Raw genomic sequence first — 142,364 nt, 5'->3', positions numbered from 1 at the left:
GGGCACGGCGCTGGGCTCTGTAGGTGTGTAGGCTGTGTGCTGGGGACATGGGTCTTCCCTTCTCTGGGCTTCAGGGCCCACATATGTATGATGTTGTATGGAGAGGCCTGGGCCTCATGGTGTCCAGGGCCCCCCTAGTCAGGCCCCACCATTATCCCACTCCTACTGCTCAGCCCAAAGCACCCCCAGTGACCCGGACTGGGATGGGGGTCTGCACCAGCACTTGAATTCTCGGAGCCCTGGCACAGAAGCATCCTTATCTCACACTTGTTCAGATAAGGAAACTCAGGCACAGAGAAGAGAAGCAATGAACTCAAAAGGGACACTTGCAGTCAGGGGCCAGCTGGTACCTGCAAGTGTCCTGACCTCTTCCCCTTGTCCAGGGACCGTAACTGATCCCATACTAACAAAGGGGGCCCCCCGGAGCAAGGTAGGAGAGAAGACGGCCTTCGAGTTCCTGAGGTTTTGAAGATGGAATAATCGTGACTTCCTTCTCCAAATAACGTTTGGCCCTTCCTCGAACCAGATGGCGGATGTTTGGAATTTATGTTGTAAATAGTTTTCCGGAAGGGGGTGGGGGTGCAGATGTGTTACTTTCTCCAACCACCAGAGACGAGATCTGAGGGAGGGAAGTGGGGGAGGAGGGAGACTGTGAGAAGCTTTGGGATTGGTGGGAGGAGGAGGAAGAAAAGAGATGTGAGAAGGGAGGGAGGAGGGAGAGAAAAAGGGAAGAGACACTGATGGGGGAGATGCAGGGAGGAAGAACCGTGGAAGGAGGAGGGGCAGTGGGAGGAGAGGGAGAGACAGAGCTGGGGAGGGGGCTCCGGGGTGCGGGCACACACAGGCAAGCTCCATCTTGAGTTCAGGAGCAAACCCTTGAGTTTTCTAAAAATAGCTCAGCCTTTCCCCCAGCGGGGCTGGCGGCAGGGACCAAGAGCGGCATGCTTGCCCTTTTATGGTAAGAAAAACCCAGCTCCTCAGAGGGAAGCGGGGCTGCAGTCTATGATTCTGGATGAAGCCCAGCCGTGGGGCCTGTGGGGCCTGGGGTCGGGTGGGACAGGGCTGGGTGGGGGTGTGACCGGGTAGGATTTCCTGGCCTAGGTCCTGTGTGGTCTCTGAAAAAGGACTGAGATGAGGGGCCACCCAGGACAGCCCTGGGGTTCTGGTGGATCCTAGGTACTAGGGTAGAATAACTCCTAGACACATTTGGTCCACCCCATCTCTGGTTTATAGGAGAAGAAACAGCCCCCGACAGGGTAGTAGATTATAGGCTCCCCGCAGGGGGATTTGAAAGTGCAGGGTCTTCCTGAGGATGGCTTTTGTGCCTGTTATTCTGGAAGGAGCACCGGCCTGGGAGTCAAGAGACCCAAAGTTCCTTTCCCGTTTACACATGACTTGTTGGGTGACCTTGAGCAATCTGCTGGCTCACTTTGCTCCCAGCTTCCTTCTCTGGGGTACTCTTGAGGGCTTTCTCAGCCTTTTATCTCTTTGGGAATTTCACAGCTTCAAAGTAAAGCTTGGGCATAGAAGAATCATGGGGTGTTGTTTTCTGCCCATGCCCGGTCCACTTCCTGCTCCAAGCCAGGTAAGTAAAATCTAAAATGAAACAGAGACAGGGAGAAGACCACACAAGAGACTGCAGGAAGATCATGGATGGAATCCCCAACACTCCGGCTGGTTGTGTTCAGCCCCTCACTGGACAAACTGAGGCCGGAGGGGCCTCATGCTCAAGGTCACATAGAGAGGGCAGAATCAGGCAGGAATAGTACCAAGGGCTCCCCTCGGGCTGCGGGCTCTTTTCTCTGCAGGAGATCTCCCATCTGCAGCCGCCAGTAGCTCAGGGGACAATCTCTAGCCGCATAAAGGGACTCCCTGGTAAGACAGGCTGTCAGATTTTGACTACCCCTTGGAGACGGTCCTGGCTGGGCACCCACCTCTCCCTCCATCCCCTGGCCCTTGACTGTGGGGAGCATACCATAGTCTCCATCTTTGGCTAGAAGGCGAAGAAGCAGCACAGGGCGCAATAGCTGACAGGGTGATCTTGGGCAAGTCTCTCCCTGGCACTGGGCCTCAGTTTCCACATCTATGACAAGAGCAAAGAGGCTCTGCTGCACTTTGGGGTCCTTTAGGCTCTAAAAGGGCTGTGATGCTATGAGCCTAGGATTGAACATCATGATGTTTACTAAGCACCCACCATACCAGATGTCCAGCCTGAATATGAGACGCAAACAGTAACCTGGTTAGCTTTACAGTCAAGACTCATTTGTGCAAGGTTTCCAGAAGCTCTGGTCTCCAAACCCTCTGTCTTTATTTTAGGAGTCCCTAGGCTGACTCTGCGCTCAGCTTGAACCCGGGCTCAGGTGGCTCTGGTCACGGGTGTCCAGGGATGTCTGTTGGCCAGGTCAATACTCCTGTCCACTGCCACAGGACCCTCATCAGGCCTGGTGAGCCCTTCAACTTCTCCCACATGCCTGTCTGCCTCCCGGGCCCTGGAAAGTGGGAGGGTACCTCAAATCTGTTCTGCACCCCAGTCTTTCCAACTCTGCTTCTGTGACTCAGCTCAGGCAACAAGGAATCTGGCTTTTCCTTTTCCAGACTCCTCTGACACCCCCGCCCTCCACCAGGGGAAAGGATGGGACAGAAGAGGAGGGGGAAAAAAAAAAGCATCTTGGTTCTAAATCGGGAGCTTTCCTGTGACCCTCCTGGAATTTCCAGGCAGACTCTTGGGAGCGTGTGAACAGGGCTCCCAGGGTCCCCTCATTCCTGCAGGGCGGAAGGCCATCGCGGAGCGGTCCCCAGGGAGCCGCATTTCACAACCAGACCCCAGGTCTCTCTGGTCAGGCCTGGTGTCCCCCAGGGAAGTGCAGAAGGCAGCAGCAGTGGGATGAGAGGAAGTGGGAGGGCAGAGGTCCCAAGAGGCCCCTTTGCAAAGTCAGTGCAGAGCTGAGGTCACATCTGGCTGGAATCTGACAAGCAGGCAGCAGGAGGGGCCCAGCTGCAGGACAGTCCCCGGGCAGCTAGAACTGGCAGTGAAGTTCCGGGCTGCCGGTGGGAACATCTGGGAAGCCTCTGATGCCTGACTTCTCCCTAGGTCATCTCTACTAATCTTGCATCCCTCGGCCCACGAGGGCTTCACCGCTTCCAAAGCACCTTGCCCCTCTTTGACAGACAGTTGGAGACTCTTTCCCAGTGTCTGCTGCCTTCTGCCTCCCCGGGGAGTGGGGGGGGGGCTTTGCAGTCTAACCTCTGGGACTGCAAAAAAGTTCCTATTCCTCAGGAGGCTCTTTGAGAGGAGCTGGGAGCGGTGGTTCATGCCTGTAATTGCAGTACTTGGGAGGCTGAAACAGGAGGATCACAGGTTCAAGGACAGCCTAAGCAACTTAGTGAAACCCTTCTCAACTAGTGGGACCCTCAGCAACATAGTGAGACCTGTCTCCAAAAATCAAAACAAAAAAAAAGGGCTGGGGAGATAGTTCAGAAGTAGAATGCCCCTGGCTTCAATCCTCAGCATCTAAAAGAAAAAGAAAGAAAAAAAAAAAAAGAAAAAGAAAGAAAGAGCAAGCCAGCAAGCCCGGGGAGGTTTGCTGGGCAACTGTAGCCTTGAACTTCCTACCTTTCTAATCCCACTGAGAGATCTCTTTTCCCCTTGCTTGACAAGTGAGAATCACCCAGTGCTCTGATTCCCACATCTCTTCCCATACACTGGGGCCTTGGGACAAACAGCCTGAAGGAAGGACAGAGCGATCCCAAGCAGGGCTCTTCCCAGCTTCTGAGGCTTGGCTGCTGGATGCCGGAGCACCCCCCAGCCAGGTCCTGCTCACTGTGCCAGGTCCCCACCTCCCTGAGCCTCGCCACCAACCTCAGTTTCAGCCAAATGGGTTTCCTTATTGTGTCCCAAAGTTGCTCTCTGTCCCTGCGCCCTGCGCACGGAGTCCTCCGCCTCACCTTCCTCCTTTCTGCCCTCCAGAGCCTGCCCTGGCCGCCCAGCACCTCCACCCACAGCGTGAGTTCCTCTCACAATCTGGCTGTCTACTGTCACACTCAGGGTGACTCGAACTGTCCCCTTCCTTCCCAAACAGCGGCATCAGGGCCCGAGGGCCCGGCGGGGTGCTGCTTAGAGGCCAGGCCAGATCTGAGCACACTGGGTCACATGCCTGAGGTCCCAAGGGCTCTGGGAAGACTGATCGGAGGCCCAGGCCCGGCAGGGCAGCCGGGGTGGTATCCTGGCCCCTGCGATGCCCTCTGAGGCCAGCCGCCTCTTCGGACACTTCCCCTCATCTCTGTTTCCCTGAAGGAGGAAGAGGAGTAAAAATGGGTGGGAGCTGGTGGTAGTGGAGCAGTGACCAGCCCGAGGGTCCTGTGTGATTTCTAGTTTGGAGCTTCTCTATCTTGAAATGAGACTGGGGTCAGAGGAGGCGTCTTCAAGGAGGGGCCTAGACTTGTGTCTGGCCCCGGGCTCTCGGGGAGGTGCCAGGGTGGAGGTGCCCGGTGTTGGCCTGGCCTGCCACCCCTTCTTCAAGTCTTAGATGGGCTGGAGGCTGGCAGCCCAGGCTAACCAGCACTTACTGTGTGCCTGGGTGTCACGAGCTTTTTAAATTTGGACTGAGATTGAGCCCAAGGGCATTCTACCTCCAAGCTACTCCCCCGGGCCTTTCAGTTTTTATTTTGAAACAGTCTCGCTAAGTTGCTGGGTATCTTGCTCAGTTTCTGGGCCTGGCCTCAAACCTGCGATCCTCCTGTCTCAGCCTCCCAAATACTGGGATGATTACAGGTACGTGCCACCAAGCCCGGCTACTTCGTGAGCTTTTAACTCATTTAATCCAGATAATTCAATAAACTCACAAGCCTGGTGCTCTTATACTGCCTATTTTACAGATGAGGAAATAGGACCCAGCGCTGCTCTGAGGCAGATGCAGGATTCAAACCCAGGCAGCCTGGCCCCCCTCAAACCCGCACCACATCTTAGCTCCTCTCCCACAGCCTTCATCTCCTGGACGCAGGATCCACCCCACAGCGTCACAGGAGAGAGCCCCTAGCCTGGAGTCCGCCTTCGTCCCCTCAGCTAAACCAAAAGGGGCCCAAGTGCATTGAGCCCGAGAGTGGATGATCCACGCAGCGTGCTAAGACACTTTCAAACAGGAGGAAAGGTTTCTGGGGCGAAGCGCCACAGCCCACAAGCCTCTTTTGCAAGCAGGGAGGGGCTGGCCTTGGTGCTCTTGCAACGTGTGGTGAGGCCAGGAGCCCTGTGGGGCTGTCTAGACAGGCAGTTAGCAGGCGGCAGCCACTGTGCGATCTTTCCCCCTAATTTCTGCATCTCAGACCCCGGGGACTCCTGATTGGGTCATAGAGACTGTTCAGTGCTGGGTTGGGGGGGAGGCCACACAGACAGTGCCCACACCCATCCCAGGGCTGTCAGAAGCGTCTGCAACTTGTGTATTTGGGGTGGGTTTCTAGCTACCCACAGGGACAAGAATGCAGCCTTGCAGGAACACACATAGGCATTTTTCTTCCCTTTTTCTTCGTGGCACTGGGGATTGAACCCAGAGGCATTCTACCTCCAAGCTATACTCCCAGCCCATTTTTGTTTATTTCTTATTTAGAAACAGTGGCTCACTAGGCTCTGAGAGCCTTGCTAAGTTGCTGAGGCTGGCTGTGAACCTGTGATTGTCCTGTCTCAGCCTCCCAAGTACTGGGATTATAAGTGTGCACCACCATACCTGGCCTGGCCTTCCTTCCTTCCTTCCTTCCTTCCTTCCTTCCTTCCTTCCTTCCTTCCTTCCTCCTCCCTCTTTCTTTCTTTCTTTCTTTCTTTCTTTCTTTCTTTCTTTCTTTCTTTCTTCTTTCTTTCTTTCTGCGGTACTGGCAATTGAACCCAGGGCATTCTACCTCTGAGCTACACCCTCAGCCCTATTTTTTATTCTTTATTTTGAAACACGGTCTAAGATGTGGAGGCCCTCACTAAGAAGCTGAGGCTGGCCACAAACCTGCCATCCTCCTGTCTCAGCCTCCCAAGTACTGGGATTACAGGGGGATCACAGGCATGCACTGCCACACCTGGCTACACATGCATTTTTATTTGTTTCTGTTTTCTTTTTTTCTTTTTTCTCTTGGTACTGGGGATTGAACTCAGAGACAGTCTACCTCCAAGCTACAACCCCAGGCCAATTTTATTTCTTATTTGGAACCAGAGTCTCCCTAGGTTGCTGAGAACCTCTCTAAATTGCCAAGGCTGGCTTTGAGCCCACAATCCTCCTGTCTCAACCTCCTAAGTACTGAGATTACAAGTGTGCATTACTATACCTTGCTTACTTGCTTCCTTCCTTTTTTCTATTTTCTATTCTTTTTTTTTCTCACTGTTGTGGGGATGGAACCCAGGGCCTTGTGCATGCTAGGCAGGCACTCTACCACTGAGCCACATCCCAGCCCCAATCTTCACAGCTGTTTTCAGTTTTGGGTACTGGAGCTTGAACCTGGGGACGTTCTACCTCCAAGCTATACCCTCAGCCCTTTTTTGAAATTTTTTATTTTAAAACAAGGTCTCGCTGCCGGGCATGGTGGTGCACACTTGTAATCCCAGCATTCGGGAGGCTGAGAACGGAGGATCGCAGTTTGAGGACAGCCTCAGCTACTTTGTAAGGCCCTCTGCAACTTAGTGAGACCCTGTTTCAAAATAAAGAATAAAAAATAGGGCAGGGGGTGTAGCTTGGAGGTCGAATAGCCCTGGGTTCCATCCCCAGACCCCCCCACACAAATAAATAAATAAATAAATAAACAAACAAATAAACAAAACAGGGTCTCGCTAACTTGATGGGGAGCTTGCTAAGTTGCTGAGGCTGACCTTGAACCTGTGATCCTCCTGACTCAGCCTCCCAACCATTGTGATTACAGGTGTGCACTGCAGTGCCTGGCTCCTTACATTATTAACAGACAAATTCGATACATACAAAATAATGTGTGCTCCACATATGCTTCAAGAAACTTGATTGTTTCAAGTGTGGCCCAGGAGAGAGGGATGATGATGTACAGGGACTGCCCGTAGGAATGGAACTCAGTTCAGTGGCCACTGTGGGAAATAACCTGGAGTTTTCCCGTGAAGTTGGTGGGTACACACACAGGACCTAGCAACTCTTGCTTGGTACAAACCCCAGAGAAACTCTGGCTTCTGTGTGCCAGGAGGCCAGCACCAAAGTGGACCTAATAGCTGGAAGCAGCCTTTGCTGTGGATCTGAACCGCTCCAAGGCCCTGAGCCCCAGTGCAAAGTCGCAGGAAGAAGAAGGACCAGACACGGCCCAGCAGAGAGGTGTTCGGAGAGCTCAATGCTCACCGGGGAGCCTGGACAGCCGCCTGGCGGCTTGGGCCTGGAACGTCCTATTCTTCCCGGCTGTCTGTGTCAGCTCTTCCCTGGAACTGGCCTGGTGGGAAAGGCTGACTTTGCCCAGAGCTGCAGTGGGGTCTGAGGGACCAGCAACCATCTGGCCACATCAAGATCGGTGTGACCTCAGAGCTAGGAGACCTGGGTCAAGGCCTGGGGTGGCTCTTCCTAGATCAGCCGCAGGGAGTCCTTGTCCGGATGCTCCGAGGGGCCCGGGTGGCAGGCTGAGAGTGTGTGGCTTGGGGCTGCATAGGACTCTATCAGATCCACCCCCCATCACTTTTTTTTTTTTTTTTTGGTGGTGGTAGTGGTGGTACTGGGGACCAAACCCAGTGGCATCCTACCTCTGAGTTACAACCCAAGTCCCCCCTTTTTTTGAAACAGGGCCTCACTAGGTTGATAAGAGTATCGCTACTTGCTGAGGCTGTCCTCGAACCTGTGATCCTCCTGTCTCAGCCTCCCAAGTACTGGGATTCCAGGTATGTACCACCACGCCTGGCTTTGCCCTCACCACCTTAATTGTGGTACCTCAGGCGAGTGGCAGCACCCCCCTTCTCTATGAACTGGGGATGTGGAAATGCTCCCCGCCTCACAGTAATCCTGGGAGGAGTAAATTACAGTGCAAGCGATTCAGCCCTGTGCCTGGAAGTCCCCCTTACATATTCTGCTCCTTTTCATGAAGTAGTTTGGAGGTTTCTCAGAAATTTCAGAATGGCCAAAGAGGAAGGCAGGAAGTTGGAGACTCCTGGGAAAGATAGAAGCCTGGGGCAGCCAGTGCGCACGCGCGCACACACACACACACAGTATCCAGGTTTAACAACTCCTGAGCTGTGTGAACTCAGCCACGCTGAGGTCTCTGTGCCTTCGATACCTCATCTACACAACAGGAGTAATCGCTTCTGTCTGAAGGGTCTTATGAGAATTAAATAAACTAATTCATACGAAGGGCTAGGGTAGCTCCTGGATGTCTGAAGTGCTCCACAAATGAAAGGGACGCAATTCTCCTAATCTGCGCCACCTTAGGGAGCCCCCGGCTGAGCAGGGACACCGGTTCTGTTCCAGTTCCAACATCCAACAACCCTCCGTAGCTTCAGTCCCCTCTGCTGTCTGCGGGGCCTCCAAGCTGCTACAGCCCAGCGCTCTCACACTGCTGAGAATGCTCGTGAGTGCACTGGCGCTCACACTGCAGCTCCCAGGCCACGGGCCCTGGTGAGCACGCGCGCGCGTGTGTGTGTGTGTGTGTGTGTGTGTGTGTGTGTGTGTGTGTGCAGAGGCCCAGACTCCAGCACCCCGGAGATCACATGTGGGAAAGGCGGTCCTGCCGGCGATTTGGGGCCTCTTGCTCATCGCCCCTGCCCCTTACCTCCGCCTTCCGGATTCACCCTGCCTCTCTCCGGAGCGCGTCCTCTCTTCAGCAGCTCTGGGTGTTCCCTGCTGGGGTCCCATTCCCTCTTCTCTCTCAGCATAGCTAAGGTCATTTTGCCCTGCAAGAGGCCCGGGGTCTAACTGTACTGTCACACCGGCCCTTACTCTTAGGGACGTATGTCCCTCACTCCGCATGACAGCCATGCAAGGTCAGAACCAGGACTGTACCCGTTTCACAGAGAGGAAATTGAGGCTCAGAGGCGGCAGGCATCTTGCTCAGGGTCATTGTTCCGGTAAGTAAACAAGCCAGAACTAGACCCTGTCAACAGGACTCCAGAGCCTCCTCCTGGACCACTGCGTCCGTGGGCCTCGTGTGAATGGAAGCAAGGCCAGGGTGCTGGGCTGTGTTCCACTCTGGGCCAGGACGTGGCCAGCATGTGTTCTGAGGAGCCGCCTGGATGTTGCCCGTGCGTCCCTACGTCCTGCTTCTCAGCCTCTGCCCGGCTGGCCTCCCACGGAAGCCATGGTGGGGCTTCCGTGTTCCTCCGAGGGCCTGCCCCAGCCCCTCGCCCCTGAAGCCCTCTGTGGTCTTTTCCACCCCGTGCTGCCCTGAGGTCCTGCACCCCTGTCCCTCGCTGCACCCTGGGGAAGGGCATCTGAGGCCCTGGCTACTTCTCATCACTCCAGGCTCAGCCTCCAAAAGCTCCCATGGGCTTTGGGCATCTGTTGACCAGTAGTTGGCTTTGAGACCATGGTCAAAGGTCAGATTCAGCTCAGCGACCTCTGGGAGGATCTTTCCAACACTGGCTCCCCTTCCAGGACACGGGCTCACGTCTGCATAGAAACCATTTTGTCCAGTGGCTTCCTTATGCAAATGGGAAAACTGTGGCCCAGGGATTGAAAGGTGCTTGCCCGAGGCCACACAGCCAGGCACTGAGAGAAGAGCTGGGGCTGGAGCCTGGCCCCCCACCCCCATACCCCCCAGCCAGTACCTTCTTGCTGTTCCATGCCGGGACAGCAGTGCATCCTTCGGACTCTCTGTCTCCCTGCCAGAGCCTGAGCTTACATTGCTTCCTCCCCAGCTTTGCCTTTTGACAGCATTATTTAGAAAGTTTTCTTTTTCTTTACCAGGAGCCCCAGGCTCTTGGAGCTGTGAAATCAAAACTCCGTACAAAGGAGAGCCCCATTCACATAGAAACCAGGGAGACCGGCCCAGACTCGAGCACAGGGGGAATAGGGCCAGCAGGACATTGGCTGCACCCCTCCCTCTGCTCCTTCCCCACTTACAGGCCACAAGATTCTCCCAGGGCCACAGAGCAGAGCCGGCCAGGGCTGGATGGACACCCAGAGATCACTGATTCCAGCCCCTGGACAGATAGGTAAACGCAGGAGGAGCTGCAGGGGCCACAGAGGCCAGTCCACAGGCCTGTGTCTGTTGCTGGTTCTTACCTTTCCTGAGGTCTGGTCCAGGTGGGGCTCCTTGGGGCCTAGAGATGGGGTCGAGCCTGGCTGGGAAATGGTTGGGGTGTCACTGCTTCTCAACTAACTTGAGGCGGCCTCTGGCACCCCTTACTGCCGCGGGGCCATTTTTAAGCGACTGGCACTGGTGCCCCCTCCCCTTAGCCCCTGGCCTGTGGTTCCCTGGCCACAGAGCCCACTCTGCCTTTTACCTTATATGAGCTGAAGAGGCGAGCCTGGTGCTGGGGCAAGGCGGGCCCTGAGTCCTCTCTGGGCCCCCCATTGGCCCGGCCGCCGGCCACGTGACCGCCTCGCCTTGACCTGCCCCTGGTGCCGACTGTTGCTTTTACCCCCTAAGGAAGGAGTGGTTGACAATTTTCATATTTCTTCTAAATTTGGAGATTTCAGACAATGCCGGGAGGCTTGGCTCCAGCTGCTAGAGGCCCATGTGGAAGTCATTAAGCTGGAGAGGGGGGCAGGGGAGAGAGGGAGGCAGGGAGCAGAGGAGGAGGAAGGGGTGGGGGCCAGAGCGCGAGGGCTGCCAGTCGGCCTGGGAACCCGAGCAGCCGCCCTGGGAGAAGGCTGTGTGTGAGAATTTCCTTCCACTCCCTGGCCCCTGTGTCCCAGGATTGGTGTGGGACTTCTGATGTTCTCTGGGAATCCCCAACAAGAAAGACACCAGTCTTGTCCCCTGCGGACCAGGACCAGGGGGTGATGGGAATGGCAGGCATTGTAGACCACGGTGGAAGTGAATATCTTCTCCAGAAGCCCAGGTGGCCACCGCAATTATTGTGAGAAGCAGGCCAAGTCCCCCACAGAGGGCTAGGCAGGGGCTTGAAGCCAGGGGTGCCCTCTGGGGGCCTTTTTCCCTGAAGAATAACCATCTCTTATTGTGACACCCTTTCTCAGGCGGCTTTGGCCTCCTCTGATGTATTAGTTGTTTTTTTTTTAATGCCTCAGGGCTTTTGCATGAGTCCTACTCTCTGTCCCAAGTGCTTCCTTCCAGAGCTAGTCACCGCCAGCTCTCTGCCTGAGCCTGCTCTCTGCTCAGATGCTGTGCCTGGCTCTGGTATAGTTTCTTGCTGCGTAGCTCTTCCCTGCGAGCGTACCTCCTTTGGGCAGGGCCTGTCTTGAGGTGTCCCACAGTCCCGGTAAAGAATGGTCAGAAAAGATGTGTGGAGGAGCCTGCAGAGGGCTCCTCCCAGTGGCCAGCGTTCCCTGCACCCGGCCCAGCTCCCGGCTCTGCCCTTCAAGGCATTCCCCTTCCGTGGCCACGCTGGCTGGCCCTTCTCTGGCTCTACTCACGTGCCCCCACACTCCCCCAGCCCCCCATCTCCTCCTCAGTGAAGCCACATGCTGTTGGCTGCCATGTGCTGCGTGGGGCCAGTTGGGGGGCCCCTAAGGATGTGGGGTGCCAAAGCAGACACCCTCCCTGGCCTTAAGAGGCTCCCAGTCTACTGGGAGAATAAAAAAGAATCCAGTCTCCCCTCCATCTCCTCTGAGGGAAGAGTTCCCTGGATGTCGCGGGCTGCCCACGTGTCCCTGTCACTCCCTAGCTGTGAGGTCCTGGCAGTTAGCTAAGGTCTGGCTGCTCCAAGTGGCCCGTGCCCCTCTGTAAAGGCTAGTGACGGCTGCCCTGCAGCGTCGGTGCCACAGTCCTGGGGTGGCCGAGCAGGGCTCTGGAGCCAGCCTGGGCTCGGTTCCACCCCTCTGAATGGTCTATAGAATGGAGCCTACCAGCTTCTGCCTTTCTCCCGGAACTTCAGAGCAGAGCAAGTGAGGCTGCTCGGGAGGGTTAAGCTTGGGGTCTGCTTCAGGGCAGCTACCTGCTCGCCAGCACAGATGCTCTTAAGAGTTACGGTGTGTGAGCCTGATGCACACAGACTCACCATCACGGTCACCCTCCTGACCAAGATGACCCATGCGCGCCATCCTGGGGAGGCTCACCACCCGCACTCCCCAGCCCCGCACAGCCTCTCAGTTTAACACTCCGGGATCCTCCCAACAGAGCCCAGAGTAAGGGTAGAGCCAGCCCAATAGAACTGCCACGGAGAACCCACTCAGGAGACTGAAACTCGAGTTATGTTGCACCAGAGCTTTTTCAAGATAGAAGAGAAGCACTACTAGTTTGAGTTGTGGAGAGACCCATCATTTCAAAAACCCAAGAGCCTGTGAATCAACAGGCCTATCAGGAAGTCCATTGCGGCCAGGTGCAGCAGTATACATCTATAATGATCCCAGTCCTTGGGAAGCTGAGATGGGAGGATCGCAAAGTAGAGGTCGGCATGTGGCAACTTAGTCATATCTTCAGCAACTTTTTTCAAAATTAAAAAAAAAAATTAAAAAGAAGCTGGGCATGGTGGTGGCACACCCTTATAATCCCCATGCTTGGGAGGATGAGACAGGAGGATCACACAAATTCAAAGCCAGCCTCAGCTACCTAGTGAGGCTCTCAGCAACTTAGTGAGACCCTGTTTCCAAATGAAATATAAAATAGGTCTGGGAGTATAGCCCAGAGGAAGAAAGCCTCTGGGTTCCACCCCCAGTACCCACAACAAAAAAAATTTTTTTAAAAGGGCTGGGGGGTAGCTGGGTGTAGTGGCGCACGCTTGTAATCCCTGTGCTTGGGAGGCAGAGACAGGAGGATCACACAGGTTCGAAGCCAGCTTTGCTGGCTTAAGAGACCCTGTTTTCAAATCAAATATAAAAAATAGGTCTGGGAGTGTAGCCTGGAGGTAGAAGGGTTCCATCCCCAGTACCACCAAAAAAAAAAAAAAAAAAAAAGGGCTGGGGGGTGTAGCTCAGAGGTAGAATGCCCCCAGGCTCAGTCCCCAGGACCCCCAAAAGAAAAACAAACAAACAAAAAACCCAAAAGGGCCCTTGTAAGAGGCTTAAGACGAGGAATTGGAGAGAACTGGAGACAGGTCTGAGAACATCAGAAGAGAGGTGTCCTGGGACCAAACACAAGAGAGCCGTGGGCAACTCACTACGAAAGTCCAGCTCGGTCCTTCTGGACGTCGGTCCTCTCTCCTGTCCACACCGTCTCGGGAGTTCTGAGAGCTTTACGTCTGAATCTCTATGTGCAGTGACTGCTCCTTCCAGACTGGAGAAGCAGCCTGGAGGAGGGCGTCGTGGGGGTGAAGGAGGCTCTTGTTGGCAGCGAGGTATGGCAGAGTGTAGACCTGGTGGGTTCTGTGTCCTCCAGGATGCGGGGCCCATCCAGGAGGGCAGAGGAGCTGGGGAAGGGGAGCAGCCTCCACCCTCTGCAGCGTGACCAAAGAACAGCTCCAGTTGGTGCAGTTGGAACTGTCAGGAAGAGTCCAGAGCTGTGTAGAAATGACTTTTTAAAAATTTATTTTATTTTATTTTTTTGGTGGTACTGGGGTTCCTGGAAACCCTTCTATCTCTGGGCTACATTCCCAGACCTATTTTATATTTTTATTTGGAAACAGGGTCTCTTAAGCCAGTGAGGGTGACTTTGAACCTGCGTGATCCTCCTGTCTGTCTCCCAAGTGCAGGGATTACAAGCGTGTGCCACCACACCTGGCTAGAAATGACTTTTTTATTTATTTTTTGGTGGTACCGGGGTTGCTGGAAGCCCTTCTACCTCCGGGCTACACTCCCAGACCTATTTTTACATTTTTATTTGGAAACAGGGTCTCCTAAGCCAGCGTGCGTGGCTGGCTTCGAACCCGCGCGATCCTCCTGTCTCTGCCTCCCAAGCGCGGGGATTACAGGCGTGCGCCACCACGCCCGGCTTAGAAATGACTTTTTAAGAGCCAGTGGAACTGCCCGAGGATGAAATGGGCTAACAGACTGTCTTGGTAAAGTGGTGAGTTCTCCACCACGGGAGAAATGCAAGCACAGGCTGGTGACATTTGGCAAGTCCCTCTTGCCCTGAGACTCTCCGAACTTCATCTCACAATTCATGTTCTCACCCCAAACTATCCCTTTCCTGCAGCCCTGACTTCCTATCAATTCTATCCAAAAGACACAGCCCAGAAGCCATCAGCCAGGAAATAGTTATGTGTCACACGGGGTTATAACTCTTTTTAACTCAAACCCTGGGCTTGAGTTAAAAGCTCCATATGTTCTCTTCAATGAGCACAAATCTTTCATTGATAGAGTTTGAATCCAGGAGGTGATTCAGAAACAGTTACTGATGAAATTCTTGTCGTTGCTGGATGTGGCACATGCCTATCGTCACAGCGACTCAGGAGATGAGTCAGGAGGATCGTAAGTTCAAGGCCAGCCTCTGCAACTTAGCAAGACGTTGTCTCAAAATAAAAACTAAAAAGGTCTGGGGATATACTCAGTGCTTTCCCAGAGCACCTATGAGGCCCGGATCCAGGATCCAATCCCTGTTACTGCAAATAAATAAATAAATAAAAATAAATAAATAAATAAATAATTTCTTGCAAGTATTTGTTTTGGGATCAAATAAATTTCTCAAAAACATTATAGCATAGGAAGCTATCTACAACACATTACTGAGGGGGTTTTTTTTGTGTGTGTGTGGTACTGGGGATGGAACCCAGGGGCATTCTACCTCTGAGCTACATTCCCAGCCCTGTTTTTTATTCTTTATTTTGAAACAGTCTCACTAAGTTGCAAAGGGCCTCACTAAGTAGCCGAGGCTGTCCTCAAACCTTGATCTTTCTGTCTCAGCCTCCCAAATGCTGGGATTACAAGCATGTGCCACCACCGGCTCACTAAGTTTTTATTTTTATTTTTATTTTTGGTGGCACTGGGGTTCCTGGAAGCCCTTCTACCTCCGGGCTACACTCCCAGACCTATTTTTACATTTTTATTTGGAAACAGGGTCTCCTGAGCCAGCGCGCGCGGCTGGCTTCGAACCTGCACGATCCTCCTAATTGCGGGGATTACAAGCGTGCGCCACCACGCCCAGCTTTATTTTTATTAATTAATTAATTAATTTTTGCGGGTCTGAGGATAGGACCCAGGGGCATTTGACCTCCGAGCTACAGCTCCTGCCCTATTTTTTATTCTTTATTTTGAAACTGGGTCTCACTGAGTTACAGAGGGCCTCACTAAGTAGCTGAGGCTGTCCACAAATCGCAATCCTCCTGTCTCAGCCTCCCGAATGCTGGGATTACAAGCGTGTGCCACGATGCCCGGCTTTATTATTTTTTTTAAAGAGCATGCTAAGCCGGGCATGGTGGCGCACGCTTGTAATCCCCGCACTTGGGAGGTGGAGATAGGAGGATCCCGCAGGTTCGAAGTCAGCCTTGCTGGCTTAAGAGACCCTGTTTCCAAATAAAAAATATTTAAAAAAATAGGTCTGGGAGTGTCGTCCGGAGGTAGAAGGGCTTTCAGGAACCCCAGTACCACCAAAAATAAATAAATAAATAAATAAATAAATAAATAAATAAATAAATAAATAACATGTTAAAAAAGATACATGGTAGCTAGGTGTGGTGGAGCATGCTTGTAATCCCAGTATTTGGGAGGCTGAGACTGGAGGATCAGATGATCGTGGTTTGTAGACAGCCTCAACTACTTAGTGAGGCCCTTTGCAACTCAGTGAGACCCTGTTTCAAAATAAAGAATAAAAAATAGGGCTGGGGGTATAGCTCAGAGGTAGAATGCCCCTGAGTTCCATTCCCAGTACTGCAAAAACAAACAAACAAACAAAAAAAAAAACAACCAACCAAACAAACAAACAAAAAGCCGATACATGGTATGATCTCATTGAAGTAAAACAATATGTATGCATGAGCAGGACGGAGGTGAGTTGTCTCTGGCAGGACCTTGCTGGGGGTTGAATCTGTGTTTCCCTCTTCCTTAGTTCACTGCGCAGACAGGCCAGGGCAAAGTCACCATGGAATGCCCAAGGTGGTACCTGGGAATGGCAGGGGAGGGGGATCACCCATCATCCTGGGCAAAGGATGCAGTGAAGCTTTTGTGTTGCTCGCCAGGGAAGAATGGCTGCGGAGGCGGAGGGAACAATGGCAGCACGGTCCTCACAGAATTTTGTGACATCCTGGCACAGACTCTTGGCAGGAAGTGGAACAGGCTTGCCCTGAAGGGCCCTGTGGCTGGAGGATCCCTTCCCTGCTCTGGGGGGTGGTGTTGGCTTCCATCCCCATGGCCACTTTTGGAGTTGTGAGCCTGATGCACAATCTGGGATGCTGCTTATCACAATCAGCTCACGGCGGGTCCTTCATGTCTTTGCCCAGTCAGTGCATTAATACAGGACCAGATGGGACCAGCCACGTGGAGACTGAAGACCCTGGAAGGCTGCTGGTGTGGTTCGGTCACTTTCCAAGGCCCAAGAACCTGGGCGGGGGGCTGTTGGAGAAAGCCTGGAGGCCAAAGGTCACTAGCAGCCTGATGTCTAAGGGTGGCTTGGACAACACAGCTCAGAAGCCATCAGCCAGGAAATAGTTACGTAGTGGACAGGGTTATAACCTTTTTAATGTAAGCCCTGGGTGGCTTGAATTAAAAACTAAGCTCCCTGTGTTCCCTTCAATGAGCACAAAACGTTCATTGATAGAGTTTGAGTCCAGGAGGTGAGCGGAATCCAGAAGGGCTGTGTCCTTCTCAGGCTGGGGAGGGAGGGTCTGGCCCTCCTCCTCATCACCACAGGGTTTGCAGGGATTGTTGATGCTCTTGCTCCAGGGTCCCTCCAAGCTTTGCCTTCACGTGCCCGTGCTGTTCACTCTGCTGTGATGGTTTCTGAATTTCCCTTTTACCAGGACCACTGTCCCCACACAAGACACCTGTAAGGACTAGGGGACACCCGTGAGTCAGAGGGGAGAACCTTGGAGAGGAGGGCTTCTGTAGGTCTCACTTCTGCTATTGCCAGCATGTGGGGCTTGAACATTTGAGGCCTCAGAGCCAACTGGCCCACACTATGCACACCCTGACTGGTGCAAAGGAACACCCAGTAACATACATGAAGAGGCACGTGGCTGCACACATGTGCCAAAATGCACTATTCAGAAGAACCTGTAAAAGGATGGCTGACAAGCTGGGTGTGGTGGCGCACGCTTGTAATCCCAGCACTCGAGAGGCTGAGACTGGAGGATCGTGGTTCGCAGCCAGCCTCAGCTACTTAGTGAGGACCTCTGCAATTCAGTGAGACCCTGTTTTAATTTATTATTTAAAATAAATAATAAAATTTATTTTATTTTATTTATTATATATTATTTATTTATTTTATTATATTTTTATTTTTATTATTATATTTTTATTTTAAATAAAAATTATTTAAAATAAATAATAAAAATAGGGGTGGGGTGTAGCTTAAAGGTAGAATGCCACTGGGTTCTATTCCCAGTACTACAAAAAAAAAAAAAAGGCTTACAAAATGAGAACAGATGGGGGGTGGGAATTTAGATGATTTGAGCGTACTTCATTATAGTCTTCTATATTTGATTCTTTGCCCAATTTCCATTGAGAATTCATTTTCTTTCACTATCAGGAAAAAAACCCCAGCAATTATCACTTTTTAAAAAACCATAAAATAAGTCCTTTGTAGCTTACACTTTGTAGCCAAGTGTAAAAAATAGAAAGTTTAGCCGGGCGCGGTGGTGCACGCTTGTAATCCCCGCGCTTGGGAGGCAGAGACAGGAGAATCGTGCAGGTTCGTAGTCAGCCTCGCTGACTTAAGAGACCCTGTTTCCAAATAAATAAAAAAAAGTGCAGCCCGGAGGTAGAAGGGCTTCCAGGAACCCCAGTACCACCAACCCCGCCCCCCCCAAAAAAAAAGAAAGTTTAAATATTCATTCTGCAATTCAGTGATACCAGTCAGGATCTGGCTGAAGGAAACACACCATTACTGTTCGTTTAAGCAGAATAGGAATTACTATAGGGAATTAGGTCGGTCACAATTGGGAAGGCTGGAGAAGTGGGCTCCAGACAGAACCCCTGGGAATGACCCAGATAACACAACAGAACCATCCCCAGGGCAGCTGCTACCTCTGCTGTATCAGAAAAAAATGTCGTGTGATGGTTAGTTTTGGGTGTCAACTTGACTAGGATAAGGGGTGCCCAGATAGGTGGGTGCCCAGATAAATGTAATCTGGGGTGTCCATGAGGGTGTATCTAGGAGAGACTGGCATTTTATCAGGAGACAGAGTAGAGAAAATGGCCCTCACCAGTGTGGGTGGGCAGCAGCTAATCCACTGGAGGCCCACATAGAACAAGGAGGTAAAGGAAGGTCGGATTCTCTGTTTTTGAGCCAGGTCATCCACCTCCTGCCCCGGACCTCGGGCTACTAGTGACCTTTGGCCTCCAGGTTTTCTCCAATAGCGCCCCCCTGGTCTCGGGCCTTGGAACATGGCTGAGCCGTATCAGCAGGCTTCCAGGATCTTGTCTCCACATGGCTACCTTGGGAGTTCCTGAGTGTGCGGGAGCCAGTCCCCATAATAAATCTCCTTTTGTGTATCTCTATATGTCCAATTGGTTCTCTTCCCTGGAGAATTTCAACACTGTCCACTCTAAGAGCATGCTGCTGTAGTTGAGTCCAGGGCCAGACCACCCCTCCATCTACCACAACCGAGCCGGCGATGGGTGCAGGGAGTCACCCGGGACTGTCACGATGAGTACCACCAACGGGATGTCTTCAGCAACAGATTCTGCTGCTCTGGAGGCAGGATGTCCGAGATCGCGGCGCTCGTGGGGTTGCGTCCTTCTCAGGCTTGGGGGGAGGTCTGGTCCTGCCTCCTCACTGCCAAGGGCTTTGCAGGAGCTGTTGATGCCCTTGCTCCAAGGGTCACTTCAAGCTTTACCTTCATGTTCTGGAGCTGTTCACCCTGCTGTGTTGGTCTCCAAATTTCCCTTTGACCAGGACGACATTCATACTGGACTAGGGCCCCCCTCTCCTTTAGTATGACTTCACCCTAACTAATCACATCTGCAAAAACCCTATTCCCAAATAAGGTCAGATTCTGAGTGTTGGAGATCAGAACTTCATTAGAATTTGGGGCGGTGGTGAACACAATTCAGCCCTGAACATGGTGATGAAATGTTGTTGTGGACAAACCCATGTGCTAGTGCTTGCAGCAGCTTTAGCAGAGGGAAACAATTTCCTTCTAGACCCCTGGGAGTCTGGGGATGGTATAATTTTTAATTTTTATTTATTTGTTGGTTTTTACAGTACTGGGAATTAAAGCCAGGGCATGCTAGGCAAGGGCTCTTCCACTAAGCTATACCTCTAACTCTTTTTTTTTTTTTTTTTTGGTGGTACTGGGGATGGAACCCAGGGGCCTTCTACTTCCAGGTTATACTCCCTGACCTATTTTATATTTTATTTGGAAACAGGGTCTCTTAAGCCAGCTGAGGCTGGCTTCGAACCTGCGCGATCCTCCTGTCTCAGCCTCCCAAGCGCGGAGATTACAAGTGTGCACCACTATGTCCGGCTCTCTAACTCTTTTTAAATATTATTTTGAGACAGAATCTTGCTAAATCCTCCTGACTCAGCCTCCTGAGTAGCTAGGATCACAGGCAGGTCCATTATGTCTGGGGTGGGGGGGAATGGTAGTTTTTATCCTAGGAGATTCTGCAGTAATAAAGGCATCTAGAAGCAGGTTGGAATGGATGAAGGAAGAAAGAGAGAGTGAGGGAAAAAGATGTCACCTGCAGATATGCCAGGAACAATTATACAGAAGACAGTGTAATGTGGTAGGAGAGGTCTTGGTGATGCACAAAAGGATTCCAGGAGTTGAGACAGGAGGATCATAGGTTCAAGGACAGCCTCAGCAAGTAGTGAGACTCTCATAAACCTAGCGAGACCCTATTTCAAAATAAAAGTAAAGTAGCCAGACATGGTGGCGCACGCTTATAATCCCAGCATTTGGGATGCTGAGACTGGAGTATCTCAGACAGACAGCCTCAGCTACTTAGTGAGGCCTTCTGCAACTTAGTGAGACCCTGTTTCAAAATAAAGAATAAAAAATAGGGCAGGTGGTGTAGCGCGGAGGTCAAATGCCCCTGTGTTCCATCCCCAGACCTGCAGAAAAATAAAATAAAATAAAATAAATAAAAGTAAAGTAGGGCTGGGCATGTAGCTTGGAGGTAGATTATTTCCAGGTTCAGTCCCCAGAACCACACACACACACACACACACACACACACACACACACACACACACACACAGAATACACAGAGCTGGGCTGCAGCGGGCTTGGAGGGCTTCGTGTATGAGTGCATGAGTTAACTCAAGAACAGAAGTACTATGAGATTTGGGAGACTTGGCACGTGGCAAAGGTTTGGGGGGGTGGTCCTTGAGTGGGAGAAACCTGGGCTGAGCTTGCAATGGTGCCCCCAATGATGAGGAGCCGTGCCTGTGAGGCAGATGGGCTGGGTCTTAAGCATATTGAGGGGGGACTCCTGTACCCCAGCTTGACTGTAAGAGGCGGGAAACTTTTATCCTCATATTGACCACACTCCCCTCCCAGCCTCCACTCCCCATTTCCTTGGATAAGGAAACTAATTATAGTGATAGACACAGATAGAGCCAGGCTCTTCACCCATTTTTCATCAGAGAGGGGGAGGAGGTCACTAATCACGACAGCTGTTTTAGTTGAATTCAATTTTCCATGGGCAGGAGTAACATGATAATTATTTCCTTTTTTCTTTTTTCTTTTTTTCTTTTGTGGGTCTGGGGATGGAACCCAGGGGCATTCTACCTCCGAGCTACACTCCCAGCCCTGTTTTTTATTCTTTATTTTGAAACAGAGTCTCACTGAGTTGCAAAGGGCCTCACTAAGTAGCCGAGGCTGTCCTCAAACCTTGATCCTTCTGTCTCAGCCTCCCAAATGCTGGGATTACAAGCGTGTGCCATCACGCCTGGCTATGATTATTTCGTCTGCTTGCCTTAGTACAAATTAGCATTTGCTACTCATGTCTGAAACGGTAGAGATGACTTCCAGCGGGGTTAACCTGGATAGTGGGCTTAGGGAAAATCCCTTTTCACCCTCTCCAGGCCTCTGCTGGTCCCCCTCTCCCTTGCTGCTAGGTGCCGGGCCCACACTGCCTCTCAGCCCCAGCCATGCCCGCCGCGGTCCCCTGCCTGACACTCTTCAGCCAGCCCACGGGGCTGCCTGTGGACTCCAGGTCCTTGTAAACCACCCAGGACTGTTAAACAAACCCTATAATTAGAAGCCAGGTTTCCAAAGTGAAAAATGTAACGTTACCCTCTGTTTGTTTGCTGGATGCTCAACTCCTGTCCCATGACCCAGAGGAGCGGTGACCTTGAGCTTCCAAGAAGCCTTAATAAGGTAATGTTTATAAGGCTCTTGACTTTACAAGTCCACTGGAGTACAGATCTGCGAGATGAGAGAAGCCACAATCCCACGGCGATCCCCTCCTGCTGCAACGGGATGGTGGACGCTGACCGCGTAGGAGGTGCTCGAGGCGCCCCAAGACTGGCAGTGAAGGAAGCAGGTTCTGGTTCCAGCTCCGACACTGAGTAGCTGTGTGACATTGCATCCTTCTATTTTCCTCCCTGGACTTCTGTTTGCTCATCTGTAAGATAAGAGGGGATGATGGGCATTTTTTTTTTTTTAATATACTTTCATCGGTGCACTGTAGTGTCCCACCATAATGTAGTTTAGAGAGACAGGGACATGCGTACAGCACTTGAGAAACCGCCCCCCCCCCTTGCAACTTCCATTTCCTCCCCGCTCCCTTCCCTTCCCTGTACATGATATTGAGATCAACATTGGTCATTTACATATGTGTGTAACTGCAGTGGAAGTGCTTCCTTCATTGGTTCTCCCTTTCCAGGCCCCTCCCATCACTCCACCGGGGGTTTCTTCTCCATATTTAAAGTTCCACTGGTATCTCTATTACTCCCCTGCTTCTGCCTGTGAGAGAAAGCCTATGACCCTTCACTCTCTGTGTCTGGCTAATCTCACTTAACATAATGCTCTCCAGGACCATCCACTTTCCTGCAAATGACATAATTGTGTTCTCCTTTCTTGCTGAGTAGAGCTCTATTGCGTGTGTATCCCAGTTTTATTTTTATTTATTCATTTATTATTATTATTTTTTTTTTGGTGGTACTGGGGGTAGAACCCAGAGGCTTTCTACCTCCGGGCTATACTTCCAGACCTTTTTTATATTTTATTTGGAAACAGGGTCTCGCTAAGTTGCTGAGAGCCTCACTAAGTAACTGAGGCCGGCTCCGAACCTGCGCAATTCTCCTGTCTCAGCCTCCCGAGTGCGGGATTACAAGCGTGCGCCATCATGCCCGGCTTATCTCAGTTTTATAATCCACTCAATCAGTCGATGGACACCTAGGTTGGTTTCATGATTGCGCTGCTATGAACATGAATATGCACATATAACTATAACATTCTCGTTGCAATCCCTTTGGAAAGATAATCAGGAGTAGTATAGCTACATCATATGGTGGGTCCATTCCCGTTCTACCTCTGAGCTATACCTCCAGCCAAATTTTATTTTTATTTTGGAACAGGGTCTTGCTAGGTTGATGAGAGTCTCACTACTTGCTGAGGTTGTCCTCAAACCTGAAATCCTCCTGTCTCAGCCTCGCAAGTACTGAGATTACAGGTGTGTGCCACCATACCTGGCTCCACCCTGATCTTCATAGCAGCCGCACAAATTTGCAATCCCACCCACAGTGCACAAGAGTCCCTGTTTATACAAATTGTCACCAGTGTTTGTTATTGTTGTTTGTATTTTTGATGATTGGACGGGCACGGTTCTGATAGACTCTTCCAACTCTTGACATTCTACAGTTGATTTCTGTGTCTTCTACCAGTGAATTTTATCTCAAACAAGGATTCTTTTCCAAATTCCATCTTTCTTTTTTAGTCTTCTCAAAAGGCTAAAATCTAGTTTGGGACTGGAAAGACACATAGTTGTACCCCAGCTTTTGCTCCCTAAGGGCCTCGCCAATGAGATAAAACACATCAAAATAATGTGAATAAGACTAGCAGAAAAATAGTGAGAACTCATTAAAGCCTGCGAAAGGTCAGCATAAGGAGACAGGGTTGCTCTGTCTGGAGATGGGAGCACCATTAAGTTAACATATACTATGCTAACATCATCATAGTTGACTTTGAATGAGTTCTTTGAATGAAGCAGACTGTTGTGGGCTTATATCCATCCTCTCAGCCTCATAGTAATTACCCTCACTTACAGGCCAGAAGCTGACATAGAAATTAAACACATTTGTGTTTCTAGTATTTGGCAAACTGAGCCATGAGGATCACGGGTTTGAGGCTAGCTTCAGCAACTGAGCATGACTCTCAGCAACTTAGCAAGACCCTGTTCCAAAATTAAAAAAAAGAAGAAGAGGAAAAGGCCAGAGGGCATAGAATAGAGGTAGAAACCCCTGGGCTCAATCCCCAATACCCAAAATAAGATAAATTAAAAAGATGAAAGAGCTGGGCGCAGGCGTGCCTGCCTGGGATCCCAGCTACTTCATAGGCCAAGGCAGGAGGATCTTGCAAGTTCTCAGCCAGCCTGGCCAAGTTAGCAATACCCTGTTTCAAAATAAAAATTTAAAAATAGGCTGGGGTTGTAGCTCAGTGGTAGAGCACTAGCCTAGTACACATGAGGCCCTGGGTTCAATCCCCAGCATCAAAATATAAGAGAGAGATGAAAGACTGCCCCAAAGAAGCATGTGGCCAGAGCCATTCTGTGTGTGTGTGTGTGTGTGTGTGTGTGTGTGTGTGTGTGTGTGTGTGTGTTGTGTGTGTGTTACTGGGGATGGAACCCAGGGGCATTTACCTCCGAGCTATACCCCTAGCCCTAGTTTTTATTATTATTATTTTTTGGTGGTACTGGGGTTTCTGGAAACCCTTCTACCTCCAGGCTACACTCCCAGACCTATTTTTATATTTTTATTTGGAAACAGGGTCTCCTAAGCCAGTGAGGCTGGCTTCGAACTGGCGCCAATCCTCCTGTCTCCGCCTCCCAAGCGCTTGAATTACAAGCGTGCACCATCACGCCTGGCTTATTCTTTTTTTTTTTTTTTTCCTTTTGAAACGGGGTCTCACTGAGTTGCAAAGGACCTAAGTAGCTGCGGCTGTCCGCGAATTGCGATCCTCCTGTCTCAGCCTCCCAAATGTGGTATTACAAAGCGTGCACCATCATGTCTGGCTCAGAGCCATTCTTGAGTGCATTCTAGAATCCGTTCCTGGTCTCTGTAATCTGCTGTCAACAAACCTCTGACCCCGTTGCAGTACTTGTGGAGGGAGGTAAGCCTTGTGATGAGTTTCTGTCTCTGTGTCGAATGATTCTGAGAACAGAGCAGGACCTGCCATCCCACACAAAACATAGGACATAGCTCTTAAGAATACCTGTACTGGGCTAAGCCAACTAGATTTGGGGGTTGCTCATTGCTGCAGCACAGCTTGGTCTATGCTGACTGATATTGCCTGCCATGGGCTGAGGAGGGCTTTGCTCTGTATATCCTGAGAGAGCCAATTTGCAGTGAGTAGAAGGAAGGAGCAGGGACATTTACAACAACCACTAAGAGACCAAGAAATATTTAACAGAAGCATCATTTAGAAGAGAGCAAAACTCCCCTGGTGGTCCTGTGGAACTTGAGAGTCTAAGCAAGTGGTCCACAAAAATGAAAAGATTTGTAAATGATTCTGAAGCCTCAGGGTCAGGGCTAGCTTTGGAGTTGAGATGATGGGATGGAATATACTGGGATGGGTAATCCCACTATGGAAGACAAGAGTTTTGAACATAGCTATGTGAGTGAGCCTGAGGGCTGGGGAGAAGGAGATCAGGGTCAGTCTAACCCCAGCATTCTCTCCAGCGCTGACTCAGAAAGCGTGTCCCTCTGGCACAAAGCCCTCTCACCAGACACATTTCCCTCCATGTGGATCTGCAGGGCTGGATAACTTGGCTGGCCTTTGGTCCTTCGTGGCCAGTGCTCAGTGAAGGGTGTCCACTTGTAACCACTGCCATTCCCAATGCTGTCAACTTTTCCTCGGCTGAGGGCAAAGGTCAGGGTAGCTGGTGGCCAGAAGTGTCCTTGGGGCCCAGCCCTTTAGCCCAAGCTCTGGTCCTTTTCCTTCACTATGTGACCATGGGCGGGTTATAGCCTTCCTTGGGCCTCTTTTCTCTCCTGTAAAATCTTTACATTTACATAGGCTCATATAGAAAGTAAGTAAAGTCAGCGAAAGCGCCTTCTAAACTGTAGAGTGCTCTGCATGTGTGAGGAATAGCACTCAGCACCAGACAATTGTCATTAGCCTCCTCCTGGGCCCTTGCTGAACCTCTGCTTCCAGAGCCAGTAACCTCGAAGCCGCCTTCTAACACTGGCGCGGGTACTGAGGCTTCTTCCCTGGGAACCAGCCTTTGGAAATGGTCAGATTTCACACCAGCCGTTTCTTCCTCTTTCCTTACAATATTTATGAGAACTGACCTTCCAATGGAAATTTGGCAAGATTTCACATTCTGGAGAATTGTACCTTCCTCCACATGCCCGGAGGGCTGAGGTCACGGGCTTCCCAGAAGATGCAGCAGTTCCCACGGATGCAGGAGGTACAGATGACGGAGAGGAGAGGGGCCCAGCAAGCGTCCCCGAGCTGCACCGCTGTCGTCGGCGCGTCCTCCAACACAACTACGCTCAGGACTGTTTATAGCTGAATTCCAAGTGCCCCTAATGGCATGGGCACAAGAAGGTGCTGGATACATATTTGTTAAGCGAAGTGAATGGACCCCTTCAAGAACGCTCATAGTGCCTCATTGCCCACAGGCCTCGGCCTCGAAGACCACAGAGCATTCTACCTCTGGGCCGCACCCCAGCCTTTTTACTTTTTTATATTTTTTATTCTTTTTGGGGGGGGGGCTGGGAGATGGAACCCAGGGGCGTTCGGCCTCCGAACTACACCCCCTGCCCTATTTTTTATTCTTTATTTTGACACAGGGTCTCACTAAGTTGCAGAGGGCCTCACTAAGTAGCTGTCTGTAATTTTTTTATTTTGATGTAAATTCTCACTAAATTGCTGAGGGTCTGCTGAGTTAGTTAAGGCTGCCCTCGAACCCGCAATCCTCCTGTTTCAGCTTCCCAGGTACTAGAATTATAGGCATGTGTCACCATGCCTGGCTGAGGAAGATATAACTACCTGGGCCTACTAGAGCTTCTGCAGGGAGGTTGGGGTTGGGATTCATGGAAGCCCTTAGAGCCCAGGAGTTTTCTTAGGGCAAGGAGGATGGAGACAGAGGCTTTGCTAAGGTCATCATGCTCCCTGCTTAAGGGTGGTGTCTCGGAGCTGTTCTCTGTCCCCCAGGTGGTGGGTTATGAGTAGCCCCCAGTGTCCTTCAGCAAGCACCTCCCTGGTCATGTTGCCCCAGGCTCCCAGATCAGTGCTGAAAGGCTTGTCTGAGAGTGAGACAGGTTTCTTTCTTTCTTTCTTTCTTTCTTTCTTTCTTTCTTCCTTCCTTCCTTCCTTCCTTCCTTCCTTCCTTCCTTTCTTTCTTTCTTTCTTTCTTTCTTTCTTTTTCAGTACTGGGGATTGAACCCAGGGGCATTCTATCTCCGAGCTACACCCTCAGCCCTATTTTTTAGTCTTTATTTTTTAAACAGGATCTCACTGAGTTGCAAAGAGCCTCACTAAGTAGCTGAGGCTGTCTGTGAACCACGATCCTCCAGGCTCAGCCTCCCGAATGCTGGGATTACAAGCGTGGGCCACCATGCCCGCCCGGCTGTGTGACAGGCTTTGCTGGCTGCAGGAAGCCCTCATTGAATGGCTCTTCCAAACAACAACAGAGCAGAGCCCACGCATCCGAGACGGCGTCCACAAATCCACACACAGACATACAACACAACCACCAATAAAAACAGACGTCTGAGCCAGTCACAAAAGGCCCTGTGTGCGGCTGACTTTGACAATCTCAGCCTGATGTTCAGGGTGCAAGCCAAAGAAGCCAGGCTTCCAGGATCCTGCTCCAGTCACAGCTGGGAGGCCCCGGTCCTGTTCCTCTCACACCCCCATTCCGGGCTAATTCCTCCACCGGGCTCTGTGCTCTGTGGTCTGAAGAGAACATTTCTTATGCTGTCTGTCCCCTTCCGTCTTTCTGCAGGAGTGTGCCCCCAACGCAGACACAGAGCCTCCCAGTAAGAGGAGGGGCTGACAGCTTTGGGGGAACTTAGAATTCTGGATCTTGTAAATCTAGACGTCCTGTAAACTCTGACCAGAGTATAAACATCCCCCGGGACTGAGAGGAGGATGTGCGGATGGGCAGGGGGCCCGGCGCCTCGGCTGCCCTGGAGACAAGCTGTTTATTCCCTGTCTCCCCCACATACACACATGGTTGGGCTCCTTCCTGCCCCAGGTGAGCAAGTGAAGGCAGCAAGACAGCACTGCAGGGGGGCCTGAAGATTCTGACCCCTTGCAGATGCAAGGGGACTTTTTTTTGTGTGTGGTACTAGGGATTGAACCTAGGGTCATTCTACCTCTGAGCTACATCCCCAGTCCTTCTTCTTCCTTTTTTTTTTTTTTTTTTTTTGGTCTGTGTGTGTGTGGTACTGGGGATGGAATCCAGGGGCTTTTCTACCTCCGGGCTATACTCCCAGAGATCTATTTTATATTTTATTTGGAAACAGGGTCTCACTAAGTTGCTGAGAGCCTCACTAAGTAACTGAGGCTGGCTTTGAACCTGTGCGATCCTCCTGCCTCAGCCTCCTAAGTGCTGGGGTTACAAGCGTGCGCCATCACGCCCAGCTTTTTTTTTTTTTTTTCTTTTGAAATAGAGAATCCCTAGGTTGATGCGAGTCTTGCTATGTTGCTAAGGCTGTCCTCAAATCTCCTGAGTCTTCCTGTCTCAGCCTCCTAAGAACTGGGATTACAGGTGTGTGCCACCACACCCAGCTAGAAGGGAACTTTTCAAGCTTGAGAAGCCCAACTCCTTTTCTCTTGCACACTTCTTATGGTGTTCCCAACTTGTCTTCCGGCCCCTGCTGAAATGCCTAGGCTGATGGGGAGCTCACTCCTTCCTGGGGCAATCCTTTCCACTTCTGGACAGCTCTGGCAGTTAGAAGGCTGTAGAATTGAACTGACTAGTACTGTTCTGGGCCACCCAATCAGGCAGATGTAAGAACAGCGTGCAGATAGTAGCAGGGCCATTGACTGAGCACCTGCCCTGTGCTCGGCCCTCTGAGTGCCTGATCTTGCTACACCCCATTGAGGCCTGGGCTCAGGGGGTTAGGTCAGCCCAAGGTGACCTGGCTGCTGTGTGTGTGGGGCTGAGGTCACTCTGGTTCAAAGTCTGTGATTTAAATATTAGTCTAAACTAGCTTTAAAAAAAATCAAAGAGCAAAAATAGCACATGGACCCACAAAACACAACAAACAAGGCCCATACCAATTCAAATTATAGTACAAACAGCCCTGCCTGGCCAAATATTAAGTGCTATTATGTAAAAATGGAATGTGTAGCCAGGTGTAGTGGTAGTGCACAGTACTTGGGAGGCTAAAACAGGAGGATCACGGGTTTTTTTTTTTGGGGGGGGGTCTGGGGCTGGAACCCAGAGGCATTTGACCTCTGAGCTACAACCCCTGCCCTTTTTTTTTTTTTTTTAAAAAAAAAAACAGGGTCTCACTGAGTTGCGAAGGGCCTCACTAAGTAGCTGAGGCTGTCCGCGAACCGTGATCCTCCTGTCTCAGCCTCCCGATTGCTGGGATTACAAGCATGTGCCACCACGCCCAGCTAGGATCACGGCTTTGAGGCCAGCCTCAGCAACTGAGGGAAGCCCTCAGCAACTTAGTAAGACCCAGTTTCAAAAGAAAAGAGAAAAAAAACACCGGGGGTTTAGCTCAGAGGTAGACTGCTTCTGAGTTCAATTTCCAACCCTGGCCCCTTTACTCCAAGTGGAATGTGTCTCCTAGCAGCAAGGCCTTCAGAGGAGCTTGTGTATCTGTAGGGGCTGCATGAGGTACCTACCCCCTGCCTCTGATCCCCTAAAGGGGGTGAGCTCTAATGAGACCCAGGGAGCTGTGTGGAATCAACCTGGATACTGGCAAGAGTATGGACCTGGCATCCCATCACCGGAGAGGCCACCCCAGCTACCCTGCTCTTGACTGCGCCTGCGCCCGGCCTGGGCAGAGGGTCACGCTGACACAGCAGCCCCTCTGTACGCCTCAGGCCGCCCATTCACTGGGCCTTTCCCTTTTTTGAGAACTAAGAGCTTGATGGCTGGGGCTGTTCCCACCGACAATGTTCCCGTCCAGGGAGCTTAAAATAGCCCCACTTGGCTGGGGCTCTGGAGTGAGCAGTGAGGCAGGCATTTGTGCAAATATGGGCCTGGGAGAAGGACTCCTACCCGGGAGGCGGTGGCAGCATGGCAGAGGAGCCAGGACCTCCTGGGGGTGCGTCTTGGGGCCACAGCCAGGAGAGCGCCTGCTGGCCTCCTCCAGGCTCCCCCGCTCGCGGGGTGCACTTGGGCGAGGTTTTAGACCAGTCTCCCCGGCCCTCCTGGCCCCGCGGAGGCCTTGGGGTGGGCCCGCTGGGTGCGGCCTCTGCCTCTCCACTGGCTCTTGCCTCATCTCACTGCACAAGGCCTTCCTAGCCGGGAGCACCCCAGAAGCATCCTCCAAGACCCTACGCACATTTGCTTTGATAATAGCACTGACAATTGCGCCCGTCATCAAGCCCTCGCTTTTACAAAGGCGCCGTGTTAAGCATTTTATTTTTTGTGTCACTGGGGATAGAACCCAGGGGCATTCTACCTCTGAGCTACAACCTTAGCCCTTTTATTTTTATTTTGAAACAGGTTCTGGCTAGGTCTTGAACCTGTGATCCTCCTGTCTCAACCCCCCAAGTACTGGGATTACAGGCGCGCGCCACCGAGCCCGGCTGTGTTAAGCATTTAGCCGGCATTATCTCATGTGAGCCTTCTGATAATTCATTGAGAGCCAGGCTGCTTTTTTAAAATTGATTTTGGAGTTACTGGGGATGGAACCAGAGAGTTGCCCGTCTTAGGCAGGTGCTCTGCCACGGAGCTTCAGCCCCAGCCCCAAGAGCTACCTTGTTATATCTCCACTGTCCAGAAGAAACTAAGGCTCAGAGAAATCAAGTATCTCTCCCAAGTTCACAGAGCTGTGAAGGGGCAGAGATAGGGCTGGGACTCGTCTATCAACCTGTGGAGCCTGAACTTCCCTTAGGGTTGTATCTCCTTCTCTGGGTTCCCACTGCCCTGCCCCCACTTCCAACTTTACCGTCCTATGTTAGTTTCTTTGATTCACTGGGATGGCTGGGGGGTCTCACAGCCTGGGAGCCCTCAGAACCCCCTGAGGACGACAGTTTGTCCTTGGGCTTAGTGGGCTCCTGCACCTGCAGGATCGAGGCTGTTTGAGGATATGGGGATGAGGATGAGGCGTCATAGACCCCCCTCAAAGGAGCAGCCCACCAGGCGGACGTCCTCCCTCTTCTCCTTGGCTCCAGCGCCCCTCTCCTTAACCCTCACCCCAGGGAACAGCAGCACGGACAGGGGGCAAACTGACTTGCTCCACATCGTCTGTGATCTTGGGCAAGTGATTAAGTAAGCTTTCTGAGCCTTGGCTTCACAACTCACAATTTTAGGATGAAACTAGGACCCCGGTACAGGGCTACTGGGAGTGTGTGTATATGTGTTGGGATGCACTGGGGATAAAACCCAGAGACCTTCTACCACCAATTCTACCACCAAGAGCTATATCCTCAGCCCTTTTATTTTGAGACAGGGTCTTGGTAAGTTGCCCAGGCTAGCCTTGAACTTTTTTTTTTTTTTTTTTTTTTTGTGGAAGTGAGGGTTGAACCCAGGGCATTCTACCTCCGAATGATACCCCTACCCCTGTTTTTTTCTTTATTTTAAAATAGGGTCAGCCGGGCGTGGTGGTGCACGCTTATAATCCCAGCATTCAGGAGGCTGAGACAGGAGGATTGCGGTTCGCAGACAGCCTTTGCTACTTAGTGAGGCTCTCTGCAACTCAGTGAGACCCTGTTTCAAAAAATAAAAAATAGCCGGGCGAGGTGGTGCACGCTTGTAATCCCCATGCTTGGGAGGTGGAGACAGGAGGATCACGCAGGTTCGTAGTCAGCCTTGCTGACTTAAGAGATCCTGTTTCCAAATAAATAAAAAATATAAAATAGGTCTGGGAGTGTAGCCCGGAGGTAGAAGGGCTTCCAGGAACCCCAGTACCACCCCCCCAAAAAGAAGAATAAAAAATAGGGCTGGGGGTGTAGCTCAGAGGTAGATGCCCCTGGGTTCCATCTCCAGTACTGCAAAATAAATAAATAAATAAATACATCAATAAATACATCAATAAATACATCAATAAATACATCAATAAATTTAAAAAATATGGTCTCACTAAGTTACCGATGGCCTCACTAAATTGCTAACACTGGCCTTGAACCAGTGATCCTCCTGTCTCAGCCTCCCAAATACTGGGATTACAGGCACATACCACTAAGCAGGGCTGTCTGTGAACTTCTGATCCTCTTGCCTCAGCCTCCCCTAGGCTTCACTGGGGTTACTGGCAAGCACTAGCACACCCCCTCTGTTGGGAGTGTTTAATGACATACACAGGAAGGCGTTAGTGCCTCCCAGCAGTACCATCCTATATTATGGCTGCTTTGCTTTAATGGTGTGCTTGTGGGCCTCACAGCTCGGGAGCCCGCAGAGCACCCGGAGGACTAGTTTGTCCTTGGGCTTAGTGAGCTCCTACACCTGCAGGATCGTGCCTGGCAGTCAGTAGGTAGATATTAAGCGGCAGCTGTTATTAGTAGTTGCTATTTTCTGGGAATTACAGTATGCAAGTGTGAAATGCCTAGGGTCTAGCACATAAAAGGGGCTCAAAGTACAGGGGAACCCTCACTCCACAGATGGAGCCCTTCGCCCACCATGGCGGGCTGTCCGTTCCTGCTCTGAAGTGGAAGGTGTCCTGGGCGCTGGTCCTCAACCACATGGGGTTCCTCGAGATGCCAGGGGTGGGCCCAGGGTCCCTGTCTCCTCTCTCCTTCCCTCATTGCCAGCTCCAGGCTGGCTTTGGGCTGGAGGAGTTGGTAGAAGATACTTAGGCTTTGCTGCGCTCCAAGCTCTCAGGCTTTCTGGTGGCGCCATCTGGTGGCGAGTGCAGCTTGGCTCCTGGTGAATCAGCTCCCAGCATCACCACCACTCAGGGACTCGCACTGCCCACCCATTTACTCCCTCTTCCTTTCCTTGAAGCATCCTGACCACCTCCTGTGCCTAAAGATCTAAGGACTCAGCCTCATGTGTGGGCAGGAGTCCCGGCAGCCCGGTTCCTGGCCTTCCTCTCAGGCCTGGCACCTCCTGCTGCTGGGTCCCACTGCTGGCCTGGCTTCGCACTCAGGCTAGCTCTAAGAGAAGATGACCTTTCAGAGTCTTCTTGACATCAAGGCTGCAAGAAGGGACTCCTTTCTGGCCTGAGATGGCCCAGGGCGGGAACAACCAATGATAGTCATCGGGCACCTGCCTGGGAAGCCATTGTATGTAGGGGGTCTATGGCCCCAGAGAGCAGCCTGGCTCCTCAGCCCTTCAAGACCAGTGAGGAGGCCCAGCCTACACCAGAGCTCCTGGTGTGAACTTTGAGGAAGGATTGGTGAATAAAATTAAAAGACTAGTCCTCTTCCCACTCTGAACACACAGTGTGGAGCTGGGTGAGACCCTCTCCTCTCTGAGGTTAGTCTCTCCTAGTAAAAGGGCCAGGGCAGGGGCTAGAAGAGGGGTTGACATAATTCCCAGACTATGTTTGTGTTAATGCAGATTTCCTGGTTTCCTTCATCAGAATCTCTGGGGCTGGGACCTTGGAATCTCTGTTTACGAGCCCTGCAGCCAGGCACCGGGAGGCTGCTGAGTCCTGACTTTGGAAGGCAGGCATAAGGGGACTATAACCAGCAGGTAGGGGGACTGGTGGATTCAGGGGTCCCGAGAAGCAGAGGAACCCCAACAGCCCAGTACTCATCTCTCAATTTCTCTAGCCTTCTGTGGATATGGGGAGGGGTCACCTAGCAGGAATGGTCCCTGGGACCCCGCTGCTGAGGGACAGCAGAGAATGCAGAGTGGCTGCCCGTACTCGCCCCCTCAGGCTGGCCCTTCCTTTTGTTTAAAGGACGGTGGCAGAGGGGCTGGGACAGCCGGGGCTGGGGTGGGGGCCCTTGCTGCCCAAGGAGGTATTTTCGGAGTCCCCCTCCCTATGGAGTTTCCAACGACAGAACAGAACCCTGTCTAGTATTTGACCAAATATGGTGGTATCTCTTGAAGAGCTCCAGCCCCAGCCAGCACTCAGTTATGCTGTGGAAACCTGCCCTGGACAGATTAATCTTGTGACATTCAGGAGCACCTCCCGCCCTGCCTTCTCCCCTCGCCAATTCCTGTAAATGGCCAAGACTGGCCCTCCGCGAGATGGGGCCGGGCTGGCTGTCTGCTCCCAAGGCCCTCGGGGTCCTCTTCATACACACACACACACACACACACACACACACACACACACACACACCGCCTCCTTGGTGGATTTGCTCACTCACATGCAGCTCCAGGTGAGAGACCATGGCCAGAGGAGCCGGTCAGCTCAGCGTGTGAGTTCTGGGTCCCTGGACCCTCGGGTCATCTGAGTTCATGAAGTTTGGCCTGAGTGTGAGGAGATTCAGTTAGCTCTCAGCCAGGTGGGTGGGCCTGAGGGGTAGAAGGCTGAGTAATGAGAATCATGCTAGCTCTAATGCTAATTACAACCACTAATGCTTATAATCCTAGTTAGATGATCACTTTATAATAATATCTTTTATAGTAAATAGCGAAGTGTTTATTGAGCGCTTACTGCGCGCAGGCACTGTGCCAGCTATTGGACATGAATTATTTCCTTTATCCTTCTAGCTGCCTCAAAAGGTGAATGCTCTTGTCATTCTCATTTTGGAAAGTGAAATCAGAAAGATTTCGGGGAGGACTCCCAGGCCGCCATCTCCTCCTGGGCACAACTCTCATTTTGCAGAGAAGGGAGTTCAGGCTGAGAGAGGAGGAAGGTGACGAGGCACGGGGCAGTCCGGGGAGCGGAGACCTTCCACACCCAAGGGGAGCACCGTGTCAGGAAGGACAACACGATAGGTCACAAAGTCCTCCTGGCTCTTCCATTTGGCCCTTGTAATGCACAGGGATTCAGAAATGTGTTCATGGCCGCCTGGGATGGTGCAGAAAATATCCCAAGACAAACAGCACGGGATGGCGGGTAGCACTGTGGACAGGAACCAGGCACAAACCCCAGCTCTGTCGCCTCTAGCTCATGCAAACCCCTCCTTGAGCAGGCCTGTGTCCCCGCCTGCGCACCAGAGGGTGGGCTGCTGAGCTCACCTGAGGCCGAGGTGGGAGTGCCTGGGAGGTCTCCCTGGGAGATAGGGCCTGTGTCCTGCTCTTGGCCAACACGCTCGGAGAACATTTGCTCTCTTGACCAACTGACAGCCCATCCTCCACCCTCACCCCCTTGCCATCCCCAAAGCAAACGAAGCTGATTGTCTTAGCTGGCCCTGTGGGTGCTGGCCGGGAGGCCGGCCGCAGGCCACAGGCGGAGGTGCCACCAGCCAGAGCCCCGCCAGACACACAGGGCATTGTCCCACGGTCAACAGCCCCTGGGCACCTCGGCCCAGCTCCTGGCCTGCCCGCATACCCCTCAGCGCCTGCCACTGCGCTAGGCCCAGCCAGCTGGGGGCCCAAGGCTCCCAGCTGATGACGAGCCCACCCACCCGCTCCCCCGGCAGCCCCCGTCGAGCTATAATTGCTCCTCTCCATCCTGTCGCTGCCATTCTCAACACGGCGGCATCTGGGGTTCCAGGCGGGCGGCAGCTGCAGGCGACCGAGGAGCGCCGGCCCGGTGGGATGGACTGGCCGCACAACCTGGTACGTGGCCCCGCCCCGCCCCCACCCCTTTTAGGGCCCGAGTGCTTTAGCATTTCTTTCCTATTGATTAATGGCTGTGTCTGTTTGGCTTGGAATCTTCAGAGGCGAGTTCTCCCTGTGTCCTCCCCTCCAGGACTCCAGACACAGAGGCCGGTCTCAGGGGCTGCAGCCATGGTCCATGGCTCCGGCTCCAGATCAGGGCTCAGCCCGTCCACACTGAGGCTCTTTCAGGCTGAGGCATCTGGGGAGATCCTGGCAAACTCAGCCAGCGGGGGTTTTTCCAGGCCTGGTTCCTGGGATTAGGGAGGCTGTGTGACCTTGGGCAAGTCTTTCTGTTTCTGTTTCCCACTTGGAAGTAAGCGAGGGGGGCTCTGGGTCACCTCTGCATTCTTTAGGGAGAGCTAGAGTTGAGGAAAGCCACGTGAGAAGTCGAGATGAGAGAGCCTATTGTCAGGGAGACGGTTTTCTGCACCAGAGTTCAGGACCCAGAAGGAAGAATTCAGCCTCTTGAATCTCTGTGCCAAGCGGGGCTATGCTGAGACTTGTTTCTGAGGATCAAGATTTGCTGGGCTGCCTGGGTAAGCCAGGCTCAGGCCCTGTGGGCTGGGAGCACAGCGAAGGCACGGGGCCTGGCTAGACTCATGAGGAGAGGAGACCGCCCTAGAAGCTGCTCTGCTCGGGTAGCTCTGCCCCCAGCCAGTTCTGGTGGCCTGCCTCTCCCAGCTCCCCTGACTTCGGAGGGCTCTGGTGAGCCAGAAGCTTTTAGTGGTACTGGGGGTAGAACCCAGAGGCTTTCTACCTCCGGGCTATACTCCCAGACCCTTTTTTTTTTTTTGAAACAGGGTCTCACTAAGTTGCTGAGAGCCTCACTAAGTAGCTGAGGCTGGCTTCGAACCCGTGTGATCCTCCTGTCTCAGCCTCCCAAGCAAGCGTGTGCCACCACGCCCGGCTGAGCCAGAAGCTTTTCCAAGATGTCCTGAACCTGGGGAGGGAGAAAGTAGATGGCAGCGGGCAAGTGTGGCCGTGAGCGGGCTTCCAGGGCAGGTATCCTAGCGACAGACAGAGTCCTGCAGGGAGTCCTCAGCTAGGCCTGCTCACCTCCCCAAGTTCAGCGCAGCCCTCCCTCCCTCCCACTGCTTCCTGTCCGCAAAGCTTTTACCAGTTCAAACTTCTGGCCTCTTCTCTTGCTCTTTTCCTTCCTGGAAGACTTTTAGACTCCTCCACCCACCCTTCCTTCCTTTCCTTCTTTCTTTCTCTTTCTCTTCCCTTCACCCCTCCTTTCTCTCTGTACAAGGGATGGAACCCAGGACCATTCTATTTTCAAGCTGTACCCCCAGCCCTTCTTATTTGGAAACAGGTTACTGAGACTCTCCCTAAGTTACTACGGCTGGCTTCAAACCTGCAATCCTCCTGTCTCAGCCTCTCATGTACGGGATTACAGGCATGTGACACTATGCTTGTCCTCTCTATCCTACAAGCCTCCCCTGACACTCCCCTTCCCCAGGCAAGCCTGGCCCTGCTGCTCCCGGCATTGGCACAGGCCAAGCTGGAGCCCCGCTGTTCTCCACACCTCACTTGCCACTGGCTACCCAAGGGCAGGGATGGTGGTGTCACTCACTCGGCACACGCTCCCAGAATTCCGAAGTGTCTGGCACAACACAGATATGGGGGCAGAGAGTGACAAGATGCTTTGGGGGAATCTATGCCTGGGGGGGGGGGCAAGCACATAAAAGCCTCGCACACAGAAGTATAAGTGCTACGGCAAGTGTGCTGTGGGTTTTGAGAGCCGAGGAAGCCCAGCGGCAAGCCCGCGGTGGTGATAGTAGAGCCCACGGGTGAAGGCATCTCGAGGTGAAGAGAAGAGGCTGTTCTGAAGGCAGCGGCCTGTGCAGAGTCCCTGTGGCAGGAAGGAGTATGGGGAGAGACTGACTGAAGGCCAGTGCTACAACACAAGTATGAGAGGCTGTAGAGAGGGGCCTGGGGGACCCCTAAAGACAGTGGGAAGGAGGTCAGGTCAGAATGTAACACGATCGAATTTGCATTTCCAGTCCGGTCGGTGGTTCACGCCTTAATCTCAGTACATGGGAGGCTGAGACAGCAGGATTGCAGGTTGGAGGCTAGCACTCAGCAATTAGTGAGACCCTGAGTACCTCTGTTTTAAAATAAAAAATAAAATAGGGCTGGGAGTATAGCTCAGAGGTAGAATACTCCTGGGTGCAAGCCCCAGTACCGCCAACAAAAATTAAAAAAAAAACAATTTGCCTTTCAAACAGCCTTGGTGTGGAGGACTGGCTGGGAGAGCTGGAGGGAGTTTGTGAAGACAGTTAAGATGCCAAGGAATAAAACAAGTGGCTGGCAGGGAGATTTTTAGAAGGTGTCCTATTTTTAGGACTTCAAGATGAATTGGGTGTGTGGGGAGGGGACGGAAGGTGCCACTGGTGCCCTTCACAGAGCGCGGTGCTCGGCCAGTGTCCTTGTACACGGGACCAGATCGGGGCCTGCAGGTGAGGGGCCAGGCCAAGGCCATTCCTCTTTCATCTCTCCTCCCCTGGCCGAGTGCTGGCCCTGGGAGAGACTCTTCCAACTTTGACCAGTGCCTTCCTCCCCAGCTACTGCTTCTTACCATCGCCATCTTCCTGGGGCCGGGTCAGCCCAGGAACCCCAAAGGCAAGAGGAAGGGGCAGGGGCGGCTTGGGCCCCTCGCTTCTGATCCTCACCAGATCCCACTGGACCTGGTGTCTCGAGTGAAGCCGTACGCACGCATGGAAGAGTACGAGAGGAACCTCGGAGAGATGGTGGCCCAGCTGAGAAATGGCTCCGAGCCGGCCAAGAGGAAGTGTGAGGTCAACCTGCAGCTGTGGCTGTCCAACAAGAGGAGCCTGTCTCCCTGGGGCTACAGGTGAGGGGGCTGGGCGGCGGGGGCTGCTGCCCTGTGCGGGCGGGCCTTTCCCATCATCCCGGATCACTGCGGGGTCAAGACCTTGGAGTCAGGAGTCTGAGTGCCTGGGCTGGAATCCTGGCTCTGCATCTTAGTAGCTGAGTGGCTTTGGGCCAGTCGATTACCCTTTCTGAGCTTCAAATGGAGGTGACAGCAGCAGCAACTTCATAGGTTTGTTGTTCAAGTCCCAGGTGAAGTGCAAGATCTTCTCTGAATGTTGCTTTCTTCTCCTTTTCCTCCTCCTTCTCTTCCTCCTCCTTCTCCTTCTCCTCCTCCTCTTCCTCCTCCTCTTCCTCCTCTTTCTCCTCCTCCTCCTCCTTCTCCTCCTCTTCCTCCTCCTTCTCCTTCTCCTCCTCCTCCTTCTCCTTCTCTTCCTCCTTCTCCTCTTCCTCCCTCTCCTCCTCCTCCTCCTCCTCTTCCTTGTCCTTCTGTACTGGGGATTGATCCCATTAAGTTTTACCTCTAAGCTACACCCCCAGCCCTATTTTTTTTTTCAACACTAGGGATGGAGCCCAGAGGCATTCTACCTCTGGGCTACACCCCTAGCCCTAATTTTTATTCTTTATTTTGAAACAGGGTCTCACTGAGTTGCAAAGACCTCACTAAGTAGCTGAGGCTGTCCTTGAACCATGATCCTTTGGTCTCAGCCTCCCAAATGCTGAGATTATAAGCATGTGTCACCACGCCCGACTCACCTCCAGTCCTATATTAATTTTTATCTTGAAACAGGGTCTCACTGAGTAGCTGAGCCTGATCGTGAACCTGCAGTCCTCCTGTCTCAGCCTCCCTATACCGGGATTGCAGGCCGCGCCTGGCCTGGATGTCATTTTGTCCAGCAATGTGGTGCCTGTGCACACTTCTCAGTCCCAGAACTTCCATGGCGCCTGGCTGGCTGTGCTCCTGTCTGTCTCTCCTGCCACACAGGGACTTTCCTAATGCAGACTTTTCCTAATCACAGAGGGTCCCCATGCCCCACCCAGCCAGGATCCCATGGCTGGGGCCCTGAATGTGGCATTGTGTATACCTGCTCAGCACTAGGGTGCACGGCTGGGTTGTGACTTTGGAATCAGCCCTGCTGCCCTGGATGACCACAGCAGTGTCTCCCTTGGCTGTAGTGTCACTTCTGAGCTCAGTGCCAGGCACACGAAAGCAACCAATGTGTATGTGTTGAGCGATACACAGATGGGCTGACTTTCAAGAGTCCTCCCTCACAAGCACAGGACAAAGATTTTCCAGTCACACAGCTCAGATCCTGATTAGAAATTTCAGTGATGGTAAAAAGGTCAATAAAATAGCCACTGATCTCAGGTGGCTCCTGAGCTGCTGAAATGTGGCTGATGACATTGAAGAACGAATTTTTTTTAGGGGGGTACTGGGGGTGGACACAGGCTTTCTACCTCCGGGCTATACTCCCAGAACTATTTTATATTTTATTTGGAAACAGGGTCTCACTAAGTTGCCGAGAGCCTCGCTAGGTAGCTGAGGCTGGCTTCGAACCTGTGCGATCCTCCTGTCTCAGCCTTCCAAGCCTGGGGATTACAAGCGTGCGCCACCATGCCTGGAGAAGGACTAATTTTGATTAATTTAAAGTTAAGTCGGTGCGTGTGGCTGGTGGCTACGGCACTTGATGGCACAGGCCTGAAATATGCCAGTTGGGAGGGTCGGTAAGGCCCCTCCAGAGCCTGGCTTCTCGCGCTCTCTGAGCCCATGATTACTTGGGGCTCTGGTAGAAGTGTGGCCTCTGACTCCGGGGGGTTCCACGCTCATGTCTAACAAGTGTCCAAGAATTGTAAGGTGATATGGATACTGCATGACTATAGGTCTAGTTCCTATAGTCTCCCACCCCCACTTATCAGAAAGGGGAACTGAGGCACAGAGGAAGACAGGGCGTAGCAAAGCCCTGTGCACTGGGGTCCGTGAGAGCACGTCCGCCACACTTCGAGTCCAGGATAGGTGAGCCTGTGAAACCCGGTAGAAGGAGTGGAGACTTAGCCACACCCGGCCCAGGCCTCCAGACCCCTCTTCTGGTGGAAATGAGGCATGAATGTGTTCTTGTTTTATTTCTGTAGATTAGATCCCCTCCCCCAATATAAAAATAGGGCACGGGAGGCTTCTCTGTGGTCGTCAAAGCCCCAGCTAGTACCAGGATGGGCATGTTGCTTAAAAAAAAAAAAAAAAAAAAAAAAAAAGGAAGCTGCCTGGTGACCTTGAACCGGGACAGCCGCGGGCAGGGGGCGCTCTGAACCGAGACCGCTTTCCTCCTGCACAGCCCGGCTGGCTGTTGCAGTGGGAACTCTGGTAGGGAAGGCAGGGGTGCGGGAGGAGCGCCCCGCAGTCTCCCCGCCTTCACCCTGCGCTCGCTCTCGCCCTCGCAGCATCAACCACGACCCCAGCCGTGTCCCCGCGGACCTGCCCGAGGCGCGGTGCCTGTGTCTGGGCTGTGTGAACCCCTTCACCATGCAGGAGGACCGCAGCATGGTGAGCGTCCCGGTGTTCAGCCAGGTGCCGGTGCGCCGCCGCCTCTGCCCGCCGCCGCCCCGCACCGGGCCCTGCCGCCAGCGCGCCGTCATGGAGACCATCGCGGTGGGCTGCACCTGCATCTTCTGAACTCCCTGGACCCAGAAGCCAGGAATGCAGCCCCAGATCGCCCTCCCTGCACCCCCGCGCCAAGCCAGGCTGATGAAAAGTAAATGCTGGCCTTTGTAAAGCAGGACTTTGGGTTTGCTCCTTGTGGCCCTGAAGCCAAAATGGGGTTGGGGCTTGGGATCCCTGCAGGGATGATTTCAGATCAGCATAGAGGGGGATTCTCCATCACTGAGCCCTTCAACACTGAGATAAGCTGGGAAAAAATATGGCATTCACCAGTTGTGGTGGCCTATGCCTGTAGGCCCCATACTTGGGAGGTGAGACCCTGTTTCAAAATAAAAAATAAAGTAGGGCTGAGGGTGTGGCTCAGAGGCAGAATGCCCCTGGGTTCAGAAATTAACAAGCACTAACTAGCTAAGCAGCTTAAGGATCCTAGGAGGTGAGCTTCTTTGAAGTGAAGAGCTCTGCACGCTCAGTCAAGCCAAGGCTGAGCCTCTCAGGGATGCCATGGAACCCAGCCTTGCTCTGGGGGTAGTAGATGGTGCACGAGGCCTTCATCTCTGACATCCTCTGCAGATCAGGCTTTCGCCCAAAGAAGGGCCTCCAGGTTACTAAAGACCAGGCTTGTGATCTCCTAAACTTATTATGTGACTACATATGTGTGTGTGTGTGTGTGTGTATGTATGTATATATATATATATACACACGTACATATATGTAGACACACACATATACATATATACATATATACATATATATATATATATATATATATATATATATATATATATATTTTTTTTTTTTTTTTTTTTTTTTTTTCCTGGGCTGGGGAACCCCTGGATTTGAAGAGACACAGTTGACAGGAGTCCTTCCTGTTGATCACTCTTTCATTCAGCGCTGTCCACAGGACATCTGTTTGGATGGTTTGCTGGTATATTAAGACACTTTGTGGATCATAAAAGGCAGGGTGTGCGGGCTTATCCTAGAGCCCATGCTGGCTCTTGCCCTTTGATGCTAAATCCACACTTCTCCCTTTAGCCCCTGGCAATTCGATCCTCCCCCCTGGCCTTCTAACCCCTGCAGCAAATCCCAACTCAGCTGTCCTAGCATCTAAAAATACCCTTCCTCCTACAAGACAGCTGAGGGGCTCTGGCTATTTTCTGGGGTAAGAATAGCTAGCATTTGAGAGTTAACTTCAGTGAAGGGCCACAGCCCAAGGGGGATACTTTCTTTGGCTGCTGTAGCTTCAGTGCTTAAAGCAGTTTCAGTGCGAGATGTTTTTAAAGGTCTAATTCATGAAAAAACCGCGGTTAGGTATGTGCTTGTCCGGGGTGGCAAGTAACTTACCTTTTTTGGTATTGTTCTAGAGTGGATACTGGTTAAAATTACCCCACGAAGCTTCGGCCTGGTTCCAGACACATGGAAAATAGACTTTGTGTGCCAGCAGTGCCCATCCCTTCTGCGTCTCCTTCCTTGGGGTTGCTCTCAGGCCACCAACCACCTCTCCTTTCTCTGTATAAACATCTATCTCTCTCTATATATGTACTGTGCTGGGAATGGAAACCAGGGCCTTACACATGCTAAGCACATGCTCCACCACTGTGTACCACCAGCCCTATACACCCCAGGTCTTAAGACTAAAGGACACAAACTTTCAAGGCCTTTTGGAGTGGGAAGGGTTGAGCTATAGGAGGGTTCCTTCTAGTCTGGGAGGCCACAGGTATCCAGGGGTGTTGGGATCTGGGGTGTGTGTCTCTTCTTCATGGTGAGAAGAGACTATCCTCTACCAGAGCACCAGAAAGCCCAATAAATGCCAGTTACCATGGTGATGCCTCTTCTTCACCCATGAAATGAGCAGCTGGGATTTTATTTTGGAAGTGAGAATGGAACCCAGGGACATTCTACCTCTGAGCTACACCCCCAGGCCTATTTTATTTTTTTTGAAACAGAGTCTCACTAAGTTGTGGAGGGCTTCACTAAGTTGCTGAGGCTGGCCAAGAACCTGCAATCCTTCTCTCTCAGCCTCCTAAGTACTAGGATTACATGCACCACTACACCAGGCCAGGGATCTCCAGTCTTAACAACATTCTGCCACTTAGAAGCCTGGCTCATTAGCCTGGCAACAGGCCTTTTCCAATTCCAGGCTTAAAGGCAGCTGCAGAGCTCAGAAAACTGGGTCTACACAGCACTCCAGAACCTCCTTTGTCTAAATGTATTTAAACCTCCTGAGTCTAAATGCATTTCCTATTTTCCACTTGCTAGGGAACATCCTCCACTCCATGCAGCAGTAACTCAGTTGCCCTGTTCAGTGTTGCAAACCCAGCACCAGCACAGTGCTAGTACTTAGTGAATGAATGCAGAGGCCTTTAGGGGGAGCCCATAATCTGCCCCAGTTTCCTCTAGGGAGGGAGAGAGGCATCCCTTACCTCCCCTAACCCCCCCCCCCCAGTTGAAATGTTGCTAGGGTCACCTGTATTTGGAGGTGGAGTTCCTATGCAGAGATTTATTTATTTATTTATTTATTTATTTATTTATTTATTTACTGCAGTACTGGGGATGGAACCCAGGGGCATTCTACCTCTGAGCGACACCCCCAGCCCTATATTTTATTCTTTATTTTGAAACAAGGTCTCATTGAGTTGCAAAGAGCCTCACTATGTAGCTGAGGCTGTCTGCAAACTGCGATCCTCCTGTTTCACCCTCCCAAATGCTGGGATTACAAGCATGCACTACCACGCCCGGGCATATGCAGTTTTAAATGCATAACTACTCTGCACTGGAGACTACAGAAGATGAGTGAGGCTCCTTTTCTGTCCTGCTTGGCAGATTTCAGGGCTCACTGCAAATGCTCTCTCCTCTCCCAGGGGTCGGTGAGCCCACAGAGGCTTCTGTTCTGGCCTGAGGCCAGGGTGGGCCTTGGACACAACCTTTCTGCTGGCTCTCATTCTCCTTCCTGGAATCTCTGTCTTTTCCTCCTTGCCTGCAAGGAAGGGAGGTAGGAGTTCCAACTTTCAGGTTTGGACTTGGGGAAGAGGGCAGTTTGGGCATTCTGGCTGGCTTTGGTTCTGAGCTGTGTGGGCCTGCCCAGATAAATGTTTCTGAAGGACACGGCCAACTCCCCTGCAGTGAAGCTTGGACATGGAGCCAGAGCCCCAGCCAGCACCGAGGACACGTGTAATTGTCCGGGTTTGTATCATCAGTGCACGTCAACTCCCTTAAAACCCAGGAGAAGGCTGGTGAGGGGGGCTATGTTTTATCCTGTCCTTGGCCTGATACCCATTATCGATTGCACCATGATAGCCCATGCCATCTTCATTGCAAAGGCCATCAAAAGATGCCACCACACACTTTGATTTCACTGGACTTGCACGGGAGGGCATAGACCCCTCTGCACCTGGCTGACATGTAGCTCTCTCCAGGACTCTGTCTGTCCTCTGACCTTGAAGTTCAAACTGCTTAGTGAGGCCCCTCTGCAACTTAGTTGAGAGCCTGTTTCAAAATAAAGAATAAAAAATAGGGCTGGGGGCATAGCTCAGTGGTAGAATGCCCTGGGTTCAACCCCCACTTCCACACACACACACAAAAAAATAGGACTGGAGGTATAGCTCGGAGGTAGAACGCCCCTGGGTTTAATCCCTAGTACTGCAAAAAACAAGAACAAACAAACAGAAAAACAGGGTCTTACTTAGTTGTCGAGACTGATCTTGAACCTGTGATCCTCCCATCTCAGCCTCTGAAGTATTGGGATTACAGACGTGCACCACTGTGCTGGGCTTGAAAGACTTTTTACTGGTGTTAGTTTCTTAATTTCTGTAATAACCAATGAGTGAATGCATGGTCCTTCTAAAGACTCCATCTCAGCTGGGGTGGTAGTTCATGCCTTATAACTTGGAGGCAGAATGCCCCTGGGTTTGATTCTTTGTATCACAAAATAAATACATACAAAATACTCTTTTTCTGCAACACTGAAGGTTGAACCCCCGGCCCTTCCACTTTGCTAGGCAAGCTCTCTACTACTGAGCTATATCCCCCGCCCTAAGGCTCCTTCTCTTTCACTGGTATTACCATCTCCCTGGCTAGTGAAAACAACCTTAGAGCCAGTTTGGAGCCCCCTGACTGGAAGGCTATTTTCTGCTGCATGCTGAACTCAATTAATTTTTTTTTTTTTTTTTTTTTGGTGGTACTGGGGTTCCTGGAAAGCCTTCTACCTCCGGGCTACACTCCCAGACCTATTATATGTATGTGTGTGTGTATGTATGTATGTATGTATGTATGTGTGTGTGTGTATGTATATGTATATATATATATTTGGAAACAGGGTCTCTTAAGCCAGCAAGGCTGCCGGGCGTGGTGGCGCATGCTTGTTATCCCCGCATTTGGGAGGCAGAGACAGGAGGATCCCGCAGGTTCGAAGCCAGCCGCTTGCTCTGGCTTAAGAGACCCTGTTTCTAAATAAAAAAGTATAAAATAGGTCTGGGAGTGTAGCCCGGAGGTAGAAGGGCTTCCAGGAACCCCTGTACCACCACCAAAAAAAAAAAAAAAAAAAAAAAAAAGCCAGCAAAGCTAAGGCCGGCTTCGATCCTCCTGTCTCTGCCTCCCAAGCATGGGGATTACAAGCGTGCGCCACCACGCCTGGCATGAACTCAATTAATTTTGAAGAGAAGTTCCAGACTTGAGTTGTTCTACGAACTCAGCAGGAGAACTCAGAGTTATGTCCTCACTTTGGGCTCTAATCTCCATCTCTGCAAAGAGAGGGAATTCAAATGGATAGCCTCTAGGGACTGTTTCTGTTAGGGAGGCCATAGTATTTGTGTCATTTGGCAGCTGTTTCCTCTGGGTACCCAGGCCGCTCCCCTAAAGCCCAATATGGCAGGTTTGGGTGGCATGTGGGCACCTATACTTTATCAAGCCCCCTTTCCTTCTCCAAGAGAATCAGATGTGGTGGTTGGTTCACAGACCATATTTATTAGGTGCCTAGGTTCCTCCATTTCCTCCTTTACAGAAAGGCAAAGGTCCAAAAGGAAGAGGATTAAAAACAAAACAAAATAAAACAAAACACTATTGCCGGGCATGATGGCGCATGCTTGTAATCCCAGCATTTGGGAGGCTGAGACAGGAGGATCGCGGTTCGAGGACAGCCTCAGCTACTTAATGAGGCCCTTTGCAACTCAGTGAGACCCTGTTTCAAAATAAAGAATAAAAAACAAGGCTGGGAGTGTAGCTCAGAGGTAGAATATCCTGGGTTCCATCCCCAGTACTGCAAAAAAGAAAAAAATAACTATTAAAACATTCTCTATGTTTAATTTCAATTTTATAATAGATTATAGGGAGATGCTTATGAAACAAATAAGGATTTTACTTTCTTTTAAAAAAATGATTGATATTTCAGAGTTGTAGAAAAAACAAGGCACAATTCTCCTCTCCTTTTAAATTAGCGTTCAGAGAAGAAAGTACTGGATTAGCCTCTAAAGAACTTCATCCCAACTCCTTCTTTTCTTCCCTTCGCCTTGGGATGAAGGTTTGGGGGTGAGGCATGACTGCTCCCCGCTACCTGAAAACTTGTCTTTGCACAACAGAGTTTCACTTCTCAATGCTTGCATAAAGAACAGAATGGCCCTGGGTGTGGTGGCACACGCCTGTAATCCTGGTACATGGAAGGCTAAGGAGGATAGTAGGTTTGAGGCCGGCCTCAGCAACTTAGTGACTCTCAGCACTCCAGTGAGGTCCTGCTTCAAAACTAAACAAAACACCAGCATGGTGGGCTGGGCATGTAGGTCAGTGATAAGAGTGCCGGCCTAGCATGCATCTGGCCCTGAGTTCAAGTCCCAATACTGCAAAGAAAAACAGAAAAACAAAACAACAAAAATGAAAACCAGAATAGTCAGTTCCTACTGATGCCAAGGAAAAGTTTCTCTTTTCCCATCGATTGCCAGAAAACTCAGAGATATATTGATGGCAATATCAGAGTATTTCTCCTGGTCCTACCAGCCATCTCCCCAATAAAAAAATGTTAGCAAAAGGCTTGGAGGTGGTATCTAAGAAAGTTTTGAACTAGGTACCTCACATCAAGCAAGCCCACAGAAAACAAGAGCGATTACCGTTTCTTAGGTTTTCTGATCTTCCCTTTTACTCATATGTAACTACCTAGTTGTAAATGTTTTATTGTAGGCTGCCACAACCAGTTGTATATTTTAGGGCTAGGTAGTAGAAGAAAATAAAGAAATTGAGGCTCAGAGTTCTGTGTTTCATGGTCCCTCCCACAGTCATCCTGACTCCTAGTTAGAAAACCAAGTCAGAACAAGTTGAGAAGATGGATTTTTATTTCTTCTTAAAAAAAAAAAAACACACACCAAAAAACCAAAAGAAACCCCAAATACACTGGCTTGATTTTCTTTCCCCTTTCTCATTGTCTCCCTCAAATACTAAGCAACCATTGAGAGGATCCTTAAGATAGACAGGTGGATCGCCTGGACCCATGCTGGAGGAAAAGGATGCTTGGTACCCAAGAGGTCAGAAGAAGCGGCTCGGTAGGCAAACGTGGCCTAATCACTCCTGGCTGCTGTGGGTAGGATCCATCTTTAGTTTGGGAATAAAGCTCCCGGGCTCTCCCTGGGGCCCTCACAGTTCGGTCTTGACCTTGTGCATTAAATCCTTTTGGTCAATCTTGTCCAGGTCCTGGTACCAGCGGTTGTAAGCCAACAGGGCTACGTTCTTGGCAGCCACAGCCATCACCTCCACTGAGCTGGCCGCCCACTCCAGGGCATTGAGGTAGAAGAGCTGGTCGTGGAGTGCGAACCGTGGGAGGGTGGTGCGGGAGCCATAAAGGGGGTGGGCCTGCCACTCGGCGGTCTGCACTGAGTAGTAGGAACGGAACAGGGTCTTTAGCTGGGTCCTCAAGAGGGGCTTGGGGGACTGGACTCGCCAGACGGCAGCCTCCTGGGGCTGCTTCCGCCGGAAGCTGGCCGAGATGTTGACAGGGCAGATGTTATCTAGGGTGCAGAAGAAGCTGGGGAAGTCCGTGGTAAGGATGTTGGTGAAGGGAAAAAGCTTAGGGTCAAGGAAACCGAAGTAGGAAGAGTTGAGGTAGCCATGGACCAAGGAGACGATGGTGGGCTGGAAGGAGCCCTGGATGTCGTCGATGGGTGGGGTGAAACCTTCGAATGTGAAGTTGCTGCTGCTGTTGTCCAGGTGCAGGGGAGTGGCAATGACCACGATGTCATAGAAGTCGGAGCCGCTGCCCGCCTCACTCTCGTACCCCACCTGGTACAGGGCTTTCCCTTCTAGAAGGAGAGAGTGCCAAAGTCAATGTATTCCTTGGCTGCTACCCACTGATCTCCATCCGGGTCCAGTGTTGGGGCTACAATGAGACCCTAGTGCTGGGGCGGGGGGTTGGCCTGTCCTAATGGCAGTCCCTGTCTCTCCAAGCTGGTGAGCTGCAGGGCGAGCACTGGATTGGGAGTCAGGAGGCCCAGACTGTTTCTGTTCTGCCGATGGCTGGCTGGGTCAGCTGGGGAGGGCTGCCACTCAAAGTCCTCATGGGTCAAATGAACAAGGCTGGCTGGCTGGGTCAGCCTTCAGGCGCTACACCTGCCTTGGGGCAACAGTGCCCTCTAGTGTTGATGGAACTTCCCGCTGCTTTTTTTCTTTTTTTGGGTTTTCATACTGGAGGTTGAAACCACAGGCATTTCCCCCAGCCTTATTTTTTAAATTTGAAACAAGGTCTTGCTAAGTTGCTAAGAGCCTTGATAAATTGCTGAGGCTGGCCTGGAACTTGTGGATTCTCTGGTCTCAGCTTCCCAAGTACTGAGATTACAGGCATATACCACCATGCCGGGTTCCCATTGCTTTGGAAAATATTATTCTCCAGACTTGAGGTGCAGAAGAGGCAGGAGCAGCGGCTGGCTAGGAAAGGCGCGGCCACACCTCCTGCTGTCACTCACCTGTACTGTGCAGGGTCACAGAGGTCACAGTGGCGTGGATCACGTTGGCCTTGGTGAGCTTCAGTAAACCGGAACACACCAATTTGTTGCCCCCTTCCACTGACCACAGGCTGCCTTGGGCCCCGGCTAGTGACATGGCTCCTGGGCAAAGCGAGAAGGGTGGCCGACAGGTTCTCAGAGCCACCATTCAGTGGGGCCAGACAGTCCGGCACTATCCTCCCTGGGTTTCCCCACCAGGGCAAGTCCCCTCCTAACCCTGGGCACCAGGAAACAAAAGCACACAGAGCTGAACGCTGTAAGTGGTTGGTTGTATGGTGTGTGAATTATATCTCAATATAAACATGCTATACAGGATATGTACAAGATACCAGGAGAGCGAGTGGGGAGCACTGGGGAGGTCAGCGCCTGAATGCTGGAAAGGTGCAGGAGCATTACATGTTTAAAATACATGCACCAATTTAAAAAATAAATTAATTAATTAAAAAAAATAAATAATAAAACAAAATCACAAAAAATAAAATAAAATATAAAACACAAAATAATATATTTAAGCCAAAAATAAAATGTTAATATTAAAAAAATATATATTCATCAACAGTGTGCGGAGGGCCTTGCATGGTCCAGGCACTGTTCTGCATGTCTGGGATGTATCAGCGGACAAAAGAGAACATGATTCCCACCCTTGGGAAGTCTCTTTCTCCACTCTGGGGCCCGAGCTAGAGGACAGCTGGCTACACACGCCCACCGACTCCAGAAATGAGCTGGGAAGGGCGGCAGATGAAGAGTCAGGGCCTCAGCGGCTCACTTCTTGAAACCAAGCTGGGAAGAGCAAAGTGTCACCTCAGCTCTAGCACTTACACAGGGGTGAGGGGTCAGCAGGAAGTGGGGTGGGGGCGTGCAGTGGGTCTGCCAGCTGAGCCTGGCTTCTTTTACTTTCTGCAAAATGGGGTGAATTCCCTCCTGCCACCTTGAAGGAATAACGCTCATCTAACAATAATGGGGCAATAAGTACTAAGGCAATGGCACTGAGCCAGAAAACTGTGAAGTCCTCATGGGACCGAGCTCAAGCTGGGCGTCGGGGGCCGGGGAAGGGCCGGTGGGCAGGCTGGGAGCAGGTGCTTACCGGCAAAGGCGGGCATTGCTGCCGACTGGCCGTAGCTGGCCCGCAGGACGGCGGAGACGACATCGTCGATAAAGCGCTGTGTGACACCCACCTGAAGCAGGGACTCAGCCACAGAGCGCTGGGTCATGTTGATGAAAGCAGACTCCCCCAGCGAGTAGAGCAGCTCCTCCACGCCTGAGAAGGCGTAACCATGGGCCTGGTACTTGTAGATCCTAGGGGAGAGCGGAGCTGCAGCCCCTGAGCAGAAGGACTTTGGGGCTGACCACACACCTTGGGTCCCTGTGGACCTGGGAGACCCTCCAGGGACCTGCTACCTCCTCTGCATACGGAGGGATGGGGACAGCATAGAGATAAAGGCACATGCTCCGACTCCCACTAGATGTGGCTTCCTGTCATGGCTCTGCTGAATGATCCTTCCCCTCTCTGAGCCACCCCCTGGCCGAGGTCACAGTCTATGGCCCTTTTCCACCTAGATGAGACTGCAGGTGATGGTCCACAGCCCACCCAGCGGACACATGCCTGGGCATGGGGGCTTCTCTACCAGTTTCCACTGTGCCCTGGCTCCTAGGACCACGTTGGACCCGATGGTAGCAGCCTCACACAGACACTGTCCTTTCCCCCGTCTTGATCCTGCTCACTCCCGAGCTCACATCTCTCCCCTCTACTGCTCACCCAGGCCCAGGACTAGAATGGAACCGTGTGCTGATGGATATCTGGACTAGCTGGCCTTCGAAATGTTGCCCATTCTGGGGATGCTTGTTAAACAAGCTACATTTGGCTATCATCGGGGCACTAGATAAACGTGTCTAGAGAGCAGACAGAAATGTGGATCTGGAGCCGGGCATGGTGGCGCACACTTGTAATCCCAGCATTTGGGTGGCTGAGACAGGAGGATCACAGGTTCAAGGATAGCCTCAGCTACTTAGTAAGGCCCTTTGCGAATTAGTGAGACCTTGTTTCAAAATAAAGAATGAAGCCGGGTGTGGTGGCACACGCCTGTAATCCCAGCATTTGGGAGGCTGAGACTTGAGGATCATGGTTCGAGGACAGCCTCAGCTACTTAGTGAGACCCTCTGCAACTCAGAGAGACCTGGTTTCAAAATAAAGAATAAAAAATAGGGCAGGGGGTATAGCTTGGAGGTTGAATGCCCCTGGATTCCATCCCCAGACCTGCAAAAAAAAAAAAAAAAAAAAGTGGGTCTGGAATTGCAGAGGAACTGGAGCTGTTAGGTAGACGTTATCTCTCACAACAGGGAGAAGTCAACATTGCAGGTCTCAATAAAACTGACAAGGGAGAACAGTATAAGAAAGAAAATAAGAGGCTCAGGGACACAAGCTTTGGGGGACAAAGCCGTACAAAGCCCAGTTACAGAGTGGGAAGGGTGTGAAGTGTCAGAAGCCAGGGAGGGCCACACTTGAGCATCTGGCCCCGAGGAGAGGGAGATGGTGATGGGGGTGGGAGGTGGGAAGGGGGCCACTCTGGGTGCATGAGTACACACAGCAGGTACAGACCGCTCGTCGTCCAGCCACAGGGAATAGGGAGGAGGAGAGAGGTGGTCAAGAGAGGTTCTAGATGGAAAAACCGGAGACAGTAAAGTTTGCATGTGGCATTTGGCTCACACAATGAATCGGTTGCAGACATGGAAGAGCTGGGAGATTGAGCCGCGGGAGGCGGTGTGCTCATGTGGCTGGCTGTAATGTTTACAGCGGCATGTGGCTGCCTCTCTCCCATGACCCTGTCCCTCGGGCCACCCCACTTCCTACAGCCTCCCGGTTTCTTTCACCCGGGTGCTTCACTCATGCCCACCCCACCTAGGTACTCTCAGGTGCCCGAGTTTCAACCCTTGCTTTCATCAGTGTAGCAGAGCATTAGGAATGAAGGCGAGCGTGGCGATGCCAGAGGCCCATGCGAGGCCACGCAGGCTGGGGGCCGCGCTGAGCCTGCACTGAATCGCGCTGGGCCTCGAAGTTCGCCCATCTCCACACCTGCACTGGAGCTGGTGCCTTGCGGACTGCCCTCCCCGCAGTAGCTGGGCCCCGCCTACCTCATGAACTTCTCCATGACTTCCTCCACCCACATCTGCAGTCGCAGGAAGCTGATGCCATAGTGCCACCAGAGACGGAAGAGGTTCAGCAGGTACCAGTCGGTCTCCTCCAGCACGAAATGCTCCCCGCCGAAGATGGCACTCCTGCCCACCACCTCGCGCCGGTGCCGCAGCCCTGTGGAGACCGGGAGCCCCTCAGGTCCCCTTCCAAGGGCCCTCCTGGAGGCCCGGTGGCGCCTCAGCTTAAATTGAGGGCCTGTCTAATGCAAATGGCTGACACCACTGAAGGAAACGAGTGTCATGGTGTGTTCGTTTGGACTGCATGTCTGTAAACAGCACAAGAACGCAGGGGGAGAATATTGCCCTTCCTAGTTACTAAAATGAAAATGAAAATGACAATAACATATGACTTGATTTTTTTTTCAATAGGGATCCACTCAGCCTCGAGTAAGGGAAATTGGAATGTCATCCCAGAATGTCCAGGGGCTGACAGCACAGCGCTCGCTCTGAGATGGGGCCCAGGGCACCAGGGGCACATGAAGATAACCATGGCTATTCCCAGCCGTCCATCTGACAGAGCCCATAAATAGGAATCTACCTCTGATTTAGTCCTTCTCACCCCCACGTACTACACACACTGTTCCACCCCTTCACAAAAAACTGTAACTTAGAGATGACTCTATATCTAGGTATAAAGGGCCTCCCCATTCTGGCTGCTGAACAGTCTATGTACTCACACAGCACCCTATTTGACCCCAGGTCCCAGTGGGTGAGCAGATAGGATGTTTTCAACCTTTTGCTAGAACAAACAACGCTGCAGTGAATAAGCTCGTACGCAGGCCACTTTGCACACCTGCACCACCACCTGTAGGTTCGCTTCTGGTAAGCGGAATTTCTGCGTCAAACAGAATGCATATATGTGGTTTTGACAAATGCTGCTGGGTTCGAATCCCAGCTCTCTGACTTATTAGCCATGTGGTTGTAGCTGAGGTATATACATTTTCTGATCCTCCGTTTCCTTAGGTTGCTATCTAATATCCATCCATCTCCCAGGCCGGGAGGGAGGATATGAGGTAATGTCCACGTACTAAGAAGGGTGCCAGGTACCTGGCAGGGGCCAGCACGTGGGTGCTGATATAATCACAGTAATTAAAATGCAGCGAATGGGAAGGGTGAGAAACTGGCCTGGGAGTCAAACCTGAGTTCTAATCCCAGCTCTGCAACTAACTCACTGTGTATCCTCAGGCAAGTTCCTTCCCCTCTCTGGCCTCAGCTGCTCCATCTGTGACATGAGATTGGGCTACATGACCATCTGGCCTCAAGGGTCTGGGCAGTCTGGGAAGGGCCTGATGGCTGCTACCAGCCAGGGGTACTGGGCGCTGGAGCCCAGGATGGCACTCACCCAGCAGCTTGACGAAGTCCTGCATGTGCAGGCTCAGGGAGTGGAAGGAGGCCGCCCCGCTTTCATAGTGCTGCTTGTTGACTGAGATGGTGGCCAGGCGGCCGCCCACAGTCCCCTTCTCATACACGTCGATCTGCGCCCGGGGTCCAAAGTGCTGCTGGAGGAAATGGGCCACAGCAGAGCCCCCGATCCCGGCCCCAACCACCGCTGTCGGAAGCCCAGGAGGCAGGGGAGGAGAGACAGAGCACAGACGTGAGGGGCTCGGTTACCCCTCTGCATCCTCCTGCGCTGGCGATTCCCCGGCACCTGCACTTCATAGGCTTATAACACTTCAAAAAAGAAGTTCACGGGCTGAGTTTTCAGTAGAGCTGTGGACAATGAGCAAAGGGCAACCTGAAAACCGCCACCTACTATGACCCTCACTCTATAAAGGAAAAAACACTTTAGCAGCCAAAGAGCAAGTCTCTCAGAATTAAGCATGGTCATTTAAGGAGCATAAATTTAGTTTTGCACAGAGCTCATGATATTGTCCCTGTTTTTCTTAATTCACTGTGAATCGGTGGAAACAGTTGGTGACCTGTTCTGTTTGGTCGCTCAGTTTTGGAAACCGCTCCTTAGTCTGGCGGGGAGGGGGGGGCGTCAGCAAACTACAGCCTGCAGGCCAAATCCAAACAGGTGCGTGCTTTTACAAAGCTTTTACTGGCACAGTTTTTGTTGTTGCTAGTACTAGGGATTGAACCTGGGGTGCTTTATCACTGAGCTACATCCTCATCCATTTTTGTTTTTTGAGGCAAGGTCTTGATAAGTTGCCCAGGCTGGTCTCAGACTTGGGATCCTCCTGTCCCAGGAGGATCTAAATACTGGGATTATAACTGCATCACTGTGCCCAACTTTTTCTCTCTCTCTCTCTCTCTCTCTCTGTGTGTGTGTGTGTGTGTGTGTGTGTGTGGTACTGAAAGTGGAATGCAGGGGCTTTTCTACCTCCAGGCTATACTCCCAGACCTATTTAATTTTATTTGGAAACAGGGTCTAAGTTGCTGAGAGCCTCACTTAGCAGCTAAGGCTGGCTTCGAACCTGTGTGATCCTCCTGTCTCAGCCTCCCAAGCGCTGGGATTACAAGCGTGTGCCACCATGCCTGGCTTTTTCGTTTTTCTTTTTTTTTTTAAATAGGATCTTGCTATGTCTTTAAGCTTGAACTCCTGGGCTAAAGTGATTGTCCCCCTTCAGCCTTATGGTTACTTTGAGGCTAGGCAGAATTGAATAATTGCAACAAAGACTGTAATGGCCTACAAAGTCTAAACTATTTACTCTCTGGCCCTTTATGGGCAAAAGTTGCCAATCCCTAGTCTAAATTCAACCTACCACTTGACACTTAGATGGTTTTTGTATTTGCAAAGACTGGAGTGCAACCTAGGGTGACTTATAGAGCACTACTACAGCTTGAATTCGTGTTACAGTTTCCATTTGCATCTTATTACCCCCTGCCCCCCTGCTGGCAGTGATGGGATGGAACCCAGGGCCTCGCGCATGCTGAGTAAGCACTGGACCACTGAACTACATCCCACCTGCTGTCCCCATGGTATCTGCAAACTTGGTCCATATGCCATCAGTATCCTCATCCAAGGCACTGATAAAAACATTTCCTTGGAGAGAGCTCAGAGATGCTGAGGCGCCACTGTCTGGAAAATGCTAATCATTAAGTAGCCCCGAGACAGGAGCAAACCGGCCACGAAGGGACTGAACCCAGCCATCCACTAACCCACAATTTTGCTCACCATGTATCACCATGTTTGCCTCTCCTCTGACAGTCCAGTAACCCTAGCCCAAAGGATGTTATCCTTCATCCTTGCTGGACCCTAGGACCACCGGCTCCAATGAGGAAGCCGCAGGCAGTCTTCAGAGAACACAAGCTTCCTCATAACTAGCTCCTCTTACCTATTCTACTCCTTGCCCCCTCTTCTGATTCTTTGACTTTGCCTGTGCTACTGCGCTTGTCAGGAATGCTCTGCAGCTCTGTGCTCCCGACTTCTCCAGCCCTCATCAGCCCCTTCAGCTCACCCTACCCTCCTAAGGCGAGGCAGGTTTCCCTCTGTATTTGTGCAGCACACTGGCTCTGTATCTGGCTTAGCCCTTGCCACATTGTATTAAAATGGCCTGTTTAAGGACTGAGCAGGGTTGCCGTGGCCTCAGATCCAGGCAGGCTGTGGAGTTCATGAAGTATTTGTTGCATGTTGAAATAACCACCTCCTCTTTCTTAGTACTTAAAAAGCCACTTCCAAGCATATCCTTAACCATTTTTTTTGTTGTTGTTGTTAAACCACTCTATTCCTCTCCTGTCCATTTGTAAATAGTCCCAAACTACCCATTTTCCCTAGAGAAACTGATATTTCAAGGCCTCGAAGCCACTCAAGTGCTGCAGGAAGTGGAGAAGGGCAGTGTGTGGAACTGTATGTGTGGCCTTCAGGGTCCTGGTGCCACTCTGAGGAGCTCACACTAGATCCTGCTGGCATCCAGCGATTAAGCCACTCTGGTAGGAAGCTCCTTATTCTCTTTATGGGCAGAGTCCAAACCACTGAGGGTGGACAGAGGCTCCTGTCAGAGGGCGGAGGAAAAGGGCAGCTGGCATTGCATACATCCTGCTCTGCATGACTGGGTCGAGGCAGGTGGAGCCAGCTGGAATGAGGCAGACTGCCAGCTCTGCCTGGCCAGGACAATTCTTCTGGGAGGAGGCCCTGCCTTCCCCAAAGGTCAGTGGGAAATGTCCAGTCCCTGCAGCCTATCGAAGAGAAAGGAGAGTGCTCTACATCCCTAAACTCTGTGGGCCTAACTCTTCCCCACCCTTCTAAGCCTGGCTCAAAAATTCACCTTTTCAGCCAGGCATGGTGGCACACACCTGTAATCCCAGCACTTGGGAGGCTTAGACAGGAGGATTGCAGATTGCAGGTGAGCCCCAGCAACTTAGTGAGATCTTATTTCAAAATAAAAAAGGGCTGAGGGTGTAGCTTGGAGGTAAAATGCTCCTGGGTTCAATCTTCATTACAAAATCAAACAGACCCACCAAACAACAATGATAAAAAACCACCTTCTCCACGAGGCTGTATCCATTCTAGCCCTCAGGATTCTCTCTCCCATGAACTCTGTCCTAAAATGCTTTCTGGCTGCTTCGGTCTTAGCTGCACGTGTCTGGCCATGGTTTTCTAACATGATAAGCTTTAGCACTGCACTGGTCCTGTTGAGCTGGTGGGCTTGCATGAAATGGCCCAAAGCGCTCCTGCCAACTGGACTGTGTGGAGGGCAGCCTAGTGCAGCCGGAACACTGTCTGTCCCTCCACACCGGAGGCCCAGCATCTCCATTTGTGAGAATTTGATATGCCAGGGATTTGAAAATCTTTGGGTCATGTGGATTTAAAAATGATAACTATTAAGGTAGAGGGAAGGAACCTGTGAATAAATATGGAACTCTAGGCAAGGTCAGGCATAATGAAATATTCTAGCAACTTGTCCTGATGTCCAACATTTGTTTTGAAATGCATCAAAATATAAGGTGAGCTGGGCGTCGTGGCCCATGCTTCTAAACCAAGCGCTTGGGAGGTTGAGACAAGAGGATTGCACAGGTTTGAAGCCAGCCTCAGCTACTTAGTGAGGCTCTCAGCAACTTAATGAGACCCTGTTTCCAATGTGATAAAGCAAGTAGAAAAACAGAGAATGGCACAATTTAGGCGGTGGGTCTACAGATGATCACTGTAAAATTCTTTCAACTATGTGTATGAAAATTTTCAAATAAAATATTAGAAAAACCACACAAATAATAAAGAAAAAGTGAGTGCTACAGAGCCGTGGATATAGTTCAGTGTTACAGCAATTGCCTAGCGTGCTAGGGGCCCTGGGTTAGACCCTCAGCAAAGCCAAGATGAGGCGTTCAAGGGGGTGTGTGGCTCCCCACTCTGTCATCCTGCTGTCCTACTGTCCTGTCTTGGTGGAACTGTCTCCTATAGATGGAAAGTTCTGGCTTAGAGCTTACTCCTGGGAAGCACTGCAGATCTCCCGAAGCCTGGGGTGAAGTGCCTTCCTCTGTCTGCCAGGTACTTCCTCAGCCTTGAGATAGGCTTCCCAGTATTGTGAGATCTCTCCTCCAACACTACACCTGCTACACTGGCAGCCTTCAGTAGACCTTTGTGAATGCCATCGCCCAGCTCCTGTTCTCTATCATCCGGGCGCCTAGAAAAGAGCCACGTGCCTGGCAGATGCTCAGTGACCTGTCTGTACCCTCTGGTGAGATCAGAGGCCAGTCCAGCTCAGGCCTCTTTCCCTGTTTCTACATGGCCACGCCACCCTCCCCACCAGCACCCTCCTTACTGCGGCTCCCTTCCCTGCCCAGTCCTAGTCATTTGCCTCTTCTCCGCCCAGCTGCTCTCCGGAGGACTCCTCCCTCACCCGGCTGCCCTCGCTTTCCCCCAGCCAGCTGCTGCCGGCTGCAAACCCCTTTCCCGCCCCGTCCTCCCCAGCTTAGCCCCCCACCGCGTCCTTCCCGCACCGATTTTGCCGGGCGGGGCATCTCCGCCTCCAGCAGCGGCGGCGAAGAACGTGGCCAGCGCAGCGAGCAGCGGGGCAGCGAGGGCCATGGCGGGCGGCGACCAGGGCAGCACGCTGGAGCTCCTGCGCTCGCTTCCCTGCCCCGCCCTGGCGTCCCAGTGGCCGTTCCGCCTTCCAGCCTGGCGGGTCGGAGCCTCTCATTGGCCGAACGGCCGTCCCTCTGCAGTCCGAGGCCCTCATTAGCTACATCTCTCTCCAGGAGAGCTCTATCATTGGCAGTCTCGGGGTCCCGCCTCCTGGATGCGGCTTCCTCATTGGCTGGTTCATTTGGCTCCGGTGCAGCACGGCTGTACCCTCAGCATCAGGACCAGGGCCCAGCTGCAGCGATGTGGGTGTTTTGAAAAGTGGAATCGAGCCTCGGAGTTAATAGCTCGGAAATGTGCATTCAGTGTATTTCCCTGTTTTTACCTTCATAAAACGACAAGAACAATAGCTGCTCTACCTCTGTGGGTGGTTATAGCGATCACGTGAGATAAGGGATGTGAAACCCTTTGGGGTGTGACAGTGTCTGCAAACGCTGGAAACTGCTGAGCAAGCAGGCGACCACGGTGACCAGACGATACCCTATAGGGATGCGGAGTCAAATTCACGAGAACTTTTGATACTGCAGTCTTTTGCGTGTGCTTGGAGCTTCTACACACAAATTTCTATTTCTGCATTCCACTTCGAAAACAAAGGGGGAAGGGCTTTCATTCTTTTCAGACAGGAGAAAGGATAAAAAGAAAGGGATAAAAAGCCATTCCTCCTCCAAGAAAACAAGGGCAGCCCAGTGTGGCTAGTTTACCTCCCTTTGACAACGGGCAGATTTCCAGTGGGAGAGGAATAAAGTTGAGTCTCAGGATAAATGTGAAAAATATGTATTTAGTTAGATTATGGGCAAGAGAAGAAATTAAAAGAGATTCATAGAATGGTGAAAGAACTTACACCTGGGGCTTTAAGTCAGTTTTCTGAAAAAAGATCCCCCCAACCCCCCCTGGTACTAGAGATTGAACCCTGGGGACATTCTGACTTACACCCCTAGCCCTTTTTGCTTTTTGAAACAAGGTCTTGTAAAGTTGCTGAGGCTGGTCTGAACCTGCAATTACAGGAATGTGCCACCATGCCTCTTTCTGAATCTTTTTTTTTTTTTTTGGTGGTACTGGGAATGCACCCTGGGGCCTTCTACCTCTGGGTTACACACTCCCAGACCTATTTTATATTTTATTTGGAAACAGAGTCTCTTAAACCAGCTGAGGCTGGCTTCGAACCTGTGTGATCCTCCTGTCTCAGCCTCCCAAGCGCAGGGATTACAAGCGTGCACCACCACGCTGGGCTCGGCTTTCTGAATCTTAATAGGACTAAACTGGATTGATTACTAATAGAAGAGTAGAAATAATTTTTTTTTTTTAACTGCTGGGGATCAGACCCAGGGCTTTACACATGTTAAGTGCTGTGCCACTGAGCTATATCCCCAGCCCTTTTTAAATTTAATTTTGAGATAAGTCTCACCAAATTGCCCAGGCTGGCCTCAAAGTTGCCATCCTCCAGCCTCAGCCTCTCTAGTAGCTGGAATTACAGGCATGCATCACTGAGTCAAGGCTCTAAAAAATCCAAACCAAACCAAACCCATCAACCAACCAACCAACCAACCAACCAACCAACCAACCACCACTATGTCTAGGTGTGGTGGCACCCACCTTTATTTGGGAGGCTGAGACAGGAGTATCCTAGTTTCAAGGGCAACGCCAGCAATGTAGCAAGACTCTCAGCAACCTAGAACCCATTTCTAAAACAACAACAAAGCAAAACAAAGCAAAACAAAACAAATAGGGCTGGAGGTGTAGCTTGAAGGTAGAATGCCTCTGGGTTCAATACCCAGTACCCCCCACCCCAAAAGTATGTTAGAATGTAATAATTTTTAGTTGGCTGGGAGTGGTGGCGCACACTTGTAACCCGAGCATTTGGGAGGCTGACAGGAGGATCATGGTTGGAGGACAGCCTCAGCTACTTAGTGAGGCTCTTTGTAACTCAATGAGACCTTGTTTCAAAAAAAAATAAATAAAAAAATAGGGCTGGGAGTGTAGGTCAAAGGTGGAATGCCCCTGGGTTCCATCCCCAGTACCACAAAACATACACATACACACACACACCCCAATTTAAGTTGATTTCCAAAGATTCAAGATATTCCTTTAAACACCTTTCTCCTCCTTTAAAAATAAACATTCATAGCCGGGCGTGGTAGTGCACACTTGTAATCCCAGCATTTGGGAGTCTGAGACCAGAGGATCGCGGTTCGTGGACAGCCTTAGCTACGTAGTAAGGTTCTCTGCAACTCAGTGATACCCGGTTTTAAAATAAAGAATAAAAAATAGGGCAGGGGCTGTAGCTCGGAGGTCGAATGCCCCTGGGTTCCATCCCCAGACCCGCAAAAAAAAAAAAAAAAAAAAAAAAAAAAGCATTCATTGATTATTTTGTGCTGGCTTTATTTTTGCAGAATAGTTCATATTAACTTTAAAAATTATCTTAAGCCGGGCATGGTGGTATACACTTGTAATCCCAGTACTTTGGAGGCTGAGACAGAATCATGAATTCAAAGCCTGCCTTGGCAATGTAGCAAGACTCTTAAAAATCTTGTGAGGCCCTTCCAAATAAATAAAATTAGGCTGGAGGCATAGCTTGGAGGTAGACTGAACCTAGAGGTTCAATCCCTAGTGCCAAAACCCCCAACAATTTGGCTCTACTTTGATTTTAACTTTAGGATCCTTTTTAACTCTTGAATCTCCTGTGGTGTTTTCTACTGTTACATTCTTCCAAGCGCACCAGCCCAGTAAGATGAGCTTAACAATGTGTAGCTCACTAGTCATGAGACAAATTGGAGCGCTGGTAAAAGGAAAAGCAAGGAGACACAGTCACAATTCTAATGGCACAGAGGCACAAAATAAACCAGCCGAGACTGGGAATGAGGTTGGATGCTGTTGCTGTGTAGCAAACCACTCCAAAATATAGTGGCTTAAAGTAATATTCATTTCGCCCAGCAGTCTGCTATGGGTCAGGGCTCATGAGCTTGTCCCACGTGCTGGCCTGTGGCTGCTCTACTAGGGCAGGAGGACACACTTTCATGATGTCTCCCTGGCTGGCAAGATGGTGATGACTCACTGAAAGCTCAGCCAGAACCTTCCTACCACTCCACAGGCCACGGCAGCTTGTTCTTGGCATGATGGTGAAGGCAATGAAGGCAAGCTTCTAGATATGGGGATGAGGGCACCAGCTTTTTAAGATCTGGGTCCAGAAACGGGCAGCATCACTTGTACTAGGTCCTATTAGTCACTCACAAAACTCCAAGGAGATTCATGAGTGGACATAGGCCCTACCCCTCCATGTAAGTGTCAAGGAATCCTGCAGCCATGTGAGACCACCACAGTGAACTTGAGTGTGGGCAAAGGCCAGATAAGAATAAGATACACTTACTAACTCTTGTAAACAGGAGACAACGGGTTATGGAAACAGAGTATCCAGATAGGATTGGAAGAGTAAGAAAATGCAAGGCCAGAAGGCCAGATCATAGGAAAGGTTATTAGCTAGAAAGAGGGCCTTTTAGCCAGGAGCTGGATATATGGAAGCCAACTGAGAAAGGGTAAAGGCAAGGCAGTCAGGGAAGTTGGAAGAACACAGAAGCTGAAGGTCAGATAAAGGCCAAATGCTAGTAATTTGGTTAGAACAGTCAGGAGTCTATCAAGCAGACAGGCTAACCTAGAACCAAGAAGCCAACAAGAAAACAAGGAAATGTGGAGAGGAAGGCAGAAACAGAATTCCAGATGCAAGAAATCCAGAGCAATTCAGAAAGAGGCAAATTAAGGAGGCAGAAAAATGGGCAAGACTTCAACACTGAGGCAGGGTATGCTATGGAAAGCCCATACTCCATCTACACTGTCCTGCAGAGATCCCAAGGTATCTCTCCTGCACATCCACCAGAAGGTCGGCAGTCAGTGAGGTGATGGTCCCATACCAGTATACAATATGAATTCGGCAGACTCTGAACACCTGAACTAGGGCTGGGGTGTAGTTCAGTGGTAGAGAGCTTGCCTAGCATGTGAGGCTGTGGGTTGGACCCCAACACTGCAAAATAAATGGGACAAACAAACAAGTCACATGAACTGTAATTATTTAAATTCAGGTTTTATTAAAGTTGTTTTTGGATATTACATTTCATCCCTACTTTTCCCTACTGACTTCGCTTTAGTGTTTTAAACCCTTCGTTTATCAACTCCTTTGTCATGAATGAGAGCACCAAATAAATTAAGTCAATGTCAAAATGACTAATTCCTTTATGGCAGTAAGGAAAGTAAGTAAAAGATTTGTAGAATCCAAGTACTGTAATACCTAAATCCTCCCTTCAAGCCAGAGCTTCCTTACATATCACCTGCAAGCCAGCGTCTTTTGTGTTACCACCACGATGAAAGTAGTAACAATAATTTTCTTGCTTCATTCTAAAAATATGGGTTTCTTGTGGTATGGTTAATAAAAACAGACAAAAACCAATAAAAACCGAGTAATCATTTAAGCAGTCTTCCCTTCTTCCCTAAACTTTAAGCAGCTATAAAAATGCAGGAAAAAACAAGGCATATTTGAAAAAATAAAAACGAGGGCCTACATTAGTAGGTAATTTACACATTTCATTTAATCCTCACAGAAGCATGAGGGAATTACAGGCTTTTTATAAATAAGGTTAGAGAAGTGAAACGACTGGTGCCTGAAGCACAGGCACAGATTATAGGATTTATGCTCAAGTTCAAGCCTAGGCTATATTATGCAGCCCTGGCTCCCTGGGGCCATTTGACTTGAGATTTTCACTATTATGGATTCATCATTTACCTCCATATTTATAATTTAAGTCTGCCAAATTAATGAATAATAAAAAAACCTAAAATTATTCCCAATTGATTTATAAAAACAAGTAGAAAGGATATTAGGAAACTCTTCAGGTAATCAGAAATTTTCACAGCTAAAATTATAGATTAATTATAATTCACTGGTAATGATAGCAATGGTTAATTTATTTTTTACTTATTTATTTTTGTGGTACTGGGGTAGAACTCAGGGGTTTTCTACCTCCAGGCTATACTCCCAGACCTATTTTATATTTTATTTGGAAACAGCATCTCACTAAGTTGCTGAGAACCTCACTAAGTAGCTAAGGCTAGCTTCGACCCAACGATCCTCCTGTCTCAGCCTCCCAAGTACTGGGGTTACACGCGTGCGCCACCACACCCGGCCACATGGTTAATTTAATCGGTTCTTCTTACTGTCATCATTTGTCAATCTCATAGGAATGAAGGCAAAAAGGAAAAATTCCTATCCTGTAAATATGACTACTCATTTAATTTACAACATGCATTTAGTAGAATGCCAGAATAATCTTATCATTGCATTTTAAAAATGCATGTTTATTTGTCCCCCACCCTCTTTTTTTTTTAACGTATAAATCTGATAAAGATGGTAGGGCCCATGAGTATGGATGCTTTAATTGATGCACGTCTGTGTAACATACTAGAATTATCTACATTGTCTAAGGATAACTTACCACTCCTAAATATGACTGCAGGAGACCAGAATATACCATCCTAAAATACACTTTCATGACATATTTTACGCTAGTTATTCTGAGAAAATGCAGACATAAGAGTAGCCCTGAAAAGTGGTCCTTTGGTAAAATAAACATATCTATTATCAGTAAAGGTGCCTGCATCAGAAAGAGTGCTATTCCAGACAACTTTTATTACTTGTTGTGTATGTGTGCACACTAGGGATCAAACTCATATTATCTGACTTTTAGCTGCATAACAATCATAACAATACTTTTTTTCCCCCCAGTTTCCTCCATATTCCCATGCCACTGCAGCCTCTGTCCTACAGCTGAGGGTGCTATCTATGTAAGCTTCAATGTTCTCACAAGTTTTTGAGTCTCATTATTTTGTGGAACTCTCATGCAGAGAATACAATGAAACATGTTTTTCTCTTGTTAATCTGTTTTGTGTCAATTTAATTTGGAGCCTAAAGAACCTAAAAGGGTGGCGGGAGCCAGCTGTTGTCCTGTTGCTCTGCAGGTGACCAGAGTTCCAGTGGAAGGGGATTTTATGGGCAACCAACTCAAACCTATGCAATCTGGACATCTACCAAATATCTGCTTGGGACAAACATGTATGCACATTAACTTCAAATGACTGGAAGCTAATATCTGCTTGTTCCTAACTCAAACTCTCACTGAGATTTAATCACTAATTTAGAGACTTTCCTTTGGATCCAGTCCCAAAGGAAAGTGGTTTTCGTACTTCGGAAGCAGTAGAAAGGGTAAAACTAGATTAAGTTCTTCTCTAACATTAAACCATTTATAAGTGATCAGCTTTCTAAAGTCTGACAAATGTATTGTTCATTCATTAAGTCATATATTAGACAAATCTCTTGTACAACACCAGCTACAAGATTAAAAAAAAAAAAAGCCGCATTGTTCATTAACTTTAGGAGGTTAATATATAAAGTAGATGTTAGACAAAGTGGACTTGAGATGGATACAAAAATTAAGAAGTAAACTTTGTCAGGGCTGGGGATGTAGCTTAGTGGTAGAGTACTTCCCTACCACATGTGAGAACCTGGGTTCAATCGCTAGCACTGCAAACCAAAGAACTGTGGTGTAAGAGAGGTAGTGACTTGTGAATACAAATTTAAAAAGGAAAAGGAAACTCTGGATAACTAAGAGAAATGAAAAACTGTGGGAATCTAACATTTTTGAGTTGGTCACCTACTCTCATAATCTAATATAGGATCCTAAGGTAAATTTGTTCAAAAGGATGAAAGAGGGCTGGTAGAATGAGTAAGTATAGGTTAATTACTTATACAGACCTATTTGGGTTATTAGTTGTTGGTAGTGCCCCAGTTTACCTGAAATTATTGTATACCTGGGGAGGCTGAACATAATGCCCTGCTTGAAAGGGATGTAGGAAACTCAGATTTCCTGATGCTCCCAGCCTTCTCAGCCTTGCCTGGCCCTTTAGCCTTTCCCAATGGGATTGAAAAGAAGAGTATTGGATAAGAAGGTGGGCATAATGCCTGGCAGGGACTACAAAGACAAAAGATGGCTAAACAGAAAATAATAAAACAAAAAGGGCAAGCTCTAAAAATCTATGTATATAAAGTATGATCTATACTTATACAAATGTATAACTTTGTTATCTAAGTACTCAATGTCGAACCGATCCCTACTGTCTCCTTTCCCCACAAAATACAAGATATTGTACTAATTTCAACAATCAGTTGGAAATATACAGAAGAGGATTTTGGATTACAAGTCATCAGAGTACCAATTTAAAAATAATTTTTGTAAACATATTTTGATAAGACCATGGGAACATTTGTCACATTGTTCAAATGCCCAAGGGCAAGACTTCAGATGAGACCAAACAGGTCACACTAAATCAAGAGTATCATAAAAATAAAGCCAATATGACTAAATCCCAAACAGATCACATGAAGTACCTCATGTACAATACAAACCTAGTTTAATAAATAAAGGAAACACGGGTGACTGCCCCAGAGCGCATTCAGTTCCGCATGGCTGCTTCACAGTCTTCTCTGAGACTCCACGGCCACTTCCACCTGAGCAAGTCTAATGGTGCGGCCGTGAAGTTTGTAGCCATCTTGCCTCACGAGTGCCACGGTGCCAGGCTGCATCCCGGCATCAGCGGGCACGTGACAGATGAGTTCGTGCTCATGAGGGTCATACTTGTCACCGATGGGAGCCATTTTCTCCAAGCCATGCTTGGCAAACACACTTTTCAGCTTTGCTTCTAAAAGTGACAAGCCTTGGAAGACTTTCTCCAGAGTGAGCTTCTGGTCCCCGGGTTCTATTTCTTCAGAAATGCACTCAGTTGTCTTCTCCAAAATGTCTGCCACCTCCACCAAGTCCTTACAGAAACTCTGGATTCCTACAGATAAACCCAATAATTAGGTTTTGAGGAAATCACTCTGTCATTAAGGGTGAAATTTGGGACAAGCTCAGATGGGTGGCCAGTATACTATCTTTTTTTTTTTCCCCCCCAGTACTGGGGATGGAACCCAGGGGCATTCTACCTCCAAGCTATATCCCTAGCCCTATTTTTTTTCTTTTTTTTGGTACTGGGGGTGGAACCCAGGGGCTTTCTACCTCCGGGCTACACTCCCAGACCTATTTTATTTGGAAACAGGGTCTCACACAAAGTAGCTGAGGCTGGCTTCGAACCTGCGCAATCCTCCTGTCTCAGCCTCCCAAGCATTGAGATTACAAGCATGCGCCACCATGTCCGGCCCTAGCCCTATTTTTTATTCTTTATTTTTGAAACATGTCTCACTGGGTAGCAAAGGACCTCACTAAGTAGGTGAAGCTATCCACAAACCGTGATCCTCCTGTCTCAGCCTCCTGTCTCAGCCTCCCAATACTGGGATTACAAGTGTGCGTCACCACACTCGGTTCTATCTACTCCTTACACTAGACACCCCCAAGTATGTGCGTGGGGCTGCTGCCCAGGACTCAAGTACTGTTATCCTTTACCATTCTGGCCCAAGCGAGACAAATCAGTGTGTCTTTCAGGGATATGAGACCAAGAACCTTCTGAGCACTAGTGAAGAGGACGAGACGTCTACATAAACAGGTTCAAAAACCTGCTTCAAACAACGAATAACTAACCTGCTTCCAAAACAACTAATATTTTACTTCTTTTATTTTTTTTGCTATTCACCTTTAGTATTATTATATATGTTTTGAAAATTCCTGTCTCAGTTGTGCCAAGGTCACATTCTCAACAGGAACAAGATATTACTATTTCACAGAGGGAGGGGCAATAAAAAGTCAACAATGTGCTATAAACCACTCCTGAAAGAGTGGTTTATTCTTGAGGACTGGCTAAATCGAATCAGGAAAGTAAGATGCCAGTAGATGAAGTAAGTCTCCAACTGCCTGCTAAGAAACTGCTAGAGATGGATGACAAACTCTGGAGTCACATGAACCATCACGGGATAAAAGTAAACTCAGCTGTTGAGAAATCCCATTCTTCCATAACTTGCTTTTTCTTCTAGAGATTAAGATGAAGAGTGTCACCATTAGCAAAGCCTATGACTCGATACCCAGTGAGAGCTGGAGATGGGCAAAGACAAGTTTAGGGCTCCTGTGCTAAAAAGGTGATTGCCTTAACTGTCCTCAGAGAAGAAGGAAGATAAGCCCCGGCAAGTAATAAGACTCACAAGAGAAGAGTCTGGGAAACTCACTGCCTAGATAGGATAGAAAGATTAAAGACGAAGGAATTCTACCTTTAACTTTCAGCGATAAAGATCCAGTCAAGCTCCCCTCCACCAGCCCTGTAATGGGGATTGAACAAAGGGGTGCGCTACCACTGAGCTACACGCCCCACCCTTTTTGGGACAGGGTCTTACCAAGTTGCGGAGGCTGGCAGGACCCTGTGGATCTTCCTGCTTCAGCCTTCTGAGTACCTGGGATTATAGGTGTTTACCATCAAGCCTGGCTCCAGTACAGCTTCAGAGGAAAACAAATGGAAGCCCGATTCCAATTAGTTGAAATAACAGAATACTTAGTAGAGTGGAGGACATGACAAATGGTGTGGAAAGAAAAGGAGAAACAGGAAGCAACGAAGTGAAGCAATTCAGACATAAGATGATCCTGTCTGGTGCAGGAGAGGTGATAAAGGGAACAGTGAAACCAGAAGCCATTTACAGAGAACAAGCCTTGGTTGATAACAGATTTTGGTAGTGGAGGTTGTTTTTGCAGTGCTAGAAATCACCCAGCCCTTTAAAAACTTATTATTTTTGGTGATACTAGGGTTGAACCTAGGGGCATTCGACCTCCGAGCTACACCCCCTGCCCTATCAGGGTCTCACTGAGTTGTGGAGGGCCTCACTAAGTAGCCGAGGCTGTCCGCGAACCATGATCCTCTGGTCTCAGCCTCCTGAATGCTGGGATTACAAGTGTACGCCACCACGCCCGGCTATTTTATTCTTTTTATTTTGAAACAGGGTCCCACTAAATTGTGGAGGGCCTAAGTAGCTGATGTGGCTGTGAACCTGCAATCCTCCTATTTTAGCCTCCCAAGTACTGAGATTGCAAGTGTGTGCCACCATACCCAGCTTAAAATCATTAAAAAGAAGCCGGACGTGGTGGCGCATGGGAGGCTGAGACAGGAGGATTGCACAGGTTCAAAGCCAGCCTCAGCTACTTAGTGAGGCTCTCAGCAACTTAGTGAGACCCTGTTTCCAAATAAATTATAAAAATGGGCTTGAGGCTATAGTCTGGAGATAGAAAGCCCCTGGGTTCCACCCCCTAGAACCACACACACACACACACACACACACACACACACACACACAAATTATTAAAAAACAAACAAACAAACAAACAAATCTGAAGCCAGGTGTGGCGGCACACGCTTGTGATCCCAGCATTCGGGAGGCTGAGACTGGAGGATCGCAGTTCACAGACAGCCTCAGCTACTTAGTGAGGCCCTTTGCAATTCATTGAGACCCTGTTTCAAAATAAAGACTAGGCCAGGCGCGGTGGCACATGCTTGTAATCCCAGCATTCGGGAGGCTGGGACCAGAGGATTGTGGTTCACCAACAGCCTTAGCTACTTAATGAGGCCCTCTGCAACTTAGTGAGACCCTGTTTCAAAATAAAGAATAAAAAATAGGGCAGGGGGTGTAGCCTGGAGGTCAAATTCCCCTGGATTACATTCCCAGAACTGCATTAAATAAATAGAAAATATGGCTGGAGGTGTAAGTCTAGAATACCCCTGGGTTCCATCTCCAGCACTACAAAACAAAACAAAAAACTGAGATAAGAGATAGGATTGAAGGTTTGAGGACAGCCTCAGCAAGTAGGAGACTCTCTTCTACCTAGGGAGACCCTGTTTTAAAGTAAAAATAAAAGCCGGGCGTGGTGGCGCACGCCTTTAATCCCCACACTTGGGAGGCTGAGACAGGAGGATTGCGCAGGTTCGAAGCCAGCCTCAGCTACTTAGTGAGGCTCTCAGCGACTTAGTGAGACTCTTTTTCTTTGGGGATAGTGGAAGGGTAGAATCAGTTAAGGCCTAGATGCTCAACGTGCAAATCTGCTAAGTGCACTTTAGCTGAAAGGCATTTCATTGTGAATAAAATCTCTCACCAAATATCTTGGCGTCTTCCACACATCTCTGGGTTCGTTTCCTTATGTTTTCACTATCAGCTACAGCCCTCTGGTATCTCAGCTGAACATCAAAAGCAAGGGGAAAAGATGAGAAAACAGATGCTCACCAGTGGGGGGAAAATGTTTTTTGCTTTTTTATAAATGTTATCCTTTTTGACAGGTTTTTATAAACTAAACTAGGAGTTGTAGATATCTTAGTTACGCCCAGGAATCTACTCTAGCAGCCTCAACAGGTAGTCATTTAGCCTGCCAGACTGCATACAACAGTTTTCAAACTCAAATCTAGAGAAAAAGCTTTCTGTTTCATTCAGCCAATACTGCTAACCCCTGGCTTTCTTTCACTGACTTATCTAGGACAACTGGGAGTAAACCTTAAAAGTGTGTCATATACAGGAAGGCAATTATTTTAGGCTTTTCTCTTCCATTCTTATCCTATCATTCTCATAAGACATCCCTTCCAGCCTCCCTACCATTCTGAGTGGTCTTGCTCTGCAGTACTCTGGTTCATCTATTAAAGGTGTGTCAATCCAGAACCGGGTCCAGTATACCAGATGTGGTCTCATCAGCAGAGTATAATGGTCAATGATTCACACATCAAACAAATGTTATATTGAATGTCTAGCACTGGCCAGGCCTTGTACCTCCTTTAAACTGCCCAAATACCAGACATCTAAGTACTACGATACGACAGAGAACTAAAAAGAAATTACTATTCTTAAGCAGAACCTACTGTTTCTTTTCTTTTTTTTTTTTTTTTTGCGGGTCTGGGGATGGAACCCAGGGGCATTCGACCTCCGAGCTACACCCACTGCCCTAGGTTTTATTCTTTATTTTGAAACTGGGTCTCACTGAGTTGCAGAGGGCCTCACTGAGTAGCTGAGGCTGTCCGCGAACCGCGATCCTCCAGGTTTCAGCCTCCCGGATGCTGGGATTACAAGCGTGCGCCACCACGCCCGGCTCCTACTGTTTCGTAACTGTTAACTTTTTTCTGCCTGATACACCTAACAAGAAAGCAGTGGAGGGTAAAGCATAGCTAAAGAGCAAATCCGAGGAAACCTTCATTTTAAGTATATCCGAAAACTTTACTTGGATATTTAAAACAGAGAAAGGATATTAAGATCATATCATGTACAATCTACTCACTGTTAAATCCTGGATTTCCTTCTCTAGTTTAACAGCTTTGAGCCGTAAGGCTCGTTCAGCAAGAGAGGGGCCAAGATCATCAGGAGGGTCCTCAGAACTGCAGTCCTCACCAGCAGTTCTCTGGGTGGCAGTGCTGAGTGGGTGCAGCCAGTCCCTAAAGTAGGAGGGAGGTGGCACAGGATGAGAAAATGCCGCCACAAAAAGGCCAAACTACAGCGGTCTGAGAGGAGAGAGTTCCCCATATTGTTTCAGTCACTGTAACAAATAAACACTATTAACTCCTTACTAAGCACCAGCTATTGTTTTACTTGAGTCATTTTTTCACCTCACATGTTAATTATATTGATATGCAGTTCACATGCCATATAATTCACCATTTACACTGTACAATTCAAAGTTTTTTTTTAGTGTATTCACAACTGGGCAACCACCACGATTTGAGAACAGCTTTATACTCACAGAGAAAGCTTGTATCCATTAGAATTCATTTGGTATTTCCATCTAAGTCCTTCGCTCCGGGCAAGCCTAACATACTTTTTATCTTCTAAAATTTGTCTTTCATGGATGTTTAATCACAAATGGACTCATACAATATATGGTTATTCGGGAGCCTTTTTTTCATTTAGTATGTGCATAAGGTTCATCCATAAAATTACACTTACAGCAAAACTTATTGCTGAGTAGTATTTCATTGCGTGAATACGCCACATTTTATTAATCTATTTGTCAGTTTATGAACATTTGGGTTCCTTTCACCATTTTGCTGTCATGACTTAACATGTTATGTTATTAACATGAGATAACTACTATTAATGATGGCAAAACAGGCCGAGAGGTTTAATGACTTGCTCAGGACCACACAGCTAGGCTGGGCAAGGTGGCATGTGCCTCTAGTCCCAGCTACTTGGGAGGCAGAGGTGGAAGGATCACGAAGCTGGTCTGGGCAACACACAGCAAGACCCTGTCTTTAAAAAAAGAAAAAACCTACTGAGCCAAGATATTGAGCTCCAGACAGCAGACACAGACAAAAGAAGGTACAGAAAGAGGGAACCCCAGATACCCAAAACCAGAGAGGAAACATCACAAGTGGGAATTCAAAACCACAAAGTCACACAGCTTTGGTTCATCCTTTCATCTTACAGAAGGGAAGATTAAGACTAGTTATGGGAGCTACGTTTGGAATTAAGTTTGGAATTCTAAACCTTTGACCAAAAACAAAAATGCTGTAAGAGAAGAGAAATTACTGAGAAAGAAATTCTGAGTTGGGAACTCGGCTATGTATAAAAAATCAAGTCAATGGAATACTTAAACAAAAAATCCTCAAAACAAAAACTCTGACAACTTATTATATGTTATAGCCTCTGGACTAAATTTACTAAAACTCATCTCTGTATTCAACGGAACTCTGTATTCAATTTTAGTTCTGTAATCTACAATTGTGTACAGCTAATGAGATTGTCCAAGGCCTGGAGACAACTGGACAATGACTCCTTAAGTAACTAAGTACTTAAGCTGTCAGTGAGGAAATGCCTCCAGAATCCATGCAAGGAAAGTTTGAAACTGGCTTTTCAAGAATGGACAGGCACAGAAGCCAGCTCTGAGCCCACCCAGTGACACTTTGACATCATCAGATAAAATTCTCTACAGAACTTAACTCCCTCTGAAAAGAAACGTGACCCGTGATAACTACCTACAGCTGCACAAAAGAACCCTAAAACTTCCTCTTCTTGCCCAACCAATCAACAAGCAGCCTCTCCCCTCTCCCTTCCTATAAATCCCCCTGCTAGCAATCTATCTCAATTTCAGAGGCACATCTGAACTTTTTGTTCTTGATCTCCTTGCCAGCTGACCTTGCAATAGCCTTTTGCAAAAAAAGTATGAAAAAAAAAAAGCCATAATAGCGGCTTCTAGAAATGTAAGGCAGTGAGCTTTTGCTCCTTATCACTAAAATGCCTGACATTCTGTTTAATTTATATGGGAAGAAATTTAGAAGGCAAGTTTGTATCAGATCTTGAACTGTGGCAGTAGTGACCCTTAATTAAGGAAGTTTGCATTACATACCCTTGAGCCTGATAATTTGATTTCAAGTAAAGTTATTAAGAAAATCCATCTGAGAGTACAAATACTCTTTTTTTTTGGTGGTAGGTACTGGGGTTCATGGAAGCCCTTCTACCTCCGGGCTACACTCCCAGACCTATTTTTACATTTTTATTTGGAAACAGGGTCTCCTAAGCCAGCGCATGAGGCTGGCTTCGAACCTGCGCGATCCTCCTTTCTCTGCCTCCCAAGCGCGGGGATTACAAGCGTGTGCCACCATTCCCGGCACAAACACTCTTTAAAACAAATAGCTTTGCTGGGTGAGGTAGTACATGCCTGTAATCCTAGTACTTGGGAGGCTGGGACAGGAGGATCACAGGTTTAGGCTAGTCTTAGACCCTGTTTCACACTGAAAAGGGCTGGGGGAGAGTGCCCCTGGGTTCTAGCCCCAATACCAAAAAAAAGTTTACTTACATGGAATGGGCATATGTTGGACAGTGATTACTGAGGTGACATCTGAGCAAATGCTCAGAAGGGGGGAAGGTTCACTTAAGAAGAAAAGGGCAATCTGGGTAAGAGTGAAGAGCTAGTATAAAGGTACAGGCAAGAGGACTTTTACCTCCTAGACCTGCCAGACTAGACTTGAATTCAATTATGATCTGGTGTCTAATTATATATGGTTCTAAGTGTCTGGTTCAAAAAATATGATCTCCCTAGATCCGGAGGCAAATTACACATGATGAAATACCTTTTTCCCCACTAAAAATACCTCTACACTTTTCTAATGGAAAGCAGGCCAAAATGTTCTCAGGGTCAGTTTGCAGAGAAAATGAAGAGAACTCAGATTATGAAAGAGAACTGTGACTGATTCCAGTCCCTAGTCCTTCAGAAATGTATATGTGGAGGGGTGTTACTATGTCTTATCACTTCCTACCTCATTAACAAACTTGAAAAAGAAACACAAGACAAAATCTCGGAAGCCCTACTTCTTCACTTACTGCCAGGGCGAGAGTCAGGTTGTTAAAAGATAAAAAAGTGACAAAGAGTTATGCAAATTTCCAGGAGTTCCCCGCGGCTAAATTTATAATTCAGATACCTATCTCATACTCAGCCATTTTTATTCCTTCTCAGCAACAGATCTGGAGGACAATTAACATCATTTACTACTGGATAGGTTTCCAGCCCAGGTCCTACAACTTACCGAGTACTGAACTTTGGAAACATAACTCAATGTTTCTAAACCTCATTTTCCTCAACTAATAATAATAATAGAAACTACCCAGAGTTCTGCTGTCGGCATGGTAAGTTATCAGGTAATAGCTGAGGACGGCTAAAGGCATCACCTGGAATTTCACAATATCCCGAAGGCCGATGGGCTGTCTGGAGAAAGAAATCCCTATTCATTCCTGTACAGATGAAGTGATGCCCGCGAAAAGGGGAAGAGACTAGCTGCAGGTCACAGGCAGCGTGATGAACCCAAATATATCTTCGGACACCACCAAAGAGAAGGGGTCGAGAGAGTATACATCCCTAACTCAATCGATGCTTAGGGTTCAAGAGACTTCCCACCTCCCGCACTTGACCCCGAATCAATCAATCAATCAATCAATCGATCGATCAATCAATCTGTCTGTCTATACCTTCCTAGGCTTGTGAAAGGTGCTCCCGAGGGCCTCAGTTTCCTCTTCTGTAAAATGGGGCCGTCAACACCTGGTCCGGGAGGCCGAGAGGAGTGGCTGTTCCTCCCGCCGGCGCCCAGCGGACCCTCGCCCTCCAACCCCCGACCGCCCAGCCGGCTCGCTGTTCCGGCGTGGCCTTCACACCCCGGACCTCTGGCCGCGAAGCTTACCCGCTATGCGACGCGGCACTGGAGGCCAGGAGACGCTGCAACCGCCGCCGGACCGCCCATAGCGACCGCGCGGCCATGTTCCAGACGAAAGAGAACAGGCGCGGCGCACGCGCACTCACTCCAGTAAAAAAGACGCGCTCAGTTAAAAACCACGCCCCCCGGCAGCCACCGCGAGCGCCTCCCCCGGACTTCCGGTCAGGAGCGCTACACCCTGCGTCCTCCGATGCTCCGCGCGGTTCTTCCGGATCCAAAGAAGCACTTCCGGTTGTCAGCGTCGTGAGCCGGCCGGGTGGCTCTGTGTCTTCACTACGGGTTCCGGTGCTAGACACTGAGACCTTGAGGAGCAAAGCGGACCTAAAAGCTGTGCCCGCACGGAGTTTATATGAAGTTATAAACGGTACACACGAGCGCGATATAAAAATCAAAACACGACTAGTGTTTACAGTGAGGGACACAGTGCTGCGGAAGCCTACAGCGTGGCCGAGTGGGGGAAGTGTTCCCAAAGGAAATGCTAGTTGAGCTGAGAGCTGAAGAATTGGTAGAGGAAAAGAAGAAAGTGGTCCAGACGGAGGGAGACGTCATCTGCAGACACCCAGTGAAGAGAGAAAGTTGCAAACAAGAACCTGAAATACAGGGAAGGAGGATGATAACGTGTGGACAGGCAGGAGGAGGTCATGTGGAGGGGTTGAGCATTGCAGACTGAATGCCCCTTTCCTCACGTTTCCCTTTTCAGTACCTTTATTTTCTGTCTTTATAACTTTCTTAAAGATGTGTACTGTCTCATTTCCTCTTACTAAAATATAAGTTCCATCAGGGCAGAGATGTTTATTCTCAAAGAGCAGTGACATTTTTTCTTGCCAAATGAACCGTAGTCTTATTCTGATCGCAAGAGAACAGGTGACAAAGTCTTTATAAGTCCTAAAGGTCACTTTGCTGGATGGAGGAGACGACAGGGGAAACAAACTGTTGCAATTTCCCAGGCAAGAGAGAGTTAACAACACCACAACCCTGTCTCTACTATATTATGCAACACCCCACTTATGTTGTTCTGTCTTGGGAATCACTTGAACAGAGAAACCTTTGTAACCACCTTATCTAAAGTAGCTGTGTTCAATACCCTTTTTGTTTCTTAGTATTTTGTTTTGCTTTCTTTTTTGTTCCCTAAATAGTTTGAAGCTTCATAAGGTGTATGTCTTGTTCACAGCTGATTTTTTTTCTCCCCCTCTTTTTTTCTGGTGGTACTGGGGATTGAACACAGAAGCATTCTACCTCAGAGCTACCCCCACCCCAGCTCTTTTTATTCTTTTGTTTGAAACAGGGTCTCTTTAGGTTGCTGAGAATCTTGCTACATTGCTGGGGCTGGTTTTGAACTTGTGATCCTTCTGTCACAGCCTCAAGTACTGGGATTATGTGTATCACCATGCCTGGCTCCCCTATTTTTTCTCAACATCTAGTATAATAGGTGATCAATAAGTATTTGTTGAATTAATGAAGTTGGATGGTGTCAATGAAAATAGGAAGACGTGGATGAACTTTAGAGATTTAGAATAGAAAGCTGATAGGACATAGAGCCCCGAGGCTTTTTTTTTTTTTTTTTTTGTGGTACTGGAGGTTAAACCCAGGGGCATTACACTTCTGAGCTACACCCCAAGCCCTATTTTATTTTTGAAACAGGGTCTCACTGGGTTGATGAGAGTCTATTTGCTGAGGCTGTCTTCGAACCTGCAATTTTCTTGTTTCAGCTTCCCAGGTACTGGGATTACAAGCATGTGCCACCATGCCTGGCTATGAAAACTTTTTTCTCTTAAAGGAGTAGGACATATTTTTTCAGCACTCCGAGTCTTCACTGTGGTGTGGCTTAATTCCACTGCAGACATTTGGGTCAGATTTTCTCTCCTGCTTGTCTGCAAGTTTCATTAAGGATGGAGCTGGAATCTTGCTCCTTATAACCAACACCTTATAGCTTTTTGCTTGTTCATTATTAAAATAATTTTGAGGTATTGGGGATGGAACCCAGGGGCATTCAACCTCCAAGCTACACCTCCAGCCCTATTTTTTTTTTTTGTCTTTTATTTTATTTGGTGGTGGTACTGGGGGTGGAACCCAGAGGCTTTCTACCACCGGGCTATACTCCCAGACCTATTTTATATTTTATTTGGAAACAGGGTCTCACTAAGTTGCTGAGAGCCTCACTAAGTAGCTGAGGCTGGCTTCGAACCTGCGCAAGCCTCCTGTCTCAGCCTCCCAAGCATGCGCCACCATGCCTAGCTGTCTTTTATTTTTTAAAACAGGGTCTCACTGAGTTGCGAAGAGCCTTGCTAAGTAGCTAAGGCTGTCCATGAACCAACCGTGATCCTCTGGTCTCAGCCTCCTGAATGCTGGGATTACAAATGTGTGCCACCACACCTGGCTGTTTGTTCATTTCTTGCTGTATAAGAAGAGGAATAGTTTAGGGAGGGGTTATGATCCCTTTTCACATATAAGGAAATTGAGGCTTAGTGAGGTTGATGAATCAGTGCAAAGTCCTTGACTGAGGATCCAGTGACACTAGAATTCAAACAGATCAAACACTGCAGTGTCAGAGGGATGAAGCTTCAAGTTCATCTCAGATCTGTGAGCTATAGTAATCCCAGCAGTCGGGAGGCAGAGACCGGAGGATCGCGGTTCACAGACAGCCTCAGCTACTTAGCAAGGCCCTTCACCACTCAGTGAGACCCTTAATAAAAAGACTAAAAATAAATAAATAAATAAATAAATAAATAAATAAATAAATATAGGACTGGGGGTGTAGCTCAGAGGTAGAATGCCCTTGAGTTCCATCCCTAGTACCACAAAAAAAGAAAAAAATTAAAAAGAAAAAGAACAAACAAGGCATTTTAACAAGAAAGATAAGAGCTGGCTTCTGTGTTTTAGCCACTTTGCTTACGTTTTTCTTAGCTGTCCAAAACACCAAATGCTGTATCCGTGCATTCATCTCTTTTTTATGTGCTAGTGTGCTTCTGTCTAACTGCTGCAGTGCAACCAGAGGGAGACATATGGATGAAATAGAGTTTTTTTTGTTTTTTGTTTTGCGGGTCTGGAGATGGAATCCAGGGGCATTTGACCTCCAAGCTACACCCCCTGCCCTATTTTTTATTCTTTATTTTGAAATCAGGTCTCACTGAGTTGCAGAGGGCCTTACTAAGTAGCTGAGACTGTCCACGAACTGCGATCCTCCAGGTCTCAGCCTCCCGAATGCTGGGATTACAAGCGTGCGCCACCATGCCCAGCTGAAATAGAGTTTTGGTGTTAAGAGTAAAGGCTCTAGGATCAGGCTGAACTTAAAAATTATGTAATATGTATAGGAATAATAGAATGCATCTCACAGGATTTTAGGGACGATAGGAATAGGCCTAGCCAGGCATGGTAGCACAAGCCTGTAATCCCAGCATTCGGGAGGCTGAGGTCAGAGGATTGCAGCTCGCGAATAGTCTCAGCTACTTAGTGAGGCCCTCCGCAACTCAGTGAGACCCTGTTTCAAAATAAAGAAAAAAAATATTGGGCAGGGGGTGTAGCTTGGAGGTTGAATGCCTCTAGACCCTCAAAAAAAAAAAAAGGGACTAGGCTTGGAAAAGTATATAGCACTAGGACTCACTGCATAATTAAAGGAAAATGCAGAATCCCTGTCAAAAATTATAAAAAAAAAATCAAGAAGGCAACAATCACATTAAGAGCAGGGCCCCTCTGAGCACAGGCAGCAAGCTTGTAGAGCGACCCTAGCTAATAGTGCCTAACTCATGGTGAGTGCTCAATACATTTTAATTATTAATAATAAGTCTCTTCTCTCGCGCGCGTGCATGCTCTCTCTCCCTCTCCCTCTCTCCCTCCCTCCCTCTCCCTCTCCCTCTCCCTCTCTCCCTCCCTCCCTCCCTCCCTCCCTCTCTCTCTCTCTCTCTCTCTCTCTCTCTCTCTCTCTCTCTCTCTCTCTCTTTTGGTGGTACTAGGGTTCCTGGAAGCCCTATCTCCGGGCTACACTCCCAGACCTATTTTATATTTTGAAACAGGGTCTCTTAAGCCAGCGCGGTTAGCTTCGAACCTGTGTGATCCTTCTCTCTCTGCCTCCCAAGTGCGGGGATTACAAGTGTGCACCACCATGCCTGGCGCTAGGTCTCTTCTCTTTACACTGTTCCACTGGTGTTTCCCAAAGAGTCCAAGATTGGTTGGTGGAAGAAGGCATTTAACCCTAAAATAACTGCACAAGAAAGAACGTGACACGCCAGGTGTGATGGCACACACCTGTAATCCCAGTACTCAGGAGGCTGAGACAGGAGGATCGAAGGTTTGAGACCAGCTTCAGCAACTTAATGATGTCCCTCAGCCACTTAGCAAGACCCTGTCTCAAGATAAAAAAGAAAATAGAGCTGAGAGTGTAGCTCAGAGATAGAATGCCCCTGAGTTCAATCCCAGCAAACATGCATAGACGCACACAAACTGAGGCCATAGTGATAATGTCATTCCAGAATAAATATTTTGAGAAAAAACACACTGGCAATCCAGAGTATGTGATTTCTTTTGTTACTGAAGGCATAGGTGGATCTGGATGAAAGCCACAAGTTGGATTGCTGCCTTTTGACATTTTTTCCCCTTTGTCCTGGAGATTGAACCCAGGAGCATTCTACCTCTGAGCTACAACCCCAGCCCTATTATTATTTTATTTTTAATTTGAGACAGAGTCTTGGTAGGTTAATGAGAGTCTCACTACTTGCTGAGGCTGTCCTTGAACCTGTGATCCTCCTTCTGAACCTCCTAAGTATGGGATTATAGGTGTGTGCCACCACAACCTGGTTCCCTTTTGGCTTGTGATTGCCATGTAGTCATTTTTCCCTCTATGAGAACACAGGCCCTTGAGTCAGATATTTCTTAACTAGCTAATAGTAAGAGTCACTATTGATTTGAGTGTTTCCTATTTCTAACACTATGCAAGATGCTTTCCATGCATTTTCTCATTAAATCCTCCCACAGCCAGGCATGGTGGTGCTCGCTTGCAATCCCAGTACTTGGGAGATGAGACAGGAGGATTGCACATTCGTGGCCAGCCTTAGCTGCTTAGTGAGGCCTTCTGCAACTTAGTGAGACCCTGTTTCAAAATAAAAAATAAGCCAGGCATGGTGGTACACACTTGTAATTCCAGCATTTGGGAGGCTGAGACGTGAGACCCTGTTTCAAAATAAAGAATAAAAAATAGGGCTGGGGGTGTAGCTCAGAAGTAGAATGCCCCTGGGATCCATCCCCAGAATAATAATAATAATGATAATAATAATGATAATAATAATAATAATAATAATAATAATAATAATAAAATAAGGTTGGGAGTATAATAGTTTGGAAGTAGAATGCCCCTGGGTTCAACCCCCAGGACCATCCATACACACAAAAATAAATAAATATATATCCAGCAGTTTGGGGAGGAAAGGATAGTCATTAATCCTGTTTTCACAGATAAGGAAAGCAAGAATCAGAGAGGTCAAGCGATTATCCTAAGATTACCCACTGATTAGCAGCAGAGGTAAGCCTCAAACACACTCCTCTGTGAAGACAGGATCAGATCATAACCTCTAAATCTTAGGCTGTGCCCGTGATCAGCTGGGTGATTTTGACTAGGTTATTTTTCATGCTGTAGTCTCCAGCTACGTCAGAAAGTGAAAGTGTCAGTGAGGTCGAAGTTTGTTGAGCCTTAGATTAGGTGAAATACGTTGAGCTTTAGCAAAGAGTCCACAGGTTATTCTGGAGTTTCCTCTCCATCCCCACCTTGAACTAACCTCTGAGCTATTAAGAGTTACATGGTTTATCTTTATTGGAGAGAAATGTGCTAAACACAGACCCATGAAATGCCTACAGTGTTGAGACAGGAGTGAGTGGCATAGAAAGGAGGATTCTCAGGGCTTGAGGTGGTTTCTCCTTCTACAAAAAGGATGAAGTGTTTCTACAAGGCTCAGCACCCATGTAGCAGAAATGAGCCACTATCCTCTTGGTTTTCCTTGATAATTTTACTTCATAGCAAATACGGCAGCCTGGTGTGCCTCCCAGTGCAAGACGAGGGCTTCACTAGAATAAAGACAATTTTCTAACCGGAGCCCAGGAGTCTCGGTGTCATATAAAATAGGAACCACCCTCTAGTGTCTGCAATACCCTGAATTAGAACTCCATGCCCCTGTCACTGTGGACTTAAAATGTGCCAGCTGATCAACTTTTCTTTGTCCTCTGACTCCTCAGATTTCTGATTTTAAAACATTCATATCTGGAAGATTCCAGCAGCTGTGCTCAGCCTACCTCTCGGGCAGATGAGTAGTGACTGGAGAATTAGCCTATTCTTGGTAGCTTTTGTTCACTTTTGTACAGGCAGAAATAATGTTAGAGTTTTCAGCCCACTTTCCTTGTCCAGAGGTTGTCAGTAGTGTCCACCAGGGTTGCAGTTGGACCAAGTGTGGTCACACGATCGTTCTCCTCTTTCCACTGTGTCGCTGGTGCTTGAGCCCTGCCTTCTTTGGTGTTTGAACCCTGCCTTCCCCAAGGACTGGGAGTGGGGTGCTGAGGGGGATGGAATGGCTTAGTCACACGTGCTTTTGCTTCTTCAGAAGAGAAGGTGGAGATAGCCTTAAAAAAACCCTTCACAGCTGTGCAGACTTTTATCGCCCTTCACCCCCATTCCACCCTTGGCTGAGTCATAAGGGAGCCCCGTGTTTCTCTCTTCCCTTCCCCGATGCTCTAAAATCATACAGACAATAAAGGTTGGTCTTTTGGGTGCCCCAGGGGTGAGGGCTACTTCTAATCATCTTCTGGTCTCTCTTTGTGAAAAAAAGCATTTCCACTTTATGTGAAGAAGCTGATATTTCTTTTGGAATGAAGTCTTTATCCTTCTTCTAGGTCTTCTTCATTTCCCATTCCTGAAGTAAAGAAAGACAAGACAAATTAATTTGTGAGTGTTCTAGTGTGACTGTGGGATAAAAAACACTTCACTATACCTAATCGTATAAAGATCTCGCTGGCCAGGTTGGAGAGCCTTGGGTCTGGGTCCTACTCAATCACTCTGTGGTCCTGAGTAAAGTCGCTTCTCCATGCTGGTCTCTCTTTTCCCACAAGCATTCTCAACATATTAGCTAGAATGGACTATTAAAAATGCTATTAATATCAAAACAGGCCTTGCTCAAATCTGTTCAATGACACTTTATGTTAAACAAGGTCCATAGTCCTCCAGTGGCCTATACGTCTTTAGATAAAAAATCACTTTGACCAATGCTCAGTTTGGCCAGAGTTCCTTCAATGGCCTGCAAGTCTTTAGATAAAAGACCAATCTGGCCATTGGTCAAATCTAGCCTGTCACTAGTTTCTGTACAATTCATCAGCTAAGAATGTTTTTCACATATCTAAATGTTTGGAAACAAAAGAACAGTAGTTCACAACAGGTGAAACTTGTATAAAATTCAAATTTCAGTGTCTGCAATAAAGTTTTATTGGGACATATCCACGTTCTCCATTTGTTATCTACTGTCTGTGAGTACTTTCATGCCGCAGTGGCAGAGCTGAGTGATTGTGAAATGGACCGTGTGGTCCACAAAATCTACAGTACTCGCTGTCTGGCCTTCACAGGCCAGGTCACTGGCTCTTGGTCTCAACACCCTGGGGCCCCACTGGTTCTCCTCTGACCTCACCCCTAAGGCCCACCTCTGTCCCCTTCACTACATCACCCAGATCTGCTCCATGTCCTCACACGTGTCGAGCTTCCTCTGCTCCAAGGACTTGGCACTTTCTCTTCTCTTCCCCAAGGTGTCCTTCCCTCAGTTCCCCACTTGCTCACTCCCTCACACTCGACTCGGGTCTCTGCGAATGTGTCACCCCCTCACAAGGTCTTTGCCATCACTGTGATTAAAATCGCCACCCCATAGCTGGGTGTGGTGGTGCACACTTGTAATACTTGGGAAGCTGAGAGAGGAGGACACAGGTTCAAGGCCAGCCTGAGCAACTTAGTGAGACCCTGTTTCAAAATAAAGAATAAAAGATAGGGCTGGTGGTGTAGTTTGGAGGTAAAATGACCCTGGGTTCAATCCCCAGTAACACACACACACACACACACACACACACACACACACACACACACACAAGCAACCCCATACCTCGTCACCTTCTCTCTCCCCACTCTGCTTTATTTTACTTCAAAGTACTTATTACCACATGGCATCTTGTTATATATTTATATGTGTATTTAAAATCTTATCTTCCCAACTCCACAAGGGTGGGGACTTGTTTTGATTCCCTGCTATGTAATATTTTATCTTAAAAAAGAAATACTAGGTTGGGAATGTATCTCAGTTGTAGAGTGCTTGCCTATAATGCATGAGTCTCTGGGTTCAATGAACCAGCGCTGGAAAAAAGAATTAAGTCACTAAGTTTTAAGCCTGGCCTTGTGGTGTACACCTGTAGTCCCAGTACTTGAGAGGCTGAGACAGGGGGATCAAAGATTTGAGGGGAGCCTCAGCAATTTAGTGACATTATGTTTAATGTGATAATAATAAGTATGTTACTATCACTGTGAACAACATTATGATGTAAGACTATAATACACCAATAAAAGTATATTAAAAAATAGAGCTAGGCACAGTAGCACACATCTGTAATCCCAGTACTTGGGAGGCTAAGACAGGAGGATCACAGGTTCTAGGACAGCCTCAGCAAGTAGTGAGACTCTCATCAACCTAGTGAGACCCTGTTTCCAAATAGAAATAAAATTGGGCTGGGGGGTTGGATGTAGATAGAAGGTAGAATGCCTCTGGGTTCAATCCCAAGTACAGAGAGAGAGAGAGAGAGAGAGAGAGAGAGAGAGATAGAGAGAAAGGATGAATATGAGAATGAGAATGGATGGGCTGGGGGGTGTATTTCAGAGTAAGAATGACCAGGGTCCAATCCCCAGTTCTCCAGTATCAAAAAAAAAAAAAAAAAAAAAAAAAAGAAACGAAATAAGGCAGCAGGACTACAGGTTTGAGGACTGCCTCAGCAAGTAGGGTCTTGACTCTTGTTAACCTAGTGAGACCATTTAACCCATGTTTAAAAAAATAGGGCTAAGCCAGGCATGGTGTGCATTCTTGTAATCCCAGCATTTGGGAGTCTGAGACAGGAGGATCGAGGTTCGTGGATAGACTCAGTTACTTAGTGAGGCCCCTTGCAACTCAGTGAGACCCTGTTTCAAAATAAAGACTAAAAAATAGGGCTGGGGGTGTAGCTTGGAGGTAGAATGCCCCTGGGTTCCAGCCCCAGTATCACCACAAAAAATAAAAAAATAAAAAAAATAGGGCTAGGCTAGCTGTAGCTTGGAGGTAGAATGTCCCTGTATTCAATCCCCAGTACAAAAACAAAACAAAACAAAGACCAAGACAAAGACAAAGAAAAAAAGTGAATAAAGAGGCTTTGCACTTTGGACTTTAATACAAACTGAATCAGAAGATTGCTCCTCCTGACCCACTAATTCTTGAAGTTGGAAGATTGCTAGATAATGGGGTTCAGATGAGTGAACTATTGTTTCATTTTCTTTCCACCACTAAGTATGGACTTATATTTTTTTCTAGTACTAGGGGACTGAACTTCAACCTTCAAACTACATCTCAGCCCTTTTTAGTATATTTTTATTTTGAAACAGGTCTTGCTAATTTGCTGAGGCTGGCCTCAAACCTTTAATTCTCCTCTCTCAGCCTCCTAAGTACTGGGAGTACCTGAATTACAGACATGTGCTACTACTGTTCTCTTTTTAACAGTGATCTTAAAAAGATGTAAGGAAAGTCAGGCACACACTTGTCATCCCAGTACCTGGGAGGATAAGAAAGGAGGAGCACAAGTTCAAGGCCACCTCAACAAGTTTTTATTATTTACTTTCTTTTTTAAATATTTTTTTTTATTGGTGCCAGGCGTGGTGGCGCACACTTGTAATCCCAGCATTTGGTAGGTTGAGACAGGATGAATGCATAGGTTTGAAGCCAGCCTCGTCTACCTAGTAAGGCCCTTTGGAACTGAGTGAGATGCTGCTTCAAAATAAACAATAAAAAATAGGACTGGGGACATCGCTCAGAGGTAGATTGCCCCTGGTTCCCATCCCCAGTACCACATACACACAAAAGATGTATTGGTGCACTGTAGTCATGCATCTTAATGGAGTACAAGATGCTGGAGGCATACATGCACACATCACCCAATTAGCCCTTACCCAATTCCCACCCCATTCCCTCTCCCTCCCTTCTTCTCATGTTTGGCTTAATGATTGAATTTGATATGTTTGTAAATGTACATCATGAACATTAGAGAATTTCCCTCTCCCTCCCATCCCCTCAGTTAGATTGCCTTATTTGCTCATCTATAGTATCCCCTTCTTCGTCTAGAGTTCCTCCTATGACCCATTTTCTTCCTAGCTTTTGCATAGTAGGGAGAACATCTGATTTCTTATTATTTTGTGACTAACCGATCTCACTTAGCATGATGTTCTCCAGTTCCATCCATTTCCCTGTAAATGACATAGTTGTGTTTTTAATTATGGCTGAGTAAAATTCCATTGTGTACATATCTCATAGTTTTTTAATCTATTCATTTGTTGACAGACATCGTGGCTGGTTCCATAGTTTGGCTATGGTGAATTGTGCAGCTATGAGCATAGACACACATGCATTAGTTTGGTAGTTTGGTTTTCACGCTTTTGGGTAGATACCCAGAAATGGTGTTGCTGGATCATATGGTAAGTTCGCTCCCATTCTTCTGAGGATGCTCCATAAGTTTTCCAAAGTGGTTGCGCTAATTTGCAGTCCTACCAAAAATGTATTAGAGTTCCCACTTCTCCACATCCTCACCAGCATTTGTTGTTTGTGTTTTGCTTTCAAAATAAAAAATAAAAATAAAAAGGGCTAGGGGTGTAACTCAGAGGTAAAATGTCCTTGGATTCAATCCCTGGTACTAAAAAGAAAACTTCAAAATGTTTTCTACATTTCTGAGATAGTAAATTCAGGTCCTTTCATTTCAAAATACCTCTTTATAGTCTCATCTTCCACCAGTTTCTCAGATGTCCTGTGCTGCTATCAGACAGGTCTCAGCTTCCACTTCAGTAAAGGCTTACCGAGCACCTCTGATATGCGGGCATCTGTTTTCTAGGTCCACACTTTTTTTTTTTTTTTTTGAGGTACTGGGGATAGAACCCAAGGCGTTCTACCTCCAAGCTACACCCCAGCCCTATTTTTATTCTTTATTTTGAAACAGGGTTTCACTGAATTGTGAATGTCCTAAGTAGCTGAGGCTGTCTGTGAACCAGGATCCTCCTGTCTCAGCCTCCCAAATGCTGGGATTACAAGTGTGCGCCACCATGCCTGGCCGAGGTCCACACTTTCTAATCTGCCATTCTGAAATCCAGAAAGCTCTGAAGCCAACACATTTCTGAAATATTTTGGCACAAACTTATTGGATGGTAAAACCTGACCTGACCTGCTATACAGCTGTTTATAATCTTTACTACACATGGTTGACTATTCACATGGCTTCTTGCAGAATTATTAATATGTTTGCCTACATGATGCCACCTGAAACTTATTGGGTTTTTCATCATACATTGTATATAGTTTTTTAAAATCTCAAAAGTTCTGAAACACAGGTGACCTCAACAGTTACACAGAAGGAACTGTGGACCAGCATCCTGGCCTGAGCTGTAGGCTTAGAAGTGGAAGAGCTGTGTTTGCATCTCTGCTCTTGCAAGGCAATCCTGGGCAACTCCCACCACCTGTGGTCTTGTTTTCTCATCTATGAAACTGGATCTTGCTTGTCTTCAGGCTCAGATACAAGATGACTGAGCTTGTTAGAACTATGTGTTAACAAAGAATGAAGAGTTTGTGAGTGATATTTGAGGATTATATGCTCTGAGGAATGATGAACTGCATGGATGTGTCGGCGGTTTTTTGCCTTTCTCACTAGCTGATTTTTTGTATGTTTTGGGGAGGTTGCACATAAAGGAGGATGCCGGGTCTCTGGCTTTTGATCAGCTGAACTCTTGGTGTACCTTAGCTTTCTGTAGCACCCTTCCTTGGTTGGCTGTTACGATAGATGGGCTCCTCTTCCTCATCTCGGAAACACAGTTGACAGGGAGAGATTGCTCTGAGACATTGTTCTGGGGTTTATTTGCAGTTTCCTGTTGGTGGAAAAAAAAAGTTAAATAGGTGAGATTGAGTGTGGCTCCCTGCATTCAGCCTGCCCTCAAAAGAATAAGGGCATTTAGCTGGGCGTGGTGGCGCACACATGTAATCCCAGTACATGGAAGGCTGAGACAGGAGGATCACGGTCCGCGGACAGCCTCAGTTATTTAGTGAGGTCTGCAACTTAGTGAGACCCTGTTTCAAAGTAAAGAATAAAAAATAGGGCATGGGGTATAGCTCAAAGGTAGAATGTCCCTGGGTTTAATCTCTCCAGTACCACATACACACAAAAAAGAATGAGGGCATTTTACAAATGGAAAGTGCTTGGAAGCATGCTTTGAACAGGGTGAGGGAAGATAACGATGGTCTTGGGATAAAGAGTAAAACAAAAATGACAGAACCCTCACTATGCACCAGGCTCATGTAGCTTTTCAACAAGCCTATGAAGGAGAGAGAGGGAGGGAGGGAGGGAGGGAGGGAGGGAGAGAGAGAGAGAGAGAGAGAGAGAGAGAGAGAGAGAGAGAGGCGTGATAAGTATGAGAGCTAGGATTCAAAGCCTAAAAACTCTACTCTTTTTTGGGGGGGAATTTTGAGGACTGGACCCAGGGTGTCACTGCATGCTAAGTACATGCTCTACCACTGACTTCTACAGCACTACTCTTAGGCTCTCTCTGGCATTCCTTCTTCTTTTCTTTTCTTTCTTCCTTTCTTCCTTTCTTTTTCTTTCTTTCTTTCTTTTGCAGGTCTGGGGATGGAACCCAGAGGCATTCGACCTCTGAGTTATACCCCCTGCACTATTTTTATTCTTTATTTCGAAACAGGGTCTCACTAAGTTGCGAAGGGCCTCAGTAAGTAGCTGAGGCTGTCCGTGAACTGCGATCCTCGGGTTTCAGTCTCAGCCTCCCGAATGCCGGGATTACAAGCGTGCCCCACTGCGCCTGGCTCTCCTTCTTATTTTCTACGATCACTCCTTAAATGTTCCAGATAATTGTTCAATACCTTACTGGATGTAGTTACTCAAATGTGACATCTCAACAGTTCAGCCTGCAAGGAATTTAGGGAAGCCTTCTCTTTATCTACAAAGAAGGATATCAACAGGATCAGAAGTGGAGGGAAAGCACTGGGGACCAGGACACCAGGACAGGCCAGTGGGAGGAGGCAGCTGTGATGGGGAACAGTCCTGGCCCCTCCTCGGGCCTCTGTGACTCCAGCTCGCATGCTTTCCATCTGTAAAATGAGTTTGGAAATGCCCCAAGGAGAGGAGACGGAGGAGTAGAAGACACAGCTCTAGCTTCAGAGTCACTGGGTCTGAACAACAACAATGATACAGCTCCCAGTGACAGCTCACGCCCATGAGACAAGTTATGCAATCTCTGCAAACCTCAATTTTGTGGTCTCAAAGCAGGCAAGAGACATTTATTACATTCCTACATTCAACAGATATTTATTATATTCCTACAATTAGACTCATAAAGGGAGAGAGATACAATAACAAACAAAGCATAGTCCAATTTTTTTTAATATGTATTGGAACCAAACCTTGCACATTCCAGGCAAATATTCTACCACTGAGGTCCACCTACTCTCATTCTTTTTTTTTTTTTTTTTTGTGGCACTAGGTGTGAAACCCAGGGGCATTCTACCTCTGAGTTACACCCCCAGTCCTTTTTTTTTTTTTTTTTTTCTTTATTTTGAAACAGGGTCTCACGGAGTTGCAAAGGGCCTTACTTAAGTAGCTGAGGCTGGCCACAAATTGAGATCCTCCTGTCTCAGTCTCCCAAATGCTGGGACTACAAGCGTGTATGTGCCACCATGCCTGGCGCCATCCTCTAATTCTTAATAAAATTACAAATTAGTTGGGGGGAGGAACAGACATATACAAATATACTAATATTATGAGGAAGAATAATTCCTAACTAGGGGTGATTTTGCCCTCCAAATTTCTGGAGACACTGTGGTTGTCAACTTGGGATGGGGTCTTAATGGCAACCAATGGCTGGGAATGCTGCCTCTACCCAGAATGCACACAGCAGTGCCCTGTAAAAAGGAGTTACTGGCCCCAAACACACACATTGCTGAGGTTAGAATCCCTGCAGAGAGGAGCTCAAGAGTCTTCTCTGAGGGAGTTTCACTAGGGCTGAATACTGGCCTTGGGGGCTGCCAGCAGCATCAGAGATGATAGCTCCCATGCCGTGAGGATGGGCCTGGGTGCAGTGGAGACCCCCAGGAAAGGGCATGTCAAGGTGCTAAAGCAGAGCTCTGCTGTCAGAGGCCCTGGGTTTGAAATCCTATAGTCCATTCCACAGAGTGACCTTGAGCAAGTCATTCAAGACCTCCTATCCGCAGTTTGTCAAAGGAGGCTAAGGTGCATATATCACCTCATAGGATGATTGTGAAGATCAAATGAGATAATACAGGTTAAAAGCCAATCCTGGCTAATGGTAATCAATCAACACATTTGTTATTCAAATATTAACTATTATTATTACCAATAGCCCCCAAGGCCACTTCTTTGGGGATGGAACCCAGGGGCATTCGAGCTACACCCCCTGCCCTATTTTGTATTTTTATTTTGAAACAGGGTCTCACTAAGTTGCAGAGGGCCTCACTAAGTAGCTGAGGCTGTCCGCGAACCATGATCCTCTGGTCTCAGCCTCTCAAATGCTGGGATTACAAGTGTGTGCCACTATACCAGGCCCAAGGCCACTTCTATTTTATTATTATTATTATTATTATTATTATTATTATTATTAATTATTTTGGTGGTACTGGGGTTCCTAGAAGCCCTTCTACCTCCGGGCTACACTCCCAGACCTATTTTATAGTTTTTATTTGGAAACAGGGTTTCTTAAGCCAGCGCGGCTGGCTTCAAACCTGAACCTGTGTGATCCTCCTGTCTCCGCCTCCCAAGCGCGGGGATTACAAGCGTGTGCCACCACGCCTGGCCCAAGGCCACTTCTAAAATCACTCTCAGGATAAAAAGCCAAAGGGTGCAGCTGCCGTGGCGAGAACAACAGGGCAGAGAACTTGCCCCAGGAGCCCCCTTCTGGCATATGCCCTCACATCATCCTGAGTATTTTCTTTTTTAATTAATTAATTAACTTTTTTTTTTTTCCAGTATTGAGGATGAAACCCAGGGGCATTCCATCTCTGAGCTACACCCCCAGCCCTATTTATTTTTTTATTTTTTATTTTGAAACAGGGTCTCCCTGAGTTGCAAAGGGCCTCATTAAGTGGCTGAGGCCATCCTGGAACTGTGATCCTCCTGTCTCAGCCTCCCAAATGCTCAGATTATAAGCATGTGCCACCACGTCCGGCTTCTGAGTGTTCTCATCTGGAAGTGAGATAACTCTTACCTTCATGGAACAATCATGACAGAAATCTGTAGCATGCGAGGGGATTAAGGACCCCCCCCCCCAAGGCAGCAGACTCACCCCACTCTTGTTCTTACTGCGCAGGGCCAGCCCCAAGGCCGGGCCCCCTGCCAGGGACTGCTGCAAGCGCTCCTTCACAGCCACGAGCTTCAGCTCCAGGTCAATCCGGCGCTCCTCCTTCTCCCGGCACTGCGCTTCCAGGGTAGCCACGGCTTCCTCCAGAGCCTTTAACTTTGTTCCTGAGTGCAGAGACTCTGATGAGAAATGGCTGGGCCTGGCCTGAAGCTCAGCGAGTCTGTCAGAGCCTCAGGTCCTCGTCTGTCCCTCCCAAAGGCTCTGTCTAGTCCCTCGGTTCTGATTAAGAGACGAACTTTGGGTCTAGGTTTCCAGTTCCAAGCTGAGTGGTTTGGTCATTACAACCCGGATTGTTTATTGGGAAACCACCTTTCCCCTCTCACTCCCTGTAGTTTGAGTGGAGCGGATCCCATTTCTCGTTCCAGGGTTTGGCACATAACTTAGGCCTGGCCCATAGTCACCTCTCATCTCTGGGCACAGTGATTGATGTAAGGATCAGAGTGGATCCAATCAGACCGAATGTGAGGTTTTCCCAGTGCTCACAGGGCAGAGAAGGTCTCTGCTGGTGTGGCTAAGAGGATCGGGTGAGGGCTGCTGCGGGGTCGCCACTGTGCCGTGATAACAAGGAGAATGAAGCCACAGTAGGCGGCGGCACACCTGTGAGTCAGAGACACGCTTCCTGGTGACGTCATTAGTCTTAGGCCTCATCACACCCGATCTCTGTTTTCAAGTTAGTTTTTTGTTTTTTTAATTTCTCTGCCAGTCTGACTTTGGTTTCTCTAGTTCTTCTAGGGATTAGAGTAGTTGTCCAGTGACCCATGTTTCTTGCAAACAAGAGTCATAACACAGAGCTTTATACACACCAGGTTCCACTAGGATTTTGCTTCTTTTTCAGTTTAATCCAAAAACCTATGTTAGTACCTTCTTTTTCTTTTTTTTTTTTTATGGTGGTACTGGGGGTGGAACCCAGGGGCTTTTCTACCTCTGGGCTATACTCCCAGACCTTTTTTATATTTTATTTGGAAACAGGGTCTCACTAAGTTGCTGTGAGCCTCACTAAGTAGCTGAGGCTGGCTTCGAACCTGTGCGATCCTCCTGTCTCAGCCTCCCAAGCGCTGGGATTACAAGCGTGCGCCACCACGCCCGGCTTGTTAGTACCTTCTTTATGCCAAGTGCTGTGCTGGGTCTTACCAGCTTTAACAATTAGGTCTTTTTTTTTTTTCCCCTGAAGGAGGCTGCACTGAATAATTTTCTAGTAATGTTAAATTTGTTCATTAATTTCTTCAGTAAATATTTACTGAGTTCTTACTAGGTATCAGAAACTGTCCTAGGCCCTTGGAATATGTCTGAATAAAACAGGCAAAAACTATTTGCATTTATGAAGCGCAAGTGTGCGTGTGCGTGTGTGTGTGTTTGTGTGTGTGTGTGTGTGTGAGAGAGAGAGAGAGAGAGAGAGAGAGAGAGAGAGAGAGAATATATACACATAATAAACATAATAATCTGGTGTGTCATAGTCCTATAGGAAAAAATAATTGAAACCAGGCATGGTGGTGCACCATAATCCTAGTACTTGGGAAGCTGAAACAAGAGGACTGTAGATTTGAGGACAGCCTCAGCAAGTAGTGAGACTCTCATCAACCTAGTGAGACCCTGTTGCCAAATAAGACATAAAATCAGCTGGGAGTGTAGCTTGAAGGTAGAATGTCTCTGGGCTCAATCCCTAAACCCTCCCGCCCCACAAATGAGCAAAGAGAGTCAGCTTGCTCCAAATTTTGTTTCAGACTCTTTTTTATGTTGAAATCTCTCTCGCTCCCATTGATTCTGGTTCTTGGCTACACAGAACATGTCAGCCTATAAACCGGAAGTTTTCAGTCAGAGGCTCTTGGGCAATCTACGGATGGACTCCAGGGGCTGGCACAGGAGCTCCTGAAAACGTGCGCAGCATTTTGAATGGTGGTGTTTTTTCTTAGGAGATGTTCTGTAGGTTCATCAAATTTTTATAGGCCATGTGATCTTAGACATATTTTATATAGGTTTTTTCCGCATGTGGAAAAACTCCAGAACATCTCCTAAGAAAAAAACACCACCATTCAAAATGTTGCGGTACTGGGGGTGGAACCCAGGGGCATTCTACCTCTGAGCTACACCCAGGCCCTATTTTTATTCTTTATTTTTGAAACAAGGTCTCACTGAGTTGCAAAGGGCCTCACAAAGTAGCCGAGGCTGTCTGCGAACAGAGATACTCCTGTCTTAGCCTCCTAAATGCAGGGATTACAAGCATGAGCCACCATGCCCGGCATTCTCTTATTTCTTAGACACTAAGACACTTCTAAAATCATGTTGCATCTATTTGCTGTATAGCGATGCTTTACATCCTCTTAGCCAAAAGTAATTATTAAATTGATGTCACTTCCTTTAATTAGGAGAAATTATGAGGCTCATAATGATGAAGAGGAGGAGGCCAGGAGGAGAAACACATCCCTCCCTAGACAAGAAGCCAAGTGGCCTATGCAAGAAATTTCCCAGGCAAGTGCAAGGCCAAGCCACCTGGGCGCCCTGGCCACACCCACACCGGTACCTGGGCTGCTCCGAATGGCTTCCTTCAGCTCCCTCTTCTCCTGCCGCAGTGCCATCAGCTCTGTCCGAATCATCTCCTTCTCTTTCTCCAGCTTCTCTTTCTCTACCAGGTACCTCCGGGCATCCTCCTCAGCCCGGTTCTTGCCGTACTTGTACTGGTTGGCACCTGCAGACATGTGGGGAAGGAAAAGGGCCTCAGTTCTGACTTTGGGCGAGGCGCCTCTGCTGCTCCATCTGTAAAGCGGGAATATTTAGATGTCTTCCCTGAGATATATTTAGTGTGAATGCACTAAGGAAGTAGGGGCAAGAGGGAGGCATCAGAGCACAGGGGCTAGAAGCAAGGGTTTCGGGGCCAGCAGGCAGGGCTGGGATGCTCTCTTGGCTTTCCTGGTGTGTGAGCAGGCAGGAAGAAGTGAATGGTGGGGCTTTTGTACCTTTCCGGCAGGACTCAATTTCTCTATCTGTAAATAAGAATATTGATAACATTTACCTTACAGGGTGTGGCAAGGTTTAAACAAATTAAAGTACTAAAATATATTTCTTTAATTATTTTATATATAATAATGGTAGTAATAATAAAGAAGACACTGTGTGTGTGTGTATGTGTGTGTGTGTGTGTGTGTGTGTGTGTGTGTGTGTGTGTAGTACTGGGGTTTGAACCCAAGGGCATTCTACCTCTGAGCTACACCCCCAGCCTTACTTTATTCTTTTATTTTGAAACAGGGTCTCACTAAGTTGCAGAAGGCTTCACTAAGCTGAGCCACCATGCCCTGCTATAAGACACATTTTGTGAACATTTTAAAACATTTCTGTTTTAAAAGGGTATGCTTTAACGCCGGGCGTGGTGGCGCACGCTTGTAATCCCTGTGCTTGGGAAGTGGAGATAGGAGAATCGTGCAGGTTCAAAGCCAGGCACGCTGGCTTAAGAGACCCTGTTTCCAGATAAGAAAAAGTATAAAATAATAAAATAGGGTGAGGCAAGGCCGGTGCTGGGGCCTCCGAGGCCAGGATGGGAGCCTGCGGAGGGGTTAGGCCGGTGCTGGGGCCAACGGCCGGCATCGGAGCCTGCCGTGAGGCAAAGCTGCTACTGGGGCCTCCGAGGCCGGGATCGGAGCCTCCTGAGGGGTTAGGCTGGTGCCGGGGCCAGCGGCCAGCATCGGAGTCTTTCGTGAGGCAAGGCTGCTACTGAGGCCTCTGAGGCTGGGATCGGAGCCTGCCGAGGGATTAGGCCGGTGCCAGTGAGGCCAGGATCAGAACCTGCCGTGAGACAAGGCTGCTACTGGGGCCTCCGAGGCTGGGATCGGAGCCTGCCGAGGGGTTAGGCCGGTGCTGGGGCCAGTGGCCAGCATCGGAGCCCTCCATGAGGCAAGGCCACTACTGAGACCTCCGAGGCTGGGATCAGAGCCTGCCGAGGGGTTAGGCTGGTGCCGGGGCCAGCGAGGCCGAGATTGGAACCTGCCTTGAGGCAAGGCTGGTGCTGGGGCCTCCAAGGCCAGGAGAGGAGTCTGTTGAGGGGTTAGGCCGGTGCCAGGGTCAGAAAGGCTGGCACGAAGCCTGCCTTGAGGCTAGGCCAGTGCTGGGGCCACCGAGGCTGGGATTGGAGCCAGCCGAGGGGTTAGGCCGGTGTGGGGGCCAGCAAGGCCAGAATTGGGGCCTCCCATGAGGCAAGGCTGCTGCTTGAGCCAGCGAGCTCTGGATCAGTCCACCGGGTAGCCAGGCCACTACTGGGGCCGTCAAGAGTGGGATCGGTAGTTGCAATGCGGCATGCACAGAGAAATATCACAGAAAATAAAAACCAGATGCTTCCCTTAATCAGCAATAACTAGGAGGAAAGGGGCAACAGGAAGAGGTTGAGTTATAGAAAGGGCCCTATAGTGAAGTAATTAAGGTGACCAATCAGAGGGTATGGAATAGGGGAGGATGGAGCCTCTTTAAAACGCAGGAGGTACAAAAACAAATGTATCAGATTTAATCACCAAACAAGCATGGGATCCAGGGAGGGGGAGGGAATGGGAATGGAGACTGGATAAGGGCTAATTGGATGATGTGTGCTTGTATATCCTCTCAAGCCTTGTATTCCAAAGTGATATATGATTACAATGCACCAATAAAAATAAATAAAAAAATAAATAAATAAAATAGGTCTGGGAATGTAGCCCGGAGGTAGAAGGGCTTCCAGGAACCCCAGTACCACACACAAAATAAATAAATAAATAAATAAATAAAAATAAATAAATAAAATAACTAAATAAAAAAGGGTATGCTTTATATGATTCAACGCTCAGATATATATGAGATAGGGAGATGGCTAAATATAACTGATATCATAGAGATTAGAGATGTTGGCTACAGCCAGGCGTTGTCTATTTATTTGGGGGGAAGAATAGGAAGAAGGAGGGACCCAGTAGTCTACTGTGTGTTCAACACCGTGGTGGATAACAGCGAATAATCACAGCTGGGCATGGTGACGCACTGTAATCCCAGCACTTTGGAAGCTGAGACAGGAGGATCGCAGGTTCGAAGCCAGCCTCAGCAATTTAGGGAGGCTCTCAGTGACTTAGTGAGACCTTTTCCAAATTAAATATAAAATAGGTCTAGGGGTATAGCCCGGAGGTAGAAGGCCCCTGGGTTTCATCTCTAGTACCACAAAAATACAAAATAAGACAAAAACCCCAAAACACCCAACAACCAAAAAACCCAAATAATTATGGCAAAAGTTTATTGAGTATTTACTGTATGCTAGGCACTACATGCTAAGCTACTTACTTGCATTCCCGTTTAATCCTTACAAAATATATATTTATTATTAGCTCTATTCATTATGATTGGCTCTGTTTCTTAGCTATTTCTTAGCTCTATTTTATTTTATTTTTGAGGACACTGAGGCACAGAGAGGTTAAGTCCCATTGCTAATGGTGACAGAGCTGAGGTTCAACCATGTGTCTGATTCCAGGGTTCACGCTGGTGTTGAGGCCAGCGCCTGGACAGGTCCAAAGTCCAGCCCCTCAGGGAAAGTTAGAGCTCTTCGGAAGCCAGTGGGGCATGGCATAATTCCTGTGGTTCACTGGCAATCGAGGTCTTGTCTCTCTAGCTCTTCTAGGGATTACAGTAGTTACCTAGCGACTCATGCAAAAATCAGCTCCCGCCACAATCCCCATGCAGTTCAAGCCAGGATCGTAAATACAGCGCGGAGGGCAGAGATGGGGACCCAGACCTTCCCACCTTCCCAGTATACAGCAGCATACCAGGGGAACCGCTCCCAGACTTTAGGACTTAGTCTTTTGAAATGAGAAAGAGAAGGAGGGGCGCAGTGAACCAACAAAGTTATCAACATTTCATTGTATCAGACAGTGACCTTTTTCTGCTATTATTGTACATATTCCACCTATATATCTTACAAATCCAACAATGCAGTGTTATTATTTAATATAATTTTGTGCCTATTAAAGAAGCTGAGGTTAAGGAGGTGTGGTGGTGCACCCTTGTAATCCCCGTGCTTGGGAGGTGGAGACAGGAGAGACAGGAGGATCGCGCAGGTTCGAAGCCAGCCTCGCTGGCTTAAGAGACCCTGCTTCTAAATAAAAATATAAAAGTAGGTCTGGGAGTGTAGCCTGGAGGTAGAAGGGTTTCCAGGAACCCCAGTACTGCAAAACAAAAACAAAAACAAAACAAAAACAAAAACAAAGAAGCTGAGGTTAAAAAAGCAAATATATATATTTATAGGCTTTATTATATTAATCTTTTTTTTTCTGTGCTGGGGATGGAACCCAGGGGCATTTGACCTCCGAGCTACATCCCTTGCCCTGTTTTTTATTCTTTAGTTTGAAACAGGGTCTCACTAAGTTGCGGAGGGCCTCACTAAGTAGCTGAGGCTGTCTGCAAACTGCTGTCCTCCGGTCTCAGCCTCCCGAATGCTGGAATTACAAGTGTGTGCCACCACGCCTGGCTCCAAGACCTATTTTAAATTTTTTTTTTTTTACCTTAAATACAGAGTCTCCCGCCGGGCATGGTGGCGCATATTTGTAATTCCAACATTTGGCAGGATGAGACAAGTGGATCACGGTTCATGGACAGCCTCAACTACTACTTAGTGAGGCTCTTTGCAACTCAGTGAGATCCTGTTTCAAAATAAAATAATAAAAAATAGGGCTGATGGTGTAGCTCGGAGGTAGAAGGCCCCTGGGTTCCACCCCCAGTATGCAAAACAAAACAAAACAAAAAACAGGGTCTCCCTAAATTGCTATGATTTTTGCCAAGTTGCTGAGGCTGTCCTCAAATCTAGTATCCTCCAGTCTCAGCCTCCCAAGTACTAAGATTACTGACTTGTACCACCAAGCCCTGTTTATCTTTTTTTTTTTTGCTTTTTTGGATAATATATTGCAGCATCTTTGGATACTGAGTCTGCCCTCCTCCCAAGGACTGTTGTTATTTACTTGTTTAGTGACTTCGCTGGAGTATTTTAGCAGTCTATTTCCTCTTGCAATATGAAGCCTCTGATGCTGATGCTCAGGGCCATGGCACTGGGCATGGGTAGTCACCCTGACAGCGGTGGCTTTAGTAGGGCTTTCTCTCTGATCTTGTTGTTAAGCTGTCTGCCTCTGCTGGTAATCTAATACCCAACTACTAGGTTCTAAGTAATTGTCAGCTGAATATTGTTCTGATAATGTTCTAGGGTATAAATTGTTCTATGATCTGATTCAATTAAATTCAGTCTCTTTATAGGGCAGTTATTAAGGCCAGTCTTTGATATTTGTTTCTACCCCAGGAAGATTGTTCTTATCTGACTCTGTGGTTCTCTCTGATAAACCAGCTGGCTTAAGGTTCAATTTATTGCTATCATGGGGCTCCTAGCTCTCTCTTACTGATAACTATGATATTTATTATTATTATTGTTGTTGTTGTTATTGTTGTTGTTGTTGTTATTATTATTATTATTAAATTTGTGGTACCAGGGGTGGAATCCAAGGGCTTTCTTCCTTTGGGCTATATCCCCAGACTTATTTTATTTTATTTTATTTTATTTTTTATTTTTTTCCAGACCTGTTTTATACTTTATTTGGAAACAGGGTCTCACTGAGTTGCAAGGGGCCTCACTAAGTAGCTGAGACCGTCCTCGAACCGCGATCCTCCTGTCTCAGCCTCTCGAATGCTGGAGTGCGCCACCACGCCCGGCTTGGATCCCTATTTTCTTGTCCACACCCTCTTAGAATAGAGACTCTTTCACACTGAGCTGGGGGTGGAGGAATGTAAGGGAGCGGGTTGTGGGTCAGATGCCACACACCCTCACCGTTCTTACTGAGATTTCGTGATTTTTCTAGAACAAATGAGTCTTTGTTTTATGCCCTTAGAATAATTTCCAGAGTCTGTAAATGCTTAATAAATATCACCAGCTAGAGTTGTTTTGCTGGAGGGTGGCTCCAGAGAGCTTCTTTACCATTGTTTTCTCAGGATTCTACGCAGCCTCCACGAGTCTTGCTTCCTGATACTGGCGCCCTTTGTGGTCCCCTCCCACACTAAGAGCGGGGAGCGGTGTAACCACTGGGTATTGCTGAAACGACAGACTTCTAAACCCTCTCGGGTTGCTTGCTCTGGGGAAAGCCAGCTGCCACATCATGAGGACCTGTGACCTTAGAGGTATCCACGGCAAGGACCTGAGGCCTCCTCCCATCACCAGCACCAGCTTGCATCACATGCGAGCGAGTCATTTTAGAAGCGGATCCCCCACCACTCAAGCCTTGAGCTGACTGTAGATGACAGGCTGACATCATGACGGAAACCTCACGAGCTCAGAAGCCAGAGCCACGTATCTAACCTGCTCAGGGTTCCTGACTGGCAGCGGCTGGGACATAGCACGTGTTTGTTGGTTTGAACTGCTAAATTCTGGGTCATTTGTTATATTGCAAAAGTTAATTGATAAATGATGTTGAGCAAGACCCCTTTGCTATAGACTGGACATTTAATGAGTCCTCCAAACCTGCACATCGAAGCCTAATTCCCACTGATTGTGTTTGGAGGTGGGTGTTTGGTGGGTGCCTGGGTCGTGAGACCGGAGCCCTCATTAGTAGAATTAGTGCCTTTACAAAAGAGACACCAAGAGTGAAGAGATGGCCATCTATGAGTCAGGAAATGAGCCCTCACAGACACCAAGGCTGTAGGCACCCTGGACTTCCCAGCCCTCAGCACTATGAGAAATCAATTTCTAAGCAGAGTGCGGTGGTGCATGCTTGTAATCCCAGCATTTGGGAAGTGGAGATCAGAGGACTGTGGTTCGGGGACAGCCTCAGCTATTTAGCGAGGCCCTTCGCAACTCAGTGATACCCTGTTTAAAAAAAATAAAAGGACTAAAAAATAGGGTTGGGGTGTAGCTCGGAGGTACAATGCCCCTGGGTTCCATCCCCAGTTCCGCCAAAAAAAAAAAAAAAGAAATTAATTTCTATTGTTTATGAGTTACTCTGTTTACAGGAGTTAGTTACAGCAGCTTGAGTGGATAAAAACACCTTTCCTTTTATGATTTTCAGTTTCTTCATCTGGAAAACAATGTTGTCGACTGCATATAGAGAAGCTCTGCTTTTACATCTCTTAAAGAATGGCCATGCATGTGCGCGCATGTGTGTTATTGGGGATTGAACCCAGGGGCATTCTACCTCTGAGCTATGTTCTCAGCCCCATTTTTAATTCTTTATTTTGAAACAGGGCCTCACTAAATTGTGGAAGGCTTTACTAAGTATCTGAGGCTGGCCATGAACCTGTGAACCTGTGATCCTCCTGTCTCTACCTCCCAAGTACTGGGATTATAAGTGTGTGCCATCACACTCGGCTCAAAATTTTCATATACAATCTGATTTTTTTAAAAGGGTCTTTTTTTTCTACGTTGTTAAGTTCCTTTCTTTTTGACATTTTGTGATTTCTTTAATCACAAAATTCTTTAATTCACATGCTTATTTCACTTTTATATTATCTATCATCATCTATTTATTGTTACTAGGGATTGAACCCAGAAACATTTTGCCTTCAAGCTATATACCTACCTAGTCATGTATTTATTTATTGATTGGTTGATTGATTGCACCACTGGGGATGAAACCCAGGGGCATTCTACCTCTGAGCTATAACCGCAGCTCTATTTTTTATTCTTTCTTTCTTTCTTTCTTTCTTTCTTTCTTTCTTTCTTTCTTTCTTTCTCTTTCCTTATTTTTATTTTATTTATTTATTCTTTTGTGGTACTGGGAATGGAACCCAGGGGCCTTCTACCTCTGGGCTACACTCCCAGACCTATTTTATATTTATTTGGAAACAGGGTCTCTTAACCCAGCTGAGGCTGGCTTTGAACCTGCACAATCCTCCTGTCTCAGCCTCCCAAGCACGGGGATTACAAGCGTGCGCCACCACGCCTGGCTTTATTCTTTATTTTGAAATAAGGTCTTACCAAGTTGCAGAGGGCCTCACTAGGTATCTGAGGCTGTCTGTGAAGGTTGATCATCCTGTCTCAGCCTTTCAAGTTCTGGGATTACAAGCATATGCCACCACCTCCCACCCACCTAGCCCTTTAAAAGCTTTTTTTTTTTTTTTTTTTTGCTGAAGATGGAACCCAGGGACCTTCTACTTCCAGGCTATACCCCGAGCCCTATTTTAGTTTTTATTTGAAAACAGGATTTCACTAAGTTGTTAAGTGCCTCCATAAGTGCTAGGCTGGCCTCAAACCTGTGATATTCCTGCTTCAGCATCCCAGTTATTGGGATTACAGATGTGTACCACCACATCTGATTTTACTTTTCCATTTTAAAATGGGCTTTTCAGCTGGGCATGATGGTACATACCTATAACCTCAGTACTTGGGGAAGCTGAGATAGCAGGATTGTAGATTTGAGGCTAGTTTTTTAGTAAGTCAGTGAGACCATAGGGGTGGGGGTGTAGTTTAGAGATTCAGTACCCCCAATATATATTATGGTCTTTTCACAGGGCCCTGTATTTCTAGTGCCTGTGAGAGAAACTTGAAAAGAACTTGAAAAGAATGTTTCACAGTACCCCTCTAGTGTTCAGAGAGGGTGCTCAGACCCAGAAAGTCCAAAGAAGACAGAACTCCTGACTCCCGGGAGGGACGGTCTATACTAATGACACGGAACTGTAGTAATAAAGAAGTATTCTCTTTTTAAATAAAGCTCTGAAAAGCAAAGAATAGAAACGGATTTTGTTCAGGCGCATGGGGAAGACATGTGAAAGAAAGAAGTTAAAAACTCTTGGAATATGCTTTCCTACAGGAAGCTCGCTTCTCGTAAAGACAGGCCACACGGGGGCAGAGGTTAGTGCCAAGTATCAGGCAGAACTCACAAGGGTCGCCTGGTACACTTAGTAGTTACTGTGCGGCAACCACCGAGCCCGGCGTGCTAGGTGGAGCTCAGCCTGGGACGCAGAAGTGCCAGGGCCTCCCAGCAGCCCCTCCAGAGTATGAGGAGGGACTTGGTTCTCCACTTACTATCTCATATCAGAAATTACAAATTGAGCCGGGCGTGGTGGTGCACGCTTGTAATCCCCGCGCTTGGGAGGCGGAGACAGGAGGATCGCGCAGGTTCGAAGCCAGCCGCGCTGGCGTAAGAGACCCTGTTTCAAAAATATAAAATAGGTCTGGGAGCGTAGCCCGGAGGTAGAAGGGCTTCCAGGAACCCCAGTACCACCAAAAAAAAAAAAAAAAAAAAAAAAAAAAATTACAAATTGAAAGCTTCTGAAACACATACAGTGCAGAGGTAATCTCTCTCTCTCTCTCTCTCTCTCTCTCTCTCTCTCTCTCTCCCTCCCTCCCTCCCTCTCTCATTTTTTTTCTCTCTCTCTGTCCCTCTTTTTTTTTTTTTTTTTTTTTTTGCAGGTCTGGGGATGGAACCCAGAGGCATTTGACCTTTGAGCTACAATCCCTGCCCAATTTTTATTCTTTATTTTGAAACAGGGTCTCACTGAATTGCGGAGGGCCTAAGTAGCTGAGGCTGTCCGCAAACCACGATTCTCCGGTCTCAGCCTCCCAAATGCTGGGATTACAAGCATGTGCCACCACGCCCGGCTCTGTGCCCTCTTTCTATATGCAAAACACTCAGTGTTAAAATAAAAAAATGTTTAGTTATTCTAATATTAAGTTTTCACATAGAGTTTAGATTTCTGGCCCTTTGAATAAGTAGTAAACCTGGCCATGGGAGCTAGAGCTGCTATATAGGAGGTTGCACTCTTGTTTCTCCCAGTCCTCTCCCCTCCCCTGGCCCCACACCTTTATTTTTGCTGGGGAACAACAGGTCCATGTGAATCCTAGGCCAGTGCTCTATTATTGAGCTAGACCTTTAGCCCCTGTTACTTTTATTTATTTATTTATTTATTTATTTATTTATTTATTTATTTATTTATTTTTTGCAGATCTGGGGATGGAATCCAGGGGCATCTGACCTCCGAGATAAACCCCCTGCCCTATTTATTTTTTAATTCTTTATTTTAGAACAGGGTCTCACTAAGTTGCGGAGGGCCTCACTAAGTAGTCCATGTGAATCCTAGGCCAGTGCTCTATTATTGAGCTAGACCTTTAGCCCCTGTTACTTTTATTTATTTATTTATTTATTTATTTATTTATTTATTTATTTATTTATTTTTTGCAGATCTGGGGATGGAATCCAGGGGCATTTGACCTCCGAGATAAACCCCCTGCCCTATTTATTTTTTAATTCTTTATTTTAGAACAGGGTCTCACTAAGTTGCGGAGGGCCTCACTAAGTAGCTGAGGCTGTCTGAGAACCGTGATCCTCCTGTCTCAGCCTCCTGAAAGCTGGGATTACAAGCGTGCGCCACCACGCCCGGCCCCAGTTACTTTTCCTGGGGTAGAACTCACTTATTCACCTGTCTGACCCCTGGAGGAATCTGATTTTGAGAGCTCTGCTGCAGGCTGCTTCCCTCCCTTGGCCCTGCTCAGCAGAGAAGGCCCACACAGAACTCACTGGAGGCGTGGCGCTTGACTTTGACTTGCGGGTCCACTCGATGGGACTTCTCGCTGCAGGAGGAAGCATGGCGCTTCACCTGGGCCCCAGCAGGACGCTCGGGCTCCTCGTCCTGAGCGGGAGATGGAGGAAGAAGGTTAAATGCAGGTGGGCTTAGGCTCATCGGTACAGGGGTATGTTTTGTCCTCTGGGCGTGAGAGCACTGTCAGACCCCTGAGATCACGTGGCCTTACATTGTTTAGACTTGTGCAGCACTTTACAGTTTATAAACCTCTTTCCCTAGTAGTCTGTCATTTGAATCTTATTCCTGCCTGTGGGAGGCAGCAGAAGACAGCTCTAAATTGGAGTGCCTGCTAAGAGCAAAGCCAGGAAGTGTCAAAAGCCCGGAGGCGACCATATTTGACTTCTCAAAGATATTTTCATCCTCACATAATTTGGAAGTATTGTTAAAATTTTCAGAATGTTAATATAGTCTTCCCTCAAAAAAAAAGTGCTATAGATGAGCTCAGCTGATCGTAGAAGTGACATAACTTATTTGACTGGCTCTATATTTGTGCATTTAGAGTGCTACACACATTTTCTATGTATGGTGGTGCATGCCTATAATCCCAGCACTTGGGAGGCTGAGACAGGAGGATCACAGGTTTGACGACAGCCTCAGCAAGTAGAGAGACTCCCATCAACCTAGTGAGACCCTGTTTCAAAATAAAAATAAGATAGAAATGGGGGATGTAGTTTGGAGGAATAATGCCTCTGGGTTCAATTCCTAGTGCCACACATACATACACAGACAAAAAAGGGTTACAGGTGCGGCTCAGAGCTAGAATGCACCGGGGTTCAATCCCTAGTACAAAAAAAAAAAAGTATTAAAAATATTCAACATCCAAGTCAAACTCAGAAAACCCTAGTAGAATATGATAATATCATTTTAGTATAATCATATTGATAACAACAGTCCTATTTACTTCTCTGTACAGAACTTTCCAATGTGTAGGCACTGTCTCCCTCCTTCCTTCTTTCCCTCCCTCTCTCCTTTCTTTTTTTGGGGGGGGGGTGGTACTGGGGTTCCTGGAAGCCCTTCTACCTCCAGGCTACAGTCCCAAACCTATTTTTATACTTTTTTATTTGGAAACAGGATCTCTTAAGCCAGCGTGGCTGGCTTCGAACCTGTGCGATCCTCCTGTCTCTGCCTCCCAAGTGCGGGGATTACAAGCGTGCGCCACCACGCCTGGCCCTCTCTTCTTTCTTTCCAAGGATCAAACCCAGGGGAATTCTGTGTCTAAAGGACAACCCCAGCCCTTTTTTAAAATTTTGAAACAGGAACTCAGTAAAGTTGCAGAGGCTCTTGATAAGTTTCTGAGGCTGGCCTGGAACCTGTGATCCTCCTGTCTCAGCTTCTTGAGTACTGGGATTGCAGGCACAATGCCACCACGTCGGGCTTTAATTTTTTTTTTTAATTTACATAAAGTATTTCATTTAGTTCTTACAACAGTCCTAGAAGGTAGGTTTTTTGTGCTCATGTGGAACCAGGAAGTGAGGGCCAGAGAAACAAATGAAGATTCACAGACAGCACTATTAGCTGCTATACAGCGGGGGTGGGGGGACCTCAAGCCACACCCACCATCTCATCTGAGTCTGAAGAAAGACCAGGTAAACAGAAGGATGGCTGGAGACGGTTCTAGCAAAGGGAGTCCTGGAGGTGTGAGAGCTCAGTGGGTCACGCAGCATCATCCGGAGGAGAGCCTGGCCCGCAGACATGTCTGTGTCCTTGGCCATCGATTCCATTTCTTTCCCCAGCTGTGAGCCCCCTTACCCCAACCCACTGGCTCTCCCACGGAGGAGAAGGTTCAGAGCATGTTGCCACGAGCATCCTGGGGCATGTGATAGGCAAACTAAAGAGCTGGGGCCGTTTTGGTTTAGTGAGCAAAAGAGGGAGACAGTCTTGGGAGCTGAAGTCCAGACTGCAAATGCCATGGGGTGAAGGCCTGGGGGCCACACAGTGAGCATTTGCCCCAGACGCCATGGGATCTGCAGCCCTGCAGCCCAGCACACAGAGGAGCAAGCAGGAAAGCCCAGCCCCTTGCCCAGACTGGACACCATGCTATTTCTGCAGTGCTTAGCTACAGAGCCCTTTCTTCCTCCTGACCAGGGCCTCCTGCATGAGGGATTCCTTGTCCTGAGCCATGATCTGTGAGGAGGATTTCCCCTTCTAGCTACCAGTTAAATAAAAATGATTTCTTTGAAGCTAAGTATGAAAGGGAAGCTGCAGAGGGGAGAGAAAAGCAGGAGAAGAGGCCTTCACCACGTTCCTAGGCCGCCCCAAGGGAACTACTGTACCTGCATCTTTTCATAAGGAACATCATCATAGACACGAGGCTCGGGCCACTGGTCCTGGCAGGATCTTGCATATCTAGAAAATAAAAGGCACAACGATGATGGCGACAGCTTGTGGCTCACTGTGCTTTGCTCTTCACTTTCTCGTCTGATTCTGCAGCAGCTCTTGGTGGGGAATAGAAGATCACACGCTGATTGGGGGCTTCACAGGCAGAAACCCATGAGAGTCTCATGACAGCCCTGGGGCAGGCGATTCATCATTACCATCTTTTAAGTCAGGAGGAGACAGAGGATCCGAGATGGCAAGCCACCAGCTCATGCTTCCACAGTGGGTGGCGTCAGAGCTGGGGTTGAACCCAGACTTCTACCGCTCCATGGGCCAGCCACATCCTCACCTGGATGCTTAACGTTGTATTGGCTTGAAGTCCTGTGGCATGAATGCAGAGCCCAGACTGCTACTACAGGCCACCCTGCTTCTGTTCATTCCATCCACAGCTCGCCTGACCCTTGGCTCCCTCTTACAGCCAGCTTCCTCCCCCAGGCCGGGAGAGGAGGGCACCCGCTCTAGCTTGCCCAGGAGGCAGTCTCCCTAAGCTCATCCTGCCTTTCCTCCCAGTGCCCGGGGCTGGACGCGCAGCCTCAGAGATGGAGGGGGCCAACCCTTACAGGAAGGAGTTGCGCCCAGCACTGACGATGCTGGTTAAGGTCTCCACATCCACGTAGTCATAGTGCAGCGCCTCTGGAGTGACTCTGGAGCCCATCTCCACCAGCAGCAGCCCAAGCCAGCGACCCATGTCCTCTGAGCAGCTTGCCTGGGGGAGAGGAGGCACAGTGGAGTTTGTTTTCACAGTCAGGCCCTTTGGCTAACTTGTTCACTTCCGCCAAACTCATAGATATTTGTAACGCCTGTTACCCACCCCACCCAATACTTAGGGAGTAAAGAGGAACATCTGTGATTCCGTCCTTCTTTTTTTTTTTTTTTGGCGGGTCTGGGGATAAAACCCAGGGGCATTCTACCTCTGAGCGACACCCCTAGTCCTATTTTTTATTCTTTATTTTGAAACAGGGTCTCACTGAGTTGCAAAGGGCTTTATTAAGTAGCTGAGGCTGGCTTTGAACCTGCGCAATTCTCCTGTCTCAGACTCCCAAATGCTGGGATTACAAGTGTGCGCCACCACGCCCAGCTTTGTCTTTTTTATCCAGATTTCTGCTACAATGCCTGTTCCCCGAAGAAGCCCTCTCTGACTACTTCTCTAAGTAACTACCTCCTTACTCTCCCTCTCAGAATCTCTCTGGCCATTTAAATGTAAAAACAATATTTAGGTATTCCTTGACACTTTTGAAAACTATTTACTTTTTTAATAGAGGAGGCAACTGCTCATAAAACTCATTTTTTTTTGTGTTATAATTGCTAAATAATTACAGTACTGTATATAGGAAAAGCCCTAAAAAGTTTCTGGTCAACTAAACACATACTTATCACTTAAAGAGCATTATTATAAAATCAAACTAGCTTGCAAATGATAAACCAGAACAAAGGAAGCACATTCTGTACTAGGAAGCTCTGTGTGTAAGTTAAAGGAAATAAGAAACGCACCTGAAACAATCAGAAATAGAAGCTACAGAGGTAATATTTTTGAAATTAATTAGTTAATTTATGTGGTACTGGGGATGGAACCCAGGGTCATTCTAAGCTACATTTCTGAGCTACATTTCTAGTCCTTTTTTAATTTTATTTTTTATTTTTTGGTGGCACTGGGGTTCCTGGAAGCCCTTCTGCCTCTGGGCTACACTCTCAGACCTATTTTATAGTTTTTATTTGGAAACAGGGTCTCTTAAGCCAGCATGGCTGGCTTCGAACCTGCACTATCCTCCTGTCTCCGCCTCCCAAGCGCGGGGATTACATGCGTGCGCCACCACGCCCGACTAGTCCTTTTTTATTTTGAAACTGGGTCTCACTAAATTGCTGGGATCTTGCTAAGTTGCTGAGTCTGGCTTTGAACTTGGGATTCTTCTGTTTCAGCCTCTCAAGTACTGGGGTTATTTCTTGAAATTTAAGAACAGATGGAGAGAGTAGGTAGTGGGTAAAGAAAACAAAACCAAGAGTTGGGGAGTGGTGCACACCTGTAATCCTAATTTTTGGGAGTCTGAGACAGGAAGGAGGATTGCAGGTTCAAGGATAGCCTCAGCAACTTGGTGAGACCCTGTCCCAAAACAAAATTGGGTTGAGAGTGCAGCTAGGAGGTAAAATGCCACTGGGCTCAGCCTCCAGTACCACCACCACCACCACCACACACACACACACAAAGGTCATTTGGCTGCCTTGGTCTCAGTTGTTGTTATTATTATTTTACCTATAATATGAGAAAGTAAGTGCTTTAGGTTTTCCACCAGGGTCAAAATTTTAAATTCTATATACCCAAAGGATTGCCATGTGGAATAGAGACTCAGTGTGTTCTGCAAGCTCTCAGGGATGAGGGCCAGTGGCAATGGGCAGGAAGGACACTGAATAAGTCAAACAAATTCACGTCTCATTCATCCATTTGTGTAACCAGCGTTTACTGAGTCCACAGTATGTGCCAGACATCATGCAGCCTTCTAGAAAAGTGAAAGTACTCAAAACAGGCATGGTTATTGCCTTGAAAAAGTGCTAAGATTTTAACTCAATATGGGGAAAGCCATCTCAGAAATTCGGTTGTTCCATGAGAAGAGCAGGCCGCCTTGAAGGGCTGTGGTTTATCTGAGGTGGATAAGACTTGCTGGGAAGGTTTTTAGAGGGAATTCCAGAAGCAGATCTGGGTTAAACCAGATGAGATGCCTTTCAGACTTGGGATTTTAAGGTCAGGGAGAATAAACATACCTTGGTTCTAGGGCTGCCAGAATTAGAAAATAAAAACACATAATCCTCTGTTAAATTTGAATTTCAGATAAACAACAAATAAATATTTAGTATAGGTATGTCCCAAATATGCATGGGTTTAAAAACATGAATCTGGCAGGGCACAGTGGAGCCCATTTGTAATCCCAAAAAAGGGGAGGCTGAGGTAGGAGGATCACAGGTTCTAGGCCAGCCTGGGACACTTACTGAGACACTGTCTCAAAATAAAAACTAAAAAAAGGGGCCGAGGATGTAGCTCAGTGGTAGAGAGATCCTGGGTTCAATCCATATCATTAGGGGTGGGGGGACAACCAAAACAATGGCTCCTGTGCCTGGAACTGGGATTTTTTTTTTTTTTTTCGGTACTGGGGATGGAACCCAGGGGCATTCTACCTCTGAGTGACATTCCAAGCCCTACTTTTTTATTCTTTATTTTTGAAACAGAATCGCTCTGCCTCCCAAATGCTGGGATTACAAGTGTGCGCCACCATGCCTGGCATGGACCTGGAATTTAAGTGGGTGTCCCGTGTATTATCTGGCAAGCCTGCTGGGTGGCAGGCAGCAGAGGGTTTGTAGGCCCTGCAGTGTCCCCGGCAAGGTGCTCCCACTAAAACAAGATCCTGAGGCCAGAGTCCCACCATGAAGCCCACCTGGACCTTCCTCTCTCACCTCCAGGATGGCCACCTCCTGCCGGTTGCGCAGGATCCTGAAAGCAAATGGGTGCCTGGGCCCAAAGCCCGGGGCCACCTCACAGCCGCGCAGGGCGATGGCGTTGACATGCGTCCGCAGGTCCGCCCGGTCCTTGTGGAAATACAGAGTGTTGCACTTGAGGCGGCACCACCGCTCCTTCCAGCCCTGGTTCACTAGCACCTGCAGGTAGCCTGGTAGGACGAGATGGCAGTGTGACCTCCCCACAGCCTGCCCTGGGCTAGCCCCAGGGGGGATGCAAGTCAGGTGCATGGGTCCACCGCCCAGGGCAGAGAGTCGGGGCTACCCTGGTGCTCTAAGCTGGGGAGGCCTCTGTGTCCCCAATTGGCCGACTTGGCCAATTCTCTGAGTTTCAGATTTCTAGCTGTGGTGTGGGCACAAGACAGTCTCATTAATACATCACTGTGCAGCCTTGGGACCACATCACTGTGATGAAAAGGGTAGGAGCTACTACTTAAGATGTATAAGAGACACAATTCTCCCCCTAGCTTGCCTTTTCCAAAATTCTAAAGATGAAAGATGGTGCTGACACCTAGTGGCCAAAATAAAGAATTACCAAACTGAGCAAGGCACAGATGACTAGGTCGCAGATCATTGATGAGGTTCCTTTTTTTTTTTTTGGTGGTACTGGGGATGAAACCCAGGGGCCTTTTACCTCTGGGCTGTACTCCCAGACCTATTTTATATTTCATTTGGAAACAAGGTCTCACTGAGAGCCTCACTCAGTAGCTGAGGCTGGCTTCAAACCTGTGGGATCCTCCTGTCTCAGCCTCCCAAGCGCTGGGATTACAAGTGTGTGCCACCACGCCTGGCTAGCATTTCTTTTCAGTGAATAGATTAGAATTTATTACTTTACCATAACATGCCTTTATACTCTGATTACAAAATATTTATAGTCATGTGATTTAACACTATTTTTTAGGACTAGGAGAATAATATTACATATTCAAAATAAATTATTTTATTGACTTTGTGTAGAACTGAAGACTGAACTCAGGGCCTCATTGAATGGTAGGCCCTCCACCACTGAACTGCACTGCGGCCCCTCTACGTAGATGGTTTCCTACTGGACTGAAATGGATGGCACACTGCATCTACATGAAAAATATGCTTTCCTTCCAAAACGCTTTTTAATTCACATTGAATGCATTTATATTAAAAAGTAACTAAATATTTTTTTCCAAATTTCCCCTTAAGACTGGGTTGTAACTTACATAACCCAGCATGTTGTATACTATGAAATAAGTTACTCTGGTGCAATTGTAGTGGAAGAGAACAAGAAACAGAGGACCAGAGATGGGGAGAGATTTGGGCTAAGGTCACAGGGAGCACGGAGATATGGGGTTCATGGGCCTTTCCTCTTGTGGAGGGTCAGGGCCTCTCGACAGTGAAGCGGTTATGATGTCGATGGGGTGGGGTTTAGCTACGCAGAAGCCCGAGATTCTCTCCTTGCCTTGGGGGCAGGAGGATGAGGCATGGAAGGTCTCCTGGCCTCATCTCCTGCTCCCTAAGGCCCGTACCCACCACAGCACGGAACCTCCTCCTCTGCAGAGGACGTCTGCAGGTCCTCGGCCAGCGCTTTCTTCTTGGAGAAGCTGATGATGCGGGTGATCTTGCGGCCCGCAGCCCTGCTCACGGAGCCCTTCAGCTCTGCCAGGCTGCTCTTCTTCCCTTTGCCTGTGTTGCAGAGATGGGTCAGGGGAGGCAAAGGAGCCCCAGGTCCCAATTCCGCCATCCTTGACCTTCCCTGAAGGCTTCGGCCTACACACAGGGTCTACCTTGCGGTTCCAGGCCCAAGTATGATGGCCCTAATCGTCTTTTTCTTTAGGTGGTACTAGAGATTGAATCTGGGGGCATTCTACCTTCAAGCTACACTCCCAAGCCCTTTTATTTCTTATTTGGAAACAGGTTCTTGCTAAGTTGCAAAGACCTTCACTAAGTTACTGAGGCTGGCTTTGACCCGGTGATCCCCCTGTCTCAGCCTTCCAAGTACTGGGATTACAAGTGTGTGCCACCACGCCTGGTCCCAAGTCATCATACACAGGTCTCCAGGACCTGTTGGGCCACTGTGCACCCAGGGGCAAGAAGGCCCCAGCCAGCCTTGCTACTGATCGGCGCAGAGGCTCCTACCGTGTTCGCAGGCCTCCCGACGGCCGAGAGTGGAACCACTGTCGCCCATGCCTAGGCTGTCGGAGTCTGAGGTCTGTTTCTCTTGGGACAGCCTCTGGGGAGGGACACAGATAGCCGCACATCAGGGGAGACGTTCAGAAGTAGCCCTTTATTGGTTCAGTCCCCCTGCAAATCCCCACAGATGTGATAATCAGTGACCCCACACTGTCAGCAACTGTCCTGTACCTGGTACAGCCCCAAGTATGGGAGGTGACAGGGACCCAGGCACAGCTGGGTCTTCGCCTTAGTCTACTGACTGAGACAACTAGTTACGACACAGTGAGTGATGCCCTAGGACTTCACGCTAGATCTGGCAGGTGACAGGGAGCAGGGAGGGCATTCAAGTGGGACTCTAATGTCATCCAGTGGCATTGTGGGGACGGGCAGGGGGCGAGACCGCAAAAGAGCCGAGGAGGAAGTGTCATCCTGGTCAAGATGAGACACTAGGAGGGGATGGGCTAAGGTGACAGCGAGGATGGACAAAGGGGACAAGCTGGCAGGCATTTTCAAAACAGTCCTGATGACCTGGTGACCAGCAGGACTCCGTCATGATTCTGGCTTGGAGGAGAGAATGGCTAAAGACACAGATGCACCCATGTTAATAACTTTATCACCAGCCAACATTATTTTTACTCGTTATACCAACTCTGGGCCAATCATATATTCATTGATTTGCTGACTTATTTGTACAAGGCCAAGGTCATACCAGAGAGCAGAGTGAAATTACGAGTCTACCTATCACTTATCGGCTGCAGGAATGTGGGAAACCCTCCCATCTTCCTGAGCTACGTTTTTCTCTCCTGAGTTACACTCGCTGCAGAAGCTGGCCCAACTGAAAGATGAGGCCAGCCCATCATATCGCGTCTGACACCTGTGACGTGTGTCATCCTGCGTCAAGAGGCTACTGTGCCAGCCGGACCTGACACAGGCTTGAGACGCTCCCTCCCAACTAAGCAGGAAAATCACAGAGCTGAGGCCCTCAGTGTGTCCTGCCGAGGACCCCTCCAATCAGGTCTGGGGGTGCTTCGTGATAAGAGAGGACAGGAAAGGAGGTGTGCGCTCCTCAGCTTCCACAGGGCTGGAAAAATGGCAACTGTCAGAAAACGGGAGAGCACCGTCAAAAGTAGGAAGAATCTCCTCTGTGAATTGTGCAGCAGAAGTCATGGTTGTGTGTTTTGCAGCGTGTACAGATGACAAGCTTTCTACTCAGGTAGAAAGCAAATACAAAGACATGCTGTGAGCAGTCTGGGTTTAACTCAGTGTTGGTGATACATCAACTCCAAGTTTCCATGGAGAAGACAGACCCACCAACACCACATCCCCAGCTCCACCCCCAAAATACTACCCTAAGCATTTCTGCTACCCTCTGCCATAGGCAAACTCCAGTGTGCAGCTCATCTCTGCCACCTCCCACCGCAGCAGGCACACACACACACACACACACACACACACACACACTCTCACCATCAATGTTGCTTTCTTTCAGGTCCCTACTGGCTAAGTACTGTGGGCAGATTGAGCTTCTCCACCGCATCCCCAGCGTGACTCTCCTGACCCCATACCTCACTTCTGCTTTCCCTGCCCCACTCACATCCTGCACATCCTTTAAGGCTCGCCACAGGTGTCATCTTCCACAGTGCCCCTGCCCCTCCGGCCAGCATGAGCTCGCTGTCCCCCGTCACTGTCCAGGACCACCCGAGGAGGGAGGATGTGTTCCCCTTCTCTCCAAGCCAAGCCACATGGCCACTTTCAACCCCATGCTTCCTTCAGCTCCGGCATCTACTCTCTTGGCTTCACATGCCTTTCTCTTCCCCTTTCTTGCTAACTTTTCACCCTCACTGTAAGGTGACTTTCTCTGGAAACCTGCTTATACCTCTGAGATAAGAGCACACCCTGACATACTCCCAGGGAGCCTGGTACTTGCCTCCTAGCACTTAGCGTGCCTGGAATTTATATTCTGCATGATTATCTGACTCGTGGCTTGCCCTCGGAGCTGTGAGAGCAGTGAGGGTTTTACCTGTTAGAGTAAGGACCGTCTTCCAGGGCCACACGGTGCCTGGTGTGAGCAAACCCTCTCTGAGAGGACACAGTCCTCAATAGCCAGCCTGTTTGGGTTTAAACCCTAGCTGTTTTTATTTACTATGGGGCTCTGGGTAAATCTTTCTATGCTACAACCTTCATGTCTGAAAATGTACCTATTCCAAGAGTTGTTATAGAAATTAAATTAGCTAATATGTGTAAAGCATTTGAAACAATGCCAGACACACAGCCAGCCTTTATTACATTTTGAAAGAGCCATGTATGTGGGCCTTCAACCGCCCCCTATGCTACAGTGTCCTCACAGGGGTGATTTGGGTCTGAGTCCCTCTGTCTCCTTCTGACTCCCATTGCACCTGGCAAAGCGAAGTTTCCTATCTGCCGAGGCCTGGCCGACTCACCACTGACTGCTTCACTCACGTCCCAAGCAAGCATCTTTCTTTTCTCAAGAAAATTTTAACCTATCTTTCATGGCACAGTTCAGATGTGACCTCTTCCTGTCCAGGCAGGGTGAGCCACTCCTTCCTTTGGCTTGTACTGTGCCTTGGACATAGATAGTCATGTATTTACACATTCTTAAGTTCAGTAGACATTTATTGAGCACCTACTGTTGTGCCTGCTCTGTGCTGGACATGTACAGCTTGTAGACACCATCAGTGGGGGCTGGCTTCACCTGCAGCCCGTGAGTTCCTCCACGACAAGTGCCCACAGTGCAGCTAGGAGGACACTAGAGGAGACAGACGTACCTTGTCCAGGTCCAGCTTGCACAGGAGGACGGGAGATCTTGGGGCCTCCACTCCCTCAGCTCCCCCGACGGGCTTGCTGACCTCTCGGATGACCTGTGGAGAGGACGCTCAGCTGGGCAGGTGGGCGGGAAAGCTTGGAGGCAAAAGGCTGACTGGGGTTTGTGTGATGGGGCTGCTTATGTGATCATGCAGAGGGTCTGAGGTCACTGGAGGCAGAGATGGGCCATCACAGCCACCTGCACAGGTGTGGACTTGTCAGCATCTGAAAGGCTTTCTCCTGTACCTGTTTCTTAGACTGAAAGATTATAGGGCTGAGAATCCAGAGGCTTGGTTTTTAGACCGGGCTTCATTGCTAATTAGTTGAGTGGTCTTGGAAAAGCTACCTCCTTGCTCTGAGCCTGAATTTCCACATCTATTACATTAGGACACGGATACCCTGTTGAAGCTGTCTGACAGTGAGATTGTCGATGTGTGTGTGGGGTGAGGTAAACCAGAAAGCTTCACAAGGGTGAGCGGCTGCTGCTGTGGCTGAGTACAGGGCCGCTGGGGACCTCATCTTCATTTCAATGATGTGGAGGCTGAGACTCGGGCAGTAAAATGCATGCAGACCATGAAACGACAGCCACCATGTGATGCTCACTCACAGGCAGCATTTTGTCCCCCCAGCGGCCTGTGACCCCTAAGTTACAGATGAGGCTGACGAGGCTCAGAGAGGGGAAGCCAGTGTTAGGTAGCAGCAGAGACAGAAGCCAAATGCGGGCAGTGTGGCTGGCTGTTCACCTCTGGGCTCCTGATCGGATGTCAAGGCAGGGCTCTTTGGGGCCTAGAGCTCCTGCTTCTGTCCCATCCACCCCTGCAGGCAGATGCTTCCTCTCCCTTCCTTCCCTTCCCGAGACAAAGGCGATAATGAGGAACACACCAGGCTTTCCAGGGTCGAGAGCTGGTTATCACAGGAAGGAAGGGAGAGGAGGGAGGTGCTTGGTTTCATTGTTCCAGCCCAGGGATCAGAGGAGGAGATGGAAAGGTGTCTGAGTGGAGGAGAGGCCTGCGCTGGGATGGGCCTGCTGGGAATGACAGGGTGGGTGACATAGCCCAACAGAAATCACTGATCATCACTGGACACTTACTCCTGGCAGGCACTGTACCAAGTGCTCTCTAGAATCCTTACAAGAACAACTTTATGAACCAGGGAATCAAGGCAAAGAGAGGCAAAGTCATTTGCAGAAGATCCTCCAGCTGGGACTCAAACCCGAGTCCGAAGTCTTTCCTTATCACCGTGTAAACCCTGCCTCTGCCTCTGGAGCAGACCTACTTCTTAGCTTCACACCGTGGTGCCAATCGCTTGGCTGTGTGACCTTTGGGCATTTCCACAAGTTCTCTGTGCCCCAGTTTTCCTGTCTGTAAACTAGAAAAAACAATAGCTCCATTGTGAAGGACAAATAAGGTCATGTATGTAAAGCTCTCAGCACAGTGCATGGCACAAAGTACATGGTCAATGTGTGGTGGTAACTTTCATTGTTCTGTGTAGATGGAAAGAGACACAAGTTGGGCCCCAGGTGGTTGTTACATGGATGCACACTTCCGTTTAAAACAAGAAAGGATCTCCCTCTCCCTTTAAAAAGGATTTAGCTGGTTTAATGATAAAGATCACTCCTCTTTGTAGATATTAAGCTTCCTATCCCAGGAGGTATCCAAGGGCAGGCCAGACTAGCTCACAGGAGGAATGCTAGAAAAGGGATTCAGATAAGTAAAAGGAACTAGGCCTCCAGCATGAGCCCTGTCTCTAGCTGATATCAAGGCCCATTTCCACAGGCGCCCAGCACGCACAGTGCCCCTGTGCTGACTCCTGAGCCCTGCAGGCTTAGCTCTTCCAGGGGTGGAATCCACCCCTGCTGAGGGTGGGCCTGGGGAAGGAGGAAGGAACGAAGGTAACGCTGGGTGGCAGGAGGGGTGCAGACGCCACATACCTTCAGCCACTCCTCGGCCTGCTCTCGGCTCTGCAGCGCCAACACCAAAACCTCAGCGGCCCCTTGGGCGAAGCGTAGCTCGTGCCTCTTGTGCCGGCTGTCCTTGGGCACATAGGTGACGCTGCAGACATCCAGCGCCAACCTCAGGTGCGGCTGCCGGTCCTTGGAGCTTTTGTAACACTGGACACAGAGAAAAGGGGTCAGGGCCTTCTGGAGGAAAGGGTCAGGGGGAGACACCCTCACACAAAGGCTCCGGGGAAGCTGGACCTATCCTTTTGAGATCTCCCCACCCAGCCCAGCTGTAGGCACTGTGTGAGGACAGAGGGAAGCCCACCAGGGGCATCTCTGGGCATCTCTAGGCACAGCTGCCTAGGAGGAAGAGGGAGATTGGGGCACAATACCAAGAAGACCCTTCAGCCTCAGAGAACCAGAGAAGAAATGGGCTGGCATGGGAGGAAGCCAGTTGAAAGGGCTGTGGGGCAGGGGTTTGGGGGCAAATTCTAGCAGAGATGGAAGCCTGGTCATGGGAAGTCATTATCAATAATGATTCACTTCCCTGTTCTTACCATGAGGCCAGCATTATGTCGATACCAGACAATGGCATTACAAAAAAGGAACATTATGGGTTAATTTCTCCCTAACACAGGTGCAAAAACCCTAAGCAAAATATTAGCAAATGGAATCCAGACTCCTAGAAAAAACACACTACAAAGCCAGGCGTGCTGGTGCACACCTGCTATCCCAGTACTTGGGAGGCTGAGACAGGACAATTTCAAGTTGGAAGTCAGCCTCAACAACTCAGTGAAACTCTTAGCAACTTAGCAAAACCCCGTTTCAAAATAAAAATTAAAAGGGCTGGAGGTATAGGCCAGGCGTAGTGGCGCACGCTTGTAATCCCAGCGCCTGGGAGGCTGAGACAGGAGGATCACATGGGTTCGAAGCCAGTCTCAGCTACAGAGTGAGGCTCTCAGCAACTTAGTGAGACCCTGTTTCCAAATAAAGTATAAAATAGATCTGGGAGGGTAGCCCAGAGGTAGAAGGCCCCTGGGTTCCATCCTGAGTACCACAATTAAAAAAAAAAAAAAAGGGCTGGAGGTGTGACTTAGATGTAGAATACCTACCTCTGGGTTCAATCCTCAATACAAATAAATAAATAAATAAATAAATGAAAAAAGAAAAGAAAAGAAAAGAAAAAGGAAAATCATACCGTATCAAGACCAAATGAAGCTTATTCTGGGAAAACATACTGTTTTAAGATTCAAAGGTCAACCACATAATTCATCATACTAATAGAAAAAAGGAGAAAAACCACATTTCCCAATAAAGGCATAAAAAGATATCTGATAAAATTTAGCATTCACAGCCGGGCATGGTGGCGCATGCTTGTAACCTCAGCATTCGGGAGGCTGAGACCTAGAGGATCACAGTTCGTGGATAGCCTCAGCTACTTAGTGGGGCTCTCTGCAACTCAGTGAGACCCTGTTTCAAAATAAAGAATAAAAAATAGGGCAAGGGGTGTTACTCAGAGGTCAAATGCCCCTGGGTTCTATCCCCAGACCCGCAAAAAAAAAAAAAAAAAAAAAAAAAAAAAAAATTTAGCATTCACTTGTGATAAAAACTCTTATAACAAACTAAGAATGGGGAGACCATTGTTAATGAGATAACGTCTATAGCCTGCAGTGAACATCAGCTTTAATGGTGACAACTATGGCTTCCCCTCTGAGGTCTGGAGTGGGACAGGGCTGCTCTCTTCACGCTGTGCTGGAGGCCTGGCCCCTGCGGTAGGTGGAGAACAGTAGAGGACAGGCTTGCAGATGGTTAGTTATGACCTTGGACCCTGCCTGGATGAGTTTTCATTTCTGCAGGGTGAGTAAAGGTCTTGTTTTAAAATGCACCTGTGTTGAGCAAGTCTTGTCAACAGATTATTAATTTTTTTTGAGAGGAAAAGCTATTTTTTTCTAGTTCATCCTCTTACTTTAGAATTAAAGATGCATTTTCTTTTATAAAATGATGATAATGATACATGATGAATTTTTTTTTTTTTGGTACCAGGGATGGAACCCAGGGGCACTGTACCTCCAAGTTATACCCCCAGGCCTATTTTTTAGTCTTTTCACTTTTTTATTTTATTCTTTTGTGTGGTGCTGGGGATGAAGTCCAGGGGGCCTTCTACCTCTGTGCTACACTTCCAGATCTATTTCATATTTTATTTGGAAACAGAGCCTCACTAAGTTGCTGAGAGCCTCATTAAGTAGCTGAGGCTGGCTTCAAACCTGCATGATCCTCCTGTCTCAGCCTCCCAAGTACTGGGATTACAAGCATGTGCCACCATGCCTGGCTTAGTCTTTTTATTTTTGAAACAGGGTCTCACTGAGTTGCAAAGGGCCTTGCTAAGTAGCCGAGGCTGTCTGTGAACTGTGATCCTCCAGTCTCTGCCTCCCGAATGCTGGGATTACAAAAGCATGTAACACCATGCCCAGCCTGATACATTTTTTTTAAAAAAGCAAGTTCTTTAGTAACAAGTACTGCAACAGACCAGTTTTATAAAAGGCATGTATGGAAATAAGGGTAGGAAGAGGTATACTGAAACTTTACAGTGGTTATCTCATGATCAATGGGATTTGGGATGGCATTTTACTTATTTATTTATTTATTTAAATATATATTTTTTACGCTGGGGATTGAACCCAGGGCATACAACCTCTGAGTTACAGTCCCAGCCCTTTTATTTTTGATCTGAAACAGGATCTCACTTAGTTACCATAGATCTCTCTAAGCTGGGCACGGTGGTGCACTCTTGTAATCCCAGCATTTGGGAGGCTGAGACCGGAGGATTGTGGTTCATGGACAGCCTCAGTTACTTAGTGAGGCCCTCTGTAACTTAATGAGACCCTGTTTCAAAATAAGGAATAAAATATAGGGTAAGGGGTGTAGCTTGGAGGTCGAATGTCTCTGGGTTCCATCTCCAGATCCGCAAAAAGGAAAAAAAAAAAAAAAACTGTCTAAATTGCTGAGGTTGGCCTTGAACCCGCAGTTCTGTCCCAGCCTCCCAAGTACTGGGATTACAAGCATGAGCCACCACATCTGGCACGGAATTATGTTTTGTTTTGTTTTTCCCCCTACATCACTTTTCAAGCTAGGAGTGGTGTCTCACGCTTGTAATTTCAGTACTTGGGAGGCTAAGACAGGAGGATCGCAGTTCTTTGACAGCCTTAGATACTTACTGAGGTCTTCGGCAACTTAGTAAGACCCTGTTTAAAAATAAAGAATAAAAAGTAGGGCTGGGGGTGTAGCTCGGAGGTAGAATGCTCCTGGGTTCAACCCTCAGTACAGCAATGAAAAAAAAATCACTTTTTATTTTATTTTCCTCTAGTTTTATAAATAAGTATATTAACTTGCATAATAAAACATTGTTTTAAAGTGATCAAAACTTCTTGTCTGGCAAAATAAATAAAGCCTTGATAAGCTTACATCAGGGTTTTTTTTTTTTTTTTGTACTGGGGTTCCTGGAAGCCCTTCTACTTCCGGCTATACTCCCAGACCTATTTTATATATTTAAAAAATTTGAAAACAGGGTCTCTTAAGCCAGCACGGCTGGCTTTGAATCTGCATGATCCTCCTGTCTCTGCCTCCCAAGCACGGGGACTACAAGCGTGCGCCACCATGCCTGTCTTACATCAGGTTTTAAGAGTGGTCTGTGTGTATATGTTTAAATTCTGCTTGTGTAAGAGAGCTGAGATCTCAGAAGATGTGGGCTTAGAGTCATCCAAGCCTGATGCGCTCACTCGAGGCAGACACGTCCTTGGGGGTACGGGGACACCCCGTGCACGTCCGCGAAGCCACTCACCAGGAGCTGGCCCTCCTTGATGACCGTCAGCTGCTTGGCCCACTGCCCGAATCGCTTCTTCCGCAGCAGGAAGGCACACAGCCTGCAGTCCCTCACCAGGTGCATTGAAGCCTCCTCCGAGGGCCAGCGGTGCCTGGGCTGCGGCCCCTTCCCTTCTTCCTCCTCCTCATCGTAGGACTCGTAGGAGCTGCTCATCGCGTCGGAGTCATTGTCTGCACGTACCATCGAACAGCACCCGTCACTGTGCCGCTAGGGAGAGGCCCCTTCTCCCCCCTCCACGGTACCCCTGCTCTGAGGCCCTGAGGCCAGGCAAGGGTGGCAGGCGTGATGTTGGGGACCACTAGTGGCCCTCACACGGGGCACTGTATTTTGGGTTTACCCCTGGCTTTGAGATCTTGGTGACTTCACTTGGGGAATGTCAATGACCTTGTCAGTAAGCAGCCGTTATAAATAGCAGCACCTACTTCCTCCGGCTACTAGAACACCAAGGTGCACAGAATGTTTAGCCAAGTGCCTGGCATTCAGTAAGTCAATAAACTGCTGCCATAGTTACCCCATCACCTCAGCAGCCCTCCCACAGGTTATCCTCCAGCAAATCCCCGTTATAGGTAAGGAAACCAGGCTCTCCAAGAACTGGGGGCAAGATTTGGGACTCCTGAGCCCATTCCAGTGATCTTGCCATTGAAGCCTGGGGTCAACAGAAACAAGGGCTTTGGGGCATCTGTGGTGACAGTGGCCTGGGTACGGGTGGCGGGCTCGAGCATGCCAGGGACTGGCTGCTCGTGAGGACAGAACTGGGGTGCACACTGCCATGCGTACAGGAGTTCTTCAGCTCGCCGTTCATCCTGGCTGCAGGGTAGGTGCTGTCTGCGTCCTCGTAGTAGCCGTCCACAATCGAATGTGCTGGGCTGCAGCCATCTGCGGGTGGTCAGAAAGAGCTGAGCTTAGAGAGACACGTAGACCCAGGGCAGTGCTGGGAAGGCCCTGGACACCTCAGGGAAGACACTGGGCGCCCAGGGCAGCCCTGGCCCCTGCATCTTGTCAACTCTGACCCCAGCAGTCCCTCTGTCCCCAGGAACTGCCCGGTCACACCTCCAGGTATTTTGTTCCTGCTATTCCCTGTGTCCTCTTATCTTCTACCAGAGAACTCCTACAGCTCCATCAACACCCAGCTAAAAGACATTTCCTCTGACCTTCCCAGGCAGGGGTGGTCGGTCCCCACTCCCCAGGGCATCGAGGGTGTGCGGGAGCATCTTGGCCACCACTCTGGTCCCTGCACTGTGCGGGTGGAGTATCAGCTGCGTGGGTTTGGACCAACCTCCCCACTCTGCACTCTCCTCCTCTTCCACCTCAGCCCTTCCTAATCGACCTGCTCCAGTTGACCGGGCATCTCACACTGTATTCTGCATTAGAATCACCTGGAGTTCATTTAAAAAGTGTTTAGCCAGGCGTGGTGGTGCACACTTGTAATCCACATGCATGAAAGGCTGAGACAGGAGGATTGCCCAGGTTCGAAGCCAGCCTCAGCTACTTGGTGAGGCTCTCAGCAACTCAGTGAGACCCTGTTTCAAAATAAAATATAAAATAGGTCTGGGAGTATAGCCCAGAGGTAGAAAGCCTCCAGGTTCTACCCCCAGTACCACCAAAAAATAAAATAAAATAAATATATATTACTATTTAAATTATTTATTTATTTATTTATTATTTATTTATTTTTTGGTGGTACTGGGGATGGAACCGTTCTACCTCCGGGCTACACTCTCAGACCTATTTTATATTTTTTATTTGGAAACAGGGTCTCTTAAGCCAGCTGAGGCTGGCTGGCTTCGAACCTGTGCGATCCTCCTGTCTCCGCCTCCCAAGCGCGGGGATTACAAGCATGCGCCACCACGCCTGGCTTATTTAAACATTTTTAATTGGTGCAGTGATATATTCATATGTGCACAAAACAGTATTTGGTCTGTTTCCTTCCCTATGGCAGTTGTTTGAGGATGCAGATCCCTAACTGGGTAGCGTATGACTCGAATCCCAGTACTTGGGAGGCTGAGCTAGGAGGATTATAGGCTTCAGGTCAGTCTCGGCAAATGAGTGAGTGAGACCTCAACAACTTTATAAGACTGCGTTTCAAAAATAAAATGGATTGGGGATGTAGCTTGGAAATAGAATGCCTTCGGTTCAATCTGCAATACAAAGAAACAAGCCGGGCGTGGCGGCGCACGCTTGTAATCCCAGCATTTGGGCAGCTGAGACTGGAGGATCGCAGTTCGCAGGCAGCCTCAGCTACTTAGTGAGGCCCCCTGCAACTCAGTGAGACCCGGTTTCAAAATAAAGAATAAAAAAAATAATTGGGCAGGGGGTTTAGCTCAGAGGTCAAATGCCTCTGGGTTCCATCCCCAGACCTGCAAAAACAAAACAAAAACACCCCCCCCTCCAAAACAAAGAAACAACACCACCCAGAAATATACAGAAAAAAATTTTAAATAAAATGCAAGGCTGGACTTCATCTGCGGGGTGGTCAGAAGACTCAGATTCACTGGAGTGAGCTGGGCTGAAGGATCTGTACTTACAAAAAGCAATTTGATAGGACAATTCTAAGCACACATAAAAATAAAAACTATATTTAACTCTAATGAATTGGAATAAACTAATTACACAAATTAATAAAAAATGCACATGGCCTCTCTGATGTATCGTCCCTGGAGCACACACACAGACTTCAGCCGGTGACAGGCATGTGACTTGGGCTTGATGTGAGTTGGGTTCAAGTCCTCTCTCTCCCACCTACTGAGTGCCTTGGAAAGAACACAGCTTCCTGCATTTCAAATTTACCAGGGGTGGGCGGGGCGCACAGCCCCCACGGTGCCTAGGGACAGGCATACACCAGCTCCAGGAGCAGTGCCTGGCTGCAGACCGTGCTGACCAGGGCGGCCGCTGTCGGCTTAGCGTCTGCCTTGGTTTCCCTGGGCAGGGAGGTAGATTCCACCCCACTTTATAAGTGAGGAGTCAGCCACACACAGTGTGCTAGGGCCAGAGCCTGGAGAACTGAAGTGGCTGGAGAGGGAGGCACACCCTCTCCTCCAGGACGCCTTCCTTCGCCCCACTGTTCCCCAGAGCTCTGCTTCTGCTTCCTGAGGACAGCAGCACTCACGTTCCTAGTGACTGGGACTCCCAGTGCTGTCTCCCAAGCGAGGCTCAGAGGCCGCCTTCCCAGCAGGCACTCTGAGGTCTTGGGTGCTGCTCCCCCGCCCCTCGGGTGGGGTGGGGTAGGGCAAAGTGCTCCAACACCTGGCCGGGCTGGATGCTGAGCCCGAGGAAGTCTACTCCTCCACGGGCTTGGTGAGCTCTCCCTGGACCAGGTCCCAGCCCTTCCTGAGGCCCTCCCTTCCCTTCTGCCCCAGGATCCCTGCTGCTCCCACCAGCGATCTTCTCTGCTCTGAGGAAGTGGACCTCATCTAGCCAAGGGGCTTGGCCTGGGACTGGGAGCCCAGCAGCACTTCTTCCTCTCCTTCCTCCCCTGCACTTGAGTGGATGAAAGAGGAAAAGTTGCCGGCTTCACTTCCAAACAGGTGTTTGTAGGAACAAAGACTTGGGGACTATCAAGGCTGACGAGGGCAACAGATCACCTGGTCCAACCACACCACAGCCGAAAGGTGAGAACAACCTAAACATTTTTATCAGTTGATAAAATAATAAATACACTATGGTATGTCCATACAACGGAATATTATCCAGTCACAAAAGGAATGAAATTCTGAAACATACTCCAACAAGGACGAACCTTGAATACATTATGCTAAGCATGTGAAGCCAGGCAGAAAAGGCACATATTGTATGATTCCATCTATAAGAAATATCTAGAATAGGCAAATCTACATCGTCAGAAAGGAGATTGGTATCTGGCAGGGGCTAGCTAGGTGAAGGGGACTGGGTCCTGACTGCTTAATGGTACAGTTTCTTTTTTTTTTGTTGTTGTTGGTTGTTTTTTTTTTTTTTTTTGGTGGTACTGGGGGTAGAACCCAGAGGCTTTCTACTTCCGGGCTATACTCCCAGACTATTTTATACTTTATTTGGAAACAGGGTCTCACTAAGTTGCTGAGAGCCTAAGTAACTGAGGCTGGCTTCTAACCCGTGTGATCCTCCTGTCTCAGCCTCCCAAGTGCGGGGATTACAAGCGTGCGCCACCACGCCCAGCTTACAGTTTCCTTTTGAGATAGATGAAAACTTTTGGGAACTAGATGGTGGTGATGACTAAATGTATTAAATGCAACTGTCTGGACATTTATAAATGGTGAAAACAGTCAAGTTCATGCATATTTTATCACAGTGAAAAAAAACTGTACCCATGAAAAAGCACAAGCAATACAAAAAGAGTAAGAATGGTAGGACAGATTCCCTTTACCCAGCCTTTCTGCTTTGTTTTGTTTTTGTGATTGAGTATCACTACGTTGCTGAGGCTGGCTCTGAAATCCTGGACTCAAGCGATCCTCTTGCTTCAGTCTCCCGAGGAGCTGGGATTAGGGTGTGTGCCACCACATCCAGCTAAATAAGGTATTTCTTAAATTATACAGCAGGCTTATCTGTTTGTTTGCTTATTTATTTCCATGATGGGGATCAAACCCAGGTCAGCAAGCATGGTGGCAAGCTATCACTGAGCTATACCCCGGCTCACCACACAGATTTTTTTTTTTATTTTACTTAGGATAACCCTAATAATAGCTTCTTGTAAAGCCTAGGAAAATAATTAAATGTATAAATATGTGTGTTATAAGCACATGCTTATAATCCCAGTACTTGAAAGGCTGAGATAGGAGGATCAAAGGTTTAAGGACAGCCTCAGCAAGTAGTGAGACTCACTAACCTAGTGGGACCCTGTTCCCAAATAAAAATAAAATAGGGCTGGGGGTGGGGGTGTGGTTTGGAGGTAGAATGCTCCTGGGTTCCATCCCCAGAAACAAAAATAAAATAAAATAAAGGAAAAAAAAGAATGGAATGGAATTAGGTTATGTATATAGTATTCTATATTTGATTTTCTTAAATCATTTTATCTTGGAATTCATTTCTGATTAGCATAGGCTTGTTTTTATATTTTGGGGTTAGGAGAACATTCCACTGTCACTGGATGACAGGGTAGCATCACACCAATATGATTGTATACAAATTCAACTACTTTTGTTGGGTAATCAAGAAACCTAACATAGTTCTTTTTTTGTGTGTGTGTGTGGGCCTGGGGATGGAACCCAGGGACATTGGATCTCCGAGTTACACCCCCTGCCCTATTTTTTATTCTTTATTTTGAAACAGGGTCTCACTAAGTTGCGGAGGGCCTTACTAAGTAGCTGAGGCTGTCCGAGAACCGTGATCCTCCTGTCTCAGCCTCCTGAATGCTGGGATTACAAGCGTGAGCCACCACGCCTGGCTTTCTAGCATAGTTCTTGAATATAATGGTAGGGTTCTGAACTCAGGAAAGTGACATCATCTGATCCCCAGTCATGGCCAGCCTCAGCTACTTAGTGAGACCCTGTTTCAAAATAAAGAATAAAAATAGGGCTGAGGGTGTAGCTCGGAGGTAGAATGCCCCTGGGTTCCATCTCCAGTGCTAGGAAAAAAAAAAAAAAAAGCCACCTGTTACCTCTCTGGGGGAAACAACAGATCAAGGGCTCTCCTTTGTGGCAAATTTAAGTGATTTTCAAAGGTAATTTGTTCAAGTGCCTTCTAAATAATTTTAATTGAGTACACCTATCAGTAAAAATATACACATAGATTATTTCTATATTTGCCTTTGTATAAATTAAACATGTATAAATTATAAGTATCATGCTATTATTAGTTTATAAATCTCATAAAATATTCATATAGAATTTTTAAATAGATGTGAACTAAGTTTAAATAAATAAAGTTTATAAGATTTCTTCCCACACCATCTTCTAAATCCCTGGGGTGTGCACACTGAACTCTGAAGACCTCTGGTTAAGACCATATACCATATATATATAAAAAAATTAGCTGGGGGTGTGGTGGTGAACGCCTATAATCCTAGTACTTGGGAAGCTGAGACAGGAGGCTCACATGTTCTAGACCAGCCTCACTGACTTAGTGAGCCCCTTAGCAACCTGTCGAGACCCTGTTTCAAAATAAAAGTGAAAAAGGCTGGAGATGGGGCTCAGAGGTAGAATGTTCTTGGATTTAATCTCCAGTATGACACCCCTCCTTTTGCAGTGTTAGAGATTGAAGCCAGGGCCTTATACTTGCTAGGCAAGAGCTCTAGCACGGAGCTACACCCCCAAAGGGTCCTATCTTACCATTTGGCTTGATAACCTAATCTACCTGTAAGTTGTGATTCTGCTCAAGTATAAACTGTCTCACCACCCGACACAGAGGAGCAGTTGGGCTGACACAGTTCTAGAGTGTTGGCTACATGCAACCTGCATCCTAGTTTGTTTATTTTTGGTGTTGGGGATTGAACCCAGGGGCATTCTACTTCTGAACTACACCTGCAATACTGTTTTCTTTTTTATTTTGAAACAAGATCTTACTAAATTGCTGAGGGCTTAGCTGAGTTGCAGAGGTGGGCATCACAAGTACTGGGATTACAGGCAGGCACCACTGTATCTGGCTATCCTCATATACTTATATGAATGCATGTAGTTTTTTGTTTGTTTTAAGGGTGGAGGAATAGATGTCCAGAGATGGGAAAACGGTGGGCCAAGGCCACACAGGACTGAGATACTAGCTCAAACCCTGCCTTTGAGCCATGCTCATCAGTCTACCCAGCCTGGCTTTGAGAGGCCAGGTACTTGGGACAGTCCTTGCTTCAGGAAGTGGTAACAAGGTTGGGCTGGGGCCAGGCCTAACACTCCAGCTCCTGAAGGAGAAGAAGGAACTTGAACTGGCTTCTCAGGGAAGAAGCCTGTAACCCCCAAGGAGACCCAAACTTACTGTGGGAGCTGATGTACTCAGGGGACTTGCCGGGTCCCAGGGGAAGGGCCTCTTCATAGTAGTCCTCAGGCGGAGGCTTGCTGGGCAGTGCTGGAGGGAGGGAGGTTGCCTGTGGGTGACAAAGAAGGTATGTGAGACCAAGATGGCTGGGGGAGAGCAGAGAGGGGACAGGAGCTAGGGAAGATGGCACAAGGGAAAGCAGGGGCTCCTGGGTGGCATCTGGTAGCCTGACTGTGAAGTTGTAACTTAATAAAATCACAGAGCTGGCAAAACTTGAGATCATATTTGTCCTGTGCTTCTTACCCCAGTTTCTGAAGTATCAGAGCTCCTCTGTAAGGTCTGAAAGTTTTGTGGCCTGCCAGACAGTGGTAATTATACTTTGAATGGAACACACACGAATTAAGAGAAACTGCCACAAGCCCCACAGGGCCCTCCCGCTGATACATATCTTCCAACGTGTGAGGTGCAGCATGAGACAGTATTCAGTGAGCTAGACTGGCCCAGCAGTGAAGAGCTTGGGCTTTTTTTTTTGGTGGTACTAGAGATGGAACCCAGGGGCCTTCTACCTCCGGGCTATACTCCCAGACCTATTTTATATTTTATTTTGGAAACAGGGTCTCTTAAGCCAGCGAGGCTGGCTTCGAACCTGCATGATCCTCCTGTCCCAGCCTCCCAAGCGCGGGGATTACAAGCGTGTGCCAAAGAGCTTGGGTTTTGAGGCCAGGGGAACCCCAGCTCTGCAGCTGTGTCCTGGCAGTTACTAGTTGAAGGGCGTCCAGCTCATCACTTACCCCTCTGAGCCTCAGTTTTCTTATCTGTAATGTGAGAATGACAGTTGTGCCAATCTCACTGAGTTGCTGCGAGTGTGTAAAGGACACAGTAAGTTGTCAATGAGTGGTGCCTTTGAGAGCGGTGGATCTAATCGGTCATGGAGTTGGTCCCAAAGTTGGGGACCTAGATCTGGTCTAATCCTTCATTCTGTAGGTGAAAAACTCAGGCTCTGAGAAGGGAGATGATGTGCCCAAGCCATACGGCAGTCATGGGGAAAGCAGAGGCCACCCCTATACAGGGCTTCCCATCTCCTGGACGTGCCATCTGAGGTTGGGGTGGTGATGTCTTTTGGGTCCAAGAGGACAGACCAGTTCCCGACATCCTCCCTGCTCAGCAGGACCGCAATAAGCACGTCATGGGCCGTTGAAATGCTCACAATGTGCTACTGCTGCCCTTAACCACCTCTCAGGAAAGAGCGCAGGGTCCTGCACACCGGGGGACCCCAGGGTTACGGAGATAGCATCCCTCACCCTCTCTAGCGGGGTGGAGGGAGCCTGGGCCATGACTCACATCTCTCAGAGATGGGCTCTTGGCTCGCTCAGGGCTAGTTCCTTTGCTGGGCTCACCATCATCATCTGGCATGTCCCGAAGGTCACTCAGGTCACAGTCTAAGAGGATCAGACCAGTGGGCAGAGAAAGACAAGGATTAGCACGACAGAGGGGACAGGGCTGGATTTGGGGTCTGGAGGCCTGCACGTGAGGTGGGGCCCCATCAGTTTTCCCAGGGTAACCAGGTTCGCCGACAGCCTGGGCCTCCTCCACTGTCACCTGGCCACGCGTGCCTCCCGGGGTCATCAGGAGGCGCAGACCATACAGTCCTTGTGTGGTGCTCTGGAGATTCTCCAGGGTTGTGCTATCAAGGCACAAGGCAGTTATCCTGGGAGCTCTTCCGAGGCACAGCTTTGGCTTATGTACTGGTTCCTGCTATTCCTCAAACCTCAGGGACATTTCCTGTGACTTCAAACTTTGACTACACTTTCAGAGCTGGCAGCGCCCAGAGAACCCAAAGTGACTCTGGGATGTAATGTCAGGGCCAGAGCCGCTGACCAGGGGACCCTCCCTGCGCATGGGAGAGAGGCCCGCATGGCCAAGGTCAGGAGAAGCACTTACCAAACTCTTCAAAGAGGGACTCCACGAAGCTGGGCCCCGAGTGCAGGTCGGCGGTGTTCACGTACAGGTAGGACACTTCCTTTGCTGGGGGAGGGGACACAGCAGCAGTGAGGGGGACCAGGTCTCCCTGCCCTTCTCAGGCTGCTGTCCCACAAGAACACAGCACTCAGCTGGCCAAGCGCGGTCCTGTGTGACTCTTCACTGGGTTTCTTTTCTTTACTTTTTTTGGTGTGTGTGTGGTACTGGGAATTGAACCCAGGGTGTTCTACCTCTCAGCTAACCTCTGGCTCTACTTTATTGCTTATTTTGAAAGAGGGTCTCACTAAGTTGCTGAGGGACTTGCAAATTTCTGAGGCTGGCCTTGAACCTGCGATCGTCCTGTCTCGGAGGGCACAGGTGTGCAACCCCAACATCTTTCAGTTTTTCATCGAGGAGCTCCGTCTCCTGCTGCAAGGGTGCTCAGAGCCTGGTGTTACCAGAGTGCTCTGGGGACAGATGGGGAAACCGCAGGCCCTTTCATCCCGGGTCCTGCGGGGGCAACAAAGTCATCAATTGTTTCTGGGAAGCAAGGCTGGGAGCCACTCAGCCACTGGTGACTTCTCACCACACCAGACCCCAACTCCTGAGCACTGGAGGACACAGGCAGCTTGTGAGTTTCCTAAGACACAAAGTGCTGTCAAATTATTTGGGGAGTTGAGGAGAGGCTGGGGGGGTGTGTATGTGCTGCTAGGGACATCGAAGGGCAGATAAATGTATGACTCCAGATGAGCGCGCACGCGCATGCGCGTGTGTGTGTGTGTGTGTGTAGGATTGTGTGATGTACACCCGTCTATCCAGTGTAGGTCAGAGCATGTGCATTTATGTGTGTGCTATGTGTATGTGTGTTATACATTAATGTGTGTAGTGTGTTATAGAGGTGTATGTTGTGTATGTAGGCATGATATTGTGTGTTGTATGTGTACAGAAATATGTCGTATGAGTAAGTTGTGTGTGTGTTGTACGTTCCATGTAATATGTGGTGTGTGGTATGTAGCAGTGTGTTGTGTGAGTTGTTTAGTGCTGTGTCATGTGTCATATGAAGGTATGTTGTATGAGTTGTGTGTGAGTGTTGTGTGGCCTGTGATTACAGGAGTGTGTTGTGTGAGCAAGTTGTGTGTGTGAGTACACTGTGGGTTGTGTCATGTTGGTGTGTAGGAGTACGTTGTGTGCATGAGAGTGCTTGGTGCTGTGTGTGTTGTGTAGTGCATGTGGTTTTTGTGTTCTGAGTGTGAGTTTGTGGAGGACCAGGAGACAGCCAGGCCTCAGGTGGCGGAGCAGGGTCTGAGTGGCCAGGACGCAGGGCCAGAGCAGGACCTGCACAGCCCCGCACGCTCTCAGGCTCAGCCGTCGCCTTGCACAGGCCCAGGGTCCTGAAGGCTTCTGAGGAGGGTCGGGGCCTTGCTGTCCGTGGAGTGGGGCTCCTCTGGCTCACCTGGGAGGGGCTGCAGGCTCTGCAGGATGGAGGCCACAGCCATCTTCTTCTCCAGGGTGCTGTCACTGAGGTACTCCTGGTCCAGGAGGTTGAGCAGCCCGGTGAGCTCCGGGAGCAGCTGCTCCAGCACTGGGGAGAAAGGCCAGGGGCGCGTCAGGGCTCTGGGTTCAGCACTGGAGCTAGGGCAGCAGGGCAAGGAGGGCCGGGCCTGGTGCAGCAGGGAGGCGAAGGTCCACACACAGCTGTCCCAGTGCTGGCCACAGCCTCATGGGAGGGCCCTGCTCGCTGGCCCTAGGTGTTCTCCTGGACCGTCCCACTCAATCTCAGGCCTCAGATGGCCTTGGGCAGAGACTGTACCTCACGGGGCTCACCCTGGCAACTGAGTGCAGGTGGCCCTGGGCAGGACCGAGGCCTCCTGTGTCCCAGGATGCTCTCTGTCTTGCAGGTCTTGGGAGCTCAGTGCAGGCCTCGGGCCGGGGCCCTTGGCGGTCCAGGACATGGGCAGGAAGGGAGCCTTCCTGTCCCATCAGTTCATATGCTTCAATCTCTGGAACCTTCTGTTTCCGGTGCCTTGGCCAGAGCCAAACTAAACATTAACCCTTCACACCCCAAGCCCAAAGTCAGCACTGCCATTCTTTCCCTACCTACACCAGTGACCTCATACCTGAGTGCATGTGGGAACTACCTTGGGGATCTTGCCAACGTGCAAATTCTGACTCAGGAGGTCAGGAATGGGAGCCGAGTGTCTGTATTTCTGACAAGTTCCCAGGTCTGGGCCCCTAGTGAGTTGCAAGATCTTGGAGCAGCTTGCTTTAAAGACTCGAGCATGCCAAGACCATGATGTCATTGATGTGTCCCTGTCCCAAACAGTAACTTGGGACTTGGTTTGTGCTCCAGCTGAAGGCGGCTTCATTGCAGTAGTAGTGCCACCCTGCTATGCAACTTACCGAGCATTTGTGCATAAAAATAAATGCTAACCTATGTCGAACAGTTATACGCAGTGCTGAGCCCTGGATCCTTACTGTAGCATTTAAATCTCCTAGCAAGAATTTAATGACCATTATATGGAAGATAAAACCAAGACTCAGGGAAGATTAATGCCTCTAGGTTTACACAGCCAAGAGTCCTGACCAAACCTTACTCTGTTCTCTTAACCAAGAAACTATATTGCCTTGCAGTACTGAGCCTACCAATGAATTTTGAGGTGGGTCTCAGGATCATCCTTACTTTCCAGATGAAGAAATTAAGGCTGAGAAAAGGCAAGTTAGCTGATTTGAAGTTACAAAGAGACAAGGAGAAAGGCTAGGATTTCCGCCCTGGCCACAATTTCCAACTCTGTGTGCTTCTCCCGGCCTGGGGGCCGCAGAGGAAGCTGGGAGACTGACATGAGCCTACAGGGTCTGGGACATCTACAAGGGGCTATCACATCCTGCCTAAGAGAATCAGCCTTGCAGCTTGGGCGCCTGGGTTCTAATTCAGGCTGCATCATTCCTTAGAAGTGGGACTTTTGATGGGTTACTTAACCTTCCAGGGACTCAGTTTCCTCCTCTGTGAAGGGAGGCTCACAACAGCAGCTGTCTGAGGGTGGCTGTGAGGCCTCCTTCCATCAAGCACAGCAGTGCCTTGGTAGGCTCAGAGTACAGGCTCACTCAGAGTCAGTGGTGCTCTGCCGCTGTGACTTCACCCGGCTGATCCATGCTGTGCCCGAATGTCCATGTCTGCAGGCGCCCAGGCTCCAGAAGGCGCCTCTGCTTCTTTAGTTCCTTAGCAACTAGAGCAGAGCCTGCTCAGCATGAGTGCTCTCCATATATTTGACAAAAGGAGAGATAAACAGGTGACCATGCTTGGACTTTCTGTTGAACAGGAATCTTCTGTATAGACAGTGACATTGTTGGGAAAACATGACATTGCCATTCTCTGTAGCATTCCAGCATCACTGCAAACTCGTGGAAAGTGAGCTAAAGGCTGGGCATGTGGATAGGACTGTTCACCTCATGAGTGCGCCCTACCTCTGAGCACCGAGCTAGCGAGCCTCTTTCCTTTCTTTCTTTCTTTCTTTCTTTCTTTCTTTCTTTCTTTCTTTCTTCCTTTCTTTCTTTCTCTCTCTCCTTCCTTCCTTCCTTCCTTCCTTCCTTCCTTTCTCTCTCTCTTTCTCTCTCCTTCCTTCCTTCCTTTCTCTCTCTCTCTCTCTCTCTCTCTCCTTCCTTCCTTCTTTCCTTTCCTTCCTTCCTTCTTCTTTTTTGGTGGTACTGGGGTTCCTGGAAACCCTTCTACCTCTGAGCTACACTCCCAGAACTATTTTATACTTTTTATTTGGAAACAGGGTCTCTTAAGCCAGCGTGGCTGGCTTTGAACCTGCACGATCCTCCTGTCTCTGCCTCCCAAGTGGGGGGATTACAAGCGTGCGCCACCACACCCGGCCTGCGAGCCACTTTCTAAGCCATTTCTTCTTTTCTTTTCTTTTCTTTTCTTTTTTTTTGTGGGTCTAGGGGTGGAACCCAGAGGCATCTGACATCTGAGCTACACCCCCTGCCCAATTTTTTATTCTTTATTTTGAAACAGGGTCTCATTGATTTGCTAAGGGCCTCACTAAGTAGCTGAGGCTGCCCGCGAACTGCAATCTTCCAGTCTCAGCCTCCTGAATGCTGGGATTACAAATGTGCGCCACCACGCCCAGCTATTTCTTTCTTTTTTTTTCTTTTTTGATGGTACTGGGGTTCCTGGAAGCCCTTCTACCTCCGGACTACACTCCCAGACCTGTTTTATATTTTTTTTTATTTGGAAACAGGGTCTCTTAAGCCAGCGAGGCTGGCTCCGAACCAGCGTGATCCTCCTGTCTCTGCCTCCCAAGCAAGGGGATTAGAAGTGTCCGCCACCACGCCCGGCCCGGCTATTTCTAAGTCATTTCCTGTCTCATCCCCATCGCACATCTGTCAGTGTTTCGATTGGGATATCCATTGTCCAGGACATGTTACTGAGGCTGAGGGATGCTTGGCCCAGCTGCTGCCCAGGCCACTGACTGGTACAACTCTGGGGGGCACTATTGGCCCTGAAGCCAGGTCAAAGAAGCCTGGAGATTTGATACCCTGGGGCCTGAGCCCTGCAGTGCCACTCAAGCGAGGGTTCTGGATGGAAACGCCCCTCTTGAAAGCAGAAATTCATTTAAAATCATTTCAGGAGCTGGCTGTGGTGGTGCACACTTGTAAACCCAACATTTGGGAGGCTGAGATTGGAGGATCTTGGTTCACAGACAGCCTCAGCTACTTAGTGAGGCCCTTTGCAACTCAGTGAGATCTTTTGTGTGTGTGTGTGTGGAACTGGGGGTGGAACCCAGGGGCTTTTCTACATCCGGGCTATACTCTCAGACCTATTTTATACTTTATTTGAAAACAGGGTCTCACTAAGTTGTTGAGAGCCTCATTAAGTAGCTGAGGCTGGCTTTGAACCTGTGCAATCCTCTGTCTCAGCCTCCCAAGAGCTGGGATTACAAGCGTGCGCCGCCACGCCCGACATAGGTGAGATCTTGTTTCAAAATAAAGATTAAAAAATCGGGCTGGGAATGTAGCTCAAAGGTAGAATACCCCTGGGTTCCATCCCCAGTATCGGGGGAAAAAAAAATCATTTCAGCCAAACTGTAGCTTCTTGGAAGGGAATCTTTACAAACAGAATCACAAACCTTTCTGATACCCTCAAGCATGTGCCAAACGTCAGTTAACTCAGTTTCAAAATATTTATGGAGCTCTCATTAAGTGCCAGACTGGCTACTCGGGGGCAAGGTCTAGAAAAAATAAATAAGATATTGTCCTGGAGGGGGGCATTTTCTTTCTGTCTCACATACACCTCGCATGCGCATGCACACTTAATTGCTTGCAGGGAGATCGTGCCACGCGTGGCAAGGCAGGCACTGCAGGATGGTGGGGAGCGCTGAGGCCTGTGGCCAGGCTGTGTGTTTAAGAACCTGCTGTGATGCTCTGCGTTCACGGGCCCCTCAGAGGTTGGCGGTGCAGGAAAATTTATGTAGGATCCCAGAGAACTTCAGTTCTCTGTGGGTGGTATCTATCTGTATTTACTGTGTTCACAATTAAACCTGAGAAATTCTTTTTTTTTTTTAAACTGGGGATGAAACCCAAGATTATTTATTTTGCTTCTGATCTACATCCCCAGCCCTATTTTTTAATTTTATTTTGAAACAGGGTCTCACTAGGTTGATGAGGTCTCACTACTTGTTGAGATTGTCTGGGAACCTGTGATCCTCCTGTCTCAGCCTCCCAGTACCCCTCACCATGATCAGCTCTGAGAAATTCTTAAACTATAAGAACACACTGACACCTCTCCTGTCAGCTTGAAGAGCTACTGACCTTCCCATCTTGCTCTTGGACATCCCCACCCCACACTGGTGGAGAAGGAATGTGAGGAAGGCGCGTAACGTCTTAGTACTATCTAAAAGTGGTCTTAACCTTATGGAGCCCTGAAAGCACTATTGGGACCCTTCAGATATCCTCTATCCCAAACCATATCTTGCAAACTGCTGTAGGCAATGGGCAATCCTAGACTGCTAAATTTTGGGTTTCTTTCTTTCCTTTTCTTTTTTGTGGTATTAGGGGTTGAACCCAGGGACATTCACTTCTGAGTTACAGCCACAGCTCTACTTTTATTCTTTATTTTGAAACAAGGTCTTACTAAGTAGCTGAGGTTGGCCACGAACCTGCGATCCTCCTGTCTCAGCCTGCCAAGTACTGGGATTACAAGCGTGCGTCACCATGCCCGACTTCTTTTGGGTTTCCTAAGTCTCTTTTTTTCTTTCTTCCTTTCCTTCCAGGTTTGTTTCTCTTTCCTCCTAATTCTCTTTCTGGTTGTTGTGAGGCTCTAATGCTTTTTTGCTGCTCTCAGCAAGTGCGTGAACTGGGCACCATTCTGGCTTCAAACGCTGTGCTCTACCAGGTGGAATGTGGGCTTTGTTACTGCTGTTTCTAAGTAAGAACGACTGTGTTCTGAGTAAGTTCTCTGCATTTATCTTATGAACTTTAGTACTCCAGCTCCACAATACTGTTTTCTGTTTCCTTCCTGGTCTTTGATGGAATTCTTCACACGGGGCTTTGACTTCTAAGTGCTTTTCTTTTTTTGAGGTACTGGGATTGAACCGAGGAGCATTCTACCACTGAGTCACATCTCAAGCCCTTTTTATTTTTTATTTTGAAACAGGGTCTTTCTAAGTTTCCTAGGCTGGCCTCAAACGTGCAATCCTTCTGTCTCAGCCTCCCAAGTACTGGGATTACAGGCACACACCACTGTGCCTGGCTAAGAGCCTTTCATTTAACAGAGGTGTGATGACCCTGGAGGAGAAGGAGGGGCTAAGCAGAGGAGAAGCAGATGGAGTGAGAAACCTGGGAGTTGTTTCTACAGCCAGGAAGGAATTTGCAGGCGGTGGGGCAGAGGGAGTGTGGCTACTGACAAAGCTGGGCTTGCAGTGAACACGAGAGGCCCTTTACCTGGGGCTGAGCAGGTACTGTGGGCTGGGCAGTTAAGCCATGCTATCTCATTTAATCCTCCAATGCCTTACAAATGAAGAAACAGAGGCACAGAGGAGTGAAGTTTCTCAGCCATGGTTCAAGGGTTAAAGCCAGGCTTTGAACCCAGGTCTTCCATCTTCAAAGCCTGGGCTCCTGTGCTGGAATCTTCTTCTAGAAGACATCAGCTCAGCTCAGCAGAGGCCAGGCCAGGGATGGGAGGCAGCAGGTAGTGGCCTTGCAGGACTTCTTTTCAAGTCTTTCCTGCCAAGGGCCCTGGGTGAGACTTCATGGGCTCACCTCTCTTTCCCTGGGGACCCCTTCACCGGGGGTTAGGGGGTGGGAGCCCTTACTTGGGGGCTGAAATTCCTGCTTCATGGCCCTCTCCCCAGCAAGTCTACTGCAACCTCAGAGCTCTGACTGAGAAGACCTCACAGAAGAAAAACCAGCTACTCAATGCAAACACTCCACCTAGCAGTGGAGATCTTATCCCATAGAGAAATTTATATACATCCCATATATAAGAAACCTTTCAGGCAGGCTGCCTCTTGGGTAACAGAGTTTGTCCAAGAAGCCAGCGTTTAGGTGCAATGAATACTGAGGTGCTTCTAGCAACACAGTTGTCTTAAATGCTGGAGGGAACAAACACAGGGATTTAAACCATCAGAGAATTTAATTCAGAAAGAAGCCATATGGGTACCATGCAAATGACAAATGATTCTGCCAGGGCTCATGCATACAACCAGAACAGCAACCTCAAAGTTCAGAAAGTGTTAAGATTTTTTCCAAGCGTTGTTAGAAACACAGGTTCCTCAACCTCTTATCCAGAGAGCGATTCAATGGGCCTGTAGTGTGATAAGGAATCTACCTATTTTATTTTTTTCGTTCCCCATTTTTCCTTTCTTTTGGTATTTACTCAATTATACAGAGTGGTGGGTCTCATTGTGCCACATTCACACATGGATAAAGACAAAATCTGATCAACTTCACTCTCCAGTGTACCTCATCTCCCCTCCTCCCTCCCACAGCCTCTTCTTCTACCCTAATGATCACTCCAGAGGGGTCACATGTAGGGTTTTGCTCATAGGGAGCCTGTGAAGGTTGTGCCTCTCATCACAATGGCCCCAGATTCCTGTTGGGTGTGTTGTAAACAGAGGATCCATTCTTTGGACTCCTGTTATGACACCCCCCAGAAATCCATATTTTTTTTTATGGTGTTGGGGATGGAACCCAGGGGCATTCTACCTTCTAGCTACACCCCCAGCCTTATTCTTTATTTTGAAACAGGGTCTCACTGAGTTGCAAAGGGCCTCACTAAGTAGCTGAGGGTGTCTGTGAACCATGATCCTCCTGTCTCAGCCTCCCAAATGCTGGGATTACAAGCGTGCACCACCACGCCTGGCTCCCAAAATCCACATTTTTAATAAGTACTCCAGGTGATTCTGCTGCTGGCAGTCCAAGTTTCAACCATTGCAAAATCCTCCACCAAACACGGTAGAGGGACATCTATGAACTTGAGAAATGTTAGAAAACCTCTCATATTCCTTAAGAAATTACAGGACTTCTGGGTTGAGGGATTAAAGGACCTATAGAAGCTGTTGGTAGCTGGAACACAGAGCATGGTGTTTGATTAGATTCCGTGGGTAGGATGTTAGCGTCAGACCTGTGAGCACTGGGATTCTTATCCTGCCATTTCCAAGCTGTGCTGAGCCCTGGTTCTGTCTTATGTAAAACGAAAATGGTAGAAGCCGGGCATGGTGGCACACGCTTGTAATCCCAGCATTTGGGAGGCTGAGACAGGAGGATCACAGTTCGCAGACAGCCTCAGCTACTACTTAGTGAGGTCTTTGTCTTTGCAACTCAGTGAGACCCTGTTTCAAAATAAGGAATAAAAAATAGGGCTGGGGGTGTTGCTGGGAGGCAGAATGCCCCTAGGTTCCATCCCCAGTACCGGTAAAATTCCAACCTCACGGTTGGGAGGACTAGGCAAGGTCACGCCCAGGGAGCCCCCAGCATAGTGCACGCCTGGGACACATACCCATGAAACGGTAGCAGTACTGTGCGTTACTGTCACGGTCGCGGTTTTCTAAAACTTCCCAGAACTATGCAGATTCCAAAGTACTGATCAGATAGTATTTGGTGACAGATAGGCTACTGTTGTTGTCACAAGCTCTGTGAGGACAGGGCCTGCATCTTGATCGGCACTTGGGAGATGTCCAACGAACACTTATTTAATGAACACAATATTTGGATGACCTACTCTAACCCCCTCATTTTAAAGATGTGGAAAGTCAAAGAGATTATTTGACTTGGCTATGATCATACAATTTGTTGGAAAAAAAGGTTTCTAGTGTCAATTTCACACAAAATTTATACAGCACTAGATGCTTAAGATGAGTCATGGAAGAGTGGTTAAGAGACTAGGCTGTGGACAGTCAGGCTCCCCTCCTGCTCTGTCATTTTCCAGCTGTGGGTCTGGGGGAAATGTCTTAAATTTCCTAAGCTTCCAGTTCATCAGCAAACAATGAAGGCAATAACAGTAGATGAAGTGATGGGTGAGACGCTCAGTGCCCTGGACGCTGCTCTCCCCATCCCTACAAGACCTCCCAAGATGCGATTCCGGATGCCCTGGTGCACAAGGGAGGGCAAGAGGACATCATGGGCTCTGCAGACCTCACCCTACGGATAGCTCATGGTCCTGGCCCTGACTCTGAGCTTGGGGTTGTCACAGCAGAAGGAGGCAGTGGGTCGCCGTCCCTCAGGGTGCTCACAGTCAAGGACCCTTCCATGCCTGGCGAGGGGACGGCCCTTTTCAGTTGGTGGGACAGTCATGCAACCCAGGAACCATCTCCCTGGCATTTGCAGTCAGGAAGGATTGCATTCACCAATTTCTAATCCACTCCTCACATCTTTTTACCTCTGGCCCAGGTGATGTGTGAATAAGACGGTCTTTATGTTTAAAGTTAATTTAGAACCATGAGTAAATTTCACTTATCTTCTTTAGTTTAGTTTAGTCTTAGGGAGGCATGGTAAATTCTAATTTCAAGGATTAAACAAAACCAAACCCCAAACTAGGAAAAAGTAGACTAATCATTGTTTATAATTCTCCAAATCTTTTTTTTTTTTTTTTGAACTGGAGATTGAACCCAGGGTGTTTTACCTCCAGATCACATCCCAGGCCTTTTTATTTTTTATTGGAAAAGGGTCATCTGGGCGTGGTGGCGCACGCTTGTAATCCCAGCGTTTGGGAGGCTGAGACAGGAGGATCACGGTTCGCAGACAGCCTCAGCTACATAATGAGGCCCTCTGAAACTCAGTGAGACCCTGTTTCAAAAATAAAGAATAAAAAATAGGACTGGGGGTGTAGCTCAGAGGTAGGATGCCCTGGTTTCCATCCTCAGTACTGCAAAAAAAAAAAAAAAAAAAAAAGGAAAAGGGTCTTGCTAAGTCGCTGAGACTGTCCTCAAACCCATGATCCTCTTGCCTCAGCCTCTCCAGCTACTGGGGTTACAGCATTTGTAAGCCATCATGTCAGGAATATACATCTTCAATCTTTTAAGTAGGACAGACAGGTACAAAAACCCAACACTGGGGAGATAATTATTTTCTAGGTCACAAAAGAAATTTCTTAAATAAAATTAGAAACCTATTATATATATGATTAGACCACTGAATGCTTGTTCTTGGTAAGTACTCAACTAAGACTAAAATCATCTTTCTCTCTGTTCCTCCACCTTCCCCACCTAAATGAAATAAAAATAAGATATTAGGTAGCAGAAATTAAGCCCCAGGCCAAAAGCACTGTTGCTTGTTCTCAAGATGTTATTCCTGGTCCACATCCCTGATGCAGCCACAGTGAAACTTTCAATCAAAAGACATTCATTAAAGCTGGGTTAGTGATGCACACCTTTAATTCCAGTACTCAGGGAGGCTGAGATGGGAGATTATAGGTTTGAAGCCAGCCTCAGCAACCTAGTGAGACCCTGTTTCAAAACAAAAAGTAAAAAAGAGCTGAGGGTAGAGCTCAGAGATAGGATGCCCCTGGGTTCAATCCCCAGTATCACGCACAAACACACACAAAGGCATTTATTGTAGCCATAATGATACTAGCTGGAAGAATCTCAGATTTAATTGAGAATCTCAAAGGTCGAGTTTCCATGACAAAAGAGAAACCACAAGAATAATATCCCATCACCCTCCCACCTATCCTGTCTTTGCTTTTACAGGTTGGGTAGGAGGCTGCGCACTTTGACACAAGGTATCATTCTTTTTTTTCTTTCTTTCGTGGGTCTGGGGATGAAACCCGGGAGCATTTGACCTCCGAGCTATAACCCCTGCCCTAGTTTTTTTTTTTTTTTTAATTCTTTAATTTGAAACTGGGTCTCACTAAGTTGCGGAGGGCCTCACTAAGTAAGTAGCTGAGGCTGTCCGCGAACCGCGATCCTCCGGTCTCAGCCTCCCGAATGCTGGGATGACAAGCCTGCGCCACCACGCCCGGCTCAAGATCTCATTCTTGTAACACTTGTTGCAATTGACAAAAATGCTTACAATATCATTAAATGAAAAGTAGCAGAAAGTAGTGTAATCTCTCTTTCCCCCTTCATATCTGACAAGCGTCTTTATAGAGATCCCAGAGACAACACATCCTTCTTTGTTCTTGCAGAGAAAATGCAACCAGCATAATTTTAAAATGGAAAATAGAAAGAGTTGTCGGAATGTGGTTTTACGAAGGGCCTACAATTTCTTTTCCTTTGGTTTACTCACATTTCCTTCCTTATTTCCAAGCAGCAAAATAACCCAACTTCCATCTCACAAAAGTTTCTGTTTGAAGAGAGGACCATTACAGTTACTTCAAAACTTTCTAATCATGATTTTAGAGATTACTTTCTGTATACCATTTTTTTTTTTTTTGCAGTACAGGTGATTGAATCCAGAGGCATTCTATCTCTGAGCTATACCCCCAGCCCTATTTTTATTCTTAATTTTGAAATAAGGTCTCACTAAATTGTGGAAGGTCTCACTAAATTGCTGAGGCTGGCCACAAACCTGCGACCCTCCTGTCTCAGCCTCCCAAGTACTGGGTTGCAGGTGTATACCACCACACCCAGCTCTGCATATTCTAACAAATTAGCACATTTATGGAGTTTGCTATGTTAGAGTGGGGGTTTAGGGGGACAACTCACCCTGGAAAGAAAAATAGGGGGGGCCAGCAGTTGTGAGCTCAAAGTGTGGGCGGGGAAAGAAAAAGAGAGGAGTCTTTCCTGAGGCTGTCAAACTCTGTGGGCTCTTGGAGAGAGACCTCCCCCAGGGCACCCTAGTAGCTGTTCCTCTGGGCTCCTCAGACTCCTGACCCAGGGACTTTGCAGATGAGGTCACTTTGTCAGAAGTCCCCAGGTGTGCCCTCTTCATGGCTGTCTTCAGTTCTGATTTTTTTTTTGTGTGTGTGTGTGTGGGTTTGGGGATGGAACCCAGGGGCATTTGACCTCCAAGCTACACCCTCTGCCCTATTTTTCATTCTTTATCTTGAAACAGGGTCTCACTGAGTTGCAGAGGGCATCACTAAGTAGCTAAGGCTGTCTGCGAACCGTGATCCTCCGGTCTCAGCCTCCCGAAGGCTGGGATTACAACACCACGCCCAGCTTCTGACTTCTTAAGGGCGAACTTCTTGGTCCGCTTGACCACAAGGAGTCTCCCTGTTCCCACTACCATCACTTTGAGGATCTCCCTGTAGTATTTCTACGGGAGGATTTTTAGACTTATGTTTTTTTTTTTTTTTTTTTTTTTTTTATCCCCCAGTACCAGGGATTGAACCTAGGGACATTCCCAAGTACTGGGATTACAACTGTGCACCACTCCGCCTGGCTGTTGGTGTGATTTTAAACCTTGTCTGTTCAAACTGCAGCTCAGCGCAATAAAAATGTGCATTAAAACATAGAATAAAGTAGGGTCCTCCCCACGGCGCGGTGGGCGCAGGAGAGGCAGAGGGAGCGGGTCGCTGCAGAGGCTGCCCAGGCTCCATGGACCCTCGCCTGGAGCAAATGGCCCGGAGCAAATGGTTTGGGCGTCCTGCTGCTCCTGCTGGCCCCGGCCGGCAGTGAGCTGCCAGGTGCAGGAGTAGACTACCGACTGGAGGGCCATCCTCAAGCCCATCCGGAACGGCGTCCACACTAGACCTGCTGGGGGGCAAGGACGGGCGCCGCCAGTAAGAAGTGCCGTGACATATCTAAGCCTTCCCCACACTATGGTTACAAACCTTCCCCTCCAAATGGCTGTGTCTCTTCAATGTTTGAGGTTCATCTTAACATTGGTATTCCCTCCCTCACCAAGTGCTGCAACCAATACGGCAGGTGCTATGCTATGAGACCTGTGGTGAGATAGCTGGGCGTGGTGGCGTACGCTTATAATCCCCACGCCTGGGAGGCTGAGACAGGAGGATCGCACGGGTTTGAAGTCAGCCTCAGCTACTTAGTGAGGCTCTCAGCAACTTAATGAGACCCTGTTTCCAAATAAAGTATAAAATAGGTCTGGGAGTGTAGCCTAGAGGTAGAAAAGCCCCTGGGTTCCACCCCTAGTACAAAAAAGAGAGAGAAAGAGAGACATGTGAGGGAGAGCAGGAACAAATGTGGTAAGCAGTCCCCGTACTGCGTCTCCAAGATCTGCCTAGACATGCAGAAAACACTGGGGCCAGCCCAGCATGTCCAGGCATGTGAAACAACTGTGGAGCTCTTGTTTGACACTGTGGTGCATTTAGGCTGTAAACCATACCTGGACAGGCTGCATGTTGGTGTCCTAAGGAAGAAAAACCCAATCTTTAGAGACAGCTCTCCCAGCCCATGACAAGGATAGAAGAATGCGACCTTTACCAAAAAGAGTGTATCTTCAATGCATAAAGCTGCCTTAACTAGACTTTGTTTTGACCTTGAAACCTCAAAGTGAAAAACAGTGGGGTGGGGGCTGGGAGGAGGATGAGGCTGCCTTCTTTTTTCTTTTCTTTTCTTTTCTTTTTTTTGCGGGTCTGGGGATGAAAACCGGGGCATTTGACCTCTGAGCTACACCCCCTGCCCTATTTTTTTTAATTCTTTATTTTGAAACAGGGTCTCGCTAAGTTGCGGAGGGCATCACTAAGAAGCTGAGGCTGTCCGCGAACCCCGATCCTCTGGTCTCAGCCTCCCACATGCTGGGATTACAAGCGTATGCCACCAAGCCCAGCTGAGCGAGAGGCTGCGTTCTCAGGGATCTTCCTGCTGCCTGGGTAGGCAAGTCATCCTGACCGGTCTCAAAAACAGGTGTGCGTGAAGGGAAGAAACACTGAAGACTACGCGGCTCAGCTTTAGATCAAATATAAAATTCAGTCTAAGGTCCATTCAAGCTGGGCGTGCAGGTGCGAGCCTGTGGTCCCAGCACTTGGGACACTGAGACAGGAGGGTCGCAGGTTGGACACCTGTCACAGCAACTTAGTGAGACTCTGTTTTTAAATAAAAAATAAACAAGGCTGGAAGTGTAGTTCAGAGGTCGAATGCCCCTGAGTTCCCCTCCTCCCAGAAAATCTAAACTTACTTGTTTTCTATGAAATTTTAAATATACATTGTGTCTGGAAGAAAGGAACTGACTTTATTCTTTCTCTATTTTAACTACACATCCCACGCTATTTCACTGCAGCAGGCTAGGCATATGAACAGGTAATACCAGCTACAAGGACACGCTTCCCCTGTCTGTTTCTCTCATAAAATTGGAACCATTCTCTGGTG

The 142,364-nt window shown here is 48.4% G+C and overlaps 4 protein-coding genes across 10 annotated transcripts; 1 reads left to right on the top strand and 3 right to left on the bottom strand.

Annotated features, from left to right (window-relative positions):
• Positions 1–35,018: 35,018 nt before the first annotated feature.
• Positions 35,019–40,584, top strand: IL17B (interleukin 17B; the record flags this gene model as incomplete). The annotated part of the gene is made up of 3 exons (XM_080698305.1): positions 35,019–35,039; positions 37,649–37,938; positions 40,353–40,584. The coding sequence occupies 3 exons, from the start codon at positions 35,019–35,021 to the stop codon at positions 40,582–40,584; spliced, it is 543 nt and encodes a 180-aa protein (XP_080554431.1).
• A 6,597-nt stretch (positions 40,585–47,181) lies between these two features.
• Positions 47,182–57,922, bottom strand: PCYOX1L (prenylcysteine oxidase 1 like; the record flags this gene model as incomplete). 7 transcript variants are annotated; one of them, XM_080699499.1, is made up of 6 exons in its annotated part: positions 47,182–47,843; positions 48,504–48,644; positions 49,627–49,838; positions 51,672–51,846; positions 53,074–53,280; positions 57,609–57,922. In XM_080699499.1, the coding sequence occupies 6 exons, from the start codon at positions 57,694–57,696 to the stop codon at positions 47,182–47,184; spliced, it is 1,485 nt and encodes a 494-aa protein (XP_080555625.1). The 7 variants fall into 7 exon arrangements, with proteins under 7 accessions (XP_080555625.1, XP_080555626.1, XP_080555627.1 ...); XM_080699500.1 differs by having other exon boundaries at positions 49,627–49,913; positions 57,609–57,696; XM_080699501.1 differs by having other exon boundaries at positions 47,182–47,840; positions 57,609–57,696.
• Positions 57,923–65,260: 7,338 nt separating this feature from the next.
• GRPEL2 (GrpE like 2, mitochondrial) lies at positions 65,261–73,973 on the bottom strand (the record flags this gene model as incomplete). Its single annotated transcript, XM_080699380.1, has 4 exons — positions 65,261–65,625; positions 68,847–68,928; positions 70,011–70,164; positions 73,897–73,973. 4 exons carry the CDS (start codon positions 73,971–73,973, stop codon positions 65,261–65,263), a joined length of 678 nt encoding a protein of 225 aa, XP_080555506.1.
• A 6,822-nt stretch (positions 73,974–80,795) lies between these two features.
• AFAP1L1 (actin filament associated protein 1 like 1) lies at positions 80,796–129,783 on the bottom strand (the record flags this gene model as incomplete). The annotated part of the gene is made up of 19 exons (XM_080698678.1): positions 80,796–80,819; positions 85,952–86,080; positions 89,519–89,697; positions 92,112–92,276; positions 102,076–102,187; positions 104,413–104,485; positions 105,076–105,221; positions 107,957–108,168; positions 109,520–109,672; positions 110,126–110,219; positions 112,948–113,040; positions 114,915–115,094; positions 118,762–118,973; positions 119,581–119,679; positions 125,698–125,806; positions 127,039–127,136; positions 127,639–127,722; positions 129,110–129,238; positions 129,774–129,783. 19 exons carry the CDS (start codon positions 129,781–129,783, stop codon positions 80,796–80,798), a joined length of 2,301 nt encoding a protein of 766 aa, XP_080554804.1.
• Positions 129,784–142,364: the final 12,581 nt, after the last annotated feature.

The sequence above is a fragment of the Muscardinus avellanarius genome (assembly GCF_963383645.1).
Source record: "Muscardinus avellanarius genome assembly, chromosome: 7".
NCBI lineage: Eukaryota > Metazoa > Chordata > Mammalia > Rodentia > Gliridae > Muscardinus > Muscardinus avellanarius.
This window is presented reverse-complemented; position numbering and strand designations above follow the sequence as displayed.